Consider the following 124,999-nt stretch of genomic DNA (forward strand, 5'->3'; position numbering starts at 1 on the left):
TCTCTGCCCCTTCTCTAACACTTGCTTGCCTCGCCACCTGTGTTTTGACACTCTGCACTCCTGATTCGCTGCGCTGGATTCAGATCTTCTTCACCTTCATCTTCCCAGCAAGTGTTCTGACTCTCCAAACAACTGAGGCCTACACACTTTCATACCATTGCTGGGGTAGCATGCTGAATAGAGAAGCAGGGACACATTGAGATATCAGCATCAACATGGGAAGAACAAATCAAAAACAGGGAGATGGTGAGTCTATGTATTGGAGTAGATGGAGATAGAGTGAAAGTGGTCCAAAGCCCTTACAAGAAGAGAAAGATACATCTCAGAGGACAGCAAGTAACTACATTTTAGTGGAGGATTGCCATAAGGTAGTTTATGGTCTGATCCAGAAGGAGCTAAGAAACAGCAAAGCAAGGAAAATGAAGATACATAGTGTGAAAAACATGTGCGAGTGGAAGGGTTATCAGGGGCTCCTTAAATTGCCAGGAGGCTGGACAATCTACTTGGAAATGGGCAGGCACCAAGGCAGCTCTGGAAGACCAAGAAGGAGGAATCCTGGCAGAGTCTTCTGATAGGTAAGGATACCACTAATAAAATGTGCAAAGTACCTATGTTCCTTTGTTGTGTCCCCTACTGCAGATGCAGACACCTAGGAGAGAGCATCTGATTGAGGACGCATACCCCCTTGCTGGCCTGGGAATTTGAGAGGAGAGATCGGTCACTTCAGCTGTTATGGAGGGAAGGTCCCAGATTCACCATCTGCCGGCATCACATTCAGTGGGAGACAGGTAATTCCCCGAAGGAAATCAGGATGCTAGGGAATGGGGAGCAAATATCCTCTACACATTCCTACAACATAATATTTTGGTTATTTCAATATGGAAAAATAAGTTGCACCGATTAGAGGAAAATAAATGTTTCCATGATTCCAACATTCAGGGATTTTTTTCTTCCCAGAATCCATTTTTGTAATTGTAAATTTTATGTAGAAATCCAAATGCAAAACAGACAAAAAGCAAAACTACTGCAGTAGGAAGGGGAAGAAAAGTCCCCACATTCAGGCCCACTTTGGGCAGCTCTGAGGTATGACCATGGAAAACCTGTTGCCTTGAGAAACACAGTTATGTGAATGGAATACTACTTGGCAATGAGAAAAATTGAAATCCTGCCATTTGCAGCAATGTGGATGGAACTGGAGGGTATTATGCTAAGTGAAGTAAGTCAGTCAGAGAAACACAGATATCATATGTTTTCACTCATACTTGAGAAACTTAACAGAAGACCATGGGGGAAGGGAAGGGGAAAAGATAGTTTCAAACAGAGAAGGAGGCAAACCCATTAGAGACTCTTAAATGCAGAGAACAAACTGAGGGTTGATAGGGAGGGTGCAGGGGAGAGGTGAAAATGGGTGATGGGCATTGAGGAGGACACTTATTGGGACGAGAACTGGGTGTTGTATGTAAGCGATGAATCACGGAATCTACCCCCAAAACCAAGAGCACACTGTATACAATGTATGTTACCTAACTTGACAATAAATTATATTAAAAACAAAAACAAAAACACCAAAAAAAAAAAAACCCTCTGCTGAAAGTCCTTGATGGCTATTTAAAAAAACAAAAGCAAAAAACAAACCAAAAACTATGACCACATATTAAAAGGCAATTCTAACATTAGAGTTTGTACAGGAAGAAAACATGAACCAACGTACTTATATCCTAATTCTCATCCTCCCTTCCTGTGAGCCAGAGGTTCAATTTTGGCTGCTAAGAAATTAAAATGCAAGAATGATAGACTGCCCATAAAAATGTTTCTTTGGTTTTTAGATATTTCTTCCATGTTACTGTGTCATTTCAAGTTATTCTTTGAAAGGCTAGAAAATGTACTCTTCATCATTAATATGTTGCACTTGGTACTTGAAAAGGATAAGACTGGATGCTGTGTGATTGTTAGAACTGCTGGTGCAACCAGCAGAGACTGATCTCTATACAAGTAGCTTCAGTGGAGAATAGACTAAAGACTGGAGGGCATGAACTCTACAATTGCAGAGGTATTCTCCCCAGCTCAAAATGAAAGTGCACTGACTGGGCAGAAAAGCAGATTGCTGGCACCCAGTCCCGCTGAATGAATAGGAGTTCAGAGAAATCTGCACTTTTGAAAGCTGGCACATTTTATAGCATCAAAATCTATAGGCAACTTTTTCCCCCCAGTTTAAAATGGTTTCCAGCATCTTCAAAAACAGACGCTTATATAAAATTTTTCATTATGTGCTTGTTTCAAGTTCTAATCTTTATGTTTGAAACTTTCATCCCTAAACCCCTTTGCTTAATTGCAAAGTAAATCATGGCCACCTGAATGATACACATTACTATCTTGTTCTTCCGTCCCAATTAGAAAAGAGACAAATTTGACTGTTTAACAGCTAGGGTCAGAAAGAGGAGATTCAGGAACTTAAAGAAGTTGTTGTTGTTGAAAAAGTAGACTCATAAAATCCAGCACAGATTGTACTAAACCTGCTAACTTTCATTTCGAAAGAAGCTGAATATGGGTGACAGGAAACCGGTAGTGGTGGTGGTGGGGGGGGATTTCAAAGAGATCTCACGTTCTAATTCTTTTTTTCACAACCTGGGATATTGTTCAATATGCATTTAGGGTACAGGCAGAGGAAATGCTAACATTAATTAGCCCTTGAGGAAAACAGCAAACTTTCAGAACAGCTTATTTATATATAGGAATTAATTTTATCCTCAGAGAATTCATTGTTGTACCTGTGAGCCAGAATTACTAGGGCCAAATTCTTATATTTAGCCCATGCTAGAAGCATACGATGATATTTATGGAACATTTATAAGCCTTATATAACTTCTGACTTTTTATTCACCTACACAGATCGGTGATAATTGCTTTGGGGGGTCAAGTAATAATAATAACAATAATAATGATCATTTTTTCCACTTGGAATTGATAATCTAGTTGGGTAAGTAAACGTATACACATGGAAAAGTAAATAACAGGGGTGCCTGGGTGGCGCAGTCGGTTAAGCGTCCGACTTCAGCCAGGTCACGATCTCGCGCTCCGTGAGTTCGAGCCCCGCGTCAGGCTCTGGGCTGATGGCTCGGAGCCTGGAGCCTGTTTCCGATTCTGTGTCTCCCTCTCTCTCTGCCCCTCCCCCGTTCATGCTCTGTCTCTCTCTGTCCCAAAAATAAATAAACGTTGAAAAAAAAAATTAAAAAAAAAAAAAAGAAAAGTAAATAACAAGGAAAAGCAGTACATATTTAAGATCTAAATGGGAAAGAGCATCCTAGGAATTAGAAGAGAGATATCACCATGAGCTGTAGCAATCATTGGAAAGTTTGTGTATTGTGTAAGACCCTTAGCTGAGTTTTTACACATTGGTGGGATTTTGATTAGAAAAAAAGAGGGAAGACAGAATTCATTTTAGGCAGGAGAATTCCCATGCATGATACTGAGGGATACATTAGGGTAAATAACACTAGCTGCTATAATAAACAACCTCCAAGTGTCAGTGACCTAACACGATAAACCTTAATTATTCACTTGCATCCCAATCTAATGTGGTGGGGCCAAGAGTGGGGAGAGAATAAGGTGTTCACCTGTCCCCAGTCACGCAGAGTCCTAGACTGATTCCATCTCTTGATGTCATCATCTTCCATGTGTGGTTTCCAAGGCTACCACCGAGGAGATAAGTAAATGGAGGACTGTACATGGGACATTTTCATGGGCCAAACCTCGCTGTAGTGTTAATCACTTCTGCTCACATTCCACTGTCCAGAACACAGTCAGATGGTTCCATCCTGACTGCAAGGAAACTGGGAAATGTAGTTTATCTGTGTACTCAAGAGCAAACATATGTTATTGAACCAGGCATTGTTTTTGCTGCAGGAAGTCACATGAAGGACAGTAGGAAAAGCATATCACAGTGGCAACTTTAATGGCTATTACTGGTCACCTCCCTAATACCCATTTTCTCCTTCCCAATATTACCCCAAGTTTTATACCCTATGTACCTCCTTCACTTCAAGGGATATTTACACTAACTTTAAGCTGGAAGAAGAGAAGACAAGTTCAAATTAGATGTTAGAGGGTATAAATTGGATGCCATTCTTGGCCCCATTGCAGATAACTGACATGGTAAAAATGGCAGTATTCAACAATGGTATGAAGTAGACATGAAAAAGAGGGGAAAGGCCCAAAAGGAAATAACATATTTGTAATTTTTTTAAGTTTATTTATTTTTTTTGAGAGAGCAGGCACACACATGAGTGGGGCAGGAGCAGAGGGTTTGAGGTGGGGGAGAGAGAGAGAGAGAGAGAGAGAGAATTTCAAACAGACTCCACACCTAGTGCAGAGCCTGACTCAGGGCTTCATCTCATGACTATAAGATCATGACCTGCACTAAAATCAAGTTGGATCCTTAACCTACTGAGCCATCCAGGTGCCCCTATTTCTGTAATATTTTTAGAAATATTTTTCTTATTTGTAATTTTTTTTCTATAATCTCTTACTATTACTAGACCATGAGAGTCTGGAAGTCTAGGAAGGAAGAAGGCAAATAGCAGAAAAAGCAAAAGACGCCAGGATGATATTTCAGTATCTCAGAATTTAAATGGCATCTGGGAGGAAGTTCAGGAGAAGGGGAGGGAAAGAATCCAGAATTGACCAAAAGCTTAAATGCTAAAGGACAGACACTGCAATAATCTAAAAATACTTTTTTAACCAAAAGATGCTGACTTACCTTGGACTAAATAAATGTCCCCCCCCCCATTACAAAGTAGAAGTGGAGACATCATTATTGCAAATACTAAAAAGTATATTTCTACCCATTACAGTTACTAATGAAAAAGTCTGTCTGTCACAGACCAGTTAGAAGAGTCTGTGTGTTCCCAGAAAGCAGGGCTCTGAGACAAGGTTTGCACCCAGGTAGTTCACTTTGAGAAGTGATCTCAATGAACAAGGGTGGGGAACTGGATAGAGTGAAACAGAGAGGGAAGAGAGCCAATACAATGGTGTGTTGTCTGGCCACCACTGTAGGCTATAGGGGCTTGATGCCGATGGCACTTCCTGGGGAACCATGTAGGGTGAGCCTCAGATCTATCCACCCAAGGGATGAAGGAGCAAGGCTCCCATCTATACCCACTGTCAGACTGCAGGTAAGAGGACCAGCAGGTCCCATGGGCATCACATACTGAGGCATCAGAGAAGGCCCAGCATATGAATCAAGAGATGCTCAGAGCACCTTCTGCAGCCAGGTGCTCCAAGGTGATCCTGTGTGAAGCTGGGTGGCCCAGCAAAGGCCAGAGAAAAAGGTAGACTGGGGTGATGGGAGATGTCTGAGGCAGTTGCCATGTCCCAGGCACAAGATGATGAGGGCACAAGCTAGAGTAGTGACAGAGTGGATGAAAAGGAAAAGATGTCCTGCTGCCCTACCCTTTCACCTACAGGTCTCTTGCGTCCTTTCAAAAAGAGCAATAATCCCAGCCTACACACGAAAGCAACATTTACTTATGGACTTTAATGGATATGTGCCACTTAAGGAAGCCTCTTAAAAAATGGAGAAAGGGGAAAAGGCTACCAATTTCCCTTAAAAATTTTCCACCAAGTAAGTCAGACCAATTTGAATGTCATGCCCGCCTCAGTGTTACCACCAAGTCTAGTGTAAATTGTGGCTTTCCAGAGAGCGAGTCATTAATTAATGCATTTTGCTTGCTTTTTCTATAGAATTCTGTGATCGTTGCCATTACACAGAAAAAGCAGCTAAAATACTTCTGTCCCACTTATGTACAGTACCCTGCCCAGTATAAATGAAATGCTTTTGGCTTATACCCATGGTCAGACAAATCTTGTTGTTGGTTGTTTTTTGTTTTTTGTTTTTTGTTTTTTGTTTTACCAGATAATGGTCTCTGGGCACTGGATTTAGTCCTTTAGAGAGTTTCTCATACCGAAATATTCCCTATTCCATGCTCCTTCGTCTCTGCTGGGTTTTCACAGTTCAGCATTCTTGACATTGTCGTTATGCTGATAGCATAATGATAGCAGTAGCCAGTAATGTCATAATTAATAGAGTCAAAACTTTACTGCAGGTTCCAAAAAAAAGGAGATTTGACATGAAAATGAGGATAAAGAAAAATGTCTTGGAATTTTTCTGTTAATCACTGCACTCATATTTTTCTAAGCACAAGAATCCATTTAGCTAGTGACACCTCTTTTAAATGATTACGACTTCAGTTATTCTGATTGAAAAAATTTCCATGCTGAGTACATAAGACAGAAAATTACAAGCAAGCTGTGATTCTAGAATATATTGCTAATGTAGTCATTTTTTAAAAAACTGAGCTAACATGGAGAATTTTTAAGTCAGTGTTAATACATCTATATTTTCCCAATGTTTATTGAAAACCGTTTTTTTGAAACCTGTTTATTGAAAGCTGTTATGTGCTAGATGCTAGGAATTCAAATTTGAGGAATTCTCTACCCTCAGGGAGTTCACAGTCTAGTGGAAGAGACAGAAAAATAAATAATGATACCCCCTGTGGAAAATGCCATAAAAGCAGCATGCATAATGTGTTAATGGGTTGGAGAAAACCCCTAACTACTTCTGGGTGTGTGGGGTGCTGTGAAGGGGATGGGGATCGGAGCAGATACGGAAGAAGGCTGCGCGGAGAAGTGGCTCTTCTTGCATCCAGTGAACAAGCATCAGAAAACAAGGAGGGGGAGGGGCAAGTGCAAAGACGTGGCTCTGTGGCTTATTTGAGGCGCTGCAAGGCACTGGGAGCGGGGAGCGCTGACTGTGGGGATTCTGCTGAGCTTGAACTCCACACCTCATCCAGGTATTGGGAAGGCAGTCTGGGGATTTAAGCTGGAGAGCAACGTGATCACATGTGCATTTTAGAAAGAAAACTGTGGCGGCGGTGTGGGAAGTGGATTGATGTGCTGGTACAGTGCCCAGTCAAAGGCAACAAGCACCTGAAGGAAGGCAGGTGATGGAGTGAATAAAGAATGTACTTGAGAAATATTCAGGGTACAAAACACACTGTGTCTATAACCAACAGTGTGAGAGCCGGGATAGGGTTTGGGTGGACTGTGTTTGCTCTTTTTCCTTTCCTTGCTGACATCAATACTCCTTGCTGCCATCGCTGCTTGCCTTCCTGCCAATAATTCTCCCCACATGAGTAGATGAGTGACGGGGTACAAGTGGTGTCTTGTTTGAAGGTAGCAGTTATAATCTCACCTTCTGGCATTTGACTTTTGATGTAGAAGATGGGCTGTTTTTAAATACCTGGGGGACAGTCACGTTTGCACTAGAATTCTAGAATAATAACTCGAATAGATGTAAGTCTTTGCAGTTCACAAAGCAATTTCCCATTTGTCCTTTCACTTAAGATGCAGGGCAATGCTCCAGTGGGTAAAGCCAACTCTCACAATTCCCATAGTGCCACGGGCAGTTGCGACTGAGGAAGGGTAAGTGACTCACCCAAACCCACGCAGCTTCTGAGGAGCTGGCCCAGGGATCCCACATTATCTTTCTCATTCCACAAGTTTACAGTACCCCACATTAGCTGAGCCTTTTCGTTTTAGTTTGGAATGCCATACATTGCTTTTGATTTCTCTTTCAATGCTTACCACGTCTAACAAACTTGCTTATAATTCTCAAAAGGTTAGGAGTTAGGTGCTATACCGGTTTGTGTTACATCACAGATTTCTGGGGCAGACAAGTTAAAATGTAATGCTAGACTTGCTTCTTCTGAAGATCCTTAGCTATTTCACCAACTCTAGTTTCCCACTGAATTGCCCAACTCTGGCTCTGCCTCCCTCTTCAGCTGCCATAAACAACAAAAACAATAACAATAACAATAACAGTGGTTCTTCCCATTGCTGATGGGCAGGAAGAGCACTTTGCAGCTGTCTAACCTCTATTCCCCAATTCAGTATCAAGCCCTTTTCAAATGGCCGAAGATTCTATGATGGTGGGTCCCTGCCCCAGGTCTCGCAGCCCCCCTTGCCTCTTCTCTAGTCTCTGCAATGAGACAGCAGACAGACAGAGACAGATTTCTCCACTGAAATGAATTATGCGACCTCTTCCTTATAAGGGAGAAAGCCACAGCCAGTTTTCGTGTCAGATGCATTTTTTTCCTCTTAGTGGCATATTATTATTGTACATTGTGGTGATGGATGCTGCCTGTTTAATAAGATATAAAAAGATGATATTGAATGAATTGGGCTTTTTTTAGATATCTCTTCATTCAGTCAAGACCTTCACTGCCATCCTAGGACTTGCCATCTGTACTGACTGTAGCAGTGCACAGCCCCTCAGGTGATAACTTAAAAAGGAGTTGGGCTTGCACGAGATGCGAGAAAACTCCTTGCAAAGCAGTGCTATAATTTTGACTTAGATAAACCGCCTCTTAAATAGCTAATTTTTCTCCCACCTTTGGAATAACACAGTGTCTTACAATTGCATAATGTCTATAAATTACTGCAAAGTTTTCAAGTTACCTCTATTTGAGATAATGAATGTCTTGTTTCCTGGAACAAGAAACTAATGTAGTTGTCTTTGTGCCAGTGAAAATGAGGCAGTCTCGAATTCATGCAGATGTGGACATCTGGTTCTTCACAAGGTGAATCCCTGAACTTATAGTAAAAAAGTTCTGGGATTAGAAATAGAAATTAGAAGTATGCCCTTTGCTTCATAGGAAGTCCTTCTTGAAATTTTTCCGGTAACAACACATTCAGTATCTTGTGACTAGAAGATTTTAATATAAGCTTTTTAAGAAAAAAAAAAAAAAGAGTAAAACACACTTTTGCTTTTTAATACATGAAGTCAACTTCATAACTAAATTGTCTTTTCTGACAAGTAGTCAGAAATGTTGTATGAGTCCAATTAAGTCATGTACTTTACATCCGGGCTTTTTAATTGCCACTTTGATGGAGCATAATAGATAGCTTCACTCAAGAATTTTGCTTTGTTTTCTTTAACCTGTCATCATTTTGATTTGGCAATATATATAATGTCTCTGGTTTCAATTGCATTCCTTTTTCAATTTACATTTGATGATCAGACATATGTGAATTCACAAATCCCCTTCAATTAAGAAATGGAATTAGCTTTCAGAATGATTGAGTAGAAGACTAAAATCTTAACCCAATTCTCAAAACTGAACTGGTATATTAAGAAAAAAAATCTTAAATTCAAGATACATTAGTGTTGGATTCAGAATTCTTTATTTTTTTTAATAATTTTTTTAATGTTTACTTATTTTTGAGAGAGAGAGAGACATAGTGCAAGCAGGGGAGGGGCAGAGAGAGAGGGAGACACAGAATCCAAAGCAGGCTCCAGGCTCTGAGCTGTCAGCACAGAGCCCGACACAGGGCTCAAACTCACAAACTGTGAGATCATGACCTGAGCCGAAGTCAGCTGCTTAACCAACTGAGCAACCCAGGTGCCCCTAGAATTCTTTATTTTGACTTCTGAATAACGTTTGTCTTTCCCTGCAATATTTGCTATTAATAAACTAAAATTCCAACAGTAATTCATTGCAAAACAGTAATAAGAAGCTTGCTTTTGACCTGCCTAGAATCCTTTCCCCATCTTCTTAAACAAAACCTACGTTATCCTTCAGAAATCACCCCTCCTACACTCTCAGTCTATAAGGCTGGGGTAGGGGAGCTCTGCCTCTCCGAGCCAGGGCAGGGTGTGGGAGGAGACCTGCCAATCAGAGCACTGTATCTCTCAAGGATGGGCAGAGCCAAGAGATGGAGAAAGAAAGAGCCTTAATTGTTTGAGCCTGGATCCAGCTGGGCCACAATCCAGTCTACCTGGAGGCCCTGATTATGTAATATTAAATCAACTTGAGTTAGATTTCCTATTACTATGGACAGAGTCCTGACTGTAAGAAATAGCTTCAGGGTGTATTTACTTGGCAGTGTCTCAAAAAATGTTTCCCTTTAGTTTATCCCTGTTTTGCCAATAAGCAAGTTCTTGAAGCTAGATATAAGTCACTTGCGGTGGTAATGTCAAAGGTGGCCTAATGAATGTGCTTACATTCAAGGACTTATTATTTCTGCTTCTGGATTGGTAGCTTTAACTCACATGTTATCCTCAGGAAATCTTATTTGTAAATTCAAAGTTTGTATTGTCAAAACTATTTCTGAAATCCAAGTTTGCGTTTCATTTGATAGGTTTTGTTTCTTTGCTTCTTATTTTTAAACTTTCTAAATGTTTTAACATCTCACATGAGAGAGGGAAACTGGACAGTATGAGATGGCCTCTTCAGCGAGGAAAAAAATATCTTCAAGAAGCCTGTCCTCCTATGTTGCACCACAATGAACACTTCCATTTAATTTTTTTCTGTTATTTTTTTTGTAAGAACTTACTTTTATGTAAGAATTTCTTTGATTACTAAGATATATAAATTGAGCTGCTTTTAGCTATAAGAGGAAAATCCCAACTCAATTGGCTTAATAAAAAAAATTATTATTTCATATACCAAGAAGCCTAAGGAGGAGTAGCTTCATGGCTAGTTAATTCAACAGCTAATTGATGGGTTCCTTCTCTGTTTCCACTTTGCCCTCTTCAGGGAAATTACCCTCAATAGCAAGATGGCTATACCAATGCCAGAAGTTATGCACATATGACAATGTCTAGGAAAGAAGAGCTATTTCTTCTCTGGTGTCTCTTTTCATCAAAGATGAAATCAGATCCCATTGGCCAGCACTGGGACATGTGTTCATGCGTAAACCAGTAACTGACAAAAGGAATGGGGATATACTCTTGATTTAATCCATCTTCCTGGATTTGAAGATGGGACCAGCCTTCCCTAAAAGGACAGTCGTGCAAAAGAGAAGGAACATCTGAATATAGAAGTTGGGAAGGTAACCAAAGAGTTCTGCACAGGGTCAGCTTCATGAGTGTATATCCTTTATAGTTGCATAGAGCCCAGCTCCAAAGGGCCCTGTCCTTAGTTTCATATTCTGCTAGCATGGAATTCTTAATTAATTTAGAAAATTAGTTAGCCTTAGTTCTGGTATATCAAATAACTGTGCCAGTGGTGTGGTAGAATGTCTTCTTCACCTTTTTCTTTTTCATATCTCTTAGAAAGAATGCAAAATAAAATTGGATTCTGCAGAGGTGACACAAAATTTGGTAAAAAAAAAATGTTGAAGACAGTAGCTGCCAATGTAAAGAGGAAGCTGTCAGTACAGATTGAGCAGTCAGAAAGAAAATAGAAGGGATGGAAAGTAGAAAGCAGGAATGGACGAGAAAGAGGGATACCCTGGAGTAAGCCAAAACAGGTCAATGCAACTCATTTTCAGGGAGCTTAGTACTAAAGAAGATTGTATTCTATAGGAATTGGTCAAAGCAAATGTGGTGGTTAACTTTATAGCTGTTTACTTATCCTTGTATTTGCTTATAGTTATTTTTATTTGTTTTTTAAATTTCTCTTTTAACGACTCTATTTCTCATGCTATTTTTTTTTTCTGCTGTCTCTCCAGGTTTTTTGTTTTTGGTTTTGTTTTGTTTTTGTTTTCTGTTAGAGAGCTGCTTTCCTCACATGAGTTATTGTCTCTTCCCCCTTTTCAAGAATAGTTTCTACTGTTAGGTAAAAAGGGGTCTGCCTTATCCACATGTGAAAAGGCCTGTTGAGAACATGGGGCATGAGCTGAGCCATAATGAAATCTTCCCACCTAACACAGGTTCGTAGCCCACTTATCGCTTGTTGCTGTTCATGTGGCTGACCTCACACCCAACCCCATCTCCAGGAGTGGGCACATGGTGTAAGCCTGGCTTGCCAGTAAGGTCCAGACCCCTGGACTCAGTGGTTATTTTACTCAGCCACTCCTTAAATAAAATTTATCTCCAGGACATCTGCCAGAACAGTTGGAAAAGAGGTGCTCATTATTTGCTGGAGCTCATAAACTGATAGGATACAAGCCTGGAGCTGCTGGCTGACACTTTTCTCATGACTTGGTCAGAGGTTGAGAATGAAGCTAGTGCAGGGGCAAGCAGGGCAAGTAGGCAAGGAGAGCGACAGATTTCCAACAACTGCTTTTGAGCACATGGGGTCCAGTGAGCTGGAACTCTAGCCCTGACTTTCAGTTATGAGGAATAACAAATTCTCTTTTTGGTTTAATTCAGTTTAGTTTAATCCAGTTTAATCCAATCACTTTTAATCTGAAGAGATCTGACTAATACATGTCATTATCACCACCAGACAATATAAATGTGTAAGTATTTACAGCCACTTTTTAAAAAGAGATGTGTTTTCAAGGAAATTTCACTTGCTATCTTTCCAATGGTTTAATACCATCTTAGAAAAGTAAGAGACAAAAAGTGCAGCCTGCCCTTGTGAACATGCCCTCTGACTGGCCAGGACTAGTCAGATGCAATGGTCTCAGCGAATCAGAACTGAGCAGGACCTTGTCCTCAGCTGCCAGGAGGGAAGGACCATTTGCCTTCACAACTTATGGAGACAGGGCAGCGGAAATTGATGAGGCATTGGGGTTAAATGACATAGATCAATTGAAAAGATGACTAAGCCCCAAATCTTTAGTTTATACACATGAAAGAAATGTCTTCAAGCAGTAAAGAAGATGAAAAGAACAGGGATTTTAAATCAGATTACAAAAACATATATGTATACATATCTGGATGAGGTGGTAACTTGAGAAAACTTCAACTTACTCCCTGTAGGACTTTTCACATAGCCCTAGATTTCGCCTGCTTTGGAATTCCACTGGCCTTCTTGTTACTCTTAGCTTCTTGTTCTTATTAGTAGCAATAAGAATAGACACCAAAAGGTGTTGTGGTTGCTAATCATCACAGACACTAAAGTCTGTTTTCTGGAAATTAGCCCCATTAGCTACAGAGACTATTTGAAGAACAAATATATTTGTAAATTATACCTATTATGTTAACATTACCAAAACCTCAAGATTTCAGTATTTCAAATGTGTAGTAAATCCTAAACTTAAGAAGCAAACCATCTTAGTGCATACTTTACAAAAATCCAGTTTAAATCCTTTATTCTTTTGTTTTTGTTTTTGTTTTTGCTTTTGTTTTTGTTTTTTGGTAGACAAATTCCTTAAAAGTACTTACTCCACTTAGAGTCACCATTTCTTCACTTTATTGTCCTACTTCTGGCCAGCCAGATCCACCACCAGACCATAAAGGAGAATTAGGAAAGCCGCATTGAAGCTCTCCACAGTCCCCCAGCTTCTATCCCTGTGTTGTAACATAGTTTTCCTCTAACCCTCTCTTCGCAGCTTCACACCCCAGGTCTGCAAGCCCTTGGAACTCAACTTCTCCAGAGCCTGAAACCTGACTTTACTTAAATGACTATAATCTGATTCCCTTTCCCCTATTACCTTCCTTACACACACACACACAGTTCTTTTTGTGCTTTGAGGGGAAAATTCTGCCCCTAAATTTTGGTACTAAAGAACCCAGGGTACTAATGAAAAGTAGTGTGGGGTGAATCAGGGAGTGTCTGGAGGCCCTTATATGTTCATATAGAACTTCATCTCTTCTTACTCCTCCCTGTCACTCTATGCTTTCTAAAATAATTCACCTCAGATTTTTTTTAATACAAAGACCGCTTATTGTATGTGACTACTGTTTAATTTCCAAAAATCTGACATGCACATGAATTGAGGGGAGAAATGTTTGTATAAAGCTGAGTATGCTCTACAAATATGTATTAACATCTAGATTTCTCTTTGCAAAGGCCTATGTGTTCTGTAAGCAGAAAGAATATAAAAGTTTTATGTTAAGTTTAACCCTCTATCTTATCCTAATTGAAAAAAAAAATTAAAGGCAATAAAGTGTTTGCCTACTGGAAAGCTGCTAAAGAGAGCTGGAGCAAGATGTCTTTGAGGAAGGGGTTCCTGGTGTCTCTGCAGAAGTCAATGCCTGTTCTCCCCACAGACAACAAAGCAGAGACAACTGTGACCAAGACAGATGGTGGGGAGCGTTTCTTAAGACAAACCCAGTATCATGTCTAAAATGATCCACATCCTTCTGAGACTCTGAATCAAAAGAACACAGAGATGATAGTGAAGTTTTAAGCCATCAGATTATAAACCAAATGGCATTTCCATCCACAAAGAGGCACTCACATAATCAGACATGTTTACAGTTCATTCCTTTCCTTTCATTGGCATGGATTAGAGTGCATACTGCAGTGGTTTTATCAAAAGGTTGTAATATAAGACATTACATGCTGAATATCCCTGAACGGCAATAAATGGAGTATGGCTCCATGAAAGAAAAGAGTCCACAGAACTAGAATAAATAGTGAAAGACTGAGATATTCAACAAATGAGCACATATGTAAATTTTAAAGGATACTTGAACTAAGGTATTTTTTTTAAATCTGAAGAGAGGTATTGTTTTCCCAGGCAGAAGTAATATGCTCTATATCCAAGTGATTTTGGCAATTAAATTTAAAATCTGGTCTAATTATTCTTTAATTTTCCTTGGATTAAGATGAGTTTTTAACGTACTAGTTTAAAAAAGAATTGGCTATAAAATAGATTTTGGATTATTTGTTCACAGAAAGTGACCTATGTTTCATTTGGGAGTTACTGGGATTGAGTAAAGGCTAATGTCTATATAGTGAAAAGCTTGAATAAATTCATTAATTCAATTAAAATGGTATTGTTCAATTTATAGTGGTAAACATGAAAATGTGGGGTTTATAGTCTAGTGGAGGAGAAACAACAATAATAAATAGATAAGACAACTTTTGAGAATGGCAAGTACCCTAAAGGGAACAAATAAGATGGTATGAAAATAGATACTGGTAATAGTTACCATTTATTGAATACTTACCATACATTACATTCTTTACATGTAATCCTGTAATGTAGGTACTATTATTAACCCCATTTTACAGATGAGGAAATCGAGGCATGTGGAGGTTAAATAGCTTGTCCGAAGTCACATAACCAAAATTCTTAAAAGAAATATATTCTTAAAATCATCAAAGAAACAAGACAGTTTTTTAAAAGGCCAAAAGTGAAGAGAAAATGAGAATTCTGGAAGGCAAATTGGCACAGAAGGGAAGTGGGCATACAAATGCTTTTGCCTTGAAGGAATTTCCCAATCTGGGTAAATCAGAAGCTTTGTTTTAATGGCTTTGTTAGATAAGGGAGAATGACTCAAAGTGGAGAATTCAGTAGAAGACCTCTTTTCAGTAAACTGGGAGCTCTCCCCCAAGAGGCTGCACATTCAGGATAGGCATGAACCAGTCCAGAAGAAAATGAAAGCCTGTGATTTAATTATTATCTCAAGACATAAACTTAGTTTAAGGTGAAAGTGCTCCAGAAGCTTAGCAGCAGCAAACAAAACTTCTCTCTAGAGGCTAGTACTTTCATTTGTGGACCTCAAATTGTTTCCATAAATGATTTTCACATACAATGTCCAACACACAAAGAAAACCAGAAATATAAGAAAACTAGACTTGAGTAAGGACCAGTAGAAACCATAAACAGACTCCAAAAGACTTCGGAGGCAACAGAAGAACTATGCTGACTTTGTTGAAATAAATAAATAAATAAAAGATAAACTTGAATTCATCTGCAAAAAATAGAAAGTTATAAAAACTGGCAAAGTAGATTTGAAAAAGAAAAACCCATAGATCTTCTAGAAATAAAAAATATAACCAAAATTGAAAAATCAGTGAATGGATTTGACCTCAGGTTCGGCTGAAAAGGTGAAGAAAGAATTAATGAACTGGGATACAGTTTGGAAGAAATTATCCAGAGTATTGTATGTTATACAGAGAGACAAAGGGAAGGAAAATACAGAGGAAAATGAAGAGAATTATAGGGTAGAGATGGTAGGGTGTCATTTGTGGGCACCTGATTAAGAAAAGATGATAAGACACACACAAAACAGTATCATGGAAGAGATTTTGGAAGAATTGGGATTATTTAACATTTATGATTCCATTTTCTTCCACCAACATTTGTTGAACATATCCTTACAGTCACTGTTACAAAATACAGAGGACTGGTTCCCAGTCTCAGAATGTTCATAGTCTCATTATAGTGTAAATAACAATAGAAGATAGGGATAAAAAGGATAATGGTCTTATTTTTGAAGTTTGTTCTAAGGAAGAAGAAATGGGTATAATATCTAGGTAAGAATCAGGACCTCTGAACAAAATACTTAACTTATTAAAATGAACTATTTTCCCAAGATGGAATGTACGACTTTACATATTAGTAAGTTTTCTGACATCTGAGCCATTTAAACATAAGGTGAATAGCACTTTGAGGAGATTCACAATAGAATGTAAGCTTGAACTGTGTTATTTAAAAAAATTTTGTTTTATGTTTTTATTTTTAAGAGAGAGGGAGAGAGACAGAGCATGAGCAGGGGAGGGGCAGAGAGAGAGGGAGACACAGAATTTGAAGCAGGCTCCAGGCTCTGAGCTGCCCGCACAGAGCCCAATGCAGGGCTTGAACCCATGAACCATTAGATCATGACCTGAGCCGAAGTTGGACACTTAACCGACTGAGCCACCCAGGCACCCCAAACTGTGTGATTTTTGAAAGATCCTTCTCACCATGAGAATCTATTACTCAATGTGTATTAGTTATCTCTTACTGGTTAACATATTACCATAAACTTACAGTCTTAAAACAATATACATTTACTGTCTTACAGCTTCTGTGAGTCAGGGATCCAGGTATGATATAGCAGGGTTCTCTGCTTCTGGGCCTCTCACAAGACTGCTACTAAGGTATGGCTAGGACTGAGGTCTTATCTGGAGACTTAACCGGGGAGGAGCTAGCTGTTGACAGAATTTCAGTTCTTCAAGGGCCATTGGACTGAGGACTGTTGCCCATAGGCCATCCTCATTTCCTTGGTGGGCCTCTCCAGCACAGCAATTTGCTTCATCAAAATATGTAAGGAAGAGAGTCTGTTAACAAGACAGAGGTCATTCTTATGTAACTTAATAATAGATATGACATCCCATCATATTCTACTAGTTGGAAAAAAGCCACAGAAGCTGCTCACATTCAAGGTGAGGGGATTATTTCCTGTCATGCAATGAAGGTTTAGTATTAGGAAATCAGTTAAGATAATCCACCATATTATCCGAATCCAAGGGAGAAAACCTCCAATCCATGATCATCTCTACGCATGCAAAAAAAAAAAAAAAAAAAAAAAAAAAGACATTTGATAAAATTCGACATTCACTCCTAAGTTAAAAGACCTAGTAAAATAGGAATAAAAAGATGTTTCTTTAATAAATAGCTTAAAGTGCTAGAAGAACAGTAGCTAGTATGGCAGATGGATCACTTGATGCTCCAAATTAATAGTCTCCCTGTGTCCATGCCTTTTTTTTTTAATTTTTTTTAACGTTTATTTATTTTTGAGACAGAGAGAGACAGAGCATGAACAGGGGAGGGGCAGAGAGAGAGGAAGACACAGAATCTGAAACAGGCTCCAGGCTCTGAGCTGTCAGCACAGAGCCCGACGCGGGGCTCGAACTCACGGACCGTGAGATCATGACCTGAGCTGAAGTCAGACGCTTAACCGACCAAGCCACCCAGGCGCCCCTAGCCATGCCTTTTTAATGTGAATTTGCATCTCCTCCCATCAAGAGGTAGTCTGCTTCTCACATCTTGAATCAAGCTGGCCTTGTGACTTGCTTAGGCTAAACGAATGCCACAGAAGTAAACATGTGCCAGGTTTAAGCCTAGGCCTCTAGAACCCTTGCATGCTTCCACTTTCTCTCTTGGACCTTTGCCTCCAACCTGAACACACACTCTGGCTAGCCTGCTGGAGGATGAGAAATCACATGGAGGAGAGCCAAAAGGTGCCAGCCAAGTCCAGGAGGCAGAGCTACCCATCATCACATGGGTACATGCAGACATGTGGGGGAGCCCAGATGATACCACCCTAAATTGCCTACTTGATGTGCAGTATCATAAACTAAATAAGTGGTTGTTTGAAACCATTTAATTTCCAGGTCATTTCTTATGCAACAATAGCTATTGATACAGTTAGCAAGTCCATAAAAATCCTCAACTAATGTCCTTTGTTTGGGAAATGATAACTTTATCCCTTCCCCTCAAAAGAATGGAAACAGGGGCACCTGGGTGGCTCAGTCAGTTAAGCATCCGACTTTAGCTCAGGTTACGACCTCACAGTTTGTGAGTTCCAGCCACGTGGGGCTCTGTGCTATCAGTTCAGAGCCTGGAGCCTGCTTCAGATTCCGTCTCCCTCGCTCTCTGCCCCTCCCCCACTCACACTCTGTCTCTCTGTCTCTCAAAAATTGAATCAACGTTAAAAAAATTTTTTTTTTAAAAAAGAATGGAAATGAAGAAGGGAAGAAGGGAGAAGAAGGGAGTTAAGGTTATATCCAATTCACTGTAAATTTCTGAATGATGACAAAGGAAACAAGTCATGAAGTGATTATTCTATATAGATAAGAGCTTTAATTATTGATTTTTAGATGCGACTCAGGATGCTGATACTTTGCTACTCTTATCCCAATGAAGTTATTTCTAAGAAAGCCCTGATGCATTTAAAGAATAAGTGGCTTGAAAGAATTTTAGCTAGCATTCACCTTTTTTCCTTACTCATACCTTGAAATTTAGATTCATGATAATTACTCCAGCTTTATATCCATTTTTTGCTTTTGCCAAGATGCTTACTATAAGCTACAACACTTTAAGTCACAGTGGAGACATTAAATTTCCAGAGTCATAATATTACCTTCATCTTTTGGTTCAAAATTCATCTACCTCCCACATGTTCTTATGGCAGTTGAGCATTTTTCTCCCTTTTTTGTGCAATTAAAATGGAATCCTTACATTTCTGTCTCCTTTTGGAAAATTTCCAGCAAATGATGGCATTGGAAGGATGATTTGGGGCACACTATCTCATTACTTCTTAATTCTTTTCATTTTTATTGCATAATACTAATTGCTCTGCATTAAATCCAACTTTTCCTTTCCTGGTGCTATGCAGATTTTGCTCTAAAGTATAATGTAACTCAGATACTCAAGATTTTCCTTTACAGATTAGCTAGTCATTCTAACTATTAATAAAAATAGGACCTCTAGTTTACATAACACAAACCAATGTAATTCTGGGAGAATAGTCTGTTAAACAACCAGGGTCATGATTAAATACCAATGTCAGCTCTAAATTAAAATTGTATCACTGCTTAGGATTTCTCCTATCTTAGTTTTTCTCTGTTCGCTACAATCTCTTCCTGATATTTATTTTATAGATACTTATGGAGCAACTAATATGATCATGACAATAGAGAGATAAAAAAGTTCATGGTTTTCCTTCAGGAAGAGAAGATATTGAAGTTGTTCTTTTAAGAACACTCCTTTGAAAGGTATTGTTACCTCTATTATCAAGAAAGCTTTTTGGCACCTGTGCCTTAAGGAGCACATCCACAGTTCCTCCTCTTTACTAATAAAGAGAATTATGTTTTGTAGTCAATTTCCAAGCTCGGTTTTCCTGCTTAGAAATGAATGCACTCTAGCCAATAAATTAAATTCTGAAAAACTGTAAAAAATACATTTTCAAATGCTTGGCTCTGACTCAGTTCTGGTAGGTTCTGATAGTGAATTGGGAGGACAGAGGAGGTGCAAAGAGCTCCAAACACACTTCTCTTCCCATTATGATCATCAGAACGCACAATTTGGCTTGGTTAAAAGCGGTGCTACTGTTAACCCCATGAGATAAAGGAGTCTGTTTCAGGCAAATCCTTTTCACATGCACCACTTCATCACTTTGGTTTTTGTTTGTTTCATTTTGCTACAAATATACTCCTAAAATAGCCTGCAAATTGGGAATCATTTCACTAGCAAGATGGTTATGCAGAAAATGTTAACATGGTGTGAAAAAATTATGAACCCCTGGGACCAGGTTTTGTGACAATGATCCTATTCCTCTTAATCATGCCGTACTCACACCCAATCAGATTCCTGTCAAACTCTCCTTCCTAAGTTCTTTTATTTCTCTACAGTCTGTCACCATGACCCTAATTTACTTCCTTTCCTCTGTTCTATGACTTTGGGTTTTAATTTGATCTTCCTATTTTCTGTCTTTCCTGATTCCAGTCCATTCTAATTTTAATCATCTTGAGGTCAACTCAGTCTTATCACTGACATGTTTAAAATTCTTTCCTTGTTCTCCATGACCCACAGGATAGGATTCGAAGCTCTGTGGAGGTATTAACAACACTGTCTCACCCCAACTTCTGTCTCCAACTTTATCAGCCCTTCCCTTCTTTACACACCCTATGGCAGAGCCCAACTGATTTACTCACTTGTTCCTATGTCCACTTTTCTCATTACTGCCCTTATGCCTCAGTTCCCTTTAACTGAAATGTCCTCCCTGTCACTTCAAGTATATATATTATCTTTCCTTCACAGATCAAATCAGATGCTGCCTTTTTCACAAAATCTCCCTAATAATCCCCATATAAATGTAGCTGATCTATCCCCCTCCCCCAGCTCTGGTGGAAGAAACATTCATTTTCCCTTTATTTTTGGTTCAAATAGCTCTGAAGTGCTACCTCACAGAATATCCTCTCTGTTGGAGCGTCCTCCTTGCATAGTAACTCCAATATCCCCAGATGTGCTTTCTCAGTCTCGGTGGTCTATGTTAATTTTCCTATCTCACAGGGTGGGAAGGGCGGGAGCCAGAAAACCTATTCCATCAGCCCAGGGGCCTATCCTTACACCACACTTCATGTCCATTACTTGAGAATCTTTGTCATCTTGGACGGTACTACCACCAAGTCTGGCAGCCTGACAGCTGGCACAATCCCTGTCTTCTGAAGAAATTCCTTGGTTCATCTAAGATTACACAACTGTTGTTGCTCTGACCGTCATCTCCACAGCAAGGGGAAAAGGAAAAGTCTCTCTACCTGCAGGCCCAAGCAGCTGCCTTCATCTCCCACCACTTAATGTTACTGTTCTGAGGTTCCATCTTTCCTTAAGTCTACAACAATGGGCAGAATGTGGGTAGTGCCAGAATAGCTCTTTCTTGAGACATTTCTATCTCAGCCCCATGCCACTCCATCCTTTGCTGCCTGAATTGCAACTTATTCTGAAGACTGAGGCTTCCCATGCCTGTCCATTCAGTTAAATAAGCCTTCCAGGTAATCATCCAAGTCCTTAGGAGATATGTTAGTTAAATTCCTTAAGTAATAAAACAAACAAACAAACAAACAAACAAAAAACAGACAAACATGAACAGGAAAAATCTCAAACTGGATTAAACAATAATGAGATTTGCTGAGTGACACAACTGGAAATTTAGAAGTAGGATAGGCTCAAAGTTGACTTAATCCAGTAAACAGCCCTTTTTCCTTGTGATTCTTGGCCCCATCTTCCTCCTAGTATTGACTTCATCCTCAAGGCTGGTGATGTGATAGCCTTAGAGGTCTGAGCCTTACATCCACACATGACAAGATCCAGAAGAAAAGTTAGAGGCTCGATTCTGCAAGTATTCCTGGAGTAATAGGTAAAAAACTTCCCAGGAGCCCCAGAAAATCTCTCTTCAGGTCTCACTGGTCAAAATGGAGACTCCCATTCCTCAGCCAACCACTGGCAAGGAGGAATAAGATTATCAATCAGGCTCACTCCATCACGAATTACATGGGTTGCATGGGTGGGAGGGGGAATCTAAAAAAAGTGGTTCATTGAGAATGACAGGAAAGAATGCTGAGTAGACATCCACTAAAGGGGAATTTCACACATGCCTTATAATAGCTGCCTTCTTTCTGACTGGTGATATGGAAAACATCTCATATACATTGATTAAAATCTTAGATACTGCTATATTACTCAGTATTTTTTTAAAAACGCTTTTAGAATCTTGCAAATATAATATTGAGTGAAAGAAGACAGACACAAAAGAAAATATGTACTTTATGATTCCATTTATATAAAAGTTCAAACAGAGACAACACTCTATTGTGTTATAAATAAGAGGGGTAATGACTGGAAAGGGCATGAGGGGGCGTTCTATTTCTTGATTTATCCTAGTTACAGCATGCATTTAATTTGTGAAATTCATCCAACTGTACACATATGATTTATATAGTTTTTGTAATGTATGTTCTACTTCGATTAAGAAGTTAAAAGTAAAAAATAAAATTACAATGTAAAGTGTCATGCAAGGTATTACAGATACCAAGATAAATAAAGTCTATTCAAGATTCAGGGACTTTATAGCAGAGCAGAGGATTCACATAGGTCAGTAATCCATTAGTACATAGTGTTAGGATATTTTCTATAATATGGGGGACCGAACCCAAGGCTGGGGAAGTCTTCCCAAAAAAGTATGACATGTAAGTTGGTGCAAACACAATGTATGGGTATGAATTTGCCCGGTGAGGGCTGAAGGGGTTGCTGTGAGTGCACAAAGATAACAGACTGCCTGAGAGTAGGTTCCTACAGTTAGATCTGAGTACTTAAGGAGAAAGCCACACATTGAGGCCAGAGAGGTTAACAGAGGCCTTTTAAGTTATGTGAAAGAGATGGACCTGAGGGCAAAGGAAAGTCACAGAAGACGACCATGATCCATCATCCGCCAAGAACACACCTAGCGTTTGTAGTGAAAGGACTTGTACTCGTATCTAAGAGATTGAAAATAACATCCTTGAAGAGTTGATAGGCATCAGGGCTTGGCTGAAAGGAATTACTGGGAAGCAAACTGGCCTGCAAGTCAGATAATCTAGATTCTTACTCCCACTTTTCCTACAACCTTGATCTGGTATATCTTCAGACAAGGTGGAACAGTGTAGGGAAAGTACACTACTGAATAATTCCACTGCATAGGCACTAGGGTAAGCACATGTATTTTATCTTTTTTGATAATATCATTTAATATATCCCCATGCCATTCTGTTCTTAGCCCCATTTTATAGAAGATGAAATTGAGCCTCAGAGGGGCACAATTGGCCAAGGTGAGATCCAAACCCAGGACTTCTGGGGCCCTGGCACAGCTGTTCTTTCAGTATGCCGAGAGACAGAAGTCCCATCTCTCTGGGGCCTTATTTCGCTCATCTGTAAGGTGAAGGATTTGCCTTTGTTTATTTCCAAGGTCCTTTCTAGTTCCTTCCAAGATGCTATGCTATAATTAGGATGCAAATCCTTCACCCAGAGATTAAATTGAAAAGCACGTTTTTAAAAAATTTTTTAAATCTTTGTTAAAAATTTTTTTCAATGTTTATTTATTTTTGAGAGAGACAGTATGAGCATGGGAAGGGCAGAGAGAGAGGGAGACACAGAAACTAAAGCAGGCTCCAGGCTCTGAGCTGTCAGCACAGACCCCGACAAGGGGCTTGAACCCATGAGCCATGAGATCAGCTGAAATCTGAGGCTTAACTGACCAAGCCACCCAGGTGCCCAGAAGTATTTTAATACATTTCATTTGCAAATTCTTGGTCATATTTTTATTATGTTTTTAATAAATAAAAGGAAGATAGGCTTTCAGATATTTCTTTATCTGAAATGCTAAATTTTACAAGAAAAATAAAATATTACTTTAATAGTAATTAGAAACCGGGGGTACCTGGGTGGCTCAGTTGGTTAAGCCTCTGCGGCTCAGGTCATGATCTCACAGTTTGTGAGTTGGAGGATCAGGCTCTGTGCTATCATATAGGGCTCTGTGCTGACAGCTCAGAGCCTGGAGCCTGCTTTGGATTCTGTGTCTCCTCTCTCTCTCTGCTCTTCTTCCCCTTACACTGTCTCTCTCTCAGAAGTAAATAAACATTAAAAAAAAATTAACAAAAATAGTTATTAGAAATCTGGAGGCGGGGCGCCTGTGTGGCTCAGTCAGTTAAGTGTGCAACTTCGACTCAGGTCATGCTCTCACGGTTTGTGAGTTCCAGCCCCGCGTCGGGCTCTGTGCTGACAGCTCAGAGCCTGGAGCCTACTTCAGATTCTGTGTCTCCCTCTCTCTCTGCCCCTACCCCACTTGTGCTCTGTCTCTGTCTCTCAAAAATAAATAATTGTAAAAAAAAGGAAAAAAAAAGAAATCTGGAGGCTTTTTAAAGCCAGGCCTCTATATGTTAAAAAGTAATATTATAGGGGAGCCTGGGTGGCTCAGTCAGTTGAGCATCTGACTCTTGACTTTGGATCAGGTCATGATCTCAGGGTTGTGAAATCAAACCCTATGTTGGGCTCCGCACTTAGCATGGAGCCTGCTTAAGAGTCTCTCTCTCCCCACCCCGCCCCGTCTCCCACTTTCTCTCTCTCAAAAAAGAAGAAGAAGAAGAAGAAGAAAAGTAAAAAGCAATAGTATAATTTCTATAAAATATCAGTAGAAAAAGATCACCTCCACTTGACAGAACAATGACTTTTTCTAAATACTTAAGCATGGTATACCACTAATTTTTTTTGTCATTAAGTCCCTATTAATTACTCATTCTTTTCTAATTCCTGTGAACTTCACAAATTCATTCCATCATGATCTCTCCTAATGCAAAATAAAAATGCCATTGCTAGTATTATCTAATATATTAGCATCCAATGTATTTGGTATCAGGCCACTTAACCCATTGAAATCATTTAGATGTTTTTTTTCTTTTGCCATTGCTGACATCGACTGAATACTCTGTAAAGGCAGAACAAAGAGGCTCCACATAATCTGACCTTTTTCTCTTTAGTAAAGGAATTAATATTGTGACCCAATGGCTCTATCTATATCAACATCTATATATATATATACATTTGATACACAGTTAATTGTTAATAGTGATGCCCATAGGGAGAAAGTCATACTGTGGGAAAGGAGCATGGAAAGGAGGTATCAATTTTCCTCATTATACTTTGATATTGTTAGACTAACTTTTTTACAGTTAAGATCTTTTCATGTATTACATATATACTTTTAATTTTTTAATTTTAATTTATTTTTTATTATTTTATTTTTCATAAATGAAATATTTTAATAAACATATTCATGAACATATTCTGAAAATCTTTTCATATATTACATGTATACTTTTAATTTTTAACTTTAACTTATTTTTTATTATTTTATTTTTCATAAATGAAATATTTTAATAAACATATTCTTTATTCCCCTTCACTCATTTCACCAGCAAAAGTGGTTCTAAGAAGGAGGCTTATAGCAATACAGGCACACATCAAGAAGAAAGAAAAATCTCAAGTACATGTACAATTAAAAAAAATAACAAATACCACTTACCTTTCAAATTCTTAAGAATTAAGTCATCCTGAACAACTGTGCAACCCACTAATGACCATATATAATGGAATCTTATAATTAAATAAAAATACAAGTTTTACCACCATTGTTACAAATAGTAGTGTTTTATGTTGAGAACCCTATTTTTTAAAAGCATTTAATACTATTGACAGAAAGGGTGTGACAAAGAAACAATTCTATCAGAATATTCTCTGTAAGTGTGAAGGGTAATGATATTAACAAAGCTTCACGTCTAAAGCCAAGAAAATTTCTGGGTAATAATAGCAATGTTCAATAGCAGTGAGTCCCTAAGAGGGGTGAAATGGGACTTGGGCAACCAAGACTGAAATCCTGACTCCCACAGTTAGGTTTAATTCTCAAAAGATTTCTTGAGTGGCCACATCATTCATTAGAGGCACATAACTGAATAAGATACAGTCTTTTCATACCAAATTGGAAGGCTGTTGTCTGCCTAAGGAACCCCAGAGGTACAACGGCAGTAATGTTATTAGTGTACAAGGGAAGGAATAATTAATTCTACCCTGGGAGAGGCGAGGCCTGGTGATGAGGGAGGTTTTCAGAGCAGGTGACTATACTGGGCTTAAAGGACAGAGAGAATTTCTCCAGGCAGAAAAGATAGTAGGTGAGTTCATTTCTTGGAAATATAGGAGGATGAGCATGATGGCCACAGCACAAACAAAGGCATCTAGACACCTAGACTAGGTGTACTCCTGCAAAGTAACGAGTCTGGGAAGTGGGAGGGTGGTGAGCAAAGGCTGCTGAATGAGTAAGAAGCAGCAGGATAGGAACTGCACAGGTGATTTAGGCTGAGTTCAATCATGGCAGGATAGCAGACTGGCAGCTCCTAATGGCTCTCTATGATCATACTGCCAATTCCATGACAAATTCTATTTCTTTAACTTTTTAAAATACGTTTATTAAAGTTTATTTATTTGTTGAGAGAGAGAGAGAGAGAGAGAGAATCCCAAGCAGGCTCCACAATGTCAGCACGGAGCCCAATGCGGGGCTCAAACTCATGAACTGTGAGATAATGACCTAAGCTAAAGTCAGACACTTAACCAACTGAGCCACCCAGGTGCCCCCCAATTCCTCAACAAATTTTAAATAGCATACCTTTTTTTTTTATTTTTTTTTTTTAAATTTTTTTTTTCAACGTTTATTTTTATTTTTGGGACAGAGAGAGACAGAGCATGAACGGGGGAGGGGCAGAGAGAGAGGGAGACACAGAATCGGAAACAGGCTCCAGGCTCTGAGCCATCAGCCCAGAGCCTGACGCGGGGCTCGAACCCACGGACCGCGAGATCGTGACCTGGCTGAAGTCGGACGCTTAACCGACTGCGCCACCCAGGCGCCCCAATAGCATACCTTTTTAAAGAATTGTTCAGCTCACGAGAAATCGGGAGAAGTAGGCTAAGGGCAACTTTTTTCAAGAGCCTGGGAGGATGATGAAGGAGAAAAAGAAGTGCAGGTGTGTAAGGAAACTGGCCGGCTGAGTAATCTCAGAGAAGCCATTCACATTCTCCTCACGTGTGAAATGAGGGTGTTGGGCAAGGAGGTCTCTAAGATCCTAGCACTAGTATTCTAAACGTCTCACAGCAGAGTGCTTTTCCTCCCAAGCCCCTCAATACGCACTACTGCATTGACTTCTCAAATCTCTGTGAGCAGGCAGGACCCTTGGAAGGGTCATAACTTTCATTTTTCTATTCTTGTTGTCTCTAGAAATTTACAGCCTAAGAAATTATTCAGGACTTTTTAATCTTCAGGTAAAAATACGACATTAAGAATATTCAGATGGGGTGCCTGGGTGACTTAGTCAGTTAGACATCCAACTCTTGGTTTCCACTCAGGAAACCACTCACGATCTCACCATTTGTGAGTTCCAGCCCCACATCGGGCTCTGCACTGACAAGCTGAAGCCTGTTTAAGACTCTCTGTCTCCCCTCTCTCTTTGCCTCTACCTCACTCATGCACTCTCTCTCTCTTTCTCCAAGTAAATAAATAAACTTAAAAAAAAAAAAAAACCTTCAAAAAGAAAAAGAATATTCTACTGGCCAAAAGTGGCAAAGAAAAAGCCACTGCCATTTCATTTTTAAAAATCCTAAATTTACCTCACATGAAGTGAATACTGTAAACGGTAACTCCTGGGTGAAAAAAAAAAAAAAGTCACTCAGGAGGTTTATCCTTATTTCTTCCATAATTCTATTAGCAGATTTTTTAGCTTCAGGTATAGAAAATACTATTTTATGAAATAAATAGGCATTAATATAATATATTCAATAAATAACATTTTATGAAAATTATGATGTATTTATTCAAATGAGCAATTTATGTGTTTTAATAGGCTTATAATTATGTAACAGTGAGTGCAATGTTGGGAAGTCATCCTTTAATAAAGACTTCTATTTCAGAGAAACAACTTCCTAGTATTATGGGAAAACACTGACACAAAATACATTACTTGAATAAAGCATTCATTTAGTTATCCATATTTTATTTCAAATAAATTATTTTTAGCTTTTAAAGGAGCAGTTGAAAAGTTCTGTTTCAATAAGGAGGCTACTATTATTTTTCTTTGGGTTATCATATTTGCTTTGATCCCAGAAAACAGGATTTATAGGCTTCCATATCTGTAAAATCAATGAAAAAAGACATATTCTTTGGCAGTCGCTATAGAAATCTAATTTCAAATGTGTATGTAATTTATTGGAAGCAAATAGGAAGGAAGGGAGGGAAGGAGGAGAAATCAATAAAAAATTAAAATTTTCATTAGATAAATATAAGTCACAAGTGCAATGGGGAAATATTTATCCTTGCATCTTTCTCAGCAGACATGAAAAAATGTTATTAAAACACTGTTATCACTTTTATTGTACCACTTTTTAAATTTATCCTATGCTTAAGTTTCCTCTGGGGGGAAATAAACATCCTCATACAGGGTTTTGAAAATTATTCTGGAAGGAAATCTGTGAAAATCTACGTAGTGTAAGAGAAGAATGTAATTCAATAATTATTTGTCTTAGCTACCCCATAGATAACATTCAGGGAAATCTGAACCATCATTTCCATTATTATAAGTAAGAATACTAATCTTGTTTTGGTGCTAAGTAATATATTTCTTTACAGTGGAATTATCTTCTCTAAATGACAATAATTCATTCCTAGTCTTTCCCATGGGAGGAATTAACAAACATGGATAAACACTGAGGGAAAAAAACAACCAAGGTTATGGTCCTTATTTGAAATACATTTAGGTACTCAGTTCAACTCTCTTTATTTTGCCACTTCACTGACTGGCATGCAGCTTGTGCCTTGCTACTAGCACACTTCTAAATACCTCTCAAGAAAAAAAACCATTGGGGCGCCTGGGTGGCGCAGTCGGTTAAGCGTCCGACTTCAGCCAGGTCACGATCTCACGGTCCGTGAGTTCGAGCCCCGCGTCAGGCTCTGGGCTGATGGCTCGGAGCCTGGAGCCTGTTTCCGATTCTGTGTCTCCCTCTCTCTCTGCCCCTCCCCCGTTCATGCTCTGTCTCTCTCTGTCCCAAAAATAAATAAATGTTGAAAAAAATAAATAAATAAATAAAATCCAAAAAAAAAAAAAAAAGAAAAAAACCATTGATTAAATGACTGATTATCCTACTGTACTCTCCTTTCTGTAGCTGAGAAAATATGTCAAAAGCTCCAAGAATAAAAATATATGACTGTTTTTTTCTTCCCCATATTTTAATCCACTTCAAGAAACAAGAAAGAAAGAAAGTTTTACATGCTATATCTAAATTGAAATCTCAGGGGCACCTGGGTGGCTCAGTCAGTTAAGCGTCCGACTTCTGCTCAGGTCACGATCTCACGATTGGTAGGTTCAAGCCCAGCATCGGGCTCTGTGCTGACAGCTCCGAGCCTGGAGCCTGCTTTGGATTCTTTGTCTCCCTCTCACTCTGACCTTCCCCTATTCACACTCTGTCTCTCTCTCTCCTTCAAAATAAGCAAACATTAAAATAAATAAATAAATTGAAATCTCAGACAAGGGATAGGGACTGTCTGTTTACTGTAAAGTTCTTATGTGTTATGAAATGGCTTGTAGTCAAGGAGCTAGAAGGTTTCAGAACTGTGCTTTGCTGAATGCCACTAGAATTGAATGTAGGAATAGGATTATACACAAATGATGAAGTCATCAGTGCAAACAGCTAGCCTTATGTACTAGGAAAGAAAAAAGTATACCTTGGTTAGATTCATAGTGTATCAGATTAAACATGGGAATGTTAAGCAGAGAAGTGATTCTCCCACGAACCATTAAATCATGACCTGAGCTGAAATCAAGTCAGACTCTTAACTGACTAAGCCACCCAGACACCCCAAAACCCTATTGAGTTTTTAAAATATTTATTTATTTGAGAGAAAGAGAGAGACACAGAGACAGAGAGAGACACAGAGACAGCATGCAAGCAGGGGAGGGGCAGAGAGAGAGAGAGAGAGAGGATCCCAAGCAGGCTCTGCACTGTCAGCGCAAAGCCCATTGTGGGGCTCCGTCCCACAAACTGGGAGATCATGACCTGAGCCAAAATCAAGAGTCAGACGCTCAACCAATGGAGCCACCCAGGCACTCCTGATTTTTAAAACATTTTATACTTTTACATCCAATTCTTCTAAAACATGACTGGAAGCTCCTTGACTGAAGGAAAAATGGTCTTTTTAAAATATCTTCCTACAGTGTCTTGCACTAGGCTGCTATTCAATAAATATTGGTTGATTTGGATAATAAAATTAAGAAAAATCAAATATAATTTTAGCAATTTTGTCTTAAACTTTTTTTCTACTCACAAAGGTAATACATTGTCAGTGCTGAAAATATAAAAAACACAGAAAAGCTAAAGGAAAATTCAAAAGTCATCACAAATCCTAAACACTTTTCCCCACTTGCCTTTTGCCCCCAGAAATAGGTGAAAGTACTTATGGTCTTTTTGTTAAGTCAGTTTGTAGGGGAAAAAAAATGGTATAAAGCTATACAAAGAGTTCAATTTTTAATTCATATATATCATGAACTTTTTCCCATGTCAATAAATATTCTTCCACCACATGACCTTTGTGCCGGTATAGTATTCTATTGCATGGAAGCACCATAATTACTTTTCCAAAATCCTATTGTTTCTATTTTTTTATTATAAATTGTGGAATATTGTGAATATTCATGTTCATATTATATCAAATACACATAGCAATTAATAACTAATCAAATAATTGAGCTTTGATAAGGGAGGATATTTGATGAAAAAGAGACAAAGAATGAAATTAAGTGAGTTTACACAATCATATACTGCGTATTTTAATTTTCACATAGAAAAACTAGTAATCTCTTGAGTTCTGAAGAAATACTAAGATTTTAAATAAAAAATATGCCTTGATAAAGTGACTAATTTCTTCTTTTAGGGTATAAAATGATTATAGATAATCAAAGTCTTAAATCATTTAACAATGAAGCAAACAAAAGACTTAGCATTTATTTTCTACACCATTTACTTTACCTCAGTGAGTGACCAAAAACGAATATGGGAAAAAATTCTTGCTAATTCAGTAAAGTTCGAAGACAAGTGCATTCCAGATAAATTATATAAATGCTCAATACATTGATACATGATCATTGATCAATTCAATCTTGACTTGTGTCACATGAAAAAATCTATATGATTTCTAAAAACCTCTAAAATTCTAGATTCTGAGTAAATACTTAATTGTAAAGTATGAGAATGAGAGCATCTGTCACAGGCCAACATTTTTTTTTTTTTTAATAATTCCATCACCAACACAGTTGATGGAAAAAAATCAAGAAGTATCTCAGAAGATGTCATCTAGAGCAATTAGTTCATGGACTATTTATTTCTACTTATTTTCTAACCATCCTGGTAGCTGGTGACCTTTTTTTTTTTTTTTTCCTAATCCAAAAACTTATTTAAGAGGTAAAACATCGGACTGTTAATAAAGAAAGGCTTTGGCGGAAAAGATTATTCCTAAGGTTATCAATCTTTTCTAAAATTTGAGCCAAAGTAGCTTTATACCTTAAATATGCACCGACAAATAAAAGAGTAATAAAATAAAGTTTTCAGAGAAAAAGAAACAAAATGGATTTAAGGCATGGGAAAGAGAGGTTCACAAAGAAGCCAGAACTTCTGCTCTAAAGAACTCACAGTATTTTCAGAATTTAAAATTTTAATCAATCCCTGTAAATGCATGTAGTTATTGCATAAAAAGAACATAAAGACTATCAAAGTTTAGGGAGGATGATGTTTAGATACATTTAAGAAGTGCCTAGGTCCACATCATCACCATCACCCCTACCCCCACCATGGTATTCATTGGTTTCCATCATTAACTATAACAAAAAATGTTCTGATCAAAATCAAATTCCCCAAGCATTTATTAAACACAAGGTTGCTAGAACTCAAGAATGAATAAACATGGTCCTCATCCTCGAGTAACATCCTGAAGGGAAAACTCTTTGTAAGAATAGTGGCTGCTCAGAAATAACACATTCTTACGTGTATATTTTTGTCACTTTATAGAGTTAATCTATAGTGTTATCCTTTCTCTAAATAAAACATGAGTCTTCACATATTTCTGCTTGCCTCCATCTCCCACCGCCATCTGTGTTGTGATGGTCAGAGAGTATTAACAGCTCTCTTGATAATCTCAGTCTTAATTTAATGTGAGGTCAGGAAGGAGGACTGCATGTTTTCCTATGGATGCATCCAGTTGTACCAGCAGAGGCATGACGCAGCAGAGTTAGTTCTGCCAAGTGAACATGGCGAAGGGGGAGAGGGTGAGGGAGTTGAGGGCATTACATCATGGATGGTAATAATGATGGTCCTAAAATCTAAGTTGGGTAAGGGGGCGTGTAAAAAAGAGAAAAGGATAGGATTGATGAATTGGAGATTCTGGAAAGATGGAAGCATCGCCAGAATTGTGCTCCTAGAGGAAGCGAACTGCCCCTATAGGGGGTGGTAAGTGCAGAGGGTGAGAGGTTCCGAAGCTATGATGCCAGAGGGATTTTAGGGACTGACTGGTTATGACAAATTCTAGGCTATGATCATAGAGTCGCCACTGAGGTAGAGTGCAGGACAAGACAGAGGAAAGGAGCTCAAGAAGCTGAGAGGCCAGGGTGTTGGAAATATCTACATATATATTGAATTTTCAAAAATTAATATGGGATAAGTACTGGAGAGCCTGACAGTGAGCTGGGAGCTAAAATCATAGAAACATTGTAAGTGGCACTGGTATAGGTACATGATCCCAATAATGAGGGTTAGTCGGTAATATCGTATCATTTAATGACATTAGGTTCAAGCTGAGGGAAGAGGGAGGAAGTTTCAAGCAAAAAAAAAAAAAAAAAAAAGTAAAGACAGTTACCCTGATTTCATGGATCCAGATTCCAGGTCTAAAATACAAAGAGTGTGGTAGAAGAAACAGCCCCAACTTGAGAAGACTCCAAGGGAAGAAGCATCCTCAGAGGATAGTCAGGTTCTCTGTAGAGCGAGAAGGTGAAGGAAACATTCACAGAAGAGGTTGAAGATGTGGTAGATTTTAGCTGAGGATGGATCGTGAGTTCCAGAAGGCACAGTGGAAGAAATTCAGGAGTTTGGTGAACGATGTGTGAACCATGGATTAGAATTAGAAATGGGCAGGACTGGTGGGAGAGGAGGGTGGCCTGCAGTCTAGAGTTCCTCATGGTGAGTCATGTAAACGTGTAGATAAAAGGCATGGTGGAGACAGTCCTGGCCGACTCAAGGGAGACTGTGTAGCCCTGGGGAGGCTGTAGCTGCTACAGGGCTCCTTCAGGCCCTCCGCAGTTACAGATAAGGAGGCAGAGAAGTGCTATCTGAGAGGTCTTGACACCTGTGAATGAGGGTGTGAACCGGAGAGATGCATCTTATTCAAAGTGTACTAGATTCACTCTTGACCCCTGCTGCTCAGGACTAACAACGGGAATTTAAGCAACTGCATTCTCCTTACAGGGCAGTTTCTCAGTATTTAAATAAACATAAAGTGTATATATATATATATATATATATATATATATATATATATATATATACTGACGGAAAAATTTTAGGAATTTCCCTCAAAATACTCTCATGTGGTGACAATTCAGAAGCAAATTAAACGATGAATGGGATGGGACCTAGGTGGCTCAGTCAGTTAAGCATCCAAATGCGGCTCGGGTTATCATCTGGAGGTTGTGAGTTCAGTCCCCATGATGGGCTCTGTGCTGACTCCTCAGAGGCAGGAGCCTGCTTGGATTCTGTGTCTCCCTCTTTCTGTGCCCCTCACCCACTCTCACTCTGTTTCTCTCTCTCTCAAAAATAAACATTTAAAAAAATGATGAATGGTTAAACATAGTATATCAATATTGCAAAATCAGGTAGATGGTTAAGCAAAAACTAAAAGTTGCAGAACAGTAGCCATACTATAGTTTCACCTATATATTTTAGAAAACAACAAAAAGCCTATGTGTAGCTTATACAGCAACTACTTCAAAAGAATTTACAATGTGCAGGGCACTGTTCTAGGTGCTTTACTCAATCAGTTACATACCATTACTATAATTGCTATTTTATGGATAAGGAAACTGAGACCCAGCAAAAATAAGAAATTTTCCCCAAACACCTGAAAATAGTATTCTGCCCCAAACACCCTGGCTCCAGGGTCTGTGCTTTTAAATGCATTAAACCGCCTACCAAGGATATAAGTATATAGAAAAAATCCTGCAACGGTATGCCCCCAACTCTTAACTGCAGTTACTTTTGAGCAGAGTAGGTTTGAAGGAGGTAAAAGGTGAAAAGAATTTCAAGTTTTTAAACTTGAAGTTTTTAAAACTTCTAATAATTTTAAAACTTGAAGTTTTTAAAACTTCTAATTGGAATATGTTCACTTATATAGTTTGTTGGGTTTTTTCTTTCTTTTTTTTTTTTTTTTACTCACTTAAAAAATATTGCTGTACAGTTCCAGTCTGCACCAGGGTTGTGCACAAGGTACAGTGGTCTCATTATTTAAAAGGGTAAAGGGATAATGATTAACTTGCCTTGAGGAAGGAAACTTCAAAGAGGAGAAGATTTTTTTGAGCCTTAAAGGATGCACAGTTTGCCAAGAGGACAGTTAGGAAAGGGCATATAGTTGGTGCTCAATAACTGTTTTTGAATGAATGTATTCTAGGCAGAGGGGACATATACAAAGTCTCAAAAGAAAGGTAGCAGGAATAAAGATGGAAGGATAGGCAAGGGCCACATCATCAAAGGTCTTATGTGCTAAGTAAAGGATATTATCTGGCACAATGAGAAGACTTTGCAGGGTTTTAAGTGGTGGAGATCTCGCTGTTCTATGCATATGGGTTCAATAGGCTTCCAGCACATCATCTTACAGATGCTCACTCCACACTAAACAGAAAGCAATAATAGAAAAAAAAAATTGCTGCTGCTACTGCTGCTAGTAATTTGAGATCCTGGGACTCTGATCATGACCATCTCTCTCACATGATACACCAGTCTGTTATTTCCTGTATTTAAGATCATTTTATTCATGGCCACATTAATATCATGGGATTTTTAATTTCCTTAGGAACTGGTGATTTTTTTTCCTGCTTTGTACTCAAATTCATATTTTGCATTTATGAAATGCATGAAAGAAATTTTCCCCAAACCCCTGAAAATAGTATTTTGCCCCCAAACACCCTGGCTCCAGGGTCTGTGCTTTTAAATGCATTAAACTGCCTACCAAGGATATAAGTATATAGAAAAAATCCTGCAACAGTATGCCCCCAACTCTTTTTTTTTTTTTTTCAACGTTTATTTATTTTTTGGAACAGAGAGAGACAGAGCATGAATGGGGGAGGGGCAGAGAGAGAGGGAGACACAGAATCGGAAACAGGCTCCAGGCTCTGAGCCATCAGCCCAGAGCCTGACGCGGGGCTCGAACTCACGGACCGCGAGATCGTGACCTGGCTGAAGTCGGACGCTTAACCGACTGCGCCACCCAGGCGCCCCAATGCCCCCAACTCTTAACTGTAGTTACTTTTGAGCAGAGTAACTTCTGAAACAGATCTAACACATGAGTAAGATCTTCTTCTATGTCCTCACAGAAAGTCATTCTAATTAAACTATCTAGTTTTTCTCCCTTAACAGTTCTGATAGACATACATCCTTAATGCCCTCTTGTGCTCATTTTATTATTCCTCCTGAAATTAATTCATTTGTGGATGTTGGGCTTTTGCCAAATTATCTATAAAGGTGTCTTTGTTGATGTTTTAATGTATTTGGCTACAGTACACATAATATTTCTGGCCGTGGATAAGCTGAATATTTTTAAGTAAGTATTATTGGTGGCAGAGGCCCCTCAATACATTTTTGGTAGAAATCCACCTGCGATTCTCTAAGCTGATTTTACATGAAAATTGAAGCCATTTATGGCTTGGGAGTCTGCCATGCCTTTCTGACGTGTGAGAAGCCTCTTTCTCCCTTTGGGATTTCGGCATGTTAAGCTGCTAGCTAAACAGTTGAGTAGGGGAAAAAGATTCTCACAAAATAAAACATTCGAAAGAAATGACTCTTTCGTTGTTCAGTAGCAAGACTTAATGCGAAACTTTAATGAGAAATACTTCTGCGTGCAGGAATTGCTTGTGTGATGAGGATGCCAACCTTTCCATTACTGTGCCTGGGTTGTGCAGCAAGTATCACCTCACAGCACACCAAAAATGTCCCTGGGACAAAGCTCCCTTTCTAGCGTAAATCACATTGAAGCCAAAATGTAAAGCTTCTTCCACTTGCAAATTATATTTTAGACAATTCTGTTTTTCAGTGAAGCCTAAATCTATTATGTGCAAAATCTATAACTTGTGTTGGTTTTGGTTGACAAGAACACAAATCCTTATTAAATGCTCTCCATTCCTATCTCCAACTCACAATTATAACAGAAGTTCTGACTGGGTGATATCCAAGGCTTGAATTTAAAAAGTGCAAACTTTCAATGAGGATTCAATTTTTATTGAATTTGATTTGTACATATACAGTTGGACTTTTCCAGTCCTTGTAAATATAAGTGGCATTGGACATCAGTTCCTCCCAGGAACCCTCAGAGATATCAATGTCCCCCTTTGAACTTATTTCACTGCTAAGAGTTAAAACGATGTCCTTTGTAAGGGCAGTTACTCACAGACTCAACTCATTGATTAAGGTGTAAGCCACATCATTATTTTTTTTTTCTCCTGCATCTAAAATCTCTTCAAAGAAAGGATTTATTGCACTAAAAAAACAAAACAACAACAACAACAACAAAAACCTGTAGAGGGAAGTGAATCACATTAAAAAAAAAACTAATACATGATAAAGATATCAATGTATGTGAATGATCATTTAGCTAGGGATTCAAGCATTATAAGGTGATCATACCAAATGTCCTTTAAGATATGTTTCAAATCCACATAGTTTATGATTTTCTAGACAATGTAATCCCCTTCCTTTCCTTTATCCCTAAAATCCTTAAAGACATTATAATTATATAATGTCATATCAAAAGTATTAGTAATGGAGTTTTATGTTATTGTGTGAATACCTTATAATTCTAATTTTAAATAAAAACTTGCATTACAATGAGACCATTGAAAATCCATATATATTTTCAAGATAATTTATTCCAGGGGCACTTGGGTGACTCAATCAGTTGAGCATCCGACTTTGGCTCAGGTTATGATATCACAGTTTGTGAGTTCGAGCCCCTTGTCAGGCTCTGTGCTAACAGCTCAGAGCCTGGAGCCTGCTTCTGACTCTGTGTCTCCCTCTCTCTTTCTGTCACTCCCCTGCTTGCATGTGCACTCCTCTTTCTCTCTCTCTCTCAAAAATAAATAAACATTACACATTTTTAATAAAAAAAAAAGATAATTTATTCCAGGTGAATATATATGGAGAAGCAGAAAACTTCGTCTTCTCTCCTATCTCTCTTTCCTTTACTTTCTCTTAACACTTTGGCCTAAAGTTAACAGTTACAGGATAGAGGAATTACGTTTCAAGATTAGGGATAGGAAGTTGGGGACTGAGGAGGGCATGGCTTAAAGCAATGGGGAAACACTGTCTTTTATATATTCAGAGTGTCTAAGCGGGGCTCACTTCCCCCTCCCTGACTCCATACCTGCTCAGACTTGGAGTGTCAGTAAGTCAAGTCTCCTCTCATCCGCTGGTGGTGAGTAGATCTTGTGCCTTTAAACGAAGGACAGTAAACTGGTATGCGGATACTAACAGCTTTACCCTAAGTCTATTACTGAACAATGCAGACTTCAGAATGGGATTGCATTTGCAACCTCTAAGAGATGTGTGTGTATCACAGAACAAATTTGACATAGGAGGGCTATAGGAATGGCAAACGTAAAGAAAATTACACTTTAGTTTATATGACCATTTTCAATTTGTCCTAAGAATTCGCCCTGCATAGGAATAATATAAATAAGAAATGAATTAGCTCATTTCAATGTAGATTGAACATACTATGACTAGAAAGGTAGAACTTCTCTATTTTTCAAACTCCCTTTCTGACAGGTGACTTACAGGACACACTTCTGCCAGTTTCCCATTTGTAAGTAATCAGTACTTCTTTCCTCCCTCAATGAAGGACAAATATAACTTTGAGGAACATGTCTTTAAATAGGTTTCAGAAGGAGGTGGGCAGGGATCATAGGGATTAGGATGCAGCAGAGGCGTTCTTATCCTTGCCAAAAATAGAGCCTGCACAGATTTGATTTCTGTATGTACACACAGACAGAGGTCGAGGAAATGAAAGCTAGACATGCACCCTCATTTTCCTCCGGTCTCTGAACACAACAGCACTCAGAGCCTCAAGGGGCAGTGCGGGCATCAAGCCACTCCTCAGATTGTCAATACAAAACTATAAGCGCTCATCAACTCTGTGTCTTATTAAGTAGACAGGATTGATTTCCCCTGGTACTCATTTCACATAAACAATAATATTAGCAAATATGTAAAAGAGTGGGCACATAAAAATTAATAATGCATTTGGTCCCATGGGAAAGTTATTACAATCCCTTTAAGAACCTAATTTATTCTTGAATTGTGGTGAGCATAGCAAAACATGTAGACTTGTTGAATCCTATGTTGTGCACCTGAAACTAATGTAACACTGTGTGTGTCAACTGTATTTTGATAGAAAAAAAAAAAAAAAAGGAAGAACAGATTTCTGCCCTGGGGACAGCTGTGAATTTTTTCATCTGTAAATGTAACAATTGTCAAGAACTATAAAGCATCTGAAATTTTACACTGTTTGCAAGCTAACATGCATCATGTTAGTCACAGTTTCATGGATGCTGGCAGAAGGCACAAAACTCCGGGACCAGGGACAAAGGATGGTTTATTACTCACAGTAATAACAGTAGCCAAAGCATCAGCATTTGTGCCAGTTCCCTGAGTCCTAGTTCCCACAGAGTGACATGAAGAGGGCTAAATGATGCCTGCACATGTAGTGGGTTGCATTACAAGAGAGGAACCTGAGCTTAGGGAACTGAATCTTTTATAATGATCAGTAAGCCCATGTAAACTTTGCCCCAGAGGGAGCATTGTTTACTGCTCTTTGCCCCAGACAGGGACTCTATCTCTGTCTTCCAAGGCTGTTTTCAACACAAACACCCTTGAAAAGATATTCCAGAATGAGAGCAGCCATTGCCTCTGCTTGCAAGATGTATGGAAATGTGAGGCACTCATGGAGAATTGTCTTCCAAAAATAAATAATAAATTTCTGTCCTTATTTTCTCAAGATTCATACTATACATAAAGTCTCTAGCTCTGCCCCTTAGCCCATTTTCCACTCGGTTTTCAAACTGGGAGTCTTTCTTGATAATACTATGAGCAGATGCTGATGGGGAGAGGGCTGGGGGCAAATTTAAATCATTTGGGTGCTGTAACTTTAGTAGTGGCAAGATGAAAGTCAGAAACTCTGTAGGAAAGATACCCCAAAGCAGGCTGGCTACTTGGCAACTCTCTAACCCTCCCCATCCTCCTCCAAAGCATCTCTCTTTCATTTCACTTTAATACACAACTAATAATTCCACTGAATGGATAATCATTGCAGTTTTGAAAAATGTAAATCTCTTGAAGCATTAAGGATTCTTAGGTTTTCACACATATTAGTGTGAATTTGTGTAAGATACCCGTCCTTTAAAAGCTAGCTGAGATTGGCCGCTCTGAAGGAATAGCAATTTTAACTAGTAGGGGATAAAAAAGGGTAATTGTGGAGTTTGGAGCACTTTTGGGGTATAGCAGGCCAGAGAGAGACCATTGCGGGAGAATTAAAACAATATGAAGTCACTGAGTCCATACTGAAGGAAGCTGGGCACTATAAGGTAGGAAAGGATGTGAGAGAAAGAGTAGAGAGAGAAAGACTAGGGAGATGCCCAAGAGAAATCACACCCATTCTGATTTTACTTGAGGTTGGCATTGTGCCCACAGCAGAGGAAGAACATTCCCTTCCTCCTTCTCCTCACTTCTATGGATCTTCATCCCATAAATACTGAGTATCTGTTGTTGCAACTGCCCCTGTACTATTACTGTTACCATTTATTGAACACTTGCTTGGCTTCCAGTTTTATGATTACACGGGTGTGACAAGGTCAGATAAGACATGACAGTCCTATGTGACAGACAGACAAGTAAGTCAACAGTTATACAGTTTAGTAAATGCATCTCAATCAGACAGGATAGGTCCTTTCTTTAGGACCCAGACTTCACACGTCTATAGTTGGTTCTATAGTTCACAACATGAACTAATAGTAGCTAATGCTTATACAGTAACCTCTTACATGCCAGGCAAAGTTTACAGTGCAATTGACAATGAGAATTTTTATAACGGCCCTATGAAATAGGCACTATGATTATATCTTATAGATTACGTATCTATATACCCCAATGTCATGGAATGGTAAGCAGCCAAGATGGGGTTTGATTCCAGGCCTTTGGGGTATACTGACACTGAAACAAGTTTAAACTAACTAGGCATTTGTGAGCTGCCCAGGAAATATAACCATCACTTACAACTTACTTCTACAATAAAATAAATTCTGACTTCCAAACTTGAGAGTCATGAAGAAATTTTTCAAACAAGTGTTTTAAGTTAGGAAAGTACTTGAGACCTCCTGGGACTAGAAGAGGCCTGGGAACATTAGTGACCTATGGTTAATAGGACACTATAAATTCTGTGCAAAATACATTAGAATATTAATTGCCACACTTTAAGTTCAGGGATCCTCCTTTTAGGTTCAATTGTTCTTATAGGCAGTGGTTCCCACCTCACTAGCTTATGCTGCTAAGAAAATTAACGCCTTAAGTTTACTTTAAAACGCAAAGAATCAAAAAAATTAAAATAAAATAAAATAAATTTTAAAAAGCAAAGAATCAGAATGAGAAGACAAGCCACAGACTGAGAAAATATGTACAAAAGACACAACTAATTAGGAGTATTATTCAAAATGCACAAAATCTTAAAACCCAACAATAAGAAAACAAGCAACCAGATTAAAAATGGGCAAAAGATCTTAACAGACACCTCACCAAAGAAGATAATCCGCATGGCAAATAAGCATATGAAAAGGTGCTCAACACCGTAGTCATTAGGGAAATGCAAATTGAAACAGTGAGATACCACTACCTACCTTTTGGAATGGCCCAAATCCAGCACCCTGACAACACTAAGTGCTGGTGAGCATGTAGAGAAGCAGGAATTCTCATTCATGCTGGTGGGAATGCAAAGTAATACAGCCATTTTGGAAGTCAGTTTGGAGGTTTCTTATAAAACTAAACATACTTTTACCCTATGATCCAGCAACATGCTCCTTGGTATCTATGAAAGGAGTTGAAAATGTATGTCCACACAAAAATGGACATGGATATGGATGTTTCTAACAGCTTTATTCATAATTGCCAAAACTCGGAAGCAACCAAGAGGCCCTTCAGTAGGTATGTAGATAAAGAAACTGTTGCACATCCAGACAGTGGAATATTACTCAGTGCTAAAAGGAAATGAACTCTCAAGCTATTAAAGGACATGGAGGAAACTGACATGCATGTTGCTAAGTGAAAGAAAGCAATGAAAAGGCTACATGCTCTATGATTCCAACTATATGATACTCTGGAAAAAGCAAAACTATAGAGATAATAAAAAGATCAGTGGTTGGCAGGGGTTAGGAGGGAGGAGAGATGAATAGGCAGAGCACAGAAGATTTTTAGGGCAGTGAAACTACTCTGTATGATGGATAAATGTCATTTTAAATTTGTCCAAACCCACAGAATGTACAACACGAAAAATGAACTGTAATAACTGACTCTGGGTGATAATAATATTTTAATGTAGCTTCATCAATTTTAACAAATGTGCCACTTTGGTGAGAAAAGCTGATTGATAATGGGGGAGACTATGCATATACGGAGCAGAGGGTATATGGGAAATCTCTGTACCTTCTAGTCAATTGTTCTGTGAAAGTAAAACTGCTCTAAAAAAATAAAATCTATTTTTTTTTTAAAAAAGCAAGGCAAAATCCCTTTATAAGAGAACTTCTATTCTTAAGGAGGAAAAATTGTGCACTGTTTGGAACACTATACCTGTTCCCATGCTCTGCTCCCTTGAGAAAATTGCTAACCTTTATCCCGGGGTGCAAGAATTACTGCTCAATAGTGTCTTCTTATTAGGTGTGTTGCACAAAAAGGGAGAGAGAGGGCGAGGGAAAGAAGGAGGCAGTGAAAGAGAACAGGAGCCTTCCACAGTGTGTGAACAGATTTTGAAGAAGATACAGCAGTTTCTTAGATATTTAAGAGGAAATTTAGAGACCAACTTCTGCTATAAGGTTAACAGTCACTTTTAATTTATCTGGACTTATCATGAAAATTATGCTTTACTTATGCCTCAGTGGCCACCTCTTCTTGAAAATAATCTGCCTCAACAGTTGGATTTTCTGAACGTTGAATAACGATCCCCCCCCCCCACACACACACACCAAAGGAGTAATGGATTCTGAATGTATGTAAGGCAAACACTCATTTCATGAATACACAGATAGCTAATAACATATATGCAGTGATAGACCCTCTTTTACAAAAGAAGGAAATAAGACAGATAAAGCTGGCTTATGCCAGGGAGGTCCATGTTTCCTCTCTCTTCAAGAAACTACTTTCTTCGGATTTCCTCTCCTCTGGGTTTTCATCAATTCCAAGGACCTGCTCCTTAGAAATAAAAACGTTAGCACTCTGGAAAGAGCAGTTCCCTCAGACCAGGAGAGTTAGTTTATGTTATGAGCTGAAATTTGCCGCCCTCCCTCCCCCCACACAAATTCATATGTTGAAGTCCTAGTCCCCAATACCTCTGGATGTCTATTTGAAGACAGAGCCTTTAAAAAGGTAATTAAGTTAAAAATGAGGTCATTAGGGTGGGCCCTAGCTCAAATGACTGGTATCCTCATAAGAGACTAGGACACAGGCACAGGAGGAAGAACACGGGTTAAGATGATCATCTGCGATCTGTCAGAGGAAAACAACCTTGGCGACATCTTGATCTCGGACTTCTGGCCCCCAGAATTGTCAGAAAATAACTTTTCACCCAGTCTGTTGATACTTTGTTATGGCGGCCCTAGCAAACTGATATAGTATGTAAGAGTAAACCCTGGTGACTCCAGCATTCCTGAAATGCTTGTCTCCAGAGCCTTAGAAGAGCAGTTCATGAACTTGTGTACATAATTATAAAGATCCTGTAGACTTCATGAGTTAATTCAACAAACATTGGTGGAACTTGTCCAGCTAAATGGCAAAGACAAAAAGATAAGCTTCCAAGTGGCTCAAAGTAAATAAAACCCTAAAAATCCTCAAGGAATTCAATCTAAAGAGGAGACAAGCACAGAAAGAGTTAATTTCGATATGAAGTGACTAGTAGTAAGATTGTGGTATGCAGAAGGGCTGTGAGAAGTTCCCTGGGATGTAGAAAGGGCATCAGGTTGGAGGCCACATCTAACTTAAGTCTTTAGGAAAAAGAAGTATGCCAGGTGAACAAGGCAACAGAGACATTTCAGTGACAGGAGTACCACAGACAAAGGGGGGAATGAGAAGTGTCTAGAATGTGGATGGTAAGTGAGATGTCCTGGGTAATTGGAGTTAGGATGTGTATGAGGGAGGGTTCCAGGAGAGAGTGAAGAAATAGGGTCAGACCACGGAGGGCCGGGCATGCCAAATTTGGATTTTAACCTGAAAGCAGTGGGAAGCCACCAGAGACTTTTACAGAGACAAGTCACGATCAGACTTGCTGTGAGCATGGTCTGTGTAATAGCTTGGAGAATGAAATGGCACAAAGAGAGGAAGGTTGCATACGGATAGCAGGGAGGTAGATGGGAGCCTGAACTGAGGCAGTGGTACTGGGGTGCAGAGAGCAGTCCTGCTTCTGGGATATTTCAGAGATGGGATTTACATTGTGAAGATTTGCATACTACCACCTCTACATGTGCTCCTGTGGGAAAGGTGCTTCCAATTGTAAAGCATTGGACAATACATACTTGTATTTTCTGTCTCAGATGTACAAATAAATATAATTGTTTCCTTAAACATAGATTTATTATCAACTTAATAAAACATACAATATTATATTTACTTTTAAGAATTAAATTCAAAAGAGCTACACTTCCTTATTTGTGTTTTTAGTTAATTTGGGGGAAGAATTGCTCCTGGAAAAAACACAATATAATTGAATATAGTTAAAAATGAATATCTTATTTTATCTCATCATAGCATGTCTGGTATTTTTGTAATTCTTCCAAGTTGGACCTGATTGAAATCTGCATATTTAAGGCAATAGAGAGCCTTGGAAATACACTCAGTCTAATCTGAGTTTTCTCACTAAACTACCTACCATGACTAGTTTACTCAGTCTTTCTAGGCCTCAGTTTTCTTATTTCTAAAACAAGGGATAAATTCTTTGATCCTTAAGTCTCCTTTTGACTAAAATTCCATGAGTCTTTTTTCCCAGAGGAAAAAAAAATACTGCTTTTGACTTTTAAAATGAAATTTTTTTGTTTTATTTAGTACTGTTTTTTAACTTTTCAAAAGAAGACTTTAAATTTTGCTGAATATTTCTTGGAAAGTAAATAAATCTTGTCAGACGGTTTTGAGATTCATTAAAAACACACACACAAACAAACCTGAAGCACCATGCACATTTAAACATTACCGTTCTTGGGGTACAAAGGCACTCAAGGAAATGTACTCAAACCTCTGCAGGTTCAACTAAGGCTTAGAGTAACGCAACGAACAAGGGATGTTTGCTGAAAAATATTTGGAGTTGAACTGGGTAAATACGACTGCAGAAAAATTAACAGCAAGCCAGATGAGTCCCTTTTCTCTCCCTTAGGAAACTTGCTTCTGTAAACGGAAAGGGGCTCTGAATCCCCTGGCAGAGAAATGGGAGAATAGGGAGGGAAGTTTCTCTGATTTCCTCGCTCCCTACCTGCTGATCTGGTTTCCTCTCCAGCTCTCTCTGTCCGGTTAGGAACTGATTCTCCTCCTGCTCTCCCTCCCTCTCCCCCTCCCTCCCTCTCTGTCCTTCACCCAGAGTAACGTTAGTGTCCTAGCAAGTGATGCTGTCGGAGACGGGAGCCGGGCTCGGGGGAGGCACCGCCGCCGCGGCCGCCGGGCGGGAGAGCCTTCTCCAGCACCAGCGCCCCACTCGGCCCCGGGCTTCCTCCTCGCAGCCACAGCCGCGGCGGCCGCTCCCACGGTTTCATGGTGGGCGGCGGCGGCGGCGACTGGGTTTTGGCTCCCGCCTCTGAATGCTCGGCGTCCCCCCGCGCCGTTCTCTCCTGCAGATTTCCCGCCCGGGGCTGCCGGGGGCTGCCGGAGGGGCCGGCGGCGGGGAAGGGGTGCCGCGGCCAGACCGCGCGGCGGCGGCGGCGGGCAGCCGGCATCCCCGCGCTCCGACCGCGGCGGGCGCGATGTCCACCAAGGTCAGGAAGTGCAAGGAGCAAGCGAGGGTGACCTTCCCCGCGCCGGAGGAGGAGGAAGAGGAGGAGGAGGAGGAGGGTGAAGACGAAGGCTCGGAGCCGCAGCGCCGCCGGCGGGGCTGGAGGGGCGTCAACGGGGGGCTGGAGCCGCGCTCGGCGCCCTCACAGCGGGAAGCGCACAGCTACTGCCCGCAGCGCTTCTCCCCCGGGCTGGACATGTGAGTACCCGGCCGGCCCGCGGCCCGCGCCTGGGGAGGGCAGTGCCCGGCGGGGCGGCAGGGGGGGGGGGAGGGGGCGGGAAGGCGCGCTCCCGGCCAACCCGCGAAGTGCCTGGGACCCCAAAACGCCTCCCGGCGCGGCACGGCACGGCACGGCAGTTCTGTTCGGGGCGATGTAGGGGTGCGGACCTCGGTCCGGGGCTCGTCCCCTTGGTTCTGCTTTGTGGAGGGACTTGGGGGCCGCTGAAGGCGTGGCTGGAGCTCTGTCCCGGCTCAAGCGCACGGAACGGCCCCGTGGACGGACAGCACGGACGCCAGACTCAATTTCCAGCAAACAGACACGTCCTCTCCTACACAAGCACTACTGCCCCATAGGCTAGGACCCCTCAGCAGATGCACCCCGAGCTTACCCTAGGAAGTCGGAGAATGGGAAGGTCTGCACAAAGCCAGGCGCGCCCTCGAACTCCGACCCCCTCCCCCGCAGCTTCTCAGCGTGGAACCACCCTGGGAACCCGTGTCCCCCGCGAAGCTCTCCGCCGTCTGAGGCCCGGGCAGGGCAGCGGGGAGAAGGGAAGGGAAGGGAAGGGAAGGAAGGTGTGCTCTACGTAGTGTGAGTGTAGGTTTGCCGGGTCGCCCCGTTTCTCGACGGTCCATTCACAGTTGGGGGCATACTGAAGCCAAATCCCCACGGGAGAGTGGGCGCAGGGCAGCCGCAGGAACTGTTTAATGACAACTTTGGCTGTAGTTCCCAGGCGGCCCGGGGTCAGTAGTTGTTTTCTTTTTAAAGGAAGATAAATGCCGGCACTGTAGTGTGTGAGAAAGAGCAACTTTTCTTAATTTCCAGATCTTGGAGACATCCTTAGCAGCTACGAGACGCAGAGAGGATGCAAAAGAGAGTGCTTAGTTTTATAGGGTCCATGGCATTTCTCGTGTCCCACACGTTGGGCGTGCCACAGGGCTTACTGTCTTTTTTAGGAAAAACGCACAGACCTAGGTAGAGAACTTGAGGTCAGACGTGGCGGGCAGCCCTAACCGTCTGGGTGGGGTAAGACGGGTAACCGGCTACGTGAGGGGACCGAGGTTATGCAGTGCCCCCTGCCGCACTCGAGCTGCCACATCCCTGGTCCCAGGCCTCCGCGGCGACCTCCAGACCGACCTAATCTCGCATTGCTCTGCTCGCTCAGAGCCTGCTCCTGGCCCTGCCGGATTTGCCTATAAAACCCAGAGTCAGTGGCTAGGAGTAGATCGCCTAGGAAAGGGTTCTGATTTAAAATGAGCGACGCATCCTGATGTGGTTCAATTACTGCTGAAGATTAGCCTGGAGAGGAAATGGTCCAGGAAATGGAAGGAAGGTATATCCTGAGGGATTAAAGCCCTGCCAGCTCGCTTCCCAGCCTCCCTAAGATTTTAAGACATTGTCTGTTTTTCCTTTTACCAATTTCTTGATTATTTATTTTTCTTTTACCTTAAATCCACACTAAATGGACACCACAGCACTCTAATCTGAGAAAGTAGGATGGAGCAGAGATTACTCACTTTGCCTTTTGAAATTTGAGGCCAATTACGCAAAGCACTGAAGCAAGTTCCACTGTAGACTTTTTTTTTCTATTAGAACATTTTCCCCCCCATTTTCTGACTTTACATAATTCGACAAGTAAACGTGGTAGTGTGTTTACTTTGTAAAGCAGTTGAGAAGACCCAGTCATTTTAAGGACACAATAAATGTTTCTTTGAGAGGTAGGGCAGCAAGCTCTCCATGTCTGAGTCCTGTCATTTTGTAACATCAGGCACTAGTTTGATATCTGTAGCAGAAATCAGCTCTTTATTCCACCTTCAAGTAGAATATGGCAAGAATGTAACAGCTCAGAAAGCAAACACAGCAACCCTATGTTGGCACTGGAGCAGGACAACCAGTCTCTCAAAGCCCCAGGGTCATTTTCAGTAGGCAGAATAGAGCAGCTGAATTTAAAATTCAGCCAGGATGCTCAGGATAGAGTCTCACTTTGACCAAAAAGATTCCTCAGGGTAATCCTGTTGCTCATTTCAGTGCTCCATGCTCCAGTGTTCCATCTGGGAGTTTTAAACAGACTGACTTAGGAGAAAGAATGTCATCTGTTACATTACTAACAAGAAATTTTAAAAGTCCTTTGATAGAACTCTTGATTCAACTATTGATTCAAACCAAGACTTTCTTTATCCCAGTTGTTTGCAAACCTAGGAGCAAGTAGAATGTCATTGGCAAGATTACTTCATTTTCAGTCTTAGCTATTAAATATCTGATGAAACTCCAAAAAGGTATATGAAGGTACTTCTGATGAGTTTCGATTCAAAAGCATTTCTTTTTTTTTAAAGCTTATTTATTTATTTCAGGGAGAGAGAGAGAACGCATGAGCAGGGAGGGGCAGAGAGAGAAGGAGAGGGAGAGAATCCCATGTGGTTTGATGCATGAGTTTGATGTGGGGCTCAAACTCACACACTGTGAGATCAAGATCTGAGCCAAAACCAAGAGTCGGACACTTAGCCGACTGAACCATCCAGGCGCCCCAGATTCAAAAACATTTCTTAAGCATTTGCATGTGCAAACTGCAGGTTAGGTACGGCAAACCCCAAAGATGAGTATGACAATTTTTCTGCATTCAAAGAGTTTAAAATTTCATGAAGGAGAGATGGAAATGAAACTGGGCATGAGCTATTATGAATTAGAGTAAAATAAGCACCATAAAAACATACACACAAGGGTGGAACTATGAAGGATCAAGTGTAAAGGAGAGACCCACTATGTAAAGTCAGAAATCAAGGAAACCTTTAGGGGCCTTAAAAGATAGGATAGGAGACAGAGACAGAATGATAAATTAATTGAAGCTCTCCCCTCAAAATGCTAGGCATGTCTGAGGAATATTAATTGAGTTTGGTTAGAACATAGAATATGTCGGGGCTCCTGGGTGGCTCAGTTGGTTAAGCGTCTGACTTCGGCTCAGGTCAGGATCTCATGATTCGTGAGTTCAAGCCCCACGTCTGGCTCTGTGTTGATGGCTCAGAGCCTGGAGTCTGCTTCAGATTCTGTGTCTCCCGCTGCCTTTCTCTGTCCCTCCCCTGCTCACATTCTGTCTTTCAAAAATGAATAAACACTTAAAAAATTTTTTTAAAGAACATATAGGATGTGTAGGTGAGCAGTGAGATTTAGCTGGATGCATTGGTTTGGGCATTAACATAAGGATCTTGCCAGGAGGAGGCAAAAGGGAGCCACTAATGATTACGAAGCAGCAGCAATTTGATTAAAGCCAGTCTGAGAGCAGAATGGATTGTAGTGGCAGTTGACAGAATGTGAATAAATAAATTAGGGGGCTACCACAACCGTTCAGGCTGAGATTAGGATCTGTAATAGTGTAGTACTAGGGCGATGGAAAGGGGGAGAGGTTGGAAGAGAGAATACACAGAGAATCTATGGAAATAAGCAACTAACTGCCCACAAGGGTTTAAAGAGAAGGCAGGGTCAGAGATGACTTGGTGATTTTGACCTAGATAACTAAGATCATTGATGTCATTGTTGAAAAGAAAAGAACAAAGAGGAGGGCCTGATTTTTCAGATAATTCTGATAGAGGTGTCAAGCAGGAAGATGGAAATAAAGTTTAAAGCTTGAGAGAATTTGAGAATCTACTGGCTGATGGGAGTATATATTACCCAAAGAAAGTGTGGAGAGAAAAACAAAGAGAGCTCTTGACTCCCTATTCTGAGGGAATTTTTGTTGTTATTTAGAGAGTGGAGAGAAAGAGTAGCAAATAGAGGACACAGAAGATGAAGGATAGTTTCAAGAAAAGGGAAGAATTGATTCACAGTTGGAAAGTACTTGATAAATCAAGAGAGAAATTTATGAGTCTCCTTTTATTTTTTTTAAGTTTATTTATTTTGAGAGAAAGAGCATGAGTGGGGGAGGGGCAGAGAGAGAGAGAGAGAGAGAGAGAAATTGGGAGAGAGAGACAGAGAATCCCAAGCAGGCTCCTTGCTGGCAGTGCAGTGCCCGATGCAGGGCTGGATCCTACAAACCGTAAAATCATGACCTGAGCTGAAATCAACAGACACTTAACCGACTGAGCCACCTAGGCACCTGATGAGTCTACTTTAAGAAAGAAGAATCAGGGCACCGAGGTGGCTTAGTTGGCTAAGTGTCCAACTTTGTCTCAGGTCATGATCATGGTTCATGGGTTCAAGACCTGTGTCGGGCTCTGTGTGGACAGCTCAGAGCCTGGAGCCTGCTTCGGATTCTGTGTCTCCTTCTCTCTCTGCCCCTCCCCCCCAAATAAATAAACATTAAAAATATATTTTAAAAATATGGTTATCATAATTAAATAGAAAGTTTGACATCAAAATACTTAATTATTCTTAAAAATACAATGAAGTTTAAAAAGGATTTTCCCAGGGCGCCTGGTGGCTCAGTTGGTTGAGCGTCTGACTTCAGCTCTGGTCATGATCTTGTGGTCCGTGAGTTCGAGCCCTGCGTGGGGCTCTGTGCTGACAGCTCAGAGCCTGGAGCCTGCTTCAGATTCTGTGTCTCCCCCTTTCTTTGCCCCTCCCTTGCTCATTCTCTGTCTGTCTGTCTCTCAAAAATAAATACAAATTTTAAAAATGTTTAATAAAAGAAAGACAAATCAATTCTTGTTGAAATTAACATGTGCACAAAATCATTAGATTTCTCAGTGGTGTTATCTTTAAAAAAGAAAGACTTCTGGAAAAGAAGATTCTGTTTAGTTTTTCTTCAGAGAAAGTGCTGCCAAAAGTGTGTCCCAACAAAAGCAGCAATTTGTGTTTATATAATACTTCATGCTGGAACTGGGAAGGGATCCCCTGTTCTTAGTGCCTGCCCTCCCTTGGGCCTGGTATCCCCACATTTAGAGCTCTCTATTTCTATTTCTGGAGATTTCACATCCTATCTTTATTACAGGGGTGAGGGTTGTCACTTGATCATATCTGTAAGGGGGTAGAAATCTGGGGAAAGAGTTTCTACCTACTCTGTATATAGACTTTCAGCCAAATCCCCCTATTTTGGGCTCCTGCCTCATCTCTACTTGCTGGTATTTCTTTTGTCTTCCGTTTCTGGGCTTTTCTGGCATCAAGCAGAGTGGATTAGCTTGCTTCTTGTTATAGGCACTCTGGTTGGACCTTCCTTATCCCCACTAAATCATTTCCTTTTCTTCCAACTCATCTTCTTTCCAACTTCATGCATTGTGTAGTTGGAGATGCTACAAGTGTCTTCCAGTTCCATGGAAGATGAAATTTGTGTTACTTTTCTTTGTTTTCCTTGATATTTAAGGGGGTAATTTTGGAGAGGAGAAAGGGGAAGAGAGGCCTTTGTTCCATCATCTTGAAACCAAATATCCCTATAATTGTGTCTCATGTGTTTTTTAAGCCCCAATGAAAACTGTGCTATTAACAGGCCAAGACTGCAGAAGGAAGAATATTCTTAATCATGTCTGATTTTATTGGGCAGATGGCATAGTTGGTAACCTATACAGTGTGATGTGACAGTCATCTGAACTCCCCCACCTAAAGTCATCTTAGTACCACACTTCCTGAATTTAACTAATATAGAATATTTTGGAAAAAAAGTAGAACTTTTGAGTTGCAAAGGATTTTATCTAACCCAGTCTTTTCTTTTACAAGTTGAGAAACTGAAGCTGAAGTGTGACCTCTAATGCATAGCAGCCCCAGGTCATTTGAAATCTCTAGGCTCTTAGCACTGTGCTGTTCACACCTTGGCCTCCTTTGGGTTCAGCTTTTTTCTCTTCCTCAGAGAAATTTAAAAATGCATTTACTCCTGGGAGGAATGACACAGGACACTACTAATTAGTATTAATTCATTTATGAGATCCAATTAGTTCATCATTTCAATTTGACTGCTGATGGCCGATCAACTTGAGAAAGTTTGTAAGCTAAGTAGGAGGACTAAGAATGGAAACAAAAAGGAGGAAAGAATATCTCAAGATGTAATTGACCTCCTGCCAAATATCATTTATGGTTTTCTCTTTCTTATTATCAAAGTGGTGAGAGGATCCTAGACTAGGACTGGAGCATCATTTTATGGTGGAGTTAGAATTTTAGGGATTTTTTTATTACTGCCCTAGGATAACAAATGTCTGTCTGTTCTCTCTCTCCCCACCCCTCCTCTCTCTCTCAGTATTCTTAACCTTTGAGCTTTGCTTTTGCCTACAATCCCATAAATCCTTACCACATTTGACGGTAGGAAATAAAACACCACAAGAAATGTAACGGGAGGAAGAAACCTGTTTTTATTGGGCTACTAGGTTCTTGGTAGGAAGGAATACTTTTAATTTCTTGCCTCAGGATTGAGATTGCCTCCTGGGGGGGGGGGTGGCATGCTTGGGTAATGGTGAATGGCTGCTTAGCAGTCTTCTGAGGCGGAAGGCTCTTTTCTTGACCAACAGTCTTCCTTATCAACACTGCGCAGTAGAAGTCTGGCAGGGGAAACAGATTAGTGGTCTGTGCAGGGTGAGCATGTAGGAGTCTGGCCCCAGATAGAAGATCTGGAGTTGTGAACCATGGGTGGACAACCTCACACTTGTGCATATGGGGCTCAGCAGTGACTTTATGAGAATATTTAGGATTATGATAGTGTTTTGTCTTTAATTTAGCATCTAGGTCAAGGATGTTTGTCTACAGTTACCTAGTCATAAAAAAAATCCCCTATTAAAAAATAAAACTTTCCTTCTTTGCACTATTCAAATAATAGGTGACAGTACGGATTTGGTCTTAGACCTTTTTAAAAAATGAGGTTTAAGTGTTCACAAGTATATGACCCATTAAGGAAAGGGCATGGCAATGCTAATATTCTATACCAGTTTTGCATTTCTGATTACGTTTTGTCAAATAGTACTGATGCATATGGGTTCTCTGCTGAAAAGTAGGTTGAGGGTGATGAGGCAGGAGCAAGCATCCAAAAACCTCAGATTTTTGACTTAGGATATAGATGATAGTGATAGAAAACCAGATCCCTTGCTTCTAATAATATTAAAGGTCTATATATATAACATATATTATTTATGTTTATGTTATATATATATATATATAAAGCTATGTATAGAATAATAATAAATATAATATAATATAATACATCTAATAGCATCTAATATATTTAAATAGCCAAATATGAACTTCTCTTGGGTCAGTAGAAGTTTTTGATTTTATTATTGAGTTTGTTTTATCTCAATTCCTGTTCAATTATACATTGAATTCATTTGAATTCTAATTTCATTGTCATTTAATGTTCCTGAAATAATAAACATTAGTTTTAGAGAGTATTGTGAAAGAGTTTATTTTTATAAATAAACTTCATTATTAGAGGTTATCAATTCTAAGTTTTATCCTTGGTGTGCCCCCATATTATCCTTACAAACATAATTTTAATATCAAAATCAAGAGATGTGGAGTTCATCAGATACTTTTTGTGGTATCACTAAGAATTAAATGTGATAAAGCAGAAATCTGCTTTGAAAGAATAATTGTTTACTTTAACTTCTGATTAATATTTTGTATTATTCATTACTTTTTTTAATAAGAAAATTATTCTAATTCTCCTCCACCACTATTTCTGCACATTATCGTGTGTGACCAAAGGTCTTCTTTAGCCTGGAGGAGAAGATTGTTTGTCCCCTGGGTATTCAGTCAGGGGGTTTAAGCACTCATGCATCTGTGCAGTCATGGCTCCGGTAGATGGATACTCACCAGCCATGTACTAAAAGCCAGGCATTTATCTCTTTATAGATAAAGAAAGGCAGTCTCTGCTCTTACAGATGTTACTGAAGAGCCAGGCATGAAAGCAGACAATCACAAAACAAAGTAATAGTCAGTTTAACAGCTAACAGAGTTATACACAAAATATAGTTCCTGGAAGCAGAAGCATCTAAGTTCCAGAAGGCACATGCGTTTAGAAGTATTATCAAATCATGCAGGCAATGATTAGGGGTCTTCACCTCTGCCTGCACTGAACTTCTAGAGGAAGGAACACACTGTTAAATGGCCTTTTTGTTTTTCTGGTTTTAGCTGTTGAGGGGTCTGGCAAAGAGCTTTCATGAGAAGGATGACTGGGAAGGTGACAAAGAGAGGAGATTGGAGCTTCCCTCCTTAAATATACAACAGCTTCTTGTCTCTGACTTAGCGATTAGGGCATATACCCAAATTAGCATTGTCTAATAGATTTATTAAACTCATACCTAGAGTATTCTGAATATAGCACAGGCCAACAGAAACTGTCAGGAAATTAATTACTGTGGAGACCCAGATATCTCTCCAGACTTGTAAGTGCTGGAATTGCTACCTATTAATTTTTGCCTGCAATGAGAATCCTTAGAAGTGAAAGCTGTGCTTTCCTGTTTCTTAAATGGAGCTCCTCATCTTGTTGGTTTGGTTGCTACTGTGATAATATGTTATTGAGCTGTTTGTGATGTCAGTAGATGTGGGCTCAGCAGTAGGCGGTGTGGGGCCTGGGACTGCCCGTAGCCCTGGACCCTGTCTACCAAACAGTTGAACAGATGGGGCTGCCTTCCTCTAGCCTTGAGTACTGGTGCCCCTGGGGGCTACTGAAGTTCAGAGTATCTCCCACTCCACTTCTTGCCCTCTACAAATACGTATATTAAGAGATTTTCAAAACGTGTTTTTGGTGACACTCTTGAGGCTGTTTGTGAGACGCCCTTTCCTCCTTGCTAGCACACTCACTCGTAAACCGTGCTATGTAGATGTTGAGTGTCTCCGGAGGCAGGACATTGACTGACAGCTGCCTGCTTGCCAGGGGGACTATGGGGTTTGTCTACTTTTTGACTTTTCCTGTCTGGCTTTCTTGTCCTTTGTCAGTGCCTGCTGCTTCCCGCCCTCATCATCACTTCCAATTATCACCACCCCCGACACTGTGACATGGTGGTTGCTCTCTAACACTTTCCCTCCCTCTCTGAGCTTTTCTCACTACTTATCTTCTGTGGCTCCTTCTGCTCTTCTTGGCCTTCACAGAATTACAGACTGGATCCCGGCTGGTTGGCACATTCACTTTCTTCAGTGTGGTGAACTGCTTAGTCAAAACAACTTGGGTGTTATTCTCATTGCTTTGGCTCACATTGATGGTGTTATTACTCTGCTTGCTTCCTTGCTAGATGGATTGAGTAGTTGACTGTTTCTTTATTTCAGTAAAGGATTTGACTTCTTTAATAATGTTCATTTGTTGATGAGTGCTAAAGAGATTGTGATTCAATCCGAAGAGCAATTTTTGAAGCTGTTCTTTATAGAACCCAAATGTTCCCAAACATAAGCTAAGCATACATTTTAATAACGTTATTTTGATTTGCAACCTTTATTCATCTTTTTCTTATTCCCTGGAGACAGCATGGTAGAGAATAAAAAGCCTGGGAGAGGACCTCTGAGCTCTCTTCTTTATCCTTTAGTGACCTTGAGGAAGTTACTTACCATTCTGTCTGAATCTCTTTGTCTATAGACTTTGGATCAATTGGGCAGAAATGTGAGTAGGCCTAAGGATAGAAACAAAAAGAACAGCCTTTTGTTTGTTTTAGAAGTGTAGGTGTAGCAGGGTCAAGAAACCAGAACAACTTGGATGAGCAGCTCCTATAATCTACCTGTAACAGGTCTTTCCCTTGAGTCTCCTACCTGCTGACCAGGAGAGGAAAAAAAATGAACCAATTGTCCAATGTGTGGTTTAAATTAGTTTTTTAAATTTTGTTTTTGTTTTTGCTTTGCTTGCTAAACAGATACTTATTCTCATTCCACAAGTGAATTAAGCAATCAATAAATTAATTAAGTTAATTAATCAATTAAGCAGTTATGTGAGTTAACAAGAGGGAAGACTTGCTCTACATTATCACAGGGATTAAGTCAACTAACAATGTCTCCTTGTGCCCTGAGCTTATATCTAAGGGACATTTTCTTTTTTTTTTTTTTTTTTCTTTTTTTTTTTTTTTATTTATATATGAAATTTATTGTCAAATTGGTTTCCATACAACACCCAGTGCTCATCCCAAAAGGTGCCCTCCTCAATACCCATCACCCACCCTCTCCTCCCTCCCACCCCCCATCAACCCTCAGTTTGCTCTCAGTTCTCAACAGTCTCTTATGCTTTGGCTCTCTCCCACTCTAACCTCTTTTTTTTCCTTCCCCTCCCCCATGGGTTCCTGTTAAGTTTCTCAGGATCCACATAAGAGTGAAACCATATGGTATCTGTCTTTCTCTGTATGGCTTATTTCACTTAGCATCACACTCTCCAGTTCCATCCACGTTGCTACAAAAGGCCATATTTCATTTTTTCTCATTGCCACGTAGTATTCCATTGTGTATATAAACCACAATTTCTTTATCCATTCATCAGTTGATGGACATTTAGGCTCTTTCCATAATTTGGCTATTGTTGAGAGTGCTGCTATGAACATTGGGGTACAAGTGCCCCTATGCATCAGTACTCCTGTGTCTAAGGGACATTTTCTTACTAATTCTTCCCCCCAATCCCTACAAGGGGGCATAGTCTCTTTATGGTTTATGTATACACTCCTAGGTGAGGGCATTCTGTAGAGATGCTGTGAAGCCAATGTCACTGATCCTAGTTTGATATGATAAAGTGATTTTTCTTTTTAATAAATAGCCTCTCACTTGGATAAAATAACTCAGAATCTCAAACAGCCACCCTCCTGCTTCCTCTGTAGCGCCTGGGCACTGGGGAAGGGAGCTTATGTGTTCCCTTGAGGAAAGAAAGAGTTGTCTGATGCTTCTGGTCTCTGGGCAATGTTCATTGTCTGCCCGGGTGCTGCTTGTCAGTGAAAATAACTTGATCTTGGTAACTTGCCTTTGTTATAACCCAGATATGCTCCTTGGTGTATATGGTTTCAGTTCAGCTCCCATGAGCTACAGAGCTCTAATAGAGCTTACAGCACTAGTGGTGTCCTAGTCTGGGAGCAGGCTCTCTGGTTCTCAGTGCCGGGTTGCACCACAGGGGAACTGAGGGTAGCTTGAGAAAGCCCACACCATTCCCTACTTAATCAGGCTGGGCTGTCCCAGATCTCCTGCCTTCAGTGGTTCTTCACTTTCTTGGATCCACATCTTAACTTTTCCTTCCCCTCTATTATTTCTTTCTTCTGTCAGGACAGGAAGTATCATAGCTTTGCTGTCAAAAGTGGGAGAGCTATCTTGTCTGCCTGATGAGAGCATTCTCTGATCAGGTTCCTTCAGAACTAATTAGAGAAATAAAGGAACAGAGAAAATCCTTCCTCAAGACAATTTCTCTTTTTCCTAAATTCTGCATGAAAACTCCTCTTTTTCCTGCAAAAAGCTGAAAATTACCTTGATATTTCTCTTTGCACTCCTCTAAAATTTGTGCTCTCTACTTCTTCCGAAACATAGGCACCTAACTCTAACCACTCACACCCCTCCACCTCCCCTGCTATCCCCACAGTAAGGTCAACCAGGGCGAGGACACTGTTTTTGGAAAGACAAAAGAGAAAAGCACCTTGCTAATATTTCCAAAAATACCCTTGATGGTATAGAAATACCCTTGATAGTATAGAAATAAGCACGATAATATGTTTATAGGACAGTGAAGAATGAATCTGAGGAGCAAGGAAAACAAGTTTGACTAGTCAGCATCCTTGAAAGTCAACTGGAGAATTCTATTTTGTTTGCTGTTCTTGTCTAAGAGAAGTGTGAGAGTAAAAGCAGAGTTTAAAAAGAGCAAGATGCTGGGATGGCTGTGGCGTACAAGGAAGAAAATCAAGAACAGCATGTGGTACTGGAAAGAATCTGGAGTCAGACAGACCTCAAGTTGAAGCCCAGATCTGCATTTTTCTATGTGTATTACCATGGGCAATTTTTCTAAATCTCAGTTTTCTTATCTATGAAAGGGAAATAATACCTGCTTCATAACATTGTTATGAGAATTAAATATGATAGCGTACAAAAACATATATATATGTATTTTATATATATATATATATATATATATATACACATATATATATACCAAGTACCCAGTAAAGTTTAGTAGTAGCCTTCCCTCATGCCATCTCTGTTGGAAAGCTGTTGTAATAATCCAAATATGATTGGTTAAAGATCTGGAAGATGGTGCTGACAATGAGAATTGGAAGGGAGGGTCCAGTACATTATCTAGTGACCCACAGGGGGTAAGTACTCAATAAATATCAAAGGAAAAGCTTCAGAACTCTGAGAACATCAAGATGGTGAGTCATAGATGACCTTAAAATTGCTAAACCTGAATAACCAGCCTGAGATGCAAATGTTAGGAGGGGGTGCTGGTTAAGGGAGAGGGTGAGGTGGGACATTTTAGAGTGACCAGGGGATACATAATTGTACATATGGGATATGAGGTCAAAGGAGAGGACAGAGCCTGGAAGGAGATTTGGAAACTCAGTGGAACAGATATTTATTGAATACTTACTCCCTGTGGGTCACTAGATAATGAGAAATAAAGCATGACCTGACCATCCAAGAATATGTGCACAATATGAAGGAGTATTTATTAATACTTTATTTTTTAAAAAAGAATTAATATAACCATATAATAGCTTTAAAACACATGGTACATAGGATAATTCATTTTATATCTATATGAAAAATCATTTAGGAGGAAGGGAAAGACTGTACCAAAAATCTGGGGTAGAATAGTGATGGTCACTGAGAACTTTTAGATCTAAACTAAATTACTAGATTTCCTGGGCAAAAGAAAGAAAGAAAGAAAGAAAGAAGAAAGAAAAAGAAAAAAGAAAAAAAGGCAAGGGTTATATACAGTTTATATATTACTAGAGTAGAGGAAGCAAACTCATCTGGAGAGAGAGGCCTATTAATACACAATTCTAGGATGACTATAGTAAATGGATACAATAATGGACAACCTCTTTAACCTGTTAAATGTAGTTTTGAAGAAGGCCTAGTAACCTTTTAAAAATATAAATCCTTGAAAAAGGCAAGGGCATGACATTAAATGGTCACTGGTGAGGCATTTTACAGGCTTCTTATTTGCTGTGATTCATGTGACTTGCTTCCTGGACATGAAATGTGACATGTTAGTAAAACATAGGGAACCTAAATGCATGTAAGGCCATTTGTCCCTCAGTCTCCACTGCTCACATGTGTTGTTTCAGCTTTGCTTTTGGCAGGGCCAGTGTGACAGATGTTTAAAAGGCCTCAGGGGCGCCTGGGTGGCGCAGTCGGTTAAGCGTCCGACTTCAGCCAGGTCACGATCTCGCGGTCCGGGAGTTCGAGCCCCGCGTCAGGCTCTGGGCTGATGGCTCAGAGCCTGGAGCCTGTTTCCGATTCTGTGTCTCCCTCTCTCTCTGCCCCTCCCCCGTTCATGCTCTGTCTCTCTCTGTCCCAAAAATAAATAAACGTTGAAAAAAAAAAATTTTTTAAAAAATAAAATAAAATAAAAGGCCTCATAGTCTGGGGTCGTTGATCCAGGATAATGTCATTGTTTTTATGTTTTTAGGTTCCCAACCTTTACTGTGCATAGGAATTGCAAAGAATGCTCATTTAAAATATATATTCCAGAGCCACGCCCCTGAAAGATTCTGATTTAGTTCATCTAAAATGAGGCCTAGCAATCTGCATTTTAATAGGAGCTCCAAGTGATCCTGGGGTGGGTGGCCCTCACTTAGAGAAACACTGTTTGAAGTCAGATGAGTTGATGTCAAAGTTATGAAACCTGAGGAGTATTACTTGTATTTTTGCCTCTGAATGGAATGGAGCAAAGGGTTGCCTTTGGATACACCAAAATATTTTTTAGAAAGAACTTTTTATTTGCTTAAGTGTTTGGAGAAGTAACAAGAACCCAAAATTTCTTTCATAAAGGATGAAAAAAAATTTTTTTTCCTTAAGATGTATCGTCACCGTCTTACTCAGCGTGGGCTATCAACAAAGTACTATAGACTGGGTGGCTTAAACAACAGAAGTGTTTTTTTTTCTTATGGTTCTGGAAGTTGGCAGTCCAAGATCATGGTGCCAGTATGGTCAGGTTCTAGTGAGAGTTCTCTCTTCTGACTTGAGGTAGGGAGAGAGTGAGGGAAGGAAAGAATGTGAGAGCTCTCTGTTTCTTCTTCTTCTTCTTCTTCTTCTTCTTCTTCTGCTTCTGCTTCTGCTTCTGCTTCTTCTTTAATGTTTATGAGAGAGAGAGAGGCAAAGAGAGAGAGAGGTACACAGAATCCGAAGCAGGCTCCAGGCTCCGAGCTGTCAGCACAGAGCCTGACATGGGGTCCAAACCCAGAAACTGTGAGATCATGACCTGAACCAAAGTCAAAGCCTTAACCAACTGAGTCATCCAGGCAACCCTCTCTGTTATTTCTTCCTACAAGGGCACTGATCCCATCATGAGGACTCTGCCCTCATAATCTCCTCTAATCATAATTACCTTCCAAACCTCTCAAAGGCCTCATCCCCAAATGACATCACACTGGGGTTCGAGCTTAAACATATGGATTTGTGTGAGGACACAATTCAGTCCATAGCAGTCAGATATTACCAGACATCCCTATCAGCCAGAGCGTGCACAGGGACTTGTAAAGCATCTGGTTTAGGTCAGTGGTACTCCAATGCTTTTACAAGAAAGAAGGCCCTGCACAATGTACCCTTGCAGTGCTGAATGAGTCAGGCCATTGGGTGGGGATCCGAAGGTAAGAAATGTCTGGAAAAATGATTTTAGTGTTAGTATTACTAAAGTGAAGCATTCTCTTCCATTCACCCACATTTCTTCCTTATTTCTCATGCTAGAGGAGATGCCCTGTCAAAACTAGCTGAGATTGGAGCCATGTTTATGAATTGTGGATGAGTTGCATTCAATGTGGCTCATACCATTCCAGATTAATGAAGCTTGTCTTAATACTGTAAGAAAAGTTAAAAAAAGAAAGAAAGAAAGATACTTGCTATGTGGATTTACCATGAAGTAGCATTAGATCAGCTCTTTTATTTTGAAATAGCCGTATAATTTGTTCTAATTCAGAAATATGACTTCACACTTAACTCAGTGTTAGAATGTTTTAAAGACAACATCAAAATGACTCATGTGACTTGTGTTGTATAGTACTAAAATCCCACGTTTCAGCTCAAATATACAATATGGAGATACTGGTTCTTAAAGAGGGAGAAATTCTAAGAAAAAAACTTTCGAGTACTAAGCAATGCAAAGAAAAATTCATTGAAGTATCATATTCTGGTATTTTCACATCAACTCTTTGGGGAGAAAAGGTGGGGTTTTTATAAGTGATTTTCTTTTTAGATAGCAATCACTAAATAAAGAGACCTTTCCATTAAGAGGTAGCACTTTAATAATGAGTTTATTTCCCCAACGATAACCTGAGTAGAGATTGGAATTCTTCAGACATATATACTCTGCATATATATTCTGTATTATAGAAAATGTCAATATATTGTCGTTGGTAAGCACAGAATTCATCTTTTATACCGTATGGAGATTCTAGACATTTGAAGAGTTCCAGTTTGTAGCTTCATAGTATAAATATTAACCTAATGAAGTCAGTACCATTAATAGTAATAAAACATACTCAACTACTACAATGACAGTTTTTACAAGATTTGTTTAAAACCCTTGTCATAGTTTGATCTTGAAACAAAGTTTTCTTCCATGCAGTTCAGTGAATGCTATTTCCCAGTTCTTGTCCACCTAAAAATCATCATCATACCAACACACACAGACACACACATATATACACACAACACCCCCACACCCAGCTTTGCACTTCCTTGTCTCCTACACACACACCACACACTCACAACCTCACTCTGCATGCTACCCTACACAACATACATCCATATCCCACTAATATGGCATTTATTTAGCTTCAGAAAGATTATAATGCAATGGTTGCCAATATGTACATTTACTTAAAATTTTTTGTCAACTAAGGGGTTAAAATAAACATCAAAAAATGAATTTTATTTTTTAGTAAAAATAGTCAAACTGTGGTTAAAACTATTCAAAAAGTGCAGAAGGGTATAAGTGAAAAGCAAAAATCTCCCTTCCCCTATGGCTCCTCAGTTTCACTGCTCAGAGCCCAGTATAACTATGGTTAAAAGCCTCTTGTATTGCTTTCTAGAAATTGCTACAAATACATATATATGTATGTATATACATATGTGTACATAAATGTGTAAATTTATAAAGGTGTGTATATAAAAATGCTATATTTATTTAATTTTTAAAAGTTGATCACCTGACACTAGTTGAGCAGTTAGAACGGGGTGCTAGTCATAGCCCTCTTGCCCTTGGAGTTAACAAGCCTCTCCGGACCTCTTTGGATATGTCACCTGTGTAGTCCCAGGTTTGCCTGGCCACATTCCTTTGGTCTCCATATGGGAAACATCTGCTGGTGCCTTCTGTGTTTCTCTCTTGGTTTGAGGCCGGCAGAAGTGAGAATTGAGTAGGGGCTGGTAGATGCCTCTGAGTTCTCCTGTTCCCTAAAGTCCACCCCCAGACTCCCAGGGAGAATAGAGTCCTCGCTAGTTAGTTTTCAACCCCTGACTCTGTGAATACTGTTTTATCAATGGTGGAAAGTATTTCTGGAATATATATTATAGAAAGAAATCCTTTTTTCCCCAGCCATTCACTTTTAACTTGTCATTCTTATTTGCCTTAAAAGTGGATAATGTGGAAAGAGTTTCAACTGGTACTTTTGGTGCAACTCATACAGAAAACAAAAATTACAGATATTTTAAAGGAAGTCGATCATAAGAATTTCAGTCAGCAAGAATGTTAGAGCTGGGTAAAGATGTAAATTTGTACTTAGAATAATAGCCACTGAAACATTAAAAGTAATCACAATGTTAAAAATTATATTGTTTAGCATCATTTTTCAGAGACTTGGAACTTCTAAAAAAGATTTTTGTTTATGTGCTCATGAGAAAACTCTGAAGCACTTTGTAAATTTCCATTTTACACCTGGGGTAAGGAAGTCCGAAGAAATAAATTTACCCAGCATCACAGAAATCACAATGTGAACTCAGTCACTGTACACATCAATTAATGAGATCATTTTCATAGTGCAACTAAGTCTCAACAAATGTGGTTGGTATTTGGATTTTGTACACATTGTTCCGGATATACTATTAGTGCCCAGTTGCTTTATTCATAAAATAATAGTAGTGATTTTTAAACCATAAATCATACCATCTCCTTTTAGTTCAAACAGTCAATTATATAGTATTGGTAATTAACGGCTCTTATTACAAAGTCACAGACGTTTTCAACAAAATAAGTTTTAGATTGATGCTTTAATTTTATAATTGCTAAATCTTGCCTGTGTCATTGAAAAAAAATGAATCTCGTTTTTTTTGGGGGGGGGTGGGGACAGGATACCCTTAAGAGAAAAAGATAACAAAGATCCTGAAAGATCCTTGGCCTGAAGAGTAGGCTTTTATTCCCCTGTCAATTATTTTATTTAGTTAAAAATATGCAATGACTTGAGAGGATTCTTCTGGCCTAATTCTTGAAAAATTTACTTTCTTTAGCCTTAAAGTCTAGTGCTTTGGTGCCAAGAACCTGCTAGGCCTTCATTTTCAAGACTTTTAGGACCAGTACGGTTATTTATACAAGGTCCAATGAGTTCCACCTGTACCAGGGTCTCAAGGGAGGCACAGATGTCTGGAAATTGTTTATATTATTGTTTCTTCTGAATGCCATGTTCTACTGAACAGGAACCCTCGTTGTGATAGATAGCCAACTCCTCTCTGGGTTCAAGCAGCCCATATTAGGTACAGGTGTAAATTTCAGGCACGTTGCTTAGCAACTGACCGAGCTGCCCGCAGGTCACAGGTCTGCTGTAGGTGCTGTGTACTTGAGAAGGGCGAGGTATGAGGAGGAAGCACTATGCCCTAATAGTCTACAGTTGTTTTTCATTGCTGCTGATTAGGTCCATGGAGGGAAGCCCATCTCTGAGGCGCAAGACAGTGATGCGGGAGAAGGGCCGGCGCCAGGCCGTCCGGGGCCCCGCTTTCATGTTCAATGACCGGGGTACCAGCCTCACAGCTGAGGAAGAGCGCTTCCTCGACGCTGCTGAGTACGGCAACATCCCCGTGGTGCGCAAGATGCTAGAGGAGTCCAAGACGTTGAACGTCAACTGCGTGGACTACATGGGCCAGAACGCGCTGCAGCTGGCCGTGGGCAACGAGCACCTGGAGGTGACAGAGCTGCTGCTCAAGAAGGAAAACCTGGCACGAATCGGCGACGCCCTGCTGCTTGCCATCAGCAAGGGCTACGTGCGCATCGTGGAAGCTATCCTCAACCACCCCGGCTTCGCAGCCAGCAAGCGCCTGACCCTGAGCCCCTGTGAGCAGGAGCTGCAGGACGACGACTTCTATGCTTACGACGAGGACGGCACACGCTTCTCTCCCGACATCACGCCCATCATCCTGGCGGCGCACTGCCAGAAGTACGAGGTGGTGCATATGCTACTGATGAAGGGTGCCAGGATCGAGCGGCCACACGACTATTTTTGCAAATGCGGAGATTGCATGGAGAAGCAGAGGCACGACTCTTTCAGCCACTCACGCTCGAGGATCAATGCCTACAAGGGGCTGGCCAGCCCAGCGTACCTGTCCTTGTCTAGCGAGGACCCAGTGCTCACCGCCTTGGAGCTCAGCAATGAGTTGGCCAAGCTGGCCAACATAGAGAAGGAGTTCAAGGTAAGCTCTGTGCTCCACCCTGGCGACCCTGCATGCTCATCCACTTCCTGGCTGCTGCCAGATGGCTTCCATAGTCTGCTCTGGAATCAGTTTTGCCCAGTGGATTTAAAATCACAAGGGACTGGGATGTCATTCAGAAATGACCGATGATTTCCACCTCTAAACATGGTGCCGTGATAAATTTGCTTTGGGGATGGGTATATACTGGATCTGAGAGCTATAGTTATGGTGCTGCTCTGTGTGGGTGAGCATTAAGTGGAACGCAAGACTTCTCCCCTTTGATTAGAGGAGGAATTTGGTGTGACTTTTTTCCTCCCGTATCCTTCCTCTTTTATAGTTAGTGGTATGGTGCCACACGACACTGAAGTGATATTGGTTTTGCATGTACTGTTTATTGGCCCAAACATCTGTATATGCCTTTAGGTAGAAAGAAGACTAATGTGGAATATGATTAAAATAATTTTATTAATATGACAAAAATGTCTCTCCTGAAATCCACAAATGTATATTCAGAGTGGTGAGCCATAGACCTCAGGTCAACCCAGAAATACAAGGATAGCAAAGTGTTTTGCATTAACGGATTTTTTTTTTTTTAATGAATGAGCCTTTTTTCTGAACATTGTTTCCAGTTAAGTGGTATTATTTTTTATAAAAAATTAATGATAGAATATTTTAATCTTTTATTCAATTACTACATCCTCCTATGGGTTTTGGACGGTTCTACATATTAAATCTGGGGCACAAGGAGATTTCATGGTTCTGGTGAAAGTCAGCGTGTTTTTCAGCAGGTTCTTGTCTCCCGTTGTCCACCTAAGAAGATTATTGTAGACATCAGTTCCTTAAATTATTTTCTGGATGCTGAGTTAATCTTCTTTGTAGCGTGGTGTCAGATCACAGAAAGTGATTATTCTCTTTCAGATCTTATTACAGTTTTTCATACTTACGTGAGGTTTACAAAAATGCAACTAGCAATATAATTCAAGTTAAGGGGTTGCAAGAAAATGGTTTAGGACAAAGAAATGAGCTATTAAGCCATGAAAGGACATGGGGGAAATTTAAATGCATATCATTAAGTGAAAGAAGCCAATCTGAAAAGGCTACATAGTATATGATTCCAACTGTATGACATTCTGGTAAAGGCAAAACTGTGGAGACAGTAACAAGATCGGTGTTGCTAGGGGTTAGTGGAGAGGAGGAATAAATAAGTGGAGTACAGTGGATTTTTAGGGCAGTGAAAATAATCTGTATGATACCATGGTGATGGATACATGTCATTATACATTTATCCAAACTGATAGCATGTACAATTCCAAGACAGAACGCTAATATGAACAATGGACTTTGTATGATTACAATGTGTCCATGAAGATCTATCAATTGTAAGACATGTACCACTTTGGTGAGAGATTTGATAATGTGGGAGGCCTCTGTACCTTCCTCCTAATTTTATTGTGAACCTAAACCTGCTCTAAAAAAAAAAATGTTTTTTTAAAAAAAGATGTTAAAAAATGGTAGGAAAGTTTTGCATGTTTTTTTTGTTTGTATGTTTCCTTTTCCATACATACCAAATTACCTAATCATAAACCCTCATCTTGTCCTGGTGGATCTCTGACCTTAAGTATAATTTTGTTATTCCATTAAAAATTTTTCTGATATAAAAGCTACACGTTTATTATAAAAATTTTGGAAAATGTGGAAAAATAAAAAATATCACCTTATATTTACTCTCTTTGAAGAGATTCATTATGTGATATTTGAAAAGATGAATTTCCTTGGAGTCAAGATGAGTTATTCTTTTAGACAGGACTCAGAGAAAATGGAAAATTTCAAATTCTGTTTAGAGAAAATAGAAAAGCATTAAGGTTAAATAGTTGTAAATATCACTATTTTGACAAAGTAATAAAAAATGTAATTCTAAATTTATTAGCCACTATTTCAAATCTCATCAAAACCTTGTGGGGTTTTTTTTGTTTTTGTTTTTTTGTTTTTTTTTTTGTTTTGTTCTTTTTTTTTTTTTGCATTTTGCTTGATATATATTGAAGATCTGTAAAAGAGATTTTACAAAAGGGAATTTTTTCTAATATTATGCTTTAATAATTTATAAAAGAGGCTAGTGTTTGCAATTCTGTGTAGAGAAGTCATCTTCGTGAAGTGATAGTTAAAAAATTTGTTGTTCATATTTTTTCCTGAAGCTGGCTAGGTCTGTATTGATGATACTTTGAATCTCCTTTACCCTCACTTAAAGAGTCACCTCTGATAACCTTTCAAATGTGGGAAAATGTTACAAGAGGCAAAAATAGGAGAAAATACTACTGAGTTAAAGAGGGCGTCCATGAAGCTGCCAAGTGTCTAAGGATCTGCAAAGATCATCTGAATCTCACAGTTCCTTTTTCTGATCTGTACGGAAAGTACTCGTGTAGCATAACCCTCTCTGACCCTGAATATAGATGGTTCCTCAGAAGTTACAGTTTCTAAGGACGACAAGTCTTCCTCCAGACTAAAGGTTGCTTTTCTTTCCTGTTCCTGCCTGTCCTTGTTATTCCTTTAGTACCTGCTTTCCTTTCATCTCTGTGCCCTCTCATCCCACGCTCCTGTCCATCAGTCAGGGCTTTAGACAGACAGAGAAAATAGTGCTTTCACGGTGCTGACCCAGAGACTCAGCTTGGAAAGGGCAGTGGAAGTGAAGCTCATTTCTGAGGCAAACAGATAACCTGATTTGCCCTATGTTCACTGTATTCTTTCCATAGAGAAAGAGTTCAAAATATGAGATCAAATACTAGCCTTGAAATGAAAAAATATGTTCCCTAGTGAAAAAGAGGTGATTTTTTTTCTTTTTAGACACCTGTATCTATTTTATTTTATCAATGGCCTGTAAGATCTAGCATCTCACCCCTCAAATCGCCATCACTTAGGTGCATCCGAGAAGGTTCTTAGCCAGTGTGCAGTTTCCAAAGTTCTTTGAAGAATGCAGGAGGCATGGTGCCGAAAACATATGAAGGTCATTACCCCTGAGAGGTTGAAAATTCTAGGATATAGATTTAGATAAATTAATGGAGGACGGCTTGGTGACAGGTTATTAAGGAAATAGTTTGGATGTGTAAATGATGTCTGAAGCTATTCTGAGAAACAGAATATTGGACAGAATGGACTCTAGGTCTAATCCTCCAAATGTCAGTGGCAAGGAAGCTAGTCATTTATTAAGCTGTGAGAATGCAAAGTGAAATTTCTTAATTCTGAGTCAATAATGCACTTTATTTTTTTTTTAAAAGGGCATTTGCCTTCCTTGTGCCTCAGTTTTCTTCTCTTTAAATTAGAAAAGCAATTTTAATTTACATCATAGTAGGGCTGTGAGGAAGAGGTAAATAAATATAACCAAAATCACTACAGCAAAAGCAGGATGATACTCTAGGAGTCAGCTGGTTGTATAGACCTCTTATTTTACAAATGAGAAAACAAAAGCTATAGCCAAGGACCCATCTGCTAAGCCTAGATTTAGGTGCCTTGGGTCCCAGACCTAGATATTCTATCTAACGTGCTGTACCTGATAACATGGATGTATTTTTATAGTACCTCATGTGTACCATGCTCTAAGCAATTAATCCTCCTAGCAGCAATATTAGGTTGGCTTATTCTCATCAGAGAAGCTAAGTAAATCCCACAGGATCCTACAGCTAGTAAGTGGTGGAAGAAGTATTTGAACCCAGTAAATCTGGCTTCAGATTTCTGCTTTTAAGCACTACACTAGCCTGCTCCTTTTGTTATTAGGGAAAGGATCTGATAGAACAAAGCCTGCTTAGAGTTGAATTTCAATTTTTGTTTTATTTCAAAAAAAATTTTAAAGTTTATCCATTTTTTTCCAGAGACAGAGACAGAATGTGAGGTGGGGAGGGGCAGAGAGAGAGGGAGACCCAGAATCTGAAGCAGGCTGCAGGCTCTGAGCTGTCAGCACAGAGACTGACATGAGGCTCAAACTCATGAACTGCAAGATCATGACCTGAGCTGAAGTCAGACACTTAACTGACTGATCTACCCAGGCGCCCCTCAATTGTTCTTTTAAGGATAAAAAGGGATTGAGATGATAACTACAAACATTAAAATAAGTGTGCTGAAATCTGTAGACAGGCTGCCACAGGGACCAAGCATCATTGTTTTTCCCCTGGCTTGAGCAGGTCCTCAGGGTTTTGAGTTCCCGCTCTGTAAAGAAAGTAGCAGGGCCATCTGGTAACTTTGTGGAGAGCCATGGTATTGGAAGAGTGGCATGATGAGCATGATTAAGCAAAACTAAGAGAAAATTACTAGAAAATGCAGATCAGACAAATGGTCTGAGTTGTGAAGGAACATGAGACAGGCCCTCATGGTAGAACTAAAATAGTCACCTTGTGGTGCAGTGCAGACTGTTGCTAGTTTCCTTTGCAACTGAGAAAAGCTGTCTTTAGCTGGAGCCCTCCATCTTTCCCTGGGATCCCCACATATATTGATGAAGTGGTATCCCATGACCACAATAAAAGAAATTCTCATTATCTCCAGCTGTGATTATTTTCCGCACTTGGGCAATACACTTCTTCGAGCAGGAAATGTTGACATTGTTAGGAAGACAAAGTGTTGTTTTTGCAACTTGTATGATTACCAGTTTTTGTTTCTTGACTGATGTTTCAGTGGATGTGAACAAACCACACGACTTTAAGATGAGACAGTTTATAGATTATGATTTACAAAAAAATTAATGTTTATTTTTGACAGAGAGCGGGAGACAGAGGATCCCAAGTGGGCTCTGTGCTGACAGAGAGACACGCAGGGCTCCGACCCAGAAAGTATGAATTAGAACTGAGCTCGTGACCTGAGCCAAAGTCAGATACTTAACTGACTGAGCCACCCAGCCCAGATTATCATTTTTAAAAACAATGAATTATGATTTATGTATTACTACAGAAGCAGTTATTAAGTTTCTTCAAGCATTGAAATAGTCTCTCTTTTTTCTGATCAGTGAAGAAATGGTCATCCAATGTTGCTCCAAATCTTATAGAACAGTCTGAACTGAAGAGTAACATGAGGAAATTTCATCTAAAAAAAAAAAAAATGTGTTAAAAGGGAAGCTTTATATGGAAACAGACATGGATTTAATACTTCTGGGTGCTATAATAAAATATTTCATTAGTCTTTCAGGAATGAAAGTCAGATGGATATTTAACTGACATTCTGCATAGAAACCAGAGACTGAACGTTTTATTAATTTTATCAGTTGCATGGTACCAACTTGAATGGAAACCAAAGATTGAAGTTTTATTCATTTTATTCTCTTATTAGGGGAAAAGGATTAACTGTAACTGTTCCTTATCTGAATTTCTGATATCTGAAATGGAAACTATTATAGTCTATGTAGCCTTTAAACAGTCTTTCTTCTTTTAGTTGGTGATGTGATTTTTGCCCATGAAATCAATTGTGTATTTGAGGGAAAAAATTCAAATTGTTCATGTCTTTTTTTTTTTCAGTAGGATTTTGGGAAGCCCAGAAATACTGCTATCCTAAGATTACTTAGTTATTAGACATTTACAGTATCTCAGAACATATCGAAAAATTCTATTTTCCTCAAGTGTGCCGAATTAAATTATCATCTGGTTAACTTTCTTAATGGGCTAAAACTTAGTGAAAGCCATAGAGGTGGAACTGGGGTTTCTGAAAGTAAGATGCTTTCCCAAGAGATGGTCATTGATACCTTGACTGGAACCAAGGGGCCAGAAATAGAACTCCATTCAGAAGGTAACAGGAAATGCTGCCAAGTGACTTCCTTATACCAGTCCATGGCACTATATAAATATGCTAATGAAATTAAAGATTCACAGATTATTTTTAGCAAGGTGTTAGTTCCAGTGGCCTGGAAATTTTCTCTCAGGTATTGGTATTCTGCAACCCTTGAGAATTCAATTACATTTAATCAGACATTTCTCTCCTTCCAGTTCTGCAGGACATGATAATGTGCCCTTCAGACAAACAAGGAAAAATACCTCCTCTCCAGGTTGGCTCCTGTCCATCTCTTTACAGTCACTATAAACCAGTCATCCTCAGATGTAAATGTGTATCAGAAACATCTGGAGAGCGTGTTTACACAGATTGCTGAGCTCTTTCTTCAGTTTCTAAATAGGAACATCTGAGATGGGGTCAGAGAATTGACATTGCTCACACATGTCCAGGTGCTCTTGCCGCCGCTGGTTTGAGGATTACGCTTTGAGAAGCTGGGTCCCCAGCAAGGCAAGGGATGGTATAAACTGAACAAATGATTTTCACATATAGTCCATCTTGTATATCAGATTGCTTCCTTAGAAAATTTGCCATTTAAACCAATTTTCATAACAGGAATTGTTTTGTTTCGGCTTTAAGGAAACTATTGTTTATCTGCATAAGAGAGCCTGAAGTCTTTTTGATCCTTTGCTCTGTCAGCATTAGCATTTAGCCAACATCTCTTAATACAAGCCAGGGACCAACGTGCATACCATTCACAGAGCTGTCTGATATGGTTAGGTTGCGGAAGGTATCGGCTAAGAGGGTGTATGGGGGCAAATCCGGCCTGTATCTAACCGGCAATTCTACCCAGAAGAAGGGACCTTTTTTTGTAATTCGCAAAAACTCTAAATACTTTTCATTGAATTAAAACAAACTCCTTGAATTTAAACCTCTCATTCTTAGAATGACTACCGGAAGCTCTCCATGCAATGTAAAGACTTTGTAGTGGGTGTGCTGGATCTTTGCCGAGACTCAGAAGAGGTAGAAGCCATTCTGAATGGAGATCTGGAATCAGCAGAGCCCCTAGAGGTACACAGGCATAAAGCTTCACTGAGTCGTGTCAAACTTGCTATTAAGTATGAAGTCAAAAAGGTAAGTGGCCTACTTTTATCCAGCACCATATCAACTATGCCATAATCCCAGGAAAATTTTTTAAATAATAAAAATAAATGTTACTGATAATAGATTTTTTTTTCTTCATGAAAGAGATTGAGTGAAATGTGGTTAAGTTGTGAGTCAAATATCTAGCTTCTGTGATCCTTTCCACTTTTTGTCTGCTGCAAGACCTTGAATAAGTCATAAACCTTCTCTAAACTTCAATTTTCTCCTATAAAAGGAGGATCATACCTCTTACCTGTCTCAGGGTTTTGATGCAATTTCAGTGGATTAAGACATGCAAAAGAACTTTGTGAACCACTCGTGATGCAATTAAAAATAATAAAATGTTATTTGTATACATTTTTGTAAGGCACTGTTACACTGTCATGCTAATCCTTGTGACAAGCCTATGTTATCCATTTCACCTATAAAATAGGTAAAATAGATGATGAGATTTCTTTTCTACAAGGAAACTGAGGTTTGCCAAACTTAAATGTTATGTCTAAGGTCACACAGCTGTGAATACCAGAAATAAGATTTATGATTACTTTTTTACTCTGGTATTTCAAATAAACTTAAGTGTATGTATTTGCTGCTTGTATGGGGCTTTTAAATAATCCATGAAAATTGTAGCTATGATGTTTTACTGTAATAAAAATCTCAGTTATCTAGAATCTAACAGCTTTTATATATTAGATAACTAATTATACACACACACACACACACACACACACATATATGTTGTATTTTAAGAGAAACTGATAAATCACCAAAAGTAAGCTGTTAACAGGAATAGATCTGGTTTTATGAACTGGTTAATCATGTATCACTGAATGTTCTGTCCTCTGTACATGGTGCTTAAGAGGGCAGGCCCTGGAGCCAGTTTGTAGGGGTTCAAGTCCTGAGTTAACCACGTGTTCCCTGTGTGACCATGGGATAGTCACCCAACCAGGCCAAGCCTCGGCCTTCTTATTAGTGAAGTAGGGACCACAATAGCAACTACGTTTTCAGTTGTTTGATAATTATAAGAGCTAATGCACATAATTAGCACGGGTATAGTACATGGTGATTATTCAACATGTATGAGCTAGTAACATTTCTACATTATGAAAATTCATTCTCAGGATGATGACTCTTAAGCAAGTTTAGCTTTAGTCATCAAACACAAATTTCATGTTCACTGTGTTTGTTCCAGTCCATTGTAGCAGACTATAGCCAATTTAGGCAGAAAGTAAGGGATATGAGGAGACTCACAGATTCACGAGGGGAGGTGGAAGAACAAGCTTATCTAAGCTGTGCTTCCAGAAACCTTACTCAGAACCAGGCCCAGAACTGAGGTCTGCACATGTGCCTCTGACCTGTGGAACCTAGGCATGTACTGGCACCCTAGCAGTAAGTGAGCATGAGGAGATCTTTCTCTCTTTCCTTTTCTCTCTTTGTGTGTGTGCACACTCCACAAAGTGGAGAACTTCCACATCTAGTGTTCACAAGGTTTTAGCCAGCTATTAATCACAAATCTCTCCTCAACTTAAAAAGACAGGGAAATGTGAAGATTCTTAGTTAATACTGATGTAAAATAACTTTTCAAGGAATTATCAGTGAAAAGTAAATTGGCTCGACTGCCTTCCTCCTAGAGCATTTCTTTCTTTCTTTCTTTTTTTTTTTTTTAGTTTTTATTTTTAATTCCAGTTAACACACAGTGTTATATTAGCTTCAGTGTATAATTTAGGGATTCAACACTTACGTACAACACCCACTGCTTATGAGGAGTGCCCTCTTTAATCCCCATCACCTATTTTAACCATCCCCCCCACCCTCCCCTCTGGTGAACATCAGTTCTCTATAGTTAAGAGTTTGTTTTTTGGTTTTCCTCTCTCTCTTTTTTCCCTTTGCTTGTTTGTTTTGTCTCTTAAACTGCACATATGAATGAAATCATTTGGTATTTGTCTTTCTCTAGAGAATTCTTGCTAGTTGAGGTTTTGCTATATTGAAGGAAAAAAGATAATACTGAATAAGATTAATATTAAACCATTTTTAGAAAACTGTCTGGACATTTATTCACAAATCTTACAATACACATCTCTTTTCTTTAGCACCTGAGAGGAGAGAATTGATTTCAGTTGTCACTGGTTCTTTATCATTGCTTTGAAAGTGTCATATTAGCAGAGACAGCTCATCTGTAGATGGGCTTCTGTGAACCAAACTGTCTTGAGACAGTGAATGTCTTCCTGGCATGTTAATTTTAAATAAATTGATGTATAGTTTATTATGTATGAGGTGTCATTAATAATAAATTTGCTATCAGTCAGCTACTGCCAGGAAACAACAAAAAGTGCGTTTGAAACTGAAAGGATGTTTAGGGCTTTGCAGGTATTTCTGGGTTCATTTGTTTTGTGATATAAAGGGAATATTGATTCAAGTTTTTGACTTAGAAGCTTCACTCAATTAATGTATATAAAAATTTATTCCAGAATGCCCCCCAAAGCCCCACTTCCCCCTTTCTTTTTCTCTCTCCAAGATGTCCTTCATTCTTCACTCAACATTTACATGTCTCCATTTAGCAAAGAGAAAAGATGCCCCATCCCTGCTGGTGCTTCCTTTTTCCTTTATCTCATTTCTGGTTCCTAAGTAAAACCACTTCTTGGGTTACAATGATGTGTGAACCCTACCCACTGTGACACTGAGGTAGTCTACAGCTACATGCAGGGCATTGGGATTTCAAAATATATGTTATGGAATTTTTCCCTCTTGATAACATAATAAATTTATATTCAAATCAACTCATAATTCCACCAAGGAAACTAGTTTTTTGTAATAGCTGTTTCCCATAAGAGACTCAAAGTCTCTTTTGCTATGTGCTCAAGATCTCCTCCCAGCTCTGGGTCTGGGATTACTGGCTTCTTTCTGGCCTCATAGTTCCCAGAGCTCAGTCTTCCCTGGGAATCACACCATGAGGTCTACCCAGGCCTTAGAGAGCTCGATGGCAGTTAGTCAAGAAAATGAAAATATAGAAGACCTGAATGGGAGAGATCTGAACATGAATTTAATATTTATGGGAGAAAGAACTTTCTAATATGAAAGCAGTTGAAGAAATAACAAAGCAAAAGTGTAAACAATTTAACCACATACAACTTAAAACTTCTGTACACAGAAAGATCATAAAAAAGAGCAAAGTGAGAAAGGTATAATTTCTCAATTCTGACTTATCAAGGATTGATAATCTACAAAAAGCTCAAACAAATTTTTAAGAAAAATTTCTAGAGCCCTATAGAAAAATAAGCAAAGGGCATGAATAGGCAATTCACAGAAAATTTAAATGGATAGCAAGCCTATTTAAAAATTTTAAGCCCTCTAATAATAAATGCATCCTAATATACAAATACCATTTCCCCTTTCTCAAATTATTAAAGAATAGAAAATTCATACTCTCAGTTCTGTTGGTGAAATGGGCAATCTTATGCGACTAGTGGGGAACAAATAATAATGTGTTCTCTATCAGGGAATGGATGTTACAGATTATTCATCTCAGAATCATTTCTGAGGAGTTTCTAAGGTAAATAATAAAACTGGAAAGATAGTAAATTTTATTACTGTTTGTAGAGCTACTCATGTTATTCTACAAAAGAGAATGGAATAGATCAAAAGATGAAATTTTTTGAAATGAGTACAAGAAAATTAACTTTTAGACGACAATGTTATTTTCCCGTTTGAATAATGGATTATTTACCTTTCCCAAAAAGCTCTGAGTTTTTTTTTTTTTTTATGTTCTAATTTATTTTTGAGATAGAGAAACAGAGCATGAGCATGAGCGGGGGAGAGGGAAAGAGGGGGGGATGTACAGAATCCGAAGCAGGCTCCAGGCTTTGAGTTGTCAGCACAGACCCTGATGTGGGGCTCGAACCCACGGGCCATGAGTTCATGACCTGAGCCACCCAGGCACCCCTAAAAGCTCTGTGTTTTAATTCTGTCTTTACCTCTGTCTTCTCTGCAACTTGAGGATGAACATCAATCCCTTCCCTCAATAGAAATAATGAGAGCTTTACTAAGCTATTCTAAGAAAGTCCTTGACAAAGATAAAGGATACTAGAAGTTGATAGACTATCGATCTGGAAAACCATGCTGTTGAGAAAGAGAATTTCCTGACTTCTTCTTTGCTCTCTTATTTTCTCCATGGTGGGATTAGATTTAACTATAAAAATATCACCTAGAAAAGAGACACATGGTGGTGCCTCGGTGGCTGTCAGTTGAGTGTCTGACTTCGGCTCAGGTCATGATCTTCCAGTTCATGAATTTGAGCCCCACATTGGACTCTGCTGTCAGCATGGAGCCCTCTTTAGATCCCCTATCCCCTTGTCTCTCTACTCCTCCCCTACTTGCACATGCGTGTGTGCGCTCTCTCTCTCTCTCTCAAAACATTAAAAAAGAGAGACTTGCAGCAACATATACACATAAAATTATCCACTATGAATGAAGAAAGTGTGGTTTCCTTAATTCCAAACATTGAGCAATGCAATGAGAATGCTAAATATCCTGCAGAGACCTTGGGTGCGGTGCAGGTGCTGGCCAGCCTGTCCTGAATCCCACACTGTATAGCCTCTTGGCCAGGTTTGTGCCCAGCACTGAGAAAGAACAGAATATTGTGCACTCAGTGGGTTCAAAATCCAGAAAACTTACACACTGTAAGTTTTCAGTTTATATTTCACAACTCAAAAAGCTTTAAAAAGAAATTGAATGATGTAGCTTTTATTCACAGCAGCATTTTAAATTGTATGAACTGTGCCTTCAACAATGTCATTAAAAACAAAAACAGAGTGTTCCTAACATGTTTTTGTACAACAGTATTTCCATGAAGATAGTTCTTGTAAAGGGTGATTTGATAATAAAACAATGTAACATGAAATTTTTTTTAAGTTGAAAATTATCTCATGGTTTTCCATTAACCTGCCCTGATTACTGGTTCAGTTTACAATCTGTTAGTCATTTGGCACGGGGAAAAAAATGTTTGTTCTCAATGCTACAATAGTTTTGTTCCATTGAAAGATTGAGATTTTCTTATGTGTCAAGCATTCTCCCTTTAAATCAGAACACCTCAAATAAAGGCATTATTTTTGTAATGATTTCAATTTGCTGGTCCACTGAAGTTGGGAAATAGCATACAAATTTTATCCAACTGGCTATGACTGGAGTGACAGCACAAGAGGTTTTTTTAGAAGGTAAACAATTTTAAGAGATAAAGGTCACTGCCCTATTTTGAAGTCATTGAAAAGAGAAAAACTCATCTCCTAGAGGGATTAACTCTTTTGCCCTCACTTGTTACTGTTGTATTGATTTTATTATTTTTTAAAAATGTTCCTTGTGTACTTGCATTAGGATTTTAAATTATTAGAGGAAAATATCCATTTGTATTTTCTTGTGAATTGAAAGGAATGAACAGATACCATAGGCTGGTGTATTACTATCTCAAGAAGAGAGTAGAATTAATAATATAGGAAATATACCTTTAAGCTGAATTTTAAAGTGTGACAAGTAAACTGCAAACACCACAGTTTTGGCTAATATTTAACATATATTAGGGTTTTGTACTATATTGTACAAGTCACAATGGGTCAAATATTGATCATTATATAATACCATATGGGAATGATTGATTTCCACCAAGTCTTTAAGGGCTGTATAACCCTTATACAATGTAATTCATGCCATAAAGCACATCTTCAAAGTTGAAGATTAACTGGAGGAGGAGGAGCAAGGAGAGGAAGCCATATTGCAACATTAATATTTTTGTCCTTAAGAGATTAAAACCTAAGAAAGAAAGGCCGGACACTCAAAAGGGAAATTTGTCCATCAATTTTACATGGGTACACGTCCACCTGTCTCTTAACTTCATAGGGATTTTCTGTCCTGCAGAAAGTCTTGGCCTATAAAAAAGTGCATGTTGACTTCCTAAGCGACAATCTGATTTGATGACATCATCTCCACTGTAGATTTCTCTGAATGCACTGTTCCCCATCCTAAGCTGAGCCTAGCTGGAGTCATAGGACTGCTTTTTATTTGCATCTGTCCAAATGTAAACCCTCCAACTTTCAAATTAGTATTATTTTAGTTTTTTAATGTTTATTTATTTTTGAGAGACAGAGAGCACAAGTGGGGTAGGAGCAGAGAAGGAGACACAGAATTGGAAGCAGGCTCCAGGCTCCGAGCTGTCAGCACAGAGCCTGATGCAGGGCTCGAACCCACAAACCGTGAGATCATGACCTGAGATGAAGTTGGAGGCTTAACCGACTGAGCCACCCAGGTGCCCCTCAAATTAGTAATATTTTAAATGTTGATTATTTATCTTGGCAAGCATAAGAAGTCTGTCTCCATTTTTTCCCCACATTTATGGAGAGCTTACTGTGTGCTGTAGAACAGGAATCCCTAATCACTTAATGTGCACTGATGCTTCCATTTTCACCTTCTTCTACCAAGTGCCTAACAGAGTGCCTGATTCATAGGAAGAGCTTACAACATTTTGAAGAGTGAATGAATGAATGAATGAATGGTACATTTAGGAACTCAGAGGGGATAAGGATTTAACACAGAAGGAGGGGTAAAGCAGGAAGGAAATGATTCAGTAGAGTACAGGGGCAGAATTGGAAGTTTGGCAAAGTTCTCAACAAGAATCCTAGAAAGTGGTCACAAAGATTCCAGGGCTTTCAACCTTGATCATATTTTATAATGGGTTCAAATAATGACTGTATTGATCAAAAATCAGAACTTTGAAAGAGTAACAGAATCTTGAGTCTGGAAAGGAGTTCTAATACAGACTTAGCAGCTAGCAATGACCAGTGAGCTTTAGGACCTGGGACTTTTATAATTGAATTGAAAGAAACTTCTAAGGTAAAATCTGCTTTTTCACATTGAACTCATTAAGCTAGAAAAGATAGCATCCTCTTTATAGTACTTTAAATCTCCCAAATCCTACCAGTTTGTATTGTTGAAATAAGTTCAGTGAAGTACTTCAAATCTAATATTTGTAAATTCATCTTACCACTTCTGTCAGCAGGTGTCAAGAGCCCCTTGTGCCCTGTGGCACAGCAGTCACCAGAGTGATCATCAGTGGACTTCCCGGAGGGCGATGCACATATAGGGGCAAAAGTGGGGGGTTAGGGGAAATTGCATCTCTACTGTCTACACTAGGGGATGAGGTTTTATTTTTTTAATTTTATTAATTTTTTTTTTTAATTAGAAGAGCTAATGGGAAACAATACACCAGTAAGTGGAAACCCATTAATTTCCTTATAGGTGTGGTATTTATTGGTAATTAGCCGAATAACTTGAGGAATTGCCTGGAGTTGCTAAAAATCATTAAGATCATTAACTAGAACTTGATCAAAGATGAACCCTTCACATAGTAGGAACTGGAGCTGCCTTCCTTGCCTCTAAGAGTTTGTAAAAAAACATTTCATGAGTGCTTCTTAACGGGTTCATTGTTATTGTTCTGTTTTTCAGAAGATAATGATACCTTGATTTTTGCGTTGCTAAACACTCTTTAAAAATATATGTAAGCTGGCACTCATAGTTGATTTGTGAATGACCCTGAATAATCTCCAAGCTTGGGCAAAGTGCACCTGGCCATTCAAAGACAGGCATATTTAGCCACAAAAGGGCACCTGTTAGGGTAGGGACCTTTTTACATGAGCCTGACTACAAATACATTTTGCTACCTGAACAAGGACAGGACTTTAGCAAAATCCCAGTCCATCAGAATAGATGCTGGCAGACGACTTAGCAAAGTCAGATGGCAAAATAGAATAAAATGGCAGGGCTGAAGTAAGTATAATGTGCTCAGTTTTCCTGGTTACAATTGTAATTACAAAAGAACTGTTGGAGATCATTTTTTTTTTTTAACCTGTGATAGAGGCAGCAATAAAAAGAGGACAGATTACTGAAATAGGAAGGAAGGGACATTTGCTGCCAGGGCCTGGACACAGTGTAAGTGCGAACCAAGCAGAATTCTTGCAGATTCATTGGCTTTTTGCAGATCTTTGCAGTTTGCAGTTATAGTACATACATATATGTATGTATATTTTTCATACATGTAGCACTTTAGGAATTACTTATGAAACTTAACACATTTCTTTTTTTAGCTATAGTCTAATACAAGCCAATTCTTTTCCATTTTGAACTGAACATAAGTAAGCTGGCAGACAACAAGATGGGACACATTTTCACAAAGGAAAGCATATGTCACCCAGATTATGGACAGGAATCTGTGTATTATGGAGAATTTCAATCAGAAAGAAATGTGGTTAAGGATGATATCAATTTTGTGCTCTTGTTTCCACTTAAGTACTATTAGTTCTGAAGCAGTTTTGGAAAATGGAGGGAAGGTAAAGGAAAATATTACCAGAACCTTCTAGTGCCTATATTCTGGAAAAGTGTACATTAATATCTTTAGGATTATGCATTCAGTAGTTGAGGTATCCCTAATGATAGTAACCTACCTCTTTCTCCCCCTCTCTTTCTGCCAACAGTTTGTGGCTCACCCCAACTGCCAGCAGCAGCTCTTGACAATCTGGTATGAGAACCTCTCAGGCCTGCGGGAACAGACCATAGCTATCAAGTGTCTGGTTGTGCTGGTGGTGGCCTTGGGCCTTCCATTTCTTGCCATCGGCTACTGGATTGCACCTTGCAGCAGGGTACATGTTTTTCTACATCCATTTCCTCCGTGGTTGGTGTGCCGTGTGTTTTAGGGATGAAGAAGGAAAAAGCTTCCTACTTAAGGCTCTTATCAGTTTTACCCTGAATGTTAATGGACTCAGGGACACAAATTCTGCTTTTTAATGACTGGATCAATTCAAATAAGAGATGAAAAAGGATTTGGTACTAGTGGAATAGATCACATTTGAAGGCATATAATACTTAGGCTTTTAAGGTAAAATCCGCATGGTGGTCAAGAGGGAAAGTGCTTGGTTCGCACTTACACTTTTGCTGATTCTGTGGACAGCTTAATAAATCAAGAGCGTCAACTAAGTTGGCCTGCGTTTAGAACAGTCCTGTTGCAGTGGTGCCAAGGAACTGAGAACTGGAAGGGCAACTCACTGGAACCTGTCAAGAGATCTGAGGTTCAGTGTATCAAGCACAGTCACGAACAGTGGTGTTAGTTTAAAGAATTCAAGAAAGTGCATGCCAGGTTCCCCCCAACCCCCTGCCCTTTGTTCCTTCAGAAGATTCTTAAAAAAAAAAAAAAAAAAAAAAGTAGAATTTGGGTTTGGGGTCTTTGGATTTTTTAGATTGTTTATGTTTAGTTTGCTTGAATCACTTTGTTCACTATCTTCATCCCTCTCTCAACTTGCTAGTATAGACTCAGTTTAATTGTGCCTAAGAGATCCTCTGAACAGGATATGGGAAGGCATACTAGTCATGCTAACAGGATCTGTATTGGGTTAATAAAGGGCACCGCCAGGGAGAATAAGCCGTTTTGAGGTCCTTTAATCCTGCTTTTATATTCTGAGATCTGGTTTTGTTTAAATCAGAGGCAGTTTCAGGAAAAATGAGTCAAGGCCACTTACAATGATCCTGGAAATCCGTCACCTCTCTGGCTGCATAGTCTTCCTGGCAGAGTGAGTCCTGCTCTGCAGGCACCATACACGTGTGAGCGTATTCATCCATCTTATTTCATTGTTGAGCTGCCCATGCAATTTAAGGCAGAAAGTTTGTCATTTTGATCAGGTTTGATGAGTTGACTAAGTTCCTTTGTTCTGTATCATGGAAAAGTACCTTATGATTCCTCAAATACATAAGCACTAAAGACTAAAATCTATAAGTGATAAGAGGGCATGCATCAAAGCAAAAATCATTTCCCACACAAATAATTTCCCTTTCTGAGGGAAACGAATAGGAGAGTTGATGTTTCTAAGTGTTTGCCTCTTAGGACAGCTTAATCAGTGAAAATATGGAAGTCCATTCCTTTTTTCTCTTCACTTACAAAAGTGCAGCTAATAGTATAGTGAACTCTGTGTCCTCCAAAGAGGGGAAAGGACAGAATTGAGTTGTTTCTGGAGCCCACATTTATACGTGCCACGTACCACCAAAGACAACATAGCAAGAATCCCCCACGTATATCCTAGTTTCACGATAGGCATGCTGCTTTATTTTCGTGTTCTTTAAAGTTTTAAAAGATCAGCCTTTATGAGAAACAGATTTGGAAACTCTCAAGAAATCACTGTGTGCTATGGATGAGCTACCTCAAATTTGCCTCTTTGCAGCTGCAGAACAGCACAGCAATATGCAAATGTGGTGTTTATTTGTCTGTGTCTAATATGGAAAATATGACATTTGTCTGTCTGCATTCATGTTCAACTCCAGAAATGCTTAACATTCTTCGGTTATTTGTTGACATCAAATTAAGGCTCTGGACATGCAAAAACATTTGTTTGAAGTTGCCGTCTCTTAAATGTGAGCCTTGGTACTTTTTAAGGTCACAGACTGAGTTTGAAAGTTGGTTCTGAGTATGTAGACTAGAGAACTTATTTGATAAATCAACCAAATGTACCTTTTTCTTGGGCTACAGAAGCCCTTGGGACAGGCAGAATTGTTTTTCATTTCTACGAGAACATGGGGCTTGTAAGGACATTATATCACATGGGACTTTAAAGGAGTTACCTTAAAATAATTATGCTCTGAACTTCAGACATGCTTTTGTACTATTTATATGATTTTCCAAACTCAGGGCTGACTTAATTAAGTTAACCTACTTAGAGATTTTAATTATTGTATAACTCCTTCTTATTGAGGTAATAGTACATAAAATATTTACTTGATTCTAATATTATCTGCCTTTTTCATATCATACAAAGTACAAGTCGATTTCAAAAGACTTACAAGTGAGAACTAAAATTTACTTCTGTACTAGTAAGGTTTTTAATATTCAAAGGCCTTGTTATGTGCTACAAACACATAATGTTTCAACTATAATGAATGAGTCTCTAAATTCATAACATTTCAATTGTAAAGCAATAAAGCATATGCACTACAATTTGGAGTTTCTTTTCCTAGACACTTAAAACCTAGACATGGATTGTGTGGTCTTTCGTGGAAAAATAAGAATAACCAGCATATGCCTTGTGATTTTCAGAAATGCATCTGTGAATGCAGTGTTACCCCCCAAGATAAATTGGATATTTAGAAACAATGAAGTTTAAAGACTTCTTAAATAATTCTTGGAGGCAGCATTCCCTAAAAGGAGTGATTTTCATAATGTATAGCTCTTCACAAACAGAGGCAGAATTTTGAAGTTATTCTCATTTCATCTGTTTTTCTTTTACCCTGTATAATAATTTTCATAAGTAGAAGCTGACATTTCCAAAATAAAAGTCTCGTCTTCGTCTTCTTTCTGTTTGTTTGTTGTACTACAGCTGGGGAAAATTCTGCGAAGCCCTTTCATGAAGTTTGTGGCACATGCTGCTTCTTTCATCATCTTCCTGGGCCTGCTCGTGTTCAATGCCTCAGACAGGTTCGAAGGCATCACCACGCTGCCAAACATCACTGTTATTGACTATCCCAAGCAGATCTTCAGGGTGAAAACCACCCAGTTCACTTGGACTGAGATGCTAATTATGGTCTGGGTTCTTGGTAAGCTTTCTATGTTAAGTATTTTAATTTCTACCAAACATTGTGTCTATATAACAATTGCCTTTTTTTTTTTTTAAATGTTTGTTTATTTTTGAGAGAGAGAGAGAGTACAAGCAGGGGAGGGGCAGGGGCAGGGAGACACAGAATCTGAAGCAGGCTGCAGGCTCTGAGCTGTCAGCACAGAGCCCGACACGGGGCTCAAACTCACAAACTATGAGATCATGACCTGAGCTGAAGTCGGGAGCTTAACCAACTGAGCCACCCAGGTGCCCCGATTGCCTTTTTTATTTAAAATGTTATTGTGCATTATGTGGTGACAACATTCTCATTGTAAGATAAGCAGTAGAACAAAATAATTGAATAATTTGAATACTAAAAGTTATCTCTTACCACTAAATAAAAATTTTTATGACTAACATGAACCCAATATAAATATATCACATTTTTAACTTCAGTTATTGAATAAATGTAAATTTTAAAAATCTGACCTACTGTGATGATCAAATATTTAATTGAAATACTTGTGAGATAATCTAGTAGCCATTAGCTGATGAATAAAAATTTTTTTGCAAAAAAAAAATTTTTTTTGGCTTTCATTTCAGAGGTCTTTTTTAGGCGAGTTTCCATTTTCAGAATGCTGGTTACCTCACCTCACAAAAGTTCTTTTTAAAAAATTTTTATTAGTAAAGTGTAGTTGGCATACACTGTTGTATTAGTTTCATATGTACAACATAGTGAATTAACAAGTCTACATATTACTCTATGCTCAGCGCAATAAACGTAGTCACCATACAATGTTATTACAGTATATCCCCTGTGCTGTATTTTTCATCTCCATGGCTTATTTATCTTATAACTAAAAATTTGTGCCTCTTAATGCTCTTTATTTCTTCTATCCCTTCACTTACTTCCCCTCTGGCAGCCACCACTTTGTTCTCTGTATTCAAGAGCCTTTTCATTGTTGCTGTTCATTTGATTTTTAGATTCCACATGTAAGTGAAATCATATGGTATTTCTCTTTCTCTGTCTCACTTCACTTAGTGTACACTTTCTAAGTCTATGTTGTTACAAATCCAACATCTCATTCGTTTTTATGGCCGAGTAATATTCTTGTGTGTGTGTGTGTGTGTGTGTGCGCGTGCGCGCGCACCATTTCTGATGCTATGTGTAGAATTATGTTTCTCCGAATTCTAATTCTTATTTACTTGAACATTTTTCCTCCACTTAACTTTGCCCAGGGCCTCAGGGTGCCTGATATGGTACTTGATATATGGAGCTTTTTATAGGTGGGGACTGATAGTGGACAAAATAACAGCTTCTCTAAGCTAGTCTAAGCTATAAAATGTAACCTGTACCTTCCGTGTGTGACAGGAATGATGTGGTCTGAGTGTAAGGAGCTCTGGCTGGAAGGACCTAGAGAATATATTTTGCAGTTGTGGAATGTGCTGGACTTTGGGATGCTTTCCATCTTCATTGCTGCTTTCACAGCCAGATTCCTAGCTTTCCTTCAGGCAACAAAAGCACAACAGTATGTGGACAGTTATGTCCAAGAGAGTGACCTCAGTGAAGTTACACTTCCACCAGAGATACAGTATTTCACTTATGGTAAGTTATTAACTGAAGGGTCCTCTTATGCATCAGGAAGGGTACTGGAACCACATTTTGGAAGGAAATGTCAATAAGAGTATGTTTAATGTGAGATGTGTGTTAAATGTGTATGAACAGAGGCTATGGAGCTCCCTTGCTGTGTATAACTTTGTTCAAGGTAACTTACTTCTCTGTGCCTCAGTTTTCAAACCTATAAAATGAAGGTGTTGCGAAGTGAGAGAAAATTATCTTCAAGCCTAACAACATAAGTACTCTTACATATTCTTAGGATATGAAACTGTCTTCATTAGGGGAAAAAATAGATTGATAAACTGCTTGAGGTGGAAGATGAGTACCTGAGTGCATGGTTTGGAGTTTGGAGGAGATAAAATAACAAAAGGCCCTAAACTGCTGTACAGGTGGAGTGAAGAAAATTTGGCAGAGGCGGGAAGTAGGAGCTAAAGTGGCATGAGAATGTAAGTTCTGGGGAACAGGCAGAAATACTGGGGGGGACACCCTGCCCCTCAACACAATATGGAAGGGAATTCATGCCTAACTTCTGTGTATCACGAAGAGCAGGGAGGTCCCAGCTGATATTCAGGGTGCAAGGATACTGATGCCTTCCTTGCCCAGCACAAACCGATGGTAAGCAATGTTAGCCTTCCCTCCATTGAGGCCGGGCTGGAAAGGTGTGATTAGCAAATTTCCATGTAGTTGCACAATCTTAAATCTGAAAAGAACCTTAGAAATGTATTGCCTAGGAGCACCTGGGTCGCTCAGTCAGTTGAGCATCTGACTTCAGCTCAGGTCATGATCTCACAGTTTGTGAGTTCAAGCTCCACATTAGGCTTGCCACAATCAGCCTATCAGCACAGAGCCTGCTTCAGATCCTCTGTTGCCCTCTATCTGCCCCTCTCCTGCTTGTGCTCTCCCCCAAAATAAGTAAATATTAAAAAAAAATGTATTGCCTAACACTTATTTTAATGATAAGGAAACTCAGGCACAGAGTTTAAGTGAGTTCTGATTGTAAGAATCACTTTTTATAAGTGTTATTAAGGCTTATATTGTGATAAGTACTAGTGGCATGTTAACATAACTGAAGAAGGCTGGGCGCCTGCTCCAAAATGTAAGATGGATGTTTCACACATTGTGAAATTTAAACACATTGTCTTGTTGTCAACAAGCAAAGATTTTTTAATTGCAAGGAGACCAGATCAAATGAGCAAATGATTACCATTTATAATCAAAGAATTAGCTTAAATTGTATCTTGTGTAATATATATCTTGACTATTTCAATAACCTCTTTATTTAGGTTGATTCATGTGTATCTAATGACTATAATCTGGAGGGAAATTAGTGAATTCAGGATTCGCTCCTTAATATGTGTATGATTTTGATCAAAGATTTAGCCTTAAGTCTTGGTTTCTGGATCTCTAAAAAAACGATAATGATAACATCAAATCCGTAGAGTCACTGGAAAGCACAGTGTCTAGTACACATTAAACATTCAATAAACATTAATTTTTGTTGTTGGAAATATCTACAATGTATCCATTCTTCTGGGAGTAACTCTGCACAAAATTAGCGACATATTATTTCATTGAACTTCCAGGGAAATGAGTATCCAACAGTCTGCTGTGAACCTACTAAACGACCTTGAAAGTGGTGGGATCTTCATTTAGAATCTATATCCAAAATTTTTGCACCTCAATAGCATCTTACATTTTACAGGAACAAGTAATATTGCTCAGATATCACACTGACAGCACCACTGTGATTCAGTGATATTCTCACTTGTTGTAATACAACATTTTATTTGCATAAACTGTTAGATGAACTAATTTCTCCATGAAATATGGAAAATAAGTTTTGTGCCAACTGAGCCTGTAGGGTGACAAAATAGCTGGTCCATATATGAGAAGACAGATTAGTCAAGTCCGTTGTTTTGTCATTCTGGACACAGTCTGTGTCTAATGAAGGGTTTTAACCTCTTTCTTTATCTTTTGCACTTGACTCTGTTTCTACTCAATGTGGAGCAGGTTTAGTATCTTCATAATCATGTTTATTAGATTAAAAGACTCCATGTGGGTGTAGAATTCATATGCTTCTGGTTTAAACATAAAAATAATGCCCAGACAGTTAATTAAATCTAGAGTAGTTTCAACTGAGATAAAAACCACCTTCCTACAAAATAGATCCTATTTAAGGTATTTATTTTGTAGATTGCAATGAAACAAAGTCCCATTTCTGATATCTCTCTCTCTCTCTTTTTCTAGCCAGAGATAAATGGCTCCCTTCTGACCCTCAGATCATATCTGAAGGCCTCTACGCCATTGCTGTTGTGCTCAGTTTCTCTCGGATCGCATATATCCTCCCTGCAAATGAGAGCTTTGGCCCTTTACAGATCTCTCTTGGAAGGACTGTGAAGGATATATTCAAGTTCATGGTCCTCTTTATTATGGTGTTTCTTGCCTTTATGATTGGCATGTTCATACTTTATTCTTACTACCTTGGGGCTAAAGTAAATGCTGCTTTTACCACGTAAGTAAAACATCTTCGAAAAAAGGATGTTTTCCTTTTTTTGATGAGGAAAATTTCTAACAAATCCAGATGAATCAAACACACCACAAATTCAATAATCATAATAAAGATGTTTTTAAGAGCAAAACTATCCATTGAAAAGCAATGCTTATGCATGATTACATTGCCCTAAAGGCTCATTTCTTTGAGTTTAGTAAGGGACCACAGAACAGAATCAAAATTTGGAAAAATCCTAGATGAAGCTGACTATTTTAAGAGAATTGGACAGCAGATTTTTAATACTGGACATCTATTACATTATGTATGACATTAAATTTAGTTTCAGTAATTTGTAGTCATTACTATTCAAAAAAGAAAGCACTGGCCTTTATTTTAACGTATCATTAATCAGTACAAAGGAGTTGAGTAAGAAGAAATTACAGCTAAATGTTGTATAACTCACTATAACACTAGTACCACTTCCTTCCTGTGGTCACACTTGTTTCTACATCGGAGACTCACCTTGCCTGTGAAGTCTTCCTTGATTAGACTTCCTTAGTCATTGTCCCTTTAAGTTCCCTCAGCAGAGAGACATCCAGTTGTGAGATCCCCTAACCCTGCATGTGGGTCCTCCCTTTGTACTGTAGTCCTTCAAGGTAGGGAGATCATTAGCCCTCCCTGTCTCCCTTTGTATCCTGTAATGCCACAGCTAGAAAGAATCTAGACCTTCAATAAGTTCCCTGTAGACTAAAATAGAACATCAAGCCCTTCCAGACATCTAAATTGTTTGGAAATGATTTTTTCACATAGTTAATACAGAGCAAGTCTTGGGGGTAGAAGAGAACGGAAACTCACTTTATTGTAATGAAAAAAAAATTCTGTTTGAACCCAGTAGGGGAGGGATGGAGATATCCTACACATAGTGCCACCCCTGTGAGCCTTTAAGAACTCATTTCTACAACACATTGTCTTCACTGTTTTGTGTGAACACATGGCAACTTGATATAGTGGAAGGATTCTAGGCTAGCAATCAGGCAGACCTGGATATGGATGCATTATCTCTGCTATTTTCTAGCTGTGGCCTTTGGTTAAGTTACTCAGCACTCCTCTGCGTTAGTTCCCTTATTTTTAAAATAAACACAATAAGGTTTGAACCGGGTTATTGCGAGGATTATGTAAGGTCATTTATTTGAAGCCTCTTGCCCAAGGTAAGAGCTCAGGCACTGCCAGTGTCCTCTCCTGTTTTACTGTCTGCCTCCTCCCACACATACGTATTCACAGGAATCGATATTCTTGAAGTTAGAGGAGAGAAGGCTTGCAAAAAGAGCAAGAGGAAGGAGTCAGAATTTGGGGACACTGTTAAAGTAATGGTGGGAACAAAGAGGTTATCGTTTTTCTCAGTCTCCTGCTACCATCTATGCCATAAAATCACACAATGAACTGTTTTGTAATAGACACCAACTATATAGAAATAGGAATCTTTCTATTCAGCCTCATAAGGGTGTGGCACAATTTCTAGAACATGATAGGTGTTCCATCAATATTTGTTGAATGATGGCATGAGTAAATAAACTAGTGCTAAAACCTATAAATCTATGGAATTGTTGTTTAGAATCTGTTACAACAAATCAAAACCAGCACTGTTTCCATAAATCTTTTTTTGGAAAAAGGACTTACTTTTGAACCTTCCTTTGTAATGGAATTCTACATGTGTAATTGTTTAAGGATTATTTTTGTGGTTCATGTATCAGTAAATACAACTTGGTTATATGCCAAAAGCAGCCAAATTCGGTTGGCAAAATTCATTTAAAGTATAAAAGTAGGTGATGAGTCAGGTGAGGGCCTAAGTGTTACTTGCTGTTATGGAAGAATCAGGGAGTAGATTATATAAATGAAAAGAACAGGAATCTTGCAATCTGTTCCCTCCTATTCATTTCCAGTTAAATGTAACTTTTAGGTAATATATTCTTGTGGCAAAAAAATTCGTAGAGTGGTATCTACAGTGAAAATCGTGTCCCCTTCTTTACCCTTGGGCCCCAATCTCTCATATCTCCTTAGTTCACAGAGGCAATGGTTTCTTTTGGATACTTTCAGAGATATTTTATGTATAAACAAGAATATAAGTATTTGTAAACTCCTCCTTTTTAGTCAAATTGTAGACTATTTCATACTTGCTGTATCTTATTTTTCAGTACTTCTTAGATACCATTTTATATAAACACATGAAGATAGATGTATCTCATTTTCCCAGTGGCTACATAGGAATCCATTATATAGATGGAATTATTTGCCAACTCCCCTACTGATAGATATTTAGGTTGTTTTCATTCTTCCCTACTACTACAGTGCAGGGAATGTGTTTGTACATATTTTTTTTGAAGTGAGTATATCATCTTAATCCTGACCTTGTTCTACTACAGAAAACCTGATTTAAAGGTCTAAATGACCTATAAAATCAAACCCCAAATTTCCATCCTTTAGGAGAAAGGAATGGGTATTGTGGCATGACTTTACCTTTCCCCTGCTGAGTTCAGGGAATTTTCACTTGAAGATAATTTACAGAAAAGGTAGGCATTGGCAGCATCTAATCATAAACCCCTGAAGGAACAATTTCTGTTAAATACTATAATAAAATAATTATACTCAGAGTTTGTTGTGATGATGTTTAATGATGGCATTTTACATCTTTACAGTATTCAAACCCTAACTTGTTTTTCTTTTGATTTTAATACTGAAAACTGTTAATTTATTTACTGTGTACCTTATTCTTTCAACAGTGTAGAAGAAAGTTTCAAGACACTGTTTTGGTCAATATTTGGGTTGTCTGAAGTCACTTCTGTTGTGCTCAAATACGATCACAAATTCATAGAGAATATTGGCTACGTTCTGTATGGAATATACAATGTAACTATGGTGGTCGTTTTACTCAACATGTTAATTGCTATGATTAATAGCTCATATCAAGAAATTGAGGTAAACCTGCTTTCTATCCATGGTATCTATTCTTGCCATCTCACTCTAATAATATCCTCCATCTGTTTTTGTGCCCTTTGGTGGATGTCCAGTTCATGTCAATAAAGAGGCTTATACCTAAGCAGAAGGAGCCTGGACATTTCCCTGTGTTTCCCTCCTGGATAGATAGTCTCACAGGCTCTAGTGTCTTCTAGGAGCACAGCAGGGGTCCCCATGAATTTCCATCATGCTGCCTCCTCTTAGAGTATATTTCAGAAGTTTTGAAATTAATGGCTAGAAGAAGTACTGATTATAGGGAAATTATTCTTTCCTAGGTTAGCTGGCCAACCATCTGAAAGATCCTAGTAGAGGAATTACTAGATGTCTGGTAAACATCAGTGATGTCCTGTATCCAGCCAGAGTTTTTAGTATTCTAGAAGTCATTTTACTTCATGTTTTGGATTGCTCTTGCTTTGGTGCCTTCCTTCATCATTGTATGTATGTTTTCCTACGTCCTTCCGGTTCGTATTCAGTATCTCTTTAGTATTTTGCTATTTGTTAAACCTCCGAGTCTCTGTGTGTGTTTTAGAAAACACATAGATTCTCAAAGCAGAAGTTAGGTCCCCCAGAAATGAAAACTGTGGCACTCTGAATAACTGCTTGAGTGTGGTAATGGCAGGGTGAAATGAACAAGCCAACTTCTTCCACCTTTGAACTTCCTTCTCTTCATTTTTCTCTCCATCACTCTGGGCTGTTGCTGAGGATAAAAGGAGATACAAGACAAGAATAGTCCACCCAGGGCCTTATGTGACATTTGAGGACAGATGGCAGACACGACATCCAAAGTGCAATTTGTCTGAGTGCTGTTCTTTTCCCTTTGCTCTAAAGTATAATATGGTGTATATATAGCCTGCCTTGGATGGGTCTAGATGAGGAGGGAGGGAGGGTGGGTAAAGACTGATGAAGTACCATTGATTATGAGGAATTGGCAGAGGTGGGGAAGAAGGGAGGAGTTAATGTTTTCATCCTTCCTTGACCCTGAATTTTTCTTGCATTTTTGCTTTGTTTTTGGCTGGGGGGTGGGACACTCTGGTTAAATTTCAGGTGTTACAGGCATATGGAAGAGAAAAATTAAAAAGATGAGTATCATGAAAACAATACTAAGAATATTATATAGGCCAATAGAAGTTATATGCAGATAAATGTATATAAGTGACTTACCTATTTCAAAAGCATAATTTAGGTTCATTGTATGATCCTACTGGAATCAATTACTAGAATATTTAGTTTTTAAAATGAGACATTGTTTCTTTTCTATTTTTGTGATACAGGATGACAGTGACGTAGAATGGAAGTTTGCTCGTTCAAAACTTTGGTTATCTTATTTTGATGATGGAAAAACATTACCCCCACCCTTCAGTCTAGTTCCTAGTCCAAAGTCATTTGTTTATTTCGTCATGAGGATCATTAACTTCTCCAAATGCAGAAGGAGCCGGCTACAGAAGGATGTAGAAATGGGAATGGGTAACTCCAAGTCCAGGGTACGTATCAAAAACTTACCAAGACATTGCAATGAATGTTTTGTCTTTCTCCTTGTCTTTTGATGTTTGTTCGGTAATTTTTATGTATGAACTTAGAAGATGTTGAAAGTTACTATCCATTCCATAGTCTTTCATAGACTAACACTTAATATCTTCACAATGTTTCAAGAAGTCACTTAGTCTATGTGTTACTTCTGGTCAGAATTTCATGCAAAGTGCCAGATTAAAAACAAACAAAAACACTTTTTTAACTTGTTAAAAGTAAACAGGAAAGTTATTGTTAGAAAACACTTTGTATTTTTGTGTTCCATCCTTCTCAATTGTTATTTTGAAGTTAAAGAATTTTAACTTCACATTTTCCTCTTGGCTGCATATATAGTTTACCACCACCATGTTCTTCTTATTTGTAGAAACTCTTTATCGAGCTAAGTAACCTTTTTCTTTAATATCATAAAATCAACACAGGCCTAAGAGCATCCTCAAATATTCCATTTGATATTTCATAAATACCATTTTTATAAATAATCAAGAATGGTTTGTCCCAAAGTTTTCCTGGGTAAGTCATACTTTGATTTTAGTTTGAGTCATACTTTGATTTTAACAAAGATGAGTTTTATGACAATACTTCATTATCATGAATTTAATTTGCAGAGATAGAATTGGTATAGGACACAGGAGGAGATGAGCAGACCTCAGATAACAAGGGAGCAAGACATAACAGGAATAAATGTGTGGAGTTGCTTATACTAGTAACTAATTTTTGCCTAAAGTTGTGAAAATGATCTGTTCTTGTCATACCTTGGGAGCCCACAAGATAGCAATGTTACTCCATAAAGTACAGACCTTTCTGAGCAGAGGTGGATAAGTTTTGTCAGTTGAAGTTGAGAAAAAAGACTAGATTATTGCAATTTAATTTCTTTCTTTAAAAAACTGTGTATTTCCAAGATTTGTAGTACCCTGGCATCTTATTCCTTAGGAAGGTGGCCTTTTAAACCTTTTTAAATTTGACTTGGACATGGGCTCTTAAGGCTATTATGTTCCAAGGCATTGATTTGGCTGTGTCATCCTATGATTTCAAATAGTACCTCATATGTACACAGCGAGAAGAAGTACAATGTAAATAATAGAGCCTCCATGTCAGACCAGGATTTGTATTCTGGTGCTTATGGTTTATTTTCAAGTAACATGGATAAGTCATTTCATCACTCTGAGCCTTAGTTGTCTCATCTGAAAGAGAGAAAACTTGGTAGGATTAATGTAAGGATGATATGAGATGTACAAAGTTCCAGCCTCAACAAATATCAGTGCCCTTCCTCATTCACAGTTTACAAAGTGCTTTGCTGTACATTTGAACCTCATGCAACACTGTGAGGTAGGTATTATTATTATTCCCATTTTATAGATAAGACAACTGAAACCATTAAAGTAGCGTACTTACACAAGGTCAGGGGAGCTAGCTGGCCTGTGTGGAGTAGGTGTGAAATCCAAGTTTTCCAGCATCAGATGTCTTGCTCTTTCTACTGCACATGGCTGCCTTATACCCAGCACCTACTGCTATGGCTTGGTTACTGGCCCATTTCCTCCCCATGGGCTGCTCCTTCAGAGACAGGGTGGCTAGTCTCTTAAATGGGCCAGGCTCTAATTGCCATCCTGGGCAACTCCCACCACTACTGAAATTGACTTTGTTTTGAAGGTGCTTTGTTTCTCTGGGGATTTATTAACTGAAGCTTTATTATTCAAAACCAGAAGCCTCTGGAGAGCATGGGAACTCACAGCTCTTGCACTCACACCTTAAAGTTTTCTTTCTGTAGGCAACTGATTTCACGGACTCCATTCTTAAGAGTATCATAATGAAGGGGAGAAATACTGTCAGGGGAAGAAGAGCACATTCAGATGTCTGTCTTGTGGCTACCTATACCTCTGTAAAGGAAATGCAGCTTGCTCAAATGCATGTGAGGGGAGCAGAAGTGCTCTATTTATGGTGTCCTCTTCTGCCTGTATTACACCATTGGCAGGAAGGACAGCTTTTTTTCAGAGAGGTGGCTGGAAATAGAAAAAAAGTTGAGCACTGATCTCTCAGAAGCCATGAGCCATGGCTTCCCAATCTCCCCATATCTAGTTAAAAACTGCCATTTTAATTTTATTTTTTAAATTGTGCATGGAGATGTTTAAATCTCTTTAATATTATTTGTATTATAAATATTAATAAATACTCTCTGCATACTGAATTTGGTAAAAATTTGGAGAAATTATATGTCTCTGTTTTTCTCTTTTTAGAAGAGAGGAAGGAGCCTCAAGAATCTTACGCGCTAACCTGTAAAACTAACCTCAGTCAACAATCAGATACTGACCTCTAGTGGCAAATAGAAGAATTAATTTTATTAGCTATGGTTTTCTGTTGGCAAGATTGTGCCACTTCCTCTTAGCATCCCACACATAGGATCCTGAGTAATGATCATGGAAGTCAGGTGGTGGGGTGAATACATATTTTCGCATAGGTGGTCCTGCCTTTGAATCATACTGTATTGGTAGCAGCTTGCCCAAAAGTAAGAGGCAGGCCCTGCTCACATACATAAAAAGTAGCTAGTAACAGTGTGCTTCTCTTACTGTCTCTTTCTACCCACTCTAAAGTTAAACTCTAAAGAGGGAGCAAGAAAAAAAATTTCTTTAAGCCCAATTATCTTGAAAGTTATGAATCTCGCTCAGTATAAGGCCAAGATACCTAGAAATACATGTTATTTTGGCTCATATTTCAGGGTTACAAAATACCAAATGATACCATTTGAACTTGTAGTGTGTTCCTGTCCAAGTGTAGGAGAGGAATACAGGCTCAGGAGCAGACAGTTCCTTCTATGCATCCTTACCTTCTAGATGCTGTGAATACATTTTGATTAAGCACACAAGTCCTCAGGGACAATTACATTTAGTATGAGCCAACTTTTAAAAATGTTTTCAGTTAAGCAGTTCTGTTGCAGTGCACATTATAAACATTTTGATAAATGTGAGTTATGTTGTTGCATTCATTTTTACCTTTGAAAATCTATTAAATCACTGATAAAACTCCACTTCCACAAAGTTTTCCTTGGAAATGTTGACTCCAGAAATGTTATCAATGAGAATATAGTAGATTATATTTTTGACTTACAAATGAATGTATTCTAATTTACTAGGTTAATTGTATTTTTTCCTAGTTAAACCTCTTCACTCAGTCTAACTCAAGAGTTTTTGAATCACACAGTTTTAACAGCATTCTCAACCAGCCAACACGTTATCAGGTAAGCATTCAGTAGACATATCTTTTTATCCCTATGTAATTCCGTGTGTGTGTGTGTGTGTGGTGAGTAGAATAATATTCTTCGGATATACTATGAGGATAGAACAGAACAGGGAAAAAATAGTATGTTAGTAGGAGGGGACTTTAGAAATCAGAGTTCCACATCCTTCATTTTTTTGGTTGAGGAAGAGTTCCTTTGTGATATTAAAAGCAAAGTGTTGCCACACCTTCCAAAGAACATCCTCAAATACCTTGAGCTGGAGAAGCAGTGGGAGATATGGTATATTAGGAAGATTATGCTTTCACAGTATGGAAACCTGATACATTTCTCTAGGTAATCCATTTTTCCAATGGATTCTTAGGCTATACTGTTCCATTAGTGCTACTTTAAAATATCTTTTGCATTTTGACATTAGATGTGACATTTGAACACTATTTTCCAACTTAGATGAGGTTGTAGCTTTTCTTTTCCATCTGGTTGATCATTTTGACTATCAAATCTGTAGATTTCTGATGAAATCTAGAGATCACAAGATCACAAGAATGAAGATCCAGGAATTTATAATGTATGGTTATGTCACTTAATGGATACAGTGCTCTTTGTACACTCGTCTTGGAAGCAGCAAATCCTGCAAATTGCTTGGCACACTGATTGTCAAAGTCTTACTTTTTAATGGCTACATTATATTCCATTTATATGGTTATATTTACATTTAATATATCAGTCTTCTATCGATAGAAATAGAGGATATTACCAATATTTAGCTATTATAAGCAACACTGCAGTAAGTAACCTCATATATATGACATTTGAAACATGCACAACCGTATAGAATTGTCTGGTTAAAGTGTATATAGGCATTTTAATAGTTTAGCTATTATCAAACTGATTTTGATGGAACTTGTACCAATTTACAGTCTTAACGATAAATGTGTGAAAGAGCCCATTTCCTCCTTCATGCACTAACAGCGTGTTACCAAAGGTTTTTTATCTTTGTCATATAGATGGGTGAATATGGTATCACAGTGTAGTCTTCCTTGGCATTCTTTGTAATGAATGAACTTGACCATCTTTTTATATTTAGTATTCCACGTTTACTTTTCTTGATGGGTTTTTTGTTATAAAGAGGAATTCATTTATGAAATATTTGAAGAATTAAGAATTCTTTTACAATTAGTGCTTTGCCTGTGGTACAAGTTGAGAATTTTTTTCTGTTTGTTGTATATATTTTCAATATTTTCACCCAACTTTATGATTTTTGTATCATCAACTCTACAAACTTTCTATCGCTTTAGATTTTGTGTTTAGGAAGACCTTCCCCCACGTAAGAATACTTGAGAAATTTTTTACACATATTTTCTTTAGTACTTTTATGGTTTTACTTTTCAGATGAAAATATATGATCCATATGGAATATATTTTGATGCAATGTGTGGGGTGGAGATCCAAATTTATTCGTTTTCCAGATGATTATATAGTTGGATGTGTTGAATAAATATCTTTTTATTGACTTGAAATGTCACCTTTATCACTTACTAAATTTCTTTATCTACTTAGATTTGTTTCTAGGATTTCCATATGTTGTAGAACCACATTGTTTTAATTATTATAGTTTATAACAAAAGTTAAATAAAATATACAGACACAGACACACACATATATATGTCCTTACTTCAGGACTCTTACTTTACATAATATCCTGGCTATTCTTCTTGTTTCTATTTCTGTTTGAACTTTAGAGTCAGCTTGTGTAGGCAGTAAAATATTCTGTTCTTTTTGTGATTGTATTAAGTAAAATTGAGTTCTATATAATGTCTGGCTTCCTTTTCAACAACATGATATACCTTTCCAACTGTTCAGATCTTCATTTGTGTATTCAGTATCATTATAAAGTCATCCTCCTGTTGTTTGTATTGATTAGGATATTAAGTTTGGTGCAAACCTCACAAAACCACCAAATACCAACCACTATGTAAAGTATATATATAGAAATTTATTCCTCTCACCTATTCAAGAAGTCAAGAGGTGGTCATCCCAGGACTGGTATGCTACCTACCAATGTTCAGGACCAAGGCTTTTATAGCATTTAATTGTGTCATGACTGGCTTTCAGTCTAACATGCTTCATGGTCCAAGAAAGTTATTGGAAATCTGGCTATTATTTATGCATTCCAAAATACATTTAGAAGGTGATAGGAAAGAAAGATATGCCTCTTTCCTATAAGGAACTTATTTAAAGTTGCACAGTTTATCTGCAGGGGAGGTTGGGAAATATCTTAATTCCTAGGGGCCATTTGCCAAGCTAAAAAAAAAAAAAAAAAACAGGGAAGAGAATTGTCAGTCTCTGCTGAGATGATTATGTTATTTGTCTTGGTGCTTATCTTTATGTCTTTACATATATTTGTCTCTGTTACTCGATTTATAAGTTTCAAGTTTTATCTTTTGATCCTCCAGCTCTAAAATATGAGAGAATCAATGTGTTTATTTTATCTTTTATCACTTCCCCCTTTCTCCTAACATTTATTAGTTAAATCATTACAACTGTGATGGAGGAAAAAACTTTACCCATTAGGTTTTGTCAATTAAACTGACAAAAGACAGATTAATATGAGGGAAAAAAAAACACATGTGTATTTATAAAAAGCAAAATGCATACACACAGGAGAACTCCCTGATGAGTAACACAAGGGGGTAGTTAGAATTGGGAGCTTACATACCATCTTAACAAAGGGTAAATTTGGGTAGAAGCAACAAGACAAAGGAAACAGGTTTGGGCTCTAAAGGGTACTAAATTGTGGGAAGGTAAGTATACAAGAAAACCAATGGAAGATTAGGGTTGCTTTATTAAGGTTTTCCTGTGCAGACCCTGTGCCAACTTTCTGTCTCCAGTGATGATGGTTGTTTTAATTCCTTCTGGTTTGGAACAAGGAGAGAGAAGACCTTCACAAAGGGAAATTTATGTCTTGCTTTTAGGCAGATAGGAGAGGGGGAGTGAGCTCTTTCTGTGTTTTCTGCTTCTTAATCGACTTCAGAGTAATCCTTATGCCAAAGTGCTGGTCAGGATTTTAACCTACATTTGTTTTCATTTTAGTCCCACAGAGTTGGCACATGCCACGGATCTTTTTGCCATCATTTTCCTTTGTGGACTAAAGTTTGTCTTTAGTTTCTTCAGAAAGAGTTCATGGGAACTACGTTCTGAGTTATTTTATATTCTAAACTGTTTTCTATTTTCTATGTATTTATATTGACTTGCTATAAAATTCTTAGATATGACTTTATTTTCTTAATGTATTTGTAAACATTGCTCCACTGCTCCTAGAATGAAATGCTGATGTGGAAAAGTTTGAGGCCAGATTGTTTTTCTTATACTATTGACCTGAGATTTTGATTTGAATGCCCACATTTTCTTCATTCATTTTCTAAGTCCAATAACTTGCTGTTGGTTTTTCTGAAGGTAAATCTGTGTGTATTTTTTCCTGCACAAAGTATGGCTCTTCAATCTATACATTCCAGTCTTTTTTTATTTCTGAATAATATCCTTATATCATATCTTGAAATATTTTGTTCTGTTCCTTTATTTGGGTCTCTTCTTTAAAGAATCCAATTAGATGCCTGCTGAGTCTTCTTTGCCTGTCCTCTGTAGCAACCACTTTTTCTCTATTCCAGTTGAATTTTTTATCCATTTCTCCTTTGGCTCCTTTTCTCTCATACTGTATTGTTCTTTGTCTTCATATGTGCTATTTCAAATTTACCTTTCATTTCTGTGACAATTCTCTTCTTCCTCTTTTTAAGACTTTCAAGCTTATATATCATTTCCTTTTTTGACTCACAATATTTTCCTCAGCCTTTGGTGCTCTTATTTTAAAGACATGATTGGCTCATTGGGTATTCATTCCTGCTTTGTTAAAGATTAGTTGACCATATAGTTGATGAATCCATTTCTGGGTTTTCTATTCTATTCCATTGGTCTGTGTGTCTGTTTTTGTGCCAGTTCCATACTGTCTAGATGACTACAAGTTTATAATAGAGCTCAAAGTCTGGAATTGTGATGCCACCAGCTTTGCTTTTCTTTCCCAGGATTACTTTAGCTTTTGGGTTTTTTTGTGGTTCCATACAAATTTTAGGATTGTTTGTTCTAGCACTGTGAAGAATGCTGGTGGTGTTTTGATAGGAATTGTATAAAGTGTGTAGATTGCTTTGGGTAGTATAGACATTTTAACATTGTTCTTTCAATCCGTGAGCTTAGAATGTTTTTCTTTTTATCATCTTCAGTTTCTTTCCTAAGTATTCTATACTTTTCTGAGTACAGATCTTTTACCTCTTTGGTTAGATTTATTTGTAGGTATCGTATGGGTTTTGGTGCAATTGTGAATGGGACAGATTCATTGATTTCTCTTTCTGCTGCTTCATTTTTGGTGTATAGAAATGCAACAGATTTCTGTACATTGATTTTATATTCTGTGATGTTACTGATTTCATGTATCAGTTCTAGCAATTTTTTGGTGGAGTCCTACATAGAGTATCATGACATCTGTGAAGAGTGAAAGTTTGCCTTTCTTCCTTGCCAATTTGGATTATTTGTATTGCTTTTTTTTTTTTTTCTGATTGCTGAAGCTAGGACTTCCAGTACTATGTTAAATAATAATGGTGAGAGTGGACATCCCTATCTTGTTCCTGACCTTAGAGGAAAAGCTCTCAGTTTTTCCCCATTGAGGATGATATTAGCTATGGGTCTTTGGTAGGTGGCCTTTATGATGTTGAGGTGTGTTCCCTCTATCCCTACTTTATTGGGGTTTTTATTAATGCTTTTTCTGCATCTACTAAGATCATATGGTTCTTATCCTTTCTTTTATTAATGTGGTGTATCATGTTGATTGATTTGCGATTATTGAACCACCCTTGCAGCCCAGGAATAAATCCCACTGGATCATGGTAAATAATTCTTTTAATGTACTCTTGGATTTAATTTGCTAGGATCTTGTTGAGAATTTTTGCATTCATATTCATCAGGGATATTAGCCTGTAGTTCTCCTTTTAGTGGGGTCTTTGTCTGGCTTTAAAATCATGGTAATGCTGACCTCGTAGAATGAGTTTGGAAGTTTTCCTTCCATTTCTACTTTTTGGAACAGTTCGAGAAGAAAATATATTAATTCCTCTTTAAATGTTTGGTAGAATTCCCCTGGGAAACCATCTGGTCCTGGTATTTTGTTTTTTGGAAGATTTTTGATTACTGATTCAATTTCTTTATTGGTTATGGATTTGTTCAAATTTTCTATTTCTTCCTGTTTCAGTTTTGGTAGTTTATATGTTTATAGGAATTTATCCATTTCTTCCAGATTGCCCAATTTATTGGCATATAATTGTTCATAATATTCTTTTATAATTGTATTTTTGTGGTATTGGTTGTGATCACGCCGCTTTCATTCGTGATTTTATTTATTTGGGTCCTTTCTCTTCATTTTGATAGGTCTGGCTAAGGGTTTATTGATTTTGTTAATGCTTTCAAAGAACCAGCTCCTGTTTTACTGGTTTTTGTTGTTGTTGTTGTTGTTGTTGTTGTTGTTGTTTTTATATCATTTTTTTCTGCTCTCATTTTTATAATTTCCCTTCTTCTGCTGACTTTAGGCTCTATTTGCTGTTTCTTGTTCCTTTAGATGTAAGGTTTCATTGTGTATTTGAGACTTTTCTTGCTTCTTGATGTAGCCCTGTACTGCTATGCACTTCCCTCTTATGACTGCCTTTGCTACATCCCAAAGGTTTGAACTATCATGTTTTCATTTTCATTTGCTTCCATGTATTTCTTTATTTCTTCTTTAATTTCCTGATTAACCCATTCATTCTTTAGTAGGATGTTCTTTAACCTCCAGGTATTTGTGGTCTTCCCCAATTTTTTCTTGTGGTTGACTTCGTTTCATAGTGTTGTGTCTGAAAATTATGTATGGTAGGATCTCGGTCTTTTTGCACTTGTTGACAGCTGATTTGTGACCCAGTATGTGATCTTTTCTGGAGAATGTCCCATGTACACTTGAATGTGTGTTCTGTGCTTTAGGATGAAATGTCTGAATATATCTGCTAAGTCCATCCAGTCCAGTGTGTCATTCAAAGCCATTGTTTCCTTGTTGATTTTCTACTTAAGATGATCTGTGCATTGTTGTAAGTGGGGTGTAAGTCCCCTGCTGTTATTGTATTGTTATTAATGAGTTTCTTTATGTTTGTGATTATTTATATATTTGGGTGCTTTCAAGTTGAGGGCATAAATATTTATAATTGTTAGATCTTCTTGTTGGATGGACCCCTTTATTTAGACCTAGGGCCCTTCTTCATCTTGTGTTACAGTCTTTGGTCTAAAATCTAGCCTGTCTGAAATAAGTATGGCTATTCCAGCTTTTGTTTGACATCCATTAGCATGATAAATGTTTCTCTATCCCCTCACTTTCAATCTGCAGGTATCTTTAGGTCTGAAATAAGTCTCTTGTAGGTGGCATGTAGATGGGTCTTGGGTTTTTTTCTTTTAATTATTCTAATAACTTGTGTCTCCTGATTGGAGCATTTAGTCCATTTACATTCAGAATGATTATTGATAGATATGAATTTAGTGCCACTGTATTACCTGTAAAGTTGGTGTTTCTGGAGATTTTCTTGTTCCTTTCTAGTCTTTGTTGCTTTTGGCCTTTCTTTCCCACTCAAAGAGTCCCCCTTTAATATTTCTTGCAGGGCTGGTTTAGTGGTCACTAACTTCTTTTGTTATTGTTTGTCTGGGAAGCTCTTGATCTCCCTATTCTGAATGACAACCTTGCTGGATAAAGTATTCTTGGCTGTATATTTTCCCCATTCAGCACATTGAATATATCATGCCACTCCTTTCTGGCCTACCAAGTTTTTGTGAAGAGACCTTCTGCTAACCTTATTTGTCATCCCTTCTAGGCTAGGGATTTCTTTTCCCTCTCTGCTTTCAAGATTCTTTCCTTATATCTATTTGGCACATTTTACTATGATATGTCTTGGTATTGGCCTGCTTTTGTTGATTTTGATGGGAGTTCTCTGTGCCTCCTGGATTTGGATGTCCATTTGCTTCCCCAGATTAGGGAAGTTTTCAGGTTTGATTTGCACAAATAAACCTTCTCCTTTTTCCCTCTCTTTTTCTGGGACTCCTATGATATGGATGTTACTAAACTTTATGGAATTGATGAATTCCCTAAGTCTACATTTGTAACCTAATATTTTTTCCTTCTTCTTATCAGCGTCATTATTTTCTATAATTTTATCTTCTGTATAGCCTATTTGTTCTTCTGATTCTTCCATCCTTGTGGTCATCATATCTAGTCAGTTTTGCATTTCAGTTAGCATTTTTAATTTCAGCCTGATCAGTTTTAAGTCTTTGATTTCTGTGGTAAGGGACTCCTTGGTGTCTTCTATGCTTTTCTCAAGCCAACCTAGTATCTTTATGATTGTTGTTTTAAATTCGGGTACAGGCATAGATCCCTGGCTGTGATCTCTTCTTGTTCTTTCTTTTGGGATGAACTCCTCTGTGTTGGCATTTTTTCTAGGTCTCTGTCTTCTGTGCGTTAGGAAAGCCTGTTATGTTTCCTACTCCTGAAGTAATGGCTATATTAAGAAGAGGTCATATACTGTCTAGGGCCTAGTGCTTCAGGAAGTATTTCTGATATATTCTGTGTGCATGCTGCTGTTGTGTTTTGGCTGCTGTTTCCCTCAGGTCAGTCCTCTGTAGAGTTTGTCCTTGCCTGTAGTGGGGACTTGTTTGGACCTTGTCTACTGTGTCGTGCATCTTAACTAGGTGTGTTTTACTCTTCTTGTTAAAAGAGGCTAGATCCTCTTTGCCCTAGGGCTGAAATTGCAGCACTGTATGGTCAGTAGACTTGGTGCACGTGGGAGATTTGTGCTCATCTTCTGGGGGAGGGGCTTCCTACTGCTCTGAATCTCAGGGACACTTGCTCTAGTAAAAAAAAAAGAACCTACAGAGTGCAGGAGGGAGGACATTGGTGTAAGCAGCTGAAACCTCCACTGTGGGTGCTGTGCTGATCACTGTAGCCTGTCTGGGCTGATGTGGGGGAGAAAAATGGCACCAACCTGATCTCTTGACACCAGAGAGGGGAGTTTGTGCCTGCCACTTCTCAGGAAACCCTCACAGAAGAGTGAACAATTTCCTCTTGTGTGTACCAGGCATCCCTCAGATCCCTGCCTTCACCCTGTCTATGTCTGAGCCATCTTCCCACTCCTGTATTTTATCTCAACTGGCTGGGTTTCAAAACTCCAAATTTTGGGGACCAAATGCCACTGATCCTCTCGAGGAGGGTTTTGCTATGCTGGGGCTGGCGACAGTTTGTCCCCAAAGGGCTGTTACACGAAGGCACAGGGGCTTGGAGTTGATGGTAAAGTGCAGCAAAAAGCTGGTGTCCATGTTAGCTGTCCTCAGTAGGAGTCTTTGCTTGTATGCTAGTGAACGGGGCAGCTCACTGGTGCCTGACCGCTCTTTTGTCCTCTGAGAGGCAGTGCCACCTCTCCCAAATGAATTCCAAGAAGGGGAACTGTCTCTCCCAGTGTGATGCAGGGGTCCTCAGACCATGCTGTCCACTCTCGGTCCTCTTCTCTCCTGCACAGGAGCCCCTCTATGCCCACCAGGCTCCACCCAGCTATGGTGCAGATTTCTGAAACTTCAGACTTTGAGCTCCACTCTTTGTAAAAACTTGCGATAATCAGCTCTTCTCATTTTCCCCGTTCCCATTTCCCCAATGGTTTTGGGGAAGTATTTTTTCTTGTGCAGTGCCCTGTGTCCTATTCTTTTTCTCTCTTTCTCTCCTGTCTCCCTGATCCAGGTTCCCTCCCCTCCATAGCATCAGCAATTCTTTTCTACCCCAATCATGTCTCTGCACCTCCCACCTTCCACGATGTGGCCTCTTTTCTCCTTCTAGTTGTGAGTTTGTTCTCTCAGTCCTCAGATTGATTTCCTAGGTGTTCGAATAATTGGACATATATTATCTAGCTGTGTTCAAGGGATGAGGCTAGCATAGAGTCCTCCTAGTATCTGCCGTCTTAACTCCCAATCTGTACTCAGCTTTAAATGAAGTAAGTTCTTGAATCAGCAGCTTTCAGGAGGTTGGAGTGGTGTTAGAGAATTCCAGATCCTCCTTCGCAGCTAATAGAATTTTCCTATGGGCACAGGATTGTATTTGTGAGTTCATTTTTTCTTTATGTTTCCCTAACAGAAAATAGCAATACAAGACTAGTCAGTTGCAAGGCAGACTTTCCCTCTCCACCTCACGAAATACATCTAGCAAATATGGATTTCCTTTATAATTTCTCCTTCACTCTTCTATTCCAAACTTCTCTAGATTTTGTGTCAAAAGGTCAAGGGAAGTTCTCAGCCATGAATGTCTGCCTTTGGCACTTCCTCACACCCTCATTTGATTTTTCATATGACATTTCTAAAGAAGAGTATGGATGCATCACAGGAGTTTGTGTTTCTGTTTCTTATTCTCCTTGTTGCTTTTGAATGATTTAGAAGAAGTGGGGAAATTCCCAAATTTATTGTCAAATTCAATCTTCTTGTGTCTGAAAACTGTTCTGCTTCTATATGAGGTGATCATTGCTACGCTGCCTAGAGGCTCCAGAATGCTGTACATTTCATATTTTATAAGGAGAAGAATTCCCTGTCTGTAGCATGATACTCTGTGGTGCTCCAAAATTGATAGTATAAAAACAAACTCTGAGAAAAAAGGTTTAAATCAGCTATCAAACTTCACAGATGAATCAAATTTCATATAAATGCCTTGATTATATTTAGATAAAATCTCTTTACTATGGATTCCATGAGTGATAACAATTGGTTTTAGTTTAATGAATTCTTGTTTCATGCAGTGTAATTATAATATATGACTTACTTAAAGAAATCCCAGATCTTAATCTGCTAAATGGGGATTATTTTCTTCAAAGTGGTGACCTTTTGGGATACTCTAATTCTAATGGTGCCACCACAATTCAGAACATTTTTGGAATATCACTAAAGAATTACTTTTATAATAAGTTTATAAGATACAAAAATTGCTTCATTTTCATTATTAAACTCAGATAATTATTCACCTTATTAATAAGACTCAGTGCCATATGACTACTTTTTTTTCAAAAATAGTCATATCCATCTTCAAAAAAACACATGGCTGTTGCCAGCTGCACCTTATGTGTTTTACATCCAAATGAGTGTTTCCTCTCTAAAACAATTACTTCAAAAGTAGAGAGACTCAAGTTTGCCTCAAAGTATAACAGAGGAAGAGTTTCAAAAATACTTTGATTAATTATAGTGTTATTTATATTAACATTAATTATTAATAGTGTGCTGAGGTCATTTTTGTTATGTGTGTAAATATTTTTTTTGTTATGTTACAAAACTAGAGATGATTTTTTCTGGAGAACATAAGGACTTGGAGGGATAGCTGTGATTGAATTCTGCTCATGAAAAGTTCAAGTTAAAGGTACATGGATATGCTAAAGTGACTTTAAGAAATGGGAATTTTTTTCTAAGACTCCACAGACACAAGGTTGTAGGTTCTTGGGTCCTATTCTCTCTGGTGTCTCTTGTAGCAGCTCTGCTTTAACTGCCTTCTTCAGCTTGGGAACTCCTTTCGCCAACGTAGTGTTATACTGTCTTTGGCCCACATGATGGTCCCTAGTCCAAACCACTAAGGCTACCATAGGTGGCTTGGTTTTACTGGAGGGACATGGCATTTTTCTCTAAAGGAGGCAATATGAGACATTCACATTAAGCTTCATTCATAATGAGGTTGATGGCACATTACAGACTCCCACTATTATGCATGGTCCTTGGTAACAAGGATACAAAGATACAGTCCATGCCTTCAAGGATCTCTCCCCTGGAGTGAAATTTCAAGATTGAGGTGGGAAGGAAAGAAAAATAGATGAACATTCACACAACCCTGTGAAATGTGGCATAGGTGAAATGTAAATAAAATGGTATGAGAACCTTGGGAAACCCATAGAAGGGGAATATTTAAAAACCCATCAAGTAGAAGCAATTCTAGTCTCTATTTTTCTAAAGAACAGAACTTTGACTAGTGGTTAGAAGGTATAATGAAGCAGATTTGATGCAATACAACAGAATTGTTTTTTAACTGCTACAGCTGTCTAAAAATAGATTAAACCAGCTGTCTGGAGAGAGTAACAGGCTCTGAATCACAGATGTTTATTCAGAGGCTGTGCAATGGTGATGGATCAGGATGTCTCACAATGAGTGGTATGAAAATATGAAAAACACATGACTTCCAAAGTCCCTTTCCTCTCTCAAATTCTACTCTCTACTTCTGAGTTCTTTATATTTGTTCATATTAGTCTTACCTTACAGTCATACTTTATAGATTTCTAATATTCATATTATGGAATACTCATGGACAGTCAAATTTGGCTTCTCTGTGGGATTAAATGAGAAAATGAATGTAAAAGTACCTGAAGGAGTTCTTCACAGGTGTTAGTTGAATTTGAATTAGTGAAAAATAAGCAACTGAAAAGAAAAGGTTTGATGCCTTTTGGGAGTGAGGGACATACCCATATATCCAACTACCCACATTTCAGTCCTTCTCCCAGTCTTAATGAAGGTTTAAAAAATGGCCTTTTGTAGCAACGTGGATGGAACTGGAGAGTGTGATGCTAAGTGAAATAAGCCATACAGAGAAAGACAGATACCATATGGTTTCACTCTTATGTGGATCCTGAGAAACTTGACAGGAACCCATGGGGGAGGGGAAGGAAAAAAAAAGAGGTTAGAGTGGGAGAGAGCCAAAGCATAAGAGACTGTTGAGAACTGAGAGCAAACTGAGGGTTGATGGGGGGTGGGAGGGAGGAGAGGGTGGGTGATGGGTATTGAGGAGGGCACCTTTTGGGATGAGCACTGGGTGTTGTATGGAAACCAATTTGACAATAAATTTCATATAAAAAAAAATGAACTCAGATTTGTTTGCCAGAGATAATTTTTAAGGTAACTACCATCTAGGCTTTCAACACCCTGGATAGAGAAAATCTGTGATCTACTCTACAAAAGTCACAATGTCTATCTTAAGGAGTAATTCACAGGATCATACCAAGAAATTTGGATAATTTCTGGAGGTTTGTGGACTGTGGACTTCTATTCCATTAGTTAGTAACTTGACCAAGAGGGAAAAATAATGAGTTTGTTAATGGTCAATTTTGTTTTGGGTACTGGCTTTGATTAAGGAATCAGTTGAAAATTTAAAGGTAATATTTACAATGGTAATTTTACTTGCCACATATGAGTTTTATGATCCTTGCCTATGGTATTATTAAGCATTATTAATATTGGTTAATCAAGATTTGCTTTATAGAAATATACATGATAATGAGAGCGTAATAGTTATACTAATTTGAGCACCTACTATGTAATTTACCTGTATTATCTCTTTTACCATGTAGGTTCTAACATTTCCATTATGCAGACTAAGTCACCAAGGTTCCACAGCTTGTAATAATGTAGTTAGCAACTCAAATCCAGGCAATTTGCCCTTGCAACCCACTTTTTTAACTGCTACACCATACTGCCTTGGGTTCACTGGACAAGCTACCTAATAGAATGGAAATAGCTAACCTTTGTCCCTTGTCTGAACTACACATCATTTTGGAATTCATGAATTATCTTTCCAATATGAACTAAAGGATGAACTATTACCAGGTAGTGTCATGTGTGGAGAAACTAATTTCAATCCAACATCAGGTGTCTTCTTGCCTTATAGAGAAGCTCAAACTTAGTACAGTGGTAGATATAAATATATTTAAGCTGTTAATATTAAGATGCAAATTTTAAAAAAATGAATTTTTTTGTGGGATAAATGGAAAGCTTTAAACACACCAGATTTTGGAGGGGAAAAATTTAAGCCTATAACCACAATTTTCCCTAGTAATATATCTACCTATTTTCCCTTCAATGGGGAGTGTAATCTGAGTAACTTTGTACATGGTGTTTCTAGGGAAGCTGAACTCAGTTTAATTTTTAAAATATTGTACTTTCCTCTTCCTTTTTGGAAGTAAATATAAATTTTCATAGATTTTTTCTTTTATTTTTTTTAAATGTTTGTTTTTGAGAGAGAGAGAGAGAGAGAGTGCACAAGTGGGGGAGGCAGACAAAGAATCTGAAGCAGGCTCTAGGCTCCAAGCTGTCAGCACAGAGCCCAGTGCAGGACCTGAACTCAGGAATCATGAGATCATGGCCTGAGCTGAAGTCATAGACTTTTTCTAAGCATAGTTTTGGATAACGTTAAATATTTTATAGGTTATTATACTAGAGAATGTGGGTAGCAATATTTTAGTCTTCAAATTGTATCTTTATAAATAATACTAGCAAGAACTAACGTTTTCTAAGCAGAAATTCTACTTTTAGATGCATTTTATTGTTTAATCTGTTCAACCTGTAAGTTGTTATTACCCCCTCCCATATTTTATATGAGTAACTGGGAGCTTAGAGAGGTTGTTAAGTACCTTAAGTTCACTCAGCTATTAAAGACATGTGTTCACATTAAGAGATTTTTTTAAATTCTGAACCCATTCTGTCTCCCTTTAAGCAATTTTATTTTTTGTGGAGGTAAGATTTCTAAATAACACATTCCTGAATGGTTCTAAACAAGACCCTTATAAGCTCTGAAATATTCTCTATTTATATTAACTAAAGTTTTTACAGCTTTGTAGAAGTGAAAAATATTTGTTTATTTATTATAATTAAGGGCTGTTGCTGCTGAAGATGGAATGAATGCCCAGGCTGGTGAGGCACATCAATTTGATAGGCACCTCTACTTAGGGGATGCCTGGGTGGCTCAGGCAGTTAAACATCTGACTTCGGCTCAGGTCATGATCTCATAGCTCATGAGTTTGAGTCCCCCACCGGTTTAGCTTGAGCCCCACTTCAGGTGAGCACGAGTCCTACTTCTCTCTCTCTCTCTCTCTCTCTCTCTCTCTCTCTCTCTCTTTCTTTCTGTCTTCCCTTATGGGATTCTCTCTCTCTCCCACTCTCTCTCCACCCTCACTCACTTGTGCCCCCTCTCTCTCTAAAAGAAAAAAAACACAAACAAAAAACCTACTCAGAAGAATATTTTAATAGTTGTATGTTGTTGGGTTTGGTTTTTTTGTTTTTTTTTTTTTGGTTGTTTTTGGTTTTTTGTTTCTTGGGGGGTTTTTTGTGTTTTTTTGTTTTTTTTGTTGTTTTTTGTTTGTTTGTTTGTTTGTTTTTTTGATAGAACAGGGGAGGGACAGAGAAAGAGGGAGAGAGAGAATCCCAAGCAGACTCCATGTCCAGCATGGAGCCTGCCTCAGTGCTCAATCCACAAGCATGAGATCATGGCCTGAGATGAAATCAATAGTAGGATGCTCAATCAGTTGAGCCAACCAGAATCCCCTTTAGTAGTTTTGATTTTATTAGATTTTGAATTTTAATTATGAACTATTTCTAACACAGAATGGTACCACAAATATCCTGTTAGACATCTGTGCCACTACCATCTTGATTTAATAAATGTTAACATTTTACAATATTCTTTTTGGACCTTTTTTGTAAGGATTTTTTGATACAACAAAATTCCCCTACGTACTCTATTACAATAGCCTTTATCCCTCCCCAGCGATCTTCACTATATTGAAGTTCATGCGAATTCTTGCCATGTTTTCTTGTATATATTTATTACTTACATGAGTACACTCATACCTTTATGGACTGGTTTTATGTGTTTTTGAAATATACATAAATTAATAATATACTACATATTCTGCTTTTTTTCCACTTTATGCTTTTGAGAATGATCTATGTTAATATGTGTATATCTTGTTTTCTATTCTCACTGCTACAGTATAATCCATTGTACGAATATTTAGCTTATTTTCCATTTTTGAGTATTATAAATAATGCTGTAGCGAACATCTTAGTAAATGTCTCCTTTTATGCATTTGTGTTTTTTATGGATTACATACCTGAGAATAGTTCTATCAGTTTATATTTCCAGCAACAGGGTATGAGAGTTTCTCATTGTTCTCAGAAGGACTTGATATTAACAGATTTTCAAAATTTTGCCTACTAAAAATAGCTGCCCTGTACATCTTCAAAAATGTTAGCATCATGAAAAACAAAGGACAAGGAACTATACCAGATTAAAGAAGACTAAAGATACGTAACATGTAAAAACAGTGTCGTTCCTCAGTTGGGAAAATGAAACAAAGTCTGGATTATGTATTAAATGGTTTTTTCTCCCTTGTTAATTTTTTTGAAGTTTGATCATTGTAGCATGGTTATATAAGAGAATATTCTTGTTCTTTGGGAATACTCATTGATGTATTTAGGGATAAAGGGACACGATGTCTCAGAATTATTTTCAAATGCTTTAGCAATATAATAATACAGAGAGTGAGATTAAGCAATGTAGCAAATTTCTAACATTGGTGAATCTAGGTGAAGGGTATATGTGAATTCATTTTACTTTCAACTTTTCTTTAGATTTGAATTTTTTTCAAGAGAAAAAGTGTTTGCTAAACTCATAGGTGTGAATTTATTAATTTACTCTTCTCTGAGTACTAGTGAGATTGAACATCTTTTCCTATGTTTGTTGGTCATTCAGATTTCCTTTTTTGTGAATTTGAATTCCTTTGCCTAATTCTACTTTGCCATTTGTCTTACTGACTTGTCAAAATTCTGTAATATTCTCCTTACGGATTCTTTGTTGATGTGTTTTGCCAACAACTTCTCTCACTTTTTGGTTTGTCTTTTAACTTTGTGTAATGGGTTCATTAAGGAGTCTTAACCCATATAAAATGACTTTGTTTTCAATAATTTTCTACTAACTGTCCTATTTTGAACTCTTCTTTTCCATTGAATGGAGGATCCCTTTACAACATCTGGTCAAGATTCCAGAACATTCCAGTGACTTGGTTATTAGAAAGTCTCATTTTTGTAATTAAAGAGACAGTTAAGTTTATTTTGATGTATAAATCTTCAAATCAAATCTAAAGCTCTTATTCTCCTTATTTTTCTTAGCATAAGCTAAACGTTTCCATGTCTCTAGTGGAGAAAGGCTGTGGTCTACTTTGTACATATCTCCCCCTGCTAGCTCATCAAGGTGCTAATCCTCTGCTATGTGGAATGGGAAGAAGAAGCCAGAGGGCAGGCATCTTTTCATTTGAGCTCACTGTGGTGAAGTTTCTTTCTTGTTGGTCACTACTGCTCTAATGTTGACCAAGTTTTAACATCCTGACTGTGGCAGACACCCATGTGCTGCCTCTCTCTAACTGGGTTGGGGGCATGTTTAGAGGGTTTGAAAAGGCCATGTAAGCTACTTTCCTTTTGCACAGCTCCTGAAGCAGAGATCTGACTCTGATTTAAGGTTCACATCTAATTTTCACCTTTTCCAAAAGGATAGCGCATCATCCCAGCCCCATTTATTGAATCCTTTCCTACTGAGATGTCTTCTTGCCTTCCACCCAAGATAGTGGAAATTTATCCTTTTGCCAAATAATGAGAATACAGGTTGACCCAAAGGCTGTTTCTCTCTCATCTCAGTTCTTTTTTCCCCCTGACTTAATTGCCAGGAGCAGGTCAGCAAGTTTGCCAGAATAGACATTTAATTGGAAGCAAGATACCAGGCCTTTTGTTTAGGCAACTCTAATCTTTATGAGTGATTGCCTTGGCTTTCCACCCCTCTCCTTAGCTTCTGGGAAGTGGAGGTGTACCACCTCCCTTCCACCCAGGAAAAAGAATAACCTCTCCAGAAGTCCATGATCCCTCCCATGTCTCTGTCCTCTTACTTATGTGGGGTGAGAAGGAAGTTGGTGGTAAGTACTGGTCTAGCAATTCTCAGTAAGTCTTAATGAGAGGTGGCTGGTCCCAATTGCTAGTGACAGCTTGGTCTTAGACCATGGAGTACTTAGTATCCCTTCTCATCAGTTTTGGATTTATCAACAATTCCAGGACAACTGGAAAAATACCATTTGACATAAGGTTGCATTTCATTGGTATTTTCTTGCATAAAAGTTTTTAAATGTCTTAATATAGTCAGATTTATTAATCTTTTCCTTATAGCTCATCCTTTCTTTTAGCTTTTTCCATTTTATTTTAAGTTTATTTACTTATTTCAAGAGAGAGAGCATAAGAGGGGAAGGGCAGAGAGAGAGAGGGATAGAGAGAATCCCAAGCAGGCACCGCACTGTCAGTGCAGAGCCCTACACGGGGCTTGAACCCACGAACCATGAGATCATGTTCTGAGCTGAAATCAAGAGTCAGATACTCAACCAACTGAGACACCCAGATGCCCTTCCTTTAGCTTTTTCAATAACTATTTCCCTATTCTTTTCAAAATTTTGCTTTTCACATTTAGATCTTTTGTCTATTTGACTCTTTAAAAACTTTTTTGTTTATAGTGTATGAGGTGTAGAGATCTAATTTTAATTTTCCCATAAGGATAGTTCTTGTCTCAATACTATTTGTTGAATAGTCTTTTCTTTCCTGCTGATTTGTATTACCACCTTTCAAGCTGCTTTTAACTGATACACATTTCTTTGTATTTTCTTTTTATAGGAATCAACTCTGCTGTCCCCTAAACTAAATTAGGTCCCTGATATGTTCACCCATCATAGTGAATTGTTCCATTGAAACTTTATTAGTAGGAGTTGTGTTCACTATTGCATGCCTAGCATTTAGTACAGTACCTGGCACAGAGTTGGCTCTCAATAAATGTTTGGTGAAGGAATGAGCAAATCCAGGCCAAGATCCACGTGGCTATGAGTCTGCCCTAAAGTCTACATTCACAGATTTCAATAGGTTTTATATTTTACTGTGATTGGTAAAATGGATTTTTCCTTTTCAATAACATAGGCTCTCTCTTGATCTGTTGTTCTTTGAGACAGACATTGTGAATATTCCTAGATTTATCCTTTTCTTGAGCTTGGCATCTAATGGGTCACTTAGGTTCATAATTTCCACTTCCTAAAAATTAAGACAGATTTTCTATTCCTACTATATTTTCATTTCAGTTCAGGCCTTCTCCCTCTTTATTTTTTAATGTGATATTTGATATATGCACAAGAATGTGTATAACACATAATAAGTTAAAATTACATGTACACCTATGGAAACTACCACCTGCCTGAGAATGATAACATTATCTATCCATGGCCTCTACTTTGTTGCTTCTCTCTGGCCCGCCCCTTGCCTCCACCTAAGAGGTAATCACTAACTTGAAGTTTGGGTTTCTCAGCCTCTTGCTTTTGTTTTCTTTTCAAATATAGACTTGCTACATAATGCAAATATTCCTACCAAGCATTATATAGATATACTTGTTCTTGAGCTTTTTAAGAATAGTTTCATACTTTGTGAAGTCTGCAAATTGAATTTTTCATTCAACATTTATGCTTCTAAGATTCATCCATACTGCTGTGTGTGGCTATGGGTAATTTCATTATTTAATTTCGTTAGTGAACACAATGACATTACATTGTGTAACATACCACCATTTGTCTATTCTTCTGTTGATGTTTGTTTAGACTGTTTCCAGACTTTTATTTGCTATTTTGGACAAGATTGCTATAAACATTTTTGTTTATGTCTCTTGGTCCACATGTGTAAAGTTTTTCCAGGCTCTGTATCAAAGAGTGGACTTTCTGGGTGAAAGGGTATGTGAGTATTCAGCTTTAAAAGATAATGCCAAATTGCTTTTCCAAATGGTCTATCTATACTCATGCCAGTAAAGTGTAAAAGTCCCCATTGATGCATATTCTTTCCAACATTTGGCATTATGAGATGTATTAATCTTTTCCCTGTGCAGATGTGTAATTGTGTCTCCTTTTAATTGTAATTTGTATTTCCACAAGAAAAGAATTTGAAATTGTTTTATAGGCCTACTGACCATTCTTGTTTCCATTTCTGTGCAATGTCTGTTTGTCTTTGCTCTTTTTTCTATTGGGTTATTTGAGTTTTTCTTACTCAAAGTCACATATTTTAGATCCAAATTTAATTCTTTATCAGTTATAGGTATTGCCAATATTTTCTTTCAGCTTGTGACTTTCTTTTTTACTTTTTTTATAGTATCTTTATAAACAGAACTTTTTTTTTTTTAATTTTTTTTTTTCAACGTTTATTTATTTTTGGGACAGAGAGAGACAGAGCATGAACGGGGGAGGGGTAGAGAGAGAGGGAGACACAGAATCGGAAACAGGCTCCAGGCTCCGAGCCATCAGCCCAGAGCCTGACGCGGGGCTCGAACTCACGGACCGCGAGATCGTGACCTGGCTGAAGTCGGACGCTTAACCGACTGCGCCACCCAGGCGCCCCTATAAACAGAACTTTTAATGAAGTTTTAATTTTAATAAAGTTGAATTTATCAGTCTCTTCTATTATACTTGGAATTTTTAAATCTTGTTTTAAAAACACCCAGATCTACACACTGAATTTATAAATATATTTTCTTATGCTTTATTTTAAAGGATTTAAAAGCTTTGTCTTTCACATTTAAGGTGCATCTGGAATTAATTTTTGTGTACATGGTATGAAGTAGGGCTCCAATTTTATTTTCTTATTATGGGTAAACAATTATCCTGTAAGAGAATTTATTTAGATTGAAATATACTCAAAATATATATTGCTATGAGAGGAAAGCACACAATATAATAGAATATATGGTATTTAGAAAATATAAAATATACATGTGGTAATTAGTATGTATACAGAATTTAAAGAGACATACACCAAAATAACAACAATGATTATCTTTGGATAGTAGAACAATTGATGATTTTTGTTTATTTCTTTTGTTCTTTTCTGTATTTTCCAATTTTTCTCTGTCGAACATATATTTGACAGTGAGAAAATAAGGTAGTATAGGTGATAATATAGTATCAGCACATCTTAAAGAGAAATCATCAGTTGAAAGAGAAACCATGAATTGAAATCTTCCAACTTAACTTTTTTTTTATATAGCATCTTCCATTCCTAGGGATATGGGAGAATGTTTGTGGATTATGCAGTAAGTCTCAGTAGAAGGTGAAAAACCATTAAGTTGTGGAATCTGGGTGAATCTTCTGTAAATAGTTATATAAAATCTCTCTCTCCTAAGTTGTGTTTGCTTTACAGGTAATGTGCGACTCTTTGGAGAATAGGATCTGGGTTACTTATATGTATCATTGATGATATAATCATTTCTTTTTGATCAACAGCAGATAATGAAAAGACTTATAAAGCGATATGTTCTGAAAGCACAAGTGGACAAGGAAAATGATGAAGTTAATGAAGGTAAGCATCTCCAACTTGAGAAACATTCTTTTGCAACTAACTTGATGAACTTGGGAAACTTGTTATTGAAGGATACTTTAAAAATCCAATCTCAGGTAATAGTGCCAAGATTGACAGGAGAATCTTCTGTTAATTTCTAAAATTATCTTTTTAAAGGAATGGTTATTTAAAATGTCATTCAGAGACCATTTATCTCTTCTCAGAATGCCCTGATTCTTAGAATGTAAAACCTGCCATCTTTCTGGAAGCTTTTAAATCCCTATTATATAAGGTAGTCAGTAGTTTCAGTTCTGTTTTCAGTGAGTGCACATGAGTGTTAACCTTTTTCCAATAAAATAATATTTATTTTCCAATAAAATAATTGACTGCTTGGCTCAAATAGAATCCACATTTCTTCAGGAAAATCTTTGCTTTGTTATACACAAATCTTGCTCTCATCTAGTGTTTCTCTTTTGCCTTTCACTTTTCTTCTTGGCTCCTTCCTTAATGGTGCCTATTTTTCCACATATATCCTAGGCAGGGCATCTGTCTGGATTATAAAAATGTTTCACCAAAGGCTAAGTGGGTCAAAGCACTGGCCCAGAGTTGGAAAAAAAAAAAAATCAAACTTGGAGAAATAAGTTGCCTTAAAAATGGAAACTGTAGCTTACAACACCAGTGAGATGCCACCAGATGATCTCTATCTGTGCTGATAAGAGAGAAAGGGCTAAACTAAATAAAACTGGTGATGGGTTTTGAAGCCATTACTTGATGAGCACAAGGAATCCCTTGAAAATCTGAGTCAGTCCAATGATACATGTATGTAGAAAAGAAGTCTATGAATGTGTGATTGAGGATCAGCAAAAATCCAATCATGATGCCCTAGAAATTGTCTCAGGAAGATAGGATTGGAAAGGGGTTGTAGTCTAGAAAGTGGAAATCTGATCATTTGTACAATAACCTCCCTGGGGGAAGGGGTACAAAAACAAAGTGATCTGGGGAATTGGATGGCTGAAAGCATTAAAACCAAGGAGCATCTTCCAAGTCCTTGCACCAAAGAGGAAAATGAGTTAGTGAGAATTTGGAGTTTTGAACAAAGTTCGAATTAAACTATCATACAGTTTAACAGCTTCATTAATAAATGAAGGGACTGAAGTCTGAAGAGGCTGAGTAATTTGTGTTTGCTGTATTGGCAGACTACATGTAACACTTAATGTATAGTCTTCTGGGGCACCTGAGTGGCTCAGCTGGTTAAGCATCCAACTCTTGATGTTGGCTCTGGTCATGGTCCCATGGTTGTGAGATTGAGCCCTGCTTTGGGCTCTGTGCTGGGAATGAGATCTGCTTAAGGTTCTCTCTCATCCCCTTCTTCTGTCCCTCCCCTGCTCTCTCTCGTTCTTTCTCTCTCTCTCGCTCTCTCTCAATAAAATAAAATAAAATAAAAGTATAGTTTCCCCATAAGTCAAAAACAAGGAAGGAGGATATGGCAGTAGGCATGCAAAAGGGGATCCACTGGGTTTATAGTCCAAATGTAATACTTAATGGAGTGAAAATCTACTTATTTCATCAAAGACTGGCCTTGTGATTTCAAATTAGATCATATTGCCAAATGGGAAAGGAAGAAGCACTTTTTTTTTTTTTTGGCCTAAACAAAATGAATCTGAAAATGTTTTATGTGTAGTCCTAAAAAATAGAATTCCTTAACATAAAGAGGTTCTGACTTTCATATATATAAGAACATAGAAATTATACTTTAAACCATGATAAAGGTAGCAGGGAATAGCATTAAAGGTATGTTTTACATGTGATTCTATTATAAAAAGCTGTTGAAATACCAATGATTTGAAGAATCACTTCTTATAGATTCAAGATAAATTTCTGCCCCAAAGTTCACCTTTCGACGTCAATGGCTTATCTACATGATAATCATTTGCAAGAGAATCCAGTTTTTAATTGCAGTCTACATATGATCAAAATACTGCCAAGCTTAATTATGGGTATAGTTGTGTTTTAATAGCCAAAAGTCTCCTATGGAGTTTCTTATGTATGTACACATTGCTAGTGGTTTCACATCTAAACTTAATTTCACCGTTGCTTGTTACTTCCTTATACATTGGTTCTCTGTGTCTTACAAACCCTTCCTTGGCTCCAAGTTCATTACCACTGCCTTCCTTAATAATCACTTTATGTTCTTCCCAACTCCTCAAACTTGACATAAAATTTAGTTTTTCATATGAGTATTTGCCTGTTAAATAGATTGACTAAGCTTTAATTAAGTTGCATTTTGCTAGGGTTCTCTTCCATCCTAGCAAACGGGGATAATCCACATAGGTTTCAACCCTTATGGGTCTGAGGGAACCAAAGGGACCCTCTATAGACAGGATGGAGAGACCCCGGTTGCAGATCAGTTAACAGAAAAATCACCCTGTGTTAAGAGGTGATTGAGCCCCGGAACAACACTTTGAGTTCTACTACTGAAAACATAGCTGGACTATTTTTATAGCTTTTGTCAAAGATCAGTATATTTTTAAAGATTAATATTTCTTAAATATCTTGAAGGAAAAAAAATTGAAAAAAGTACCTTGGACTTTATGAAGCAAATGTGTTCATATTGTATGAATTCATTCTTTGTTCTTTTCTAAATCCAAAGAGCAAATTACCCATGATATGTTTTTTTTTAATACAAATACTATAGGTGAATTAAAAGAAATCAAACAAGATATCTCCAGCCTTCGTTATGAACTTTTAGAGGACAAGAGCCAAGCAACTGAGGAATTAGCCGTTCTGATTCATAAACTCAGTGAGAAACTGAATCCTAGCATGCTGAGATGTGAATGATTCAGTAACCTGGAATAATGGCTTTGACTATAGCACAAATGTGGGCAATAATATTTCTAAGTATGAAATACTTGAAAAACTGTGGTGTAAATTTTTAGTTTTAACTGCCTTTATCATGTGAATCTTTAAAAGTTAGGTCTTAATGATTTTACTGCTTTATCACATGAAAATGGTCTTCATCTTGATTATCTGCCTTGACATTATAAACAATGACATGCCATTGTATTTAAAGGCCCAGTATTATTACATTACTGACATTTTCGTCCACTTTAGAATAAACTCTATGTCTTTGCACTACCTGTTTGCCTCCAAGAGACCGTAAGCTCCTTGGGGACAGGGACCATGTCTTATTCATCTTTGTGTCTCCAGCATCTAGTACAGTGCCTGGTACATAGTAGGTGCTCAATAAATGTTGAACCCAACTGAACTGAACTGCCAACAAAATACAAATAAAAATTAAAAGGTCATCACTATGTAGCATTCCTTCCGTTGTCCAAATGCTGAAGACATTTTTTAAAAAAAATAGAAACATGAAATTTTATAACTGGCTATGACTTGGTAAGATTTTCTTAGAATTTTTGGCATCACTCATAATCCTAGAACCTTTGAGCCCCGAATGAAGAATTTAACAATGAAATGGGTTAATAGAAAATATAATTACATATTTAAGTTTCATAGAATTGTTCCAAACAACACATTAAAGATTTTTCTAAAGTATATACTCTTTGCTTTCTGTCTTAAATTTTCATTTGTTGTTTTTCAATAACGTGAATTTATTTAGTGGGATGGTGAGTTTTTTAAAGTTAGAGGATATGCAGGGTTGCTATTTTGTTATAACCTTCTAATTTCTGCCTCTGATGCTTTAATGCTAAATAAGATATCAATGACTGACTTCTATCTTGCCCATTAGCTTCATTCTGAGTTTTAGAGGGTATGTCTATGGGAAGAACCAGGAAAAAGCAATGGCTGTCTACCTGGAAACACATATCCAAGCCTCACCAGGTACGTTTCGTTTCCCTTCAAGGCATCTCTTGCCATCATTGCTTACAATGATTGACATCCTTTTTCTTATCAAAGCATTTCAATTACACTTTCTATACAAAATAGGTGGTGATGAATCTGTATTTGATTTTTATTTTATAAGTGAGTTAAATACTGGTAATATCCACAACACCTCATGCATCCCCTTAATAAGAATGGGGGTACAGGCCAGTAATTTCCCTCATCTCTTCACAGACCATAAAACAAAGTATTTTTTTTTTTACCAGCTAGGTTTTGTCTCATGGAGTTATGCCTATCTGGATTCTCTTCACTCTGTTTTTGTCAAGTCATACAGGAATACGAATTGTCATAGCTTAAGGGTAGTTTCATAGGTTCTGAAAAACAAGTAAATACATTATACGCTAAAACTCATTAATATCACACATTTTTTGTTTTCTAGACATGAAAACAAAATGACCATTAAGTGGTAGCTCTTTAAAGATTATTTCTTAATTTCTACTTTTGGGGATTTAAAACAGTTAATGTAAGAAAAGAACTTTATAGGGGCGCCTGGGTGGCTTAGTCGGTTAAGCGTCTGACTTCGGCTCAGGTCATGATCTCACAGTTCGTTAGTTCGAGCCCTGCGTCGGGCTCTGTGCTGACAGCTCAGAGCCTGGAGCCTGCTTCACATTCTGTGTCTCCCTCTCTCTCTGCCCCTTCCCTGCTCATGCTGTGTTTCTCTCTGTCGCAAAAATAAATAAACATTAAAAAAAAATTTTAAAGAAAAGAAAAGAACTTTATACATTTTTGCTACCATTTTAGAATATTTCATTAACTTTTGTGCTTTGCAAATGGTATTTTGTGTTAAACATTTTTCAAACTTTATATATTTTATGTAATACCTCAGAGCTAAATAAAATATTGATTTTTTTCTTTGTTATATGTTACTATAGTTTATATTAAACCAGTAAAGATATGAAATTTCCATAATAGAAAATACTTACAGTCTTCTAGTTTTGTCTAGGATTCCAAGAGTAAAAGGTCTTTCCTGTACCTATGGGACAGCATATTTAGTAATCTTCCTAATTGGGATTGAAAAAATGTTGAATGGAAAAGTGTCAGATTTAGCTGAGGACATTCTTCCTAGGATCCTTGGAGTGTTGAATGAAAATAAAGCTCATGGCAACTATATCCTGTAAGAAAATACATTTTTTTTTTTTTTTGTCGTCTATGCCTTTCACAACTGCAAAGCTCCAAACATAGGTGGTTTTTCCTTTATTTACTATGCTTATGTAAAACTGGTACATTTCTGTTATTTCATTTTTTTCCTTCTTCATAGTTTCTAGGTGGTAGCCAAGAAAGAAGATGTGATGCCAAGATGTGGTGGATACTATTGATATCCTACCCAGATCCTTTTTAATGGGCCAGTGCAGGCATCTCCCAGATTCTGTGAGTGTTCCCAGAATAGCAGTTCCCAACAATCCACTTCCCCAGGGAATTGCCCTCAACTGAAAGGAAGCCCTGGATGTTATGTCTCCCCTTCCCCATACCAGTGACCAACTGGGGTGGAAATAAAAAGGCTGGGCCCTTGTCTTAAGGTGGGCCACATTTTTTGGTGTAGTTCATGCTCAAGAGCTGCAGAAGGGATTAGGCTTGGCCAGACTCCAGTTGAGACCAAATCTGTGTTTAGCTTTTCCCTATCCTGTCTCCCTTCCTCCCTTTCTGCTGAGAACATTCCTTCAATATATCATATCCAAATCTTATTAGGCTTTGTCCCCAGTGAACTCATCCTAAGACATAGGTATTACTGTGATAATATAGAGGCAAGGTAAGGATTATTCTAGGTGATTGTTATCAAAATTAATACTTCTTTGAGGTTAATAATAGCTCTAGGCCAGCAACACCTTGTCTTACTGTTTTAACAGGAACATTGGGCTTAGAAGCAATGCTCAAAGAATTAGGTGGGGCAACTTGGAGAAGGGAACATTTTAACAGAACCAAAAACAATTTTGTTTAGCGAAACACATTTAGGTGATTATGATTAATTAGAAAATTATCCAAGTCCTATATCTGTTTTTTAACTTCTTTGCTATTATTAGTTTTTTCCTCAGTTACAGATAAAGGAAAGGAAGCAACTCTCAAATTGCTTCTTAGGCTTACTCTTTAAAAATTTTGGTACTGTAAGTGTTTCTGTATTAAATTTGCTGAAGACCCTTGACTTAATGGAATTCACAATACATTGAGAAGCTTAGATTTATAGACTTGAAATAAAACAGGGAAATAAGCAAAATAGTATCTGGTGTCTTCAGAGTTCTGTGTACTTTAAAAACTTAAAAATGACATGTATTTTGTGATTGTTAAAAGCAAATTTACTACCACTTAAGACAACTGTCTTACTCAATCGTGTCCAATATATTTTTATTTCAAATGCATTAAGCCAAATGAAAGAAGCTGTTAGAAATGGGAAGGTAAAGTGTCGTATGAATGATGTCTAAAAAGAACTGAAGTCACATTAATTGTTTATTGTGTGCCCTGGGACAAATCTGGTCTTCTACCATGTTCCATCAAACAGGGCTTTGCCACAAGCAGATTCTCAGTTTTTGGGTGTCTCAGAGTTCTTTCAGGGGATTGGTATCATCACCCAAGGTGGTAATGATCTTTCTTTCCATGTTTCTTTTTTTAAAATCAATCTAAAAGGTTATTAATTTTTTAAAATACGAGTTTGAGAGTTTCCCAGTTGGTACCACATGTTAGTGGAGACCAACGTATATACTCATGAGTCAATCACTCAGTCAACCACCTTTAGTTGTGTTATGGTTTTAACTACAATGCAATTTAAATTGCTCTTATTGGGGCGCCTGGATGGCGCAGTCGGTTAAGCGTCCGACTTCAGCCAGGTCACGATCTCGCGGTCCGCGAGTTCGAGCCCCGCGTCGGGCTCTGGGCTGATGGCTCAGAGCCTGGAGCCTGTTTCTGATTCTGTGTCTCCCTCTCTCTCTGCCCCTCCCCCGTTCATGCTCTGTCTCTCTCTGTCCCAAAAAAATAAATGTTAAAAAAAAAATTAAAAAAAAATAAATTGCTCTTATTCTTAGTCATAAGTTGTTTAATTTATACTCATAAGGGTTGCTTTGAGACTGCAGCATAAGGTTTATAAGTTACTGAAGTGCATGATACTTCTGTAAATTTGTCTGAAGGTGATTTTTATCACACTTAAGATATAATCATTTTGGTTTTTTTTTAATGTAATCCACCAAGATGTCTCTAGTACCTTAAAATATGTTTAAAAAGATAAATTATAGTGGCAGTTTTCTCTAACTTGGCTTTGCATTTTTGTGAAGAAAAACTCCCCACCCTGCTAATTATATAAGAAGTATTTAAAATTAGTACTTTGAAAATTTTGCCATTTAGAAACAAAACACAGTACTTAAAAAAAATCACTTGCCTTTTCTAGATGCAAAATGAAAGAATTCTAAGTATCATAAAGCTCTTTTTGTGTATTTTTGATGCTATATCATAGCCTCATTTTAATGTTTTAAAATAAATTTGATCTTCAAAATAAACTCTTTTCTTTTACACAATTAAAGTAAATAAACAGTGGGCATCACTTATTAAATGGGAAATAAGCATTGCCAGTATATATTTTGATTACAAATATTATAAAGATTATAGGAAGAGCCAGGTGGCTCACTTGGCTAAGCATGTGACTCTTGGCTTCAGCTCAGGTCGTGATTTCATGGGTTCGTGAGTTTGAGCCCTGTATCAGGCTCCATGCTGACAGTGCAGAGCCTGCTTGGGATTCTCTGTTTCTCTCTCTCTCTCTCTCTCTCTCTCTCTCTCTCTCTCTCTGCCCCTCTCCCACTCTCTGTCTCCAAAAAATACATAAACTTAAAACAGCTTTTAAAAAAGATTGCAAGGGGCGCCTGGGTGGCGCAGTCGGTTAAGCATCCAACTTCAGCCAGGTCACGATCTCGCGGTCCGTGAGTTCGAGCCCCGCGTGGGCTCTGGGCTGATGGCTCAGAGCCTGGAGCCTGTTTCTGATTCTGTGTCTCCCTCTCTCTCTGCCCCTCCCCCGTTCATGCTCTGTCTCTCTCTGTCCCAAAAATAAATAAACGTTGAAAAAAAAATTTAAAAAAAAAATTAAAAAAAATAAAAAAATAAAAAAAATAAAAAAGATTGCAAGAAGATGAATTTTATAATGCTACCTTAAATAATATAGCAATCTAAAATAAAATGCCTTACCTTTAAAGCTACATTTCTACACAAACATTTTCTTTTCTCACCTTGGCTTGTAGATGCCCAAATTAATTACAAAATTTCACAATGAAAAAAAATGAGATAATTATTAAAAATCCTATGGGATTTGAAAGGTTATACATTACTATGAAAGTGGTTTGTGGATATGAAAGAGAAAACATTGGATTAATGGTTTCTAAGATTTTGCTCAGCCCTGGAATACTTGTCAAATTTACGAGAGTAATTTTTAAAAAGATAATTCCTGCCCATTCATCAGGTTTTCAGGATTTTGATTTCTTTGTTATAATGCAAAAACGTAGCAATAATAAATATCAGTACCATTTTCCTGAAGTTGTTAACATGCATTGCCAGGACTTAAGAAGGGAAACAAAACAGACTGGGAAGATTTGGTACCCACTGTCTTGGATAATCCTTTATCAGGACCTTGCAATCTCAGGGACAGTAGAATGCCTACCTTGGAAACTGTGCAGTTAAACACAGATTTTGAGGATTGCTTAATTTTTAATTTTATTTTTTAACAATTTTATTTTCAAATTGAAAATTTTTATTAAAAACAATGCAAACATCTTATGGAAAACACAAAACAAGAGGAGGAAAGTTTATAATGCTTTATAACTAACAAAATTTTTTTTGGATTTATTTCATAACAAGTCCCTTCCTATAATTGTAATCATAGTATATACACTACTTTATATCATGCTTTTAGTATGATCCTGAGCACTTCCCACATTGCTTTCCAGCCTTCATTATTTCCACTTTCAGTGGCTGCACAGTAGTTGATAAAGTGGAGGCGAGGCACCATTTCTTTATTGGATAGTATATCTGCATTTTAAGTGGTTCCTCAATGACGACTTGTTACTTTGCTTTGTTTCTGTAAAACTAAATATCCAAAATTGGGGTTATGGGTTAAAAATATCCCACATTTATAGGTTCAGATGCATATTTCTACATTGCTTTTGAAAGGGTTTTATTGCCAGTTTTAAGCATCACAGTTGATGAGCACATGCCCTCTCTACAATATGCAGTGTTATCACTTACATCTTTTTCTAATTTGAAAGGTAAAATAAAAGGGTATCTTGCTTTAATATTATCAATTACAAATGAAGGTAATAGATTTCTATAAGTTTGTTCAGTAGCTACTTTCTTCGTGAAATGTCTGTTAATATTTTTACCTGTTTACTTATTGGAATAATACTATTTCTTTATTAACTTGTATGAACTGTTTATAAAGATAGTAAGTTTGCATATGTATCCCAAATTTTTGTTTATATTTAAAAAATTTTGTCACATATTGAAATGTTTCATCTTTATTCTTAATATCTGTTTTTTTCTTTTTGATTTCTTTTATTCCTGTTAAGATCAGACAAGTTCCCTTCTGATATAGGCTGAATTGTGTCCCACTTAAATTCATATGTTGAAGTCCTAACTCCAAGTACCTCAGAATGTAACTGTATTTGGAAGTAGGACCTCTCAAGAGGTAATTACCGTAAAATGAGATCATTAGGATGGGTCTTGATCCATCCAATTTGACTGGTTTCCTTATCAGAAGAGATTAGGATACAGACTTGCAAAGAGGGAAGACCTTGTGAATCCAGGAGGAGAAGATGGGCATCACAAGCCAAGGTGAGAAGCCTTAGAAGATTGGTTTGGTTCCCTGCTCACACTTTGGTCTTATATTTCTAGCCCGTGAGACCTGTGAGAAAATAAATTTCTGTTGTATAAAGTCACTCAGTTTGTGGTAATTTATTATGGGGCCCCTAAGTATTGCACCTTCCAACTCCCTAAATTCTATAAAATTCTGTACAACTCTGTTCTCCTGTCTCCCCTATGGCTTTATTTTTCAATTTACTTCTGAAATGTATCTGTATTTTTGTTGAGTCTAAATTGGTATGTGTTTTTCGCAAATTGCTACATAGCTAATCCATCTCCAGGCCCTGCTGTCTATTTTAATGTGGAGTTATTTAGCCTCAGAAAAAGAATTGTCTAGAACATTCTGGTATCTAGACAAAACCTTCTTACATCCCTTGCTGGAAATAATTATTCTTCCTAAGAAGTACCCCCTTCTCAGGGTTTCAATTCTTGTTTCACAATCATTTGTGAACTCTCTCCTAG

General features: G+C 38.3%; 1 protein-coding gene across 6 annotated transcripts; it reads left to right on the forward strand.

The window, feature by feature from the left end:
* The first annotated feature begins 44,847 nt into the window (after window positions 1-44,847).
* On the forward strand, window positions 44,848-119,824 carry TRPC3 (transient receptor potential cation channel subfamily C member 3). Of its 6 annotated transcripts, none has more exons than XM_086704293.1 (13): window positions 44,848-45,466; window positions 63,401-64,172; window positions 70,854-71,042; window positions 79,565-79,729; window positions 82,448-82,664; window positions 84,036-84,269; window positions 86,529-86,793; window positions 89,550-89,745; window positions 91,056-91,265; window positions 92,590-92,637; window positions 94,457-94,540; window positions 114,763-114,835; window positions 117,510-119,824. In XM_086704293.1, exons 1-13 carry the CDS (start codon window positions 45,078-45,080, stop codon window positions 117,650-117,652), a joined length of 2,985 nt encoding a protein of 994 aa, XP_086560419.1. In that variant the 5' UTR covers window positions 44,848-45,077; the 3' UTR covers window positions 117,653-119,824. The 6 variants fall into 6 exon arrangements, with proteins under 6 accessions (XP_086560419.1, XP_086560423.1, XP_086560418.1 ...); XM_086704292.1 differs by having other exon boundaries at window positions 44,849-45,466; window positions 114,760-114,835; XM_086704295.1 differs by lacking the exon at window positions 92,590-92,637 and having other exon boundaries at window positions 44,849-45,466.
* The last annotated feature ends 5,175 nt before the right edge of the window (window positions 119,825-124,999 follow it).

This window comes from Puma concolor, chromosome B1 (genome assembly GCF_028749965.1).
Source record: "Puma concolor isolate L17-30 chromosome B1, mPumCon1.1.hap2, whole genome shotgun sequence".
NCBI lineage: Eukaryota > Metazoa > Chordata > Mammalia > Carnivora > Felidae > Puma > Puma concolor.

Bases quoted from the DNA above. Each gene is read 5' to 3' on its own strand.
- TRPC3 (XM_086704292.1), top strand. From the start codon at position 45,078: ATGCTCGGCGTCCCCCCGCGCCGTTCTCTCCTGCAGATTTCCCGCCCG. The intron at 79,730-82,447 runs GTACATGTTTTT...GTTGTACTACAG, and splicing joins GGATTGCACCTTGCAGCAGG to CTGGGGAAAATTCTGCGAAG. The intron at 91,266-92,589 runs GTACGTATCAAA...CCTCATTCACAG, and splicing joins TGGGTAACTCCAAGTCCAGG to TTTACAAAGTGCTTTGCTGT.